The sequence below is a fragment of the Hemitrygon akajei genome, chromosome 2, assembly GCF_048418815.1.
Source record: "Hemitrygon akajei chromosome 2, sHemAka1.3, whole genome shotgun sequence".
Lineage (NCBI taxonomy): Eukaryota > Metazoa > Chordata > Chondrichthyes > Myliobatiformes > Dasyatidae > Hemitrygon > Hemitrygon akajei.
The window spans coordinates 189,786,916-189,924,840 of record NC_133125.1 but is presented as its reverse complement, the minus strand read 5'-3'; the positions used below and the strand labels follow the sequence as shown (position 1 = coordinate 189,924,840).

The 137,925-nt window shown below is 48.5% G+C and overlaps 1 protein-coding gene across 1 annotated transcript; it reads right to left on the bottom strand.

Moving 5' to 3' along the window:
- Positions 1-16,453: 16,453 nt before the first annotated feature.
- On the bottom strand, positions 16,454-112,688 carry LOC140721736 (uncharacterized). The gene is given in 26 exon segments (XM_073036543.1): positions 16,454-17,072; positions 18,393-18,511; positions 18,608-18,630; positions 20,254-20,487; positions 24,487-24,582; positions 24,662-25,117; positions 35,619-35,737; positions 36,667-36,811; positions 37,147-37,230; positions 37,554-37,781; positions 46,716-46,804; positions 51,643-51,694; positions 51,697-52,205; positions 66,821-66,948; positions 67,036-67,058; positions 78,506-78,739; positions 79,149-79,244; positions 79,372-80,064; positions 80,160-80,340; positions 84,437-84,812; positions 101,984-102,556; positions 110,423-110,541; positions 110,638-110,660; positions 111,470-111,703; positions 112,104-112,199; positions 112,278-112,688. Coding segments are annotated over 26 exon segments (5,874 nt in total). The 3' UTR covers positions 16,454-16,539.
- Between the last annotated feature and the right edge of the window lie 25,237 nt (positions 112,689-137,925).

The following is a 137,925-nucleotide window of genomic DNA, read 5'->3' as shown; positions in this document are numbered from 1 at the left end:
AGACACACCGGCAGATTCCACAAGATTACCCCAATCACACCATGTGATAGCCACTTATCCAATCCCAGCTTTAACTTCTCGTTCATCCCAGCTACCCCCTTGGAAGCTCTCATTCGGGAGAAACTTAACCTTATGGGTGAAGTCAAACTCGTCAGCTAACTTAGCAGACTCTGAAAGAGTCGCAGACTCCCCTCCATTTAAGCACGTCCCCGTCCCATCAAAGACATTCGTAGCAACATAGTGCTCAGCTATCTTCCTTTTAATCACTGGTTTGGTCGTAACCATTGTAATCCCTGTAAGCTTCAATTCCTTAGCAATTTTCAGCACCTCACCTTTTTTCACTTTTCCTAATGCCGCAGGGGTTGGTGATTCCAGAATACTCCCAACATCCATCATTGCTGAATTTCACACACTAACCAATTAAACAACAAGAATCGGGTATTCCACTTTTCCCAATTAGATCGTTCATTAACCAATAAGCTCCAAATTGGTCTGACCTGGATGAGCCCCAATGTTTTGTTACGTGGAAACAGCAATAATAGGTGTGGAATGGAGTCACGATATTATCGGAAAAATACAGAATTTACTAACACTCAAGCAGAAACATAGAAAATTGAACAAGTGACTAACTTCACACGAAGTTTACAGCGCTCTGCATCTATAGCTCCCAAACGGTTAAACTTAGAAACAATCCTTAACAGAGTCTTACTGAAGCACAGTCTCAGAATGTCAGTTCAGAAACTTTCAGGAATTCTCGAGGGAACTGAGAGGAGAGACTTTTAGATTCGAATTGTAGTGAAGAGATGATCTTGAAGACGGAGATTCAAAAAACAGCGAGGAGGCAAGTTTCACAGAGATACACCATAAACGGCCAGCGTACCTTTCTGAAGGCGATACGGCAGACACACAGTACCCAACAAGTGAGAATTTCACCACGTAACTGACGGGAGACGTCCCTTTTCCAGGACTGGTCACCACACACCCGAGACCTTGCAGGGGTTTACCAAAGTGGGTGCCAAAAATCCACTTTTGGATTATCCAGTTCCACGACATATGAAGTAACTCCAACAGTGATTTGCCACAGGGATGCCTTCATCAGTGAACTACCACACCCAGACAAGGGTTAACACACACGTGGTATTCACAAAGGTTTTCCCTCACCAGAGAAACCACTCCTGTGGATTCACTATGTGACAACCACACTTTCGTATTCAAATGGAATCAATCACACCCTTAAGGGCTACTCGGAATCAAGCTCTTCCTTATGGACTACTTGGAGTGTTATGATACAACAACAATGAATATAGAATCGAGACAGGTTTTTTATAAACAAATAAAACATTTATTAAACACTGCTCGATAAAAAAAAACTAAACAAACAACTAACTTAACCGGAAGGTAACTGCTATACGGCAACTCGAACAGTTCTTAAAGCGATAAATGCGAACACAGTTCTTGAAGCGATAAATGCAAAAGTCCAAATGATTTACACAGTTAGTAAGGACAGACTTTCCTGAAGTAACGAATTAGATAGATAGATAGATAGATAGATACTTTATTCATCCCCATGGGGAAATTCAACTTTTTTTCCAATGTCCCATACACTTGTTGTAGCAAAACTAATTACATACAATACTTAACTCAGTAAAAAATATGATATGCATCTAAATCACTATCTCAAAAAGCATTAATAATAGCTTTTAAAAAGTTCTTAAGTCCTGGCGGTAGAATTGTAAAGCCTAATGACATTGGGGAGTATTGACCTCTTCATCCTGTCTGAGGAGCATTGCATCGATAGTAACCTGTCGCTGAAACTGCTTCTCTGTCTCTGGATGGTGCTATGTAGAGGATTCCTCGACGATGTGGCGTTACTGCTGATCCCAGGCAAAATATGCCTTGCCCAAAGGATTTATGACAAAGGAAATAAAATGGCTTAAAGGCACTGACCTTTCCCTGGTGAAACGCTGCATCCAGATCTGCCTGCTTTCACAATGCAGAAGCCATCTTGGATGCAGGTTACGAATTCCTTCTGAATGAGGACTCAATGAGGTTGATCCTGTATTACCGCTGACGACCCCTTTACTCAATCCTTCGGGTCTCCGCACTTCAATAAATTCTTCACTCTCCTAAAATTGGCAGTGTTTTGAAACTGCCGGCAATAACCTTTGAGACTTAAGGCAGAAAGTAAAACTCCACTTTAAAACAAAACTACGTCATGAGATGAATACGCAGCGTAACGGAGTCACTGACGAATTAAACCACGAACTGACCTGTGTCACGGCAAGGCTTTCCCCTTCTATACCTGTTGAAACAGGCCATCACATGTCCTCTCACTGGCGGGAAATTTACATCACTCCACCATCACAAGACCATTACATCATGCTCAGCAGAGACTGAATTACATCATGGTCATGTGACAGTCACAAGATACTCTTGGGGTATGTAACAGGAGAGAGTCCAAATAGTGATCTCTGTGTCACTAGGTTTATTCTGTTCCAAACCATTTCTCTCCCCTCTTCTCTGCAAATGCAGAGTCTCAGAGTGGAGTACCCCACGGTGCAGAGTCTCAGGGTGAATACCCCTTGGTGCAGAGTCTCAGGGTGGAGAGTCTCAGGGTGTAGAGTCTCGGGGTGGAATACCCTACGGAGCAGAGTCTCAGGGTGGAATACCCCACGGTGCAGAGTCAGAGTGGAATACCCCACGGTTCAGAGTGTCAGGGTGGAATACCCCACGGTGCAGAGTGTCAGGGTGGAATACCCCTTGGTGCAGAGTCTCAGGGTGGAGAGTCTCACAGTGCAGAGTCTCAGGGTGTAATACCCCACGGTTCAGAGTGTCAGGGTGGAATACCCCATGGTGGAGAGTCTCGGCGTGCAGAGTCTCACGGTGCAGAGTGTCAGGGTGGAATACCCCATGGAGTAGAGTCTCAGGGTGGAATACCCCATGGTGGAGAGTCTCATGGTGGAGAGTCTCGGTGTGCAGAGTCTCACGGTGCAGAGTGGCAGGGTGGAATACCCCTTGGTGCAGAGTCTCAGGGTGGAGAGTCTCACGGTGCAGAGTCTTGGGGTGAAATACCCCATGGAGTAGAGTCTCAGAGTGGAATACCCCATGGTGCAGAGTCTCAGGGTGGAGAGTCTCACGGTGCAGAGTGTCAGGATGGAATACCCCACGGTGCAGAGTCAGAGTGGAATACCCCACGGTGCAGAGTCTCAGGGTGGAGAGTCTCAGGGTGGAGAGTCTCAGGGTGTAGAGTCTCGGGGTGGAATACCCTACGGAGCAGAGTCTCAGTGTGGAATACCCCATGGTGGAGAGTCTCATGGTGGAGAGTCTCGGCGTGCAGAGTCTCACGGTGCAGAGTCTCAGGGTGTAGAGTCTCGGGGTGGAATACCCTACGGAGCAGAGTCTCAGGGTGGAATACCCCATGGTGGAGAGTCTCATGGTGGAGAGTCTCGGCGTGCAGAGTCTCACGGTGCAGAGTCTCAGGGTGTAGAGTCTCGGGGTGGAATACCCTACGGAGCAGAGTCTCAGGGTGGAATACCCCATGATGGAGAGTCTCATGGTGCAGAGTCTCACGGTGCAGAGTCTCACGGTGCAGAGTCTCAGGGTGTAGAGTCTCGGGGTGGAATACCCCACGGTGCAGAGTCAGAGTGGAATACCCCACTGTTCAGAGTGTCAGGGTGGAATACCCCATGGTGCAGAGTCTCAGGGTGGAATACCCCATGGTGGAAAGTCTCGGCGTGCAGAGTCTCACGGTGCAGAGTGTCAGGGTGGAATACCCCTTGGTGCAGAGTCTCGGGGTGGAGAGTCTCAGGGTGCAGAGTGTCAGGGTGGAATACCCCTTGGTGCAGAGTCTCAGGGTGGAGAGTCTCACGGTGCAGAGTGTCAGGGTGGAATACCCCATGGAGTAGAGTCTCAGGGTGGAATACCCCATGGTGGAGAGTCTCATGGTGGAGAGTCTCGGTGTGCAGAGTCTCACGGTGCAGAGTGGCAGGGTGGAATACCCCTTGGTGCAGAGTCTCAGGGTGGAGAGTCTCACGGTGCAGAGTCTTGGGTTGAAATACCCCATGGAGTAGAGTCTCAGAGTGGAATACCCCATGGTGCAGAGTCTCAGGGTGGAGAGTCTCACGGTGCAGAGTGTCAGGATGGAATACCCCACGGTGCAGAGTCAGAGTGGAATACCCCACGGTTCAGAGTGTCAGGGTGGAATACACCATGGTGCAGAGTCTCAGGGTGGAATACCCCATGGTGGAGAGTCTCGGCGTGCAGAGACTCACGGTGCAGAGTGGCAGGGTGGAATACCCCTTGGTGCAGAGTCTCGGGGTGGAGAGTCTCAGGGTGCAGAGTGTCAGGGTGGAATAGCCCATGGTGCAGAGTCTCAGGGTGGAATACCCCATGGTGGAGAGTCTCATGGTGGAGAGTCTCGGCGTGCAGAGTCTCACGGTGCAGAGTGGCAGGGTGGAATACCCCTTGGTGCAGAGTCTCAGGGTGGGATACCCCATGGTGCAGAATATCAGGGTGGAGAGTCTCACAGTGCAGAGTTTCAGGGTGGAAAACCCCACGGTGCAGAGTCTCAGGGTGGAATACCCCATGGTGCAGAGTCTCACGGTGCAGAGTCTCAGGGTGGAATACCCCACGGTGCAGAGTCAGAGTGGAATACCCCACGGTTCAGAGTGTCAGGGTGGAATACCCCATGGTGCAGAGTCTCAGGGTGGAATACCCCTGGTGGAGAGTCTCGGCGTGCAGAGTCTCACGGTGCAGAGTGTCAGGGTGGAATACCCCATGGTGCAGAGTCTCAGGGTGGAGAGTCTCACGGTGCAGAGTCTCGAGGTGAAATACCCCATGGAGTAGAGTCTCAGAGTGGAATACCCCATGGTGCAGAGTCTCAGGGTGGGATACTCCATGGTGCAGAATATCAGGGTGGAGAGTCTCACAGTGCAGAGTCTCAGGGTGGAAAACCCCACGGTGCAGAGTCTCAGGGTGCAGAGTCTCAGGGTGGAATACCCCATGGTGCAGAGTCTCACGGTGCAGAGTCTCAGGGTGTAGAGTCTCAGGGTGGAATACCCCACGGTGCAGAGTCAGAGTGGATTACCCCACGGTTCAGAGTGTCAGGGTGGAATACCCCATGGTGCAGAGTCTCAGGGTGGAATACCCCTGGTGGAGAGTCTCGGCGTGCAGAGTCTCACGGTGCAGAGTGGCAGGGTGGAATACCCCTTGGTGCAGAGTCTCGGGGTGGAGAGTCTCAGGGTGCAGAGTGTCAGGGTGGAATACCCCATGGTGCAGAGTCTCAGGGTGGAGAGTCTCACGGTGCAGAGTGTCAGGGTGGGATATCCCACGGTGCAGAGTCTCAGGGTGGAATACCCCATGGTGGAGAGTCTCATGGTGGAGAGTCTCGGCGTGCAGAGTCTCACGGTGCAGAGTGGCAGGGTGGAATACCCCTTGGTGCAGAGTCTCAGGGTGGAGAGTCTCAGGGTGCAGAGTCTCGGGGTGAAATACCCCATGGTGGAGAGTCTCTGCGTGCAGAGTCTCACGGTGCAGAGTGGCAGGGTGGAATACCCCTTGGTGCAGAGTCTCAGGGTGGGATACCCCATGGTGCAGAATATCAGGGTGGAGAGTCTCACAGTGCAGAGTCTCACGGTGCAGAGTGTCAGGGTGGGATACCCCACGGTGCAGAGTGTCAGGGTGGAATACCCCATGGTGCAGAGTCTCAGGGTGGAATACCCCATGGTGGAGAGTCTCTGCGTGCAGAGTCTCACGGTGCAGAGTGGCAGGGTGGAATACCCCTTGGTGCAGAGTCTCAGGGTGGGATACCCCATGGTGCAGAATATCAGGGTGGAGAGTCTCACAGTGCAGAGTCTCAGGGTGGAAAACCCCACGGTGCAGGGTCTCAGGGTGTAATACCCCATGGTGCAGAGTCTCACGGTGCAGAGTCTCAGGGTGTAGAGTCTCGGGGTGGAATACCCTACGGAGCAGAGTCTCAGGGTGGAATACCCCACGGTGCAGAGTCAGAGTGGAATACCCCACGGTTCAGAGTGTCAGGGTGGAATACCCCATGGTGCAGAGTCTCAGGGTGGAATACCCCATGGTGGTGAGTCTCGGCGTGCAGAGTCTCACGGTGCAGAGTGGCAGGGTGGAATACCCCTTGGTGCAGAGTCTCGGGGTGGAGAGTCTCAGGGTGCAGAGTGTCAGGGTGGAATACCCCATGGTGCAGAGTCTCAGGGTGGAATACCCCATGGTGGAGAGTCTCATGGTGGAGAGTCTCGGTGTGCAGAGTCTCACGGTGCAGAGTGGCAGGGTGAAATACCCCATGGAGTAGAGTCTCAGAGTGGAATACCCCATGGTGCAGAGTCTCAGGGTGGAGAGTCTCACAGTGCAGAGTCTCAGGGTGTAATACCCCATAGTGCAGAGTCTCAGGGTGGAATACCCCATGGAGCAGAGTCTCAGGGTGGAATACCCGATGGTGCAGAGTGGCAGGGTGGAATACCCCTTGGTGCAGAGTCTCAGGGTGGAGAGTCTCACGGTGCAGAGTCTCGGGGTGAAATACCCCATGGAGTAGAGTCTCAGAGTGGAATACCCCATGGTGCAGAGTCTCAGGGTGGAGAGTCTCACAGTGCAGAGTCTCAGGGTGTAATACCCCATAGTGCAGAGTCTCAGGGTGGAATACCCCATGGAGCAGAGTCTCAGGGTGGAATACCCGATGGTGCAGAGTGTCAGGGTGGAATACCCCTTGGTGCAGAGTCTCAGGGTGGAGAGTCTCACGGTGCAGAGTCTCGGGGTGAAATACCCCATGTAGAGTCTCAGAGTGGAATACCCCATGGTGCAGAATCTCAGGGTGGAGAGTCTCACAGTGCAGAGTCTCAGGGTGGAATACCCCACGGTGCAGAGTCTCAGGGTGGAGAGTCTCACAGTGCAGAGTCTCAGGGTGGGATACCCCACGGTGCAGAGTCTCAGGGTGGAATACCCCATGGTGCAGAGTCTCGGGGTGGTGTATTCTGCGCGCCAAGCTAACAGAGATGCACTTGGCAGCTGTTGGCACATTCCGTCCCGAATGAATGAGAGCGAATAACTGGAGCAATTCCCCCACCTGCTGTCCGCGCAGGGAAATGCCCTTCTCCAGCAGTTTCTTAAATTTGTAAAGGTTTGTTGTCATGGAGGATTTTAGAATCACATTAAGAGTAAAGCTAAAACTGGGGATAGGAAGATTTCCTTCAGGATCAGTGTCTGTGTGTGTGTGCATCCATGGGGATTGGCGAGGTCTGATTACTGCACTTGCCTGTGTTGAAAATAAAGATGGGTGTGGAAGTTGGGAAATTTGTCGAATTTTCCAACATCTGGTTTCCGTCTGATCTGATGTTCTGTGGTTTTGTAAAACAGTAGTTTATCTTTGTTAACGTTCTGAAGTCAGGATCCCGCCAATCCAGCTGATCGATGTGAGAAGGGACAGTTTATGACAGCGCTGCGTTCAATGTGAGGATGGGACGGCGAGCAGCCTGAAGATCAGTGCAGTTTCACGGCGCAGGGTCGCCATCAACCGGTACCGCAGGCAGGGCAGTCTCAAAATGCAACTCTCGGCTGGAGCAAAGTCAGAGTAAGTTTATTATCAAAGTGCGTACACGTCACGATATACTACCTGGAAATTTATTTTCTTGCCAGCGTTTACAGCGAAATAAGTAAAATCCGTCTACATTAAAATTTTGGGAAAAATATACGTAAATAAACACAAGCAATCACTGTGCAAAAAAAAGACAATTTCTGCGAATAGTCATCGAATCATAGAGCATTACAGCAGAGAAACAAACCCTTCGGCCCATCTAGTCCGTGCCGAGCCGTTATTCTGCCGAGTCTCACTGACCTGCACCTGGATAATAGTCCATCATACCCTTCCCATGCATGAACTTATCCAAATTTAGATAGTGAAATCGAACCACTTCCACAGGCAGCTCGATCCGCACTCGCACCACTCTCTCAGTAAACACGATCCCCTCCAGCTTCCCCTTAAATGTTTCACCCTTCACCCTTAACCTATGAACTCCAGTTGTAGTCGCATCCATAAACAGTGGAGATGCCTATATCTATTTACCCGATATATACTGTTCCTCTCATAACCCTCTATCAAATCGTTCCTCATTCACCTGGGCTCCAGGGAATTATCTCCTCGTCTATTCAACCTTTCCCTATGACTAAGGTCCTCACGTCCTGGCAACATCCTTGTCAATTTTCTCTGTTCTCTTTCGATCTTGTTAATATCTTTCCTGTAGGCAGATGACCAGGAGGGCACACAATACTCCAAATTAGGCCTCACCAATATCTTATGCAACTTCAACATAACATCCCAACTCCAGTACTCAAAGGCTACTTTGATTTATAGAAACACACAAAACCTACAGCACAAAGTTGTGCCAAACATGTCTCTACATTAGAAATTACTAGGCTTACCTATAGCCCTCTATTTTACAATGTTCCATGTACCTATCTAAAAGCCTCTTAAAAGACCCTATCGTATCCGCCTCCACCACCGTTGCCAACAGCCCATTCCACACACTCACCACTCTCTGAGTGAAAAAACTTACCCCTGACATCTCCTCTGTACCTACTCCCCAGCAGCTTAAACCTGTATCCTCTTGTGGCAACCATTTCAGCTCTGGGAAAAAGCCTCTGACTGTCCACACGATCAATGCCTCTCATTGTCTTGTACACCTCTATCAGGTCAGCTCTCATCCTCCTTCGCTCCAAGGAGAAAAGGCCAAATTCGCTCAATCTATTCTCATAAGGCATGCTTCCCAAATCCAGGCAACTTCCTTGTAAACCTCCTCTGCACCCTTTCTATGGCTTCCACATCCTTCCTGTAGTGAGGTGACCAGAACTGAGCACAGTACTCCAAGTGGGGTCTGATTAGGGTCCTATATAGCTGCAACATTCCCTCTCAGCTCCTTAATTCAATTCTATGATTGAACACCGTACGCCTTGTTAACCACAGAGTCAACCTGCCCAGCTGCTTTGAGTGTCTTATGGACTCAGAACCCAAGATTGCTCTGATCCTCCACACTGAAGAGTCTTACCATTAATACTATATTCTGCCATCATATTTGACCTACCAAAATGAACCACCTCACACTTATCTGGGTTGAACTCCATCTGCCACTTCTCAGCCCAGTTTTGCATCCTATCAATGTCCCACTGTAACCTCTGACAGCCCTCCATACTATCCACAACACCTCCAACCTTTGTGTCATCAGCAAACTTACTAATCCATCCCTCCACTTCCTCATCCAGGTCATTTATAAAAATCACTAAGAGTAGGGGTCCCAGAACAGATCCCTGAGGCACACCACTGGTGACCGACCTCCATGCAGAATATGACCCGTTTACAACCACTCTTTGCCTTCTGTGGGCAAGCCAGTTCTGGATCCACAAAGCAGTGCCCTCTTGGATCCCATGCCTCCTTACTTTCTCAATAAGCCTTGCATGGGGTACCTTATCAAATGCCTTGCTGAAATCCATATACACTACATCTACTGCTCCTCCTTCATCAATGTGTTTAGTCACATCCTCAAAAAAATTCAATCAGACTCGTAAGGCATGACCTGCCTTTGACAAAGACATGCTGACTATTCCTAATCATATTATACCTCTCCAAATGTTCATAAATCCTGCCTCTCAGGATCTTCTCCATCAACTTACCAACCACTGAGGTAAGTCTCACTGGTCTATAATTTCCTGGGCTATCTCTATTCCCTTCCTTGAATAAATGAACAACATCCGCAACTCTTCAATCCTCCGGAACCTCTCCCATCCCCATTGATGATGCAAAGATCATTGCCAGAGGCTCAGCAATCTCCTCCCTCGCCTCCCACAGTAGCCTGGGGTACATTTCGTCCAGTCCCACTGACTTATCCAACTTGATGCTTTCCAGTTGACAGCCAGACGCCTCTTTCTCAGTCTCTTCAGTTTGGCACCTGAGAACATTTCAATCACATACAAACCTTTGATTTCTGTCCACACAAGCAGTCCTCGCATGACCTTTATCCTCCTCCACCTCATCATCTGCTCTAACACTCTGGTTCCCCTCCCCCTGCAAATCTAGTTTAAAGCCCCCAGAGCAGCACTAACTAACCTACCCACAAGGATGTTAGACCCCTTTCATTTCAGGTGCAAACCATCCGTCAGAACAGGTCCTACCTTCCCTGGAACAAAGCCCAATTGTCCACAAACATGAAGCCCTCCCTCCTGCACCAAATCCTTAGCCACATATTTAGTTGCATTATCTTCCTATTTCTAGCCTCACTAGCACGTGGCACGGGGAGCAATCCTGAGATTGCAACCCTGGAGGTCCTGTCCTTCAACTTTGCACCTAACTCCCTAAGCTGTCTAAGCTCTCCTCTTTCTTCCTATCCACGTCATTGGTCCCTACATGGACCACGACATCCGGCTGCTCACGCTCCGTCCTGAGAATACCGAGAACTCGATCCGAGATATCGCAGACCCTGGCACCAGGGAGGCAACACACCATCCGGGATTCTCGATCTCTTCCACAGAACCTCCTATATGTCCCTTTAACTATCGAATCCCCTATCACTACTGCTCTCCTCTTTTCCCTCCTTCCCTACTGAGCTGAGGGTCCAGTCTTGGTGCCAGAGACGTGACCACAACTTGTCCCTGGTAGGTCATCCTCACCAACAGTATCCAAAACGGTATACTTATTGTTGATGGGAACGGCCACAGGGGTGCTCTGCTCTTCCTGTCTATTCCCCTTCCCCCTCCTGACAGTTACCCATCTACCTGTCTCCTGACTTTTAGGCGGTGACTATCTCCCTGAAACTCCTCTATTTCTGCCTCACGAATGATCGGAAGTTCATCCAGCTCCAGCTCCAGTTTCCTTAACTCGGTTTGTCAGGAGCTGCAGCTGGATATACCTTTTACAGGTGTAGTCATCAGGGACAATTGTGCTGTCCCTGACTTCCCAGATCTTGCATACGGAGCACTCGACGGCCCTAACTGCTGTCTCCATTACCTACTCCTAAGTTAATTCGATTAATTAAAGGAACTTGCCCGGGCTTACCTCATTCAGAGCAAGCTCATCCTCAGCCTCTGTTCATTGAAGCCTCTCGAGCCAAAGACTCAAAGATCCACTCCTACCCTGAGCCACTCACACCACTAGCCGCTCCTCTTCAGTTACCCCTCCTTTTATTTGTCCCTGCCAAATATCTCACGAGCCCTTCACTCCTCCTCTTCCTGCTGCAACGGTTTCTCGAACCACAGAGTCAACCTGCACAGCAGCATTGAGAGTCCTATGGACTCAGATCCCAAGATCCCTCTGATCCTCCACACTGCCAAGAGTCTTACCATTAATACTATATTCTACCGTCATATTTGACCTACCAAAATGAACCACCACACACTTATCTGGGTAGAACTCCATCTGCCGTTTCTCGGCCCAGCTTTGCATCCTATTAATGACTCACTGTAAACTCTGGCAGCCCTCCACACTATCCACAACACCCCGAAACTTTGGGTCCTCAGCAGATTTACTAACCCATCCCTCCACTTCCTCATCCAGGTCATTTATAAAAATCACAAAGAGTAGGGGTGCCAGAACAGATCCCTGAGGCACTCCACTGGTCACCGACCTTCATGCAGAATGTGACCCGTCTACAACCGCTCTTTGCAATCTAAGCCAGTTCTGGGTCCACAAAGCAATGCCCCATTGGATCTCATGCCTCTTTACTTTCTCAATAAGCCTTGCATGGGGAACCTTGTCAAATGCCTTGCTGAAATCCATATACACTACATCTACTGCTCTACCTTCATCAATGTCTATAATTTTAGGGCTATCCCTACTCACTTTCTTGAATAAGGGAACAACATCCGCAAACCAATCCTTTGGAACCTCTCCCATCCCCATTGATGATGCAAAGATCATCACCAGAGGCTCAGCAATCTCCTCCCTCGCCTCCCACAGTAGCCTGGGGTACATCTCTTCCGGTCTCGGCGACTTATGCAACTTGATGTTCTTCAGAAGCTTGGCACATCCTCTTCTTTAATGCCTACATGCTCAAGCTTTTCAGTCCTATGTAAGTCATCCCTGCAATTGCCAAGATCCTTTTCCGTAGTGAATACTGAAGCAAAGTATTCATTAAGTATCTCTGCTATCTCCTCTGGTTCAATACATACTTTTCCACTGCCACACTTGATTGGTCCTAATCTCTCACATCTTATCCTCTTGCTCTTCACACACTTGTAGAATGCCTTGGGGTTTTCCTTAATCCTGCTTACCAGGGCCTTCTCATGGCCCCTTCTGTCTCTCCTAATTTCATTCTTAAGCTCCTTCCTGCTAGCCTTATAATCTACCAGATCTCTATCATTACCTAGTTTTTTTGAAACTTTCGTAAGCTCTTCTTTTGTGTTGATCCACGCTCGAAGTCATCCGCTTTATTCATGATACTTCTCTCATTAAAATAGACACATCTGAAACCATCAGTCTGAGTGCGTCCCTTCTCTATCACCTGCCTATCCTCCCTATCGCACTGTCTCCAAGCTTTCTCCATTTGTGAGCCAACCTCCGATCAGAAACATCCCGGACCTTGGCACCTGGGAGGCAAACTACCATCCCCTGCATCCACAGAATCACCTGTCTGACCCCCTAACTATAGAGTCCCCTATCACTGCTGCCATCCTCTTCCTTTCCCAACCCTTCTGAACCACAGGGCCAGACTCTGTGCCAGAGGTGCGACCACTGTTGTCTCCCCCAACAGTACTCAAACAGGAGTACCTACTGTTAAGTGGTAGAGCCACTGGGGTACTCTCTGGCATCTGACCCACCTTCGCAGTTGCACCCCATTCAAACTGCTGACTGTCACCTTTTAAACTCTGCTCGCTTTTAAACTCTTCTCACTGTTCTCACTAATATACCCTCTCTTTGGCTTTTACTGATAAATCTGATTCAGCTTCTTAGATTTCAGGGTGAATTCGATCACATTATGGTCACTTTATCTGAAACCCTCTGATCAATTCTGGTTCAGTGTACAACACCCAATCCGGAATTGCTGATCCCCAAGTGGGCTCGACCATGAGCTGCTGTAAAAAAATCATCTCGCTGACACTCCAGCAATTTCCCTGCTGGAGTCCAACACCAATATACCTGCATATTGAAACCCCTTTGACGATCGTAATATTGCCCTTTTGACATGCATTTCAGTCTCCTGTGTAATTTGTAGACTGTATCCTTACCACTGTTTGGGGTTTGTATGCAACTCCCATCGGGGTCTTTTTACTCTTGCCGTTCCTTTGCTCCGTCCCCACTGATTCAACACCTTCCGACACCATGTCACCTCCTTCTAATGATTTGATTTCAGTTTTTATTACCAACAGAGTGACGCCACCCCCTCTGCCTTCCTGTCTGTTCAATCTGTATCCTTGGACATTAAGCTCCCAGCTATAATCTTCTTTCAGCCGTGATTCAGTGATGCCAATACCTGCCAGTCTGTAACTGTGCTACAAGTTCATCTCCTTTATTCCGTATACTGAACACATTCAAATATAACACTTTCAGTCCTGAATCCTTTTCAGTTTTGTCTGCCTTTTACATTACAACTCATCCAGTTGATTTTAGTTTTGCCTTATCAACAGCTGCTCCTCACTACACATTGCCTCTGTTTGTAAACCAGCCACCTCATCTTCAGCACTGTCACCTGCCTTTCCTACGACACTTCTTGCATTGAAATACAGGCAGCTCAGGACACTGGATGCACAATGTCCAGCCTTTCATTCCTGACTTTGAGGTCTTACCAACATCTGCCTCCACAACCTCTCCACAAACTGTTCTGACACTCTGGTTCCCATTCCCCCGCAACTCTAGTTTAAACCCCACTGTACAGCATTAACAAACCTTCCTGCCTGGATATTATTCCCCCTCCAGTTCAGGTGCAAACCGTCCCTTCTGTGCAGGTCCCACCTTCCCTGGAAGAGAGCCCAATGATCCAAAAACCTCTGCCCTCCTTAACACAGCAACTTCTTAGCCAGGTGTTAAACTGCATAATCTTCCTAGTTCTGGGCTCACCAGCACGTGACATGTGTAGCAATACTGAGATCACAACACTGGATGTCCTGCCCTTTAACTTATCAGTGAACTCCCTGTGCAGAGCCTCATCACTCGTAAATAATACTATTGTTGTCCGCGTGATTTGTTTTCTCTCTCTGCACATTGGGTGTTCAATGTATTTTCCTAAAATGTGTTCTGTTGGGTTTTTGTTCTGTGGCTGCCTGTAAGGAGACAAACCTCATGGTTCCATAAGGTATACGTACTTTGATAATAAATGTACTTTAAACGGTGAAATCTGAAGGCCTCCTTCCTACACCAGCTCCTTAGCCAGGCGTTAAACTGTATGATCTTCCTGTTTCTGGGTAGCAATCCTGGGATCTGAACCCCGGGTCCTGTCCTTTAACTTAGCACCGAACTCCTTAAACTCAGATGGAGGGACTGCTTTGTTGAGCACTTTCCCTCCATCCGCCTCAAAATGCACCATTTCTTGGTGACCTCCTATTTCAACTCAATTTCTCATTGCAGAATCTCGTATTCAATGCTCGAGAAACTAAATCAAAAACAGAAAATGTCAAAAATCCACTGGGCGGGCAGTGTTTGAATAAAAAAAGACAGAAAATCTGCAGCTGCTGGAAATCTAGAGCAACACATACAAAATGCTTGCCCACAGAAGGCAAAGAGTGGTTTTAGATGGGTCATATTCTGCATGGAAGTCGGTGACCAGTGGAGTGCCTCAGGGATCTATTCCGGGACCCTTACTCTTCGTGATTTCTATAAATGACCTGGTGAGGAAGTGGAGGGATGGGTTAGGAATTTTGCTGATGACGCAAAGGTGGGTGGTGGTGTAGATAGTGTGGAGAGCTGTTAGAGATTACAGCAGGGCTCTGATAGGATGCAAAACTGGGCTGAGAAGTGGCAGATGGAGTTCAACCCAGATAAGTGTGAAGTGGTTCATTTTGGTAGGTCAAATATGATGGAAGAATATAGTATTAATGGTAAGACTCTTGGCAGTGTGGAGGATCAGAGGGATCTTAGGGTCCGAGTCCATGGGACACTCAAAGCAGGTGCTCAGGTTGACTCTGTGGTTAAGAAGGTGTACAGTGTATTGGCCTTCATCAATCGTGGAATTGAATTTAGGAGCAGAGAGGTAATGTTGTAGCTATATAGGACCTTGGTCAGACCCCACTTGGAGTACTGTGCTCAGTTCTGGTCGCCTCACTACAGGAAGGATGTGGAAGCCATAGAAAGTGTGCAGAGGAGATTTACAAGAACGTTGCCTGGATTGGGGGCATGTCTGAGGAGAATAGGTTGAGTGAACTTGGCCTTTTCTCCTGGGAGCGACAGAGGATGAGAGGTGACCTGATAGAGGTGTTCAAGATGATGAGAGGCATTGATCATGTGGATAGTCAGAGACTCTTTCCCAGAGCTGAAATGGTTGCCACAAGAGGACACAGGTTTAAGTTGCTGGGGAGTAGGTAGAGAAGAGATGTCAGGGGTAAGTGTTTTACTCAGAGAGTTGTGAGTGCGTGGAATGGGCTGCCGATGACGGTGGTGGAGACGGATACGGTAGGGTCTTTTAAGAGGCTTTTGGATAGATACATGGAGCTTAGTAAAATAGAGGGCTATGGGTAAGCCTAGTAATTTCTAAGGTAAGGATATGTAAGGCACAACTTTGGGGGCTGAAGGGCCTGTATTGTGCTGTAGGTTTTCTATGGTTCTATGTAAACTCAGCAGGCCAGGCAGCGTCTATGGAGAAGTGTAAACAGTCGACATTTCAGGCTGAGACCCTTCGTCAGGAAAGGAAGGGGAAAGGTGGGGGGAGAGGAGGAAGAAGTACAAAGTGACGGGTGATAGGCGGAGATTTCCGGAGAGATAATCGGTGTGAAATATGAACTCCATGGATTGTGACTGACCGGGTGAATGCTCCTGACATTTTACCCTCCTCACTCACCCTCTCCATCTGCCCGTCATCTTTGTCGCTGCCACCTCTCACCTCACAGCTTCTGACACATTTCCACACTCCACCCCTCCCTCGTGTCTTTATCACCCCCTCACCTGCCAGCTCTTACCCTGGCTTTCCATCCAAATCCTACACCGGTCATCTCCGCTCTCACTTTCAGTCCAGTGGGAGGACATTGAGCCAAAATGTCAATTATCCATTTCCCTCTATAGATGCTGCCTGACACGCTGAGATTCTCCAGCCTGTTACCGTCACGTGTCCCGCCTCCCCAAGATTCACCTTGACCTCCCTGTCCCGGTCACCACCACCATTTGTCCCACTTCACCTGTCCCGGGGCGGGTGGACTTTAGCACCCGGGGGAGCCGGGGAGCTCAGGACCCGCCGCCCGCGGCTGCTGCTGAATCCGCAGTGTTTCTGTTCCGTTGACGGATGCGGTGAACGGGTTAAAATTAATGGATCGATAATTCTCACATCGTGTTTATTTCACTCTCCGCACATTTATATTTACACTGACTTACTCCTGACTCCGGTCCCGGACCCGACCCGTTTACAGACCCGGAGCGGAACCGGAGCAGATTCTCAGCCACTGGTTTATATATCCTGACCAGAAGAAAGGATAAAGTTTCCCCGTGAATTTATTCCCAGTGAAGGTGTGGAGATGGGAATTGGTCTCCGCGTTGTAAAATGAGACTGTCCCGGACTCGTAACTGAGATAAACTCTCACCCTCCCGGGGATGGGACCGGCAGGGAGATGAGACACGGGGGAGGTGTAAACCCACATCTCGTCATCACGCCGCCCGATGATCCAGAATCCGTTCCCTGGACTCAGTCCGACCCCTCCCTTCCTGTCCACAGACTCTGCGGCGACTCCCAGACCCCAGTACCGATTCCCCGTCACCTCCACCTCCCAGTAATGTCTCCCCGATGTGAATCCCTCCGATCCCAGCACACAAGGCCAGAATGTGAATCTCTTCCCGGTGTCAGGGAGATCCCTTCGGGTCCTGGTCCGTCTCACACTCTTCCGATCCTCAGACACCTCAAGTGCCGGACTCGCCGTTTCCACATCCAGGGTGACAGAGACTGGGGGGAGAAGCAGAGAATTAGAGAGTCCCCGGGGATCTGGGGGGGGGGGGGGGGGGGGGGGAAAGACTCCGGCAGCGCGGCCCCGGGACCGGGGGAGAGGCCACCGGGCCTCAGGCACAGTCGGGTGGCCGACAGGACCGGGGCAATGTGACCAGTGGTGTTACCATGGGGATCGGTTCAGGGTCCACTGTTCATTGTTACTAATGATTTGGAAGAGAATATAGATGGCATGGTTCGTAAGTTTGCAGATGACAGCAAAATTGGTGGTATAGTGAACAGTGGAGGTGTTTATCTAGATCACTACAGGATCACTGAAACATTTTCGATTATTTATAATGTTATTTATCCTTCTCATTATTTATAATTACAGTATGGGCAAGGTGGGCCGAAGGGCCTAATTCCATGTTTATATCTCAATAACTGGAATGAGATATCGACAGAGGATGTGGGGGTGTTGCTGCAGCTTTTCACTGAATGTCCTGTTTCTCAACTCGATAAAAGATCCACCCGAGGGGAGGGAACGAGGATCTGACAACCGCAGAAACACTGGGGATTCAGTGTAGGGAGGTGCCGGCTTCCGAAATGATCAAATCTCCGTGCAGTCAGATTTGTGGGGAGAGGAGAAATAAAGTGAACGAAAGCTGTAACTGGAGCCTCAGTGAACAACCACAGAAGGTTCACAGGTTACTGGCCACAAATGATCTTGGAATTGAAGGCAGGAGGTGGGGAAACAGAGGGGGAGATGGGCATGTCATGAGGTATTTCCTCCTCTCACTTGGAGGCTTTGGCCACAATCTGCCAATCGTTCTGTGTGTGTACGTGAGGGAGCTTTCCCAGGCTGGGAATGCTGTGTGTGCTTCTTCCGAGATGAAATCTTGACCAAGTCAGTGCAGGTTGGTGTGTCCGGTCTCAGTCTGAGGCTTCAATGTGGGGGTTTGATAACAACAGTGAGGGTCGCAAGTCCAGCAGGGGGCAGACCTGAGTCAATCAGAGTCTGCAGTCACGGACGGTTCAGACAGGCCGAGCAGTGAAGAGTTCAATGTAGTTTTCTGACAATCCTGGTCACCTGACGGATACCAGACTTTATCACTTGGTGCTGTCTAAGTGTGTTTGTGTAGTGTGGATTGGTTCAGGATGCAGTGGATAATCTACAGTACTGGTTGTATCATGCTGCTGCGAAGGTGTGTTCAGGGGTCTGACATCTCCAGCTGACCATGTGACAGTGATGTCTTCACCCAGAGTTACAGACAGTCTTTGTGAGCAAATATCACTTAAAATTGTTCACAAACATGGAGAAAGGAAACTGTAAATGTTTACCTCGCTTAATTGTATCAGACATTTCTCTCAACGTTGTGTTCAACGAAAAGGGGTGATCGAATTTTTCAACAGGCAGAACGCCATTTGTCACTGACAGCAGTTGTTCATCATCACTAATCCTGTAAATATTACACAGCCGGTTATAAACTGAACATCAGTGATATTTGAACTATTTTACAAATCCACACTGTGTTTCAGTAAAGACCATGTCCTACCTCCTCTTCTGATGAGCTTCCTCCTGAAATAAATAAAACACAGATCTCAATTGACTGACTGCATCCTGACCGCAGGAATTTGAGCCAAGTTATTACAAGCTGCAGAAAATTCCCACTTCCCAGCTCTCTCTCACTGACACACACGGAGAAAAGGGATACCGTAACAAGGGGCACAGAACCCGGGAGAAAGTACGAGGAATGTTTATGAAAATTATCCCATAACTGAGAGGATGGAACTGACGGGAAAGACTGGACAGGCTGTGAATATTTTTCTGGATACGATGTCAGGGAGGATCTCGTTGATCAATGGTTGAAGTGGAACAGCAGAGACTGAATGTAATGGGGAAGCTGGATGAACACACGAGGGACCGTGGAGTTCGGGACACTGTAGCTGCGTGTGGTCAGTAGGTGGGAGGAGGCTTGTGGAGCAGGGAAATTGATAGGAGCGAATTGACTGAGAGACCTGGCTATGGTGTAAAATGGGATATAATCCAATGCAGAATATATCTGAAAAACAAAATAGACAGCGCAAAATTCTCTCAATCAATAAACCCGATACAATCCGGTATTGATGGTAAATCTGATGTATGGGTCACATTCTGCAATTCAGCATCAGTTCCCACTGATCGACAGACAAACCCTCATACCCACCACTCCAGACACACTCACAGCCTGTGACTGTAACTGGGTGTTACTCTGAGTATTGGGGATATTATACGTGGGAATCACAGAAACGATCACCAGCTCAGTGCTCTGATCAGAGTAACTCATTCACGAGAAGGTTGCAGAGTATTATTAGACAATAGATAATAGGTGCAGGAGTAGGCCATTCGGTCCTTCGAGCCAGCACCGCCATTCACTGTGATCATGGCTGATCATCCACAATCAGTACCCCGTTCCTGCCTTCTCCCCATATCCCTTGACTCTGCTTTCTTTAAGAGCTCTATGTAACTCTATCTTGAAAGCATCCAGAGAATTGGCCTTCACTGCCTCCTGAGGCAGAGCATTCCATAGATTCACAACTCTCTGGGTGAAAAAGTTTTTCTTCAACTCTGTTCTAAATGGCCTACCCCTTATTCTTAAACTGTGGCCTCTGGTTCTGGACTCCCCCAACATCAGGAGCATGTTTCCTACCTCTAGCGTGTCAAATCCCTTAATAATCTTATATGTTTCAATCAGATCCCCTCTCATCCTTCTAAATTCCAGTGTATGCAAGCCCAGTCGCTCCAATCTTTCAACATATGACAGTCCCACCATCCTGGGAATTAACCTCCTGAACCTACGCTGGACTTCCTCAATAGCAAGAATGTCCTTCTTCAAATTTGGAGATCAAAACTGCACACAATATTCCAGGTGTGGCCCTGTACAACTGTAGAAGGACCTCTTTGCTCCTATACTCAACTCCCCTTGTTATGAAGGCCAACATGCCATTAGCTTTCTTCACTGCCTGCTATACCTGTATCCTGTGATGTACAGATGCTGTGGGAGGTTGGTTTGGGGACAATGACAATCCTGAACAGTCACAATGTCTGTTTGGTGAAAATCAGTTTACAATGACAGTATTTGTGAATACCACATTGAAAAATACATAATTATTTAATTGCACTTTTACAGAACCAAAGTGCAATTTCTCATGTTTCTCTCACCATGAGAAACATCACATCTTGTTGTTGATCCATCCGTTCCTGTAACTTTGAGATTTTCTCCTGGATTGAATTTAAATTCTCTTGAATCTCTCGAAGATTTTTCTCCATCGGATTTAGAATCCTCACCTCTTCTTCCCTGAGATCTCTGAGTAAGCATTGCTCTTTCTCAGTGAGAATCTGGTGCAGTTCAGCAAACTGGGATGTGATGTGGGACTGAACACAGTGTGACTGTTCCTGTCAACAGAAAGGTGAAGATTAATTTAATGTATTGCCATGTTGTGTCTCTTTATGACATGGAATGAGGTAGAACATTGGAGTAGACATTCGCTTTGCATGTGAATCCAGTGAGGGGTAGAGACAGTTGCCTCTCTGACTGAGATCTGTGATGAGTTCTGTGCCTCAGGGTTGAGTGCTGGGGGTGTTGTTCTTTGTCAACTATGTCAACGATCTAGATGATTATATGGTAAACTGGATGAACAAAGTTGAGGTGACAGTGAGACTCGGCCGGAGTAGACAGCAAGGACGGCCATCAACGTTTGCAGCAGGATGTGGACCAGCTGGGAAATGGGATGAAAAACGGCAAGTGGAATATAATGCAAACAAGAGTGAGGTCAAACCAGTGAACGGAGGGGCATGAGGGAGTGCAGTAGAACAGAGGGATTCGAGAATACAGACCCATGGTTCATTGAAAGTGGCATCACAGGTAGACAGGTTCATAATGAGAGCTTTAGGCACACTGGCTTTCAGACATCAAAGTACTGAGTACAGGAGATGGGATGTTTTGTTCAAGTTGTATGAGACGTTGGTGAAGCTGAATTCGGAGTATTGTGACAGTTCTGGTTACGACCTACAGAAAAGCTGTCAGTAAGATTGAAAGAGTGCGGGAAAAATTTACAAGGATGTTGCCAGGACTTGAAGACCTGAGTTATATGGAAAGATTGGTTAGGAATTTATATCCTGGAGCACATGACAATGAGGGGAGATTTGATAGACAAAATTATGATGGGTAAAGATAGGGTAAATCTTATTCCACTTTTAGGGTGAAACTAGAAGTATAGGTCATGAATTAAGGGTGGAAGGTGAAATGTTTCAGGGGAACATGAGGGAGAACGTCTTCACTCAGAGAGTGGGGAGAGTGTGGAACGAGCTGCCAGTGGAAGTGGTGGATGTGGGTTCGATTTTAACATTTAAGAGAACTTTTGATAAGTACGTAGATGGAAGGGGTATGGAGGGCTATGGCCAGGGTGTGGTCGATGGGACGAGGCAAAAGAATAGTTCGGCATGGACTAGATGGGCTGTGGGTCTGTCTTTGTGCTATCGTATTCCATTACTCTATGAATCTATGTACTGTGAAGATTTTGCACATTAAAGTGTATAATAGTTCTCAGAGCAATCCCTGCGATTCCATTTCCTCTCATCTCCATGAAACATATTCTCCCTCACTGGCACATTATTTCCACTTGATTCACATACAATCCATCTTCACAAGGTTAATTAAAGTTGTTATTTACTGTTAACAAGGATTTATTTGGAATATCATTGAAAATCATCTTGTTCACAAGAGAACAAAGAAATATGGGATACAGAGAGAGATGATGAGAATTAATCTAAAGAAATTGGGGTGCAGGAATTCACATTAAAAGGGTTACTGGGCATGGGTGAGAGCACAGGTCAGGGTACTTTTAGCTTTCATAAGGGATACAGGAGTTTATAGGATATGATGGATAAGCCAGAATAGGGTACTAGGATGGCCAAAGAAGGAAGGATAAGTGTAGAGAGAGACAGAGTGTGTGTGTGTGTGTGTGTGTGTGTGTGTGTGTGTGTGTGTGTGTGTGTGTGTGTGTGTGTGTGTGTGTGTGTGTGTGTGTGTGTGTGTGTGTGTGTGTGTGTGTGTGAGAGAGAGAGAGGAGAGAGAGAGAGAGAGAGAGAGAATGGGTGAAGGGATTTAGAATGTGAATCTATTGTCTAATCCACACTCCGGAGCAGAAGGTGGCAGTAATGCACCATTAAGCTGGGCGCCAACCACCGTAAAACTAGAAGAGAACAAAGTAATTGGCACATCAGGCATAGGAGTTAGGTCAAATGAGGTGCTTGAGGAGCATAAGAAATGCAGGAGGACACTTAATAGAGAAACCAAGAGAGCTGAACGAGTAACTGATGTTGCTCTGGCAGAGGATGTGAAGGAGAATCCCAAAGGCTTCTATATGTATGTTAAGAGCAAAAGGAATGTGAAGGAAAACATTGAAGATCAGTGTGGTCATCTGTCTATTGAGCTGAAATAAATTGTGGAGATCTTAAAGGAATTTTTTTACTTCTCTGGAGACAGACACGGAAACTATAGACCTGAAGCAGAACTGCAGGAAGATCACAGACTGTAACCAAATTACAGAAGAGGAGGTGCTTGCAGGCTTGAGCCAAATTAGGGTGGAGAAGCACTCAATGACTGAGCAGGTGTCCAACGGACCTTGTGGCAGGGTAGTGCAGAAATTGCAAGGGCTCTGGCAGAGATATTGAAAACATAATTTAGTCATGGGTGAGGTGCTGGAAGACTGGATGAAAGCTAATGATGTTCTGTTGTTTAAGAATGACTCTAACAATAAGCCGGGAAAATTATAAGCCAGTGAGCCTGAAATCAGTAGTGGGTAAGAGCTGGATACATATTTGGGTAAATAGGACCCGATTAGGAGCAGACAACATGGTTTTGTGCATGCTGGGTCATGCCCAATCAATTTTATAGAGGTCTTAACAATCTTAACAGGTTACAAAAACGGTTGATGAAGCAAAGGCAGTGGACGTCGTTCATATGGACTTCAGCAAGGCCTTCAATGCCTGTATGGGAGTCTGATCTGGAAAGTCAATGAACCTGGCATTCAGGGTGAAGTAGTTAATTAGATTCAACACCAGCTTAGCAGAAAGCAGAGAGTGGTGGTTGATGGTCACCTCTCTGATTGGAGTCCTGTGACTAGTGGTGTGCTCTGGGACCGATGTTTGTTGTTTGCCATCTATATTAATGGTTTTGATGATAACGGGGTAAACGGGATCCACAAATGTGGGGATGACACCAGGACCGGAGCAGCAGGGCAGTCTATCAAAGTGTGCAGCAGGATCTGGACCAGTGGAAAAGTCGGCTGAATTGGCAAATAGAATTGAATGTAGACAGTGTCAGGTGTTGCATGGTGACCGGACAGACTTGGAGAAGATCGGTGTAGTGAATGGTAGGGCACTGAAGTGTGCAACAGAACAAAAGGATTTGGGAATACAGATCCAAAATTCCATGAAATCAACATTGAAAGTTGCTTTTGGAACTGTGGCCATAAATCAGAACACCGAATACAGGAGTTATGATGTTTTGTTGAGGTTGTACAAGATGTTGGTGAGACTAAATTTGGAGTATTTTGTGTAGGTCTGATCATCTACATACTGGAAAGCTTGAAGGAGTGCAGAGAAACTTACACAGATGTTGCTTTGTTAGGACTTCATTCAGTGGAACACCAGAGATGGAGGGATCTTCCAGAGAGACACACAAATTATTAGGGGCTTACAATGAGAGAATGTTTGTAGATTTTACCTCATCAGCTGGTTGAGACTAGAGCTAGTGAGTCATATCTTTAGGGCTGGGCTACCCAACCTGAGATCCACAGACCCCTCTGTTAATGGTAGGGGTCCATGGCATAAGAAAGATTGGGACCCCCTGGTTTAGGGTGAAGGTTGAAATATTTAAGGGGAAACTGAGGGGCAACTTCTACACTCGAGGGTGGTGAAGAGTGGATCTAGGTTCAAGCAGAAGTGGTAGATGCGGCTTCGATTGTAACAATTAAGAGAATTTTGATAAGCTACATGGACCAGAAGGGTATGAAAGGCTCTGGTCTATCTGTCGTTAGGTCTGGCACAGACTAGACGGGCTGAATGACCTCTTTCCGTAATGTAGTTGACTATGATTCTATGCAAATGCCACGCATACAATACCAGAGGACTGGATTGAAACCAGTTCACTGGAGCTATGATACTCTGCTCAGACACGAGAAAATCTGCAGATGCTGGAAATTCAAGCAACACACACGAAATGCTGGTGGGACACAGCGGGCCAGGCAGCATCTATAGGAAGAGGTACAGTCGACGTTTCGGGTCGAGACCCTTCGTCAGGACTGGCGATACTCGAATACTCTGCTATTGTGTTTCAAAGGAAACAAAATTACATAACAGCATCGGAAATTCTGCTCAGAAATGCCTCACCCGAACTCCAGAAATCTTCTCTTTCTGTTGCTGCTCCATTTTCTCGAAGTCAGATTTCTTTTTTGTGAGAGAGTCTAAGGAAGATTTAATGCGATCCTGGAAATCACAGAGTGAGGGAATTAGACATTAAAAATGCGACAGAGTAAAGACGCGATCTACAGTGGGATACTTCTACCTTGTAGATTTTAACAGCTTCTCGAATCGACAGGAATCGGTGCTCTCTGTGTTCCTGCGCAGCGGCGCACATCACACAGATCAGTTTCTTGTCCGCTTCACAAAACAGCTTCAGTTCTTCCTCATGTTCCTCACAGTGAAATGTAATTTCCTTCACCTTCGGAGTTAGGGTTAGTCCTCGAAGTTTCTCGGACAGACTTGCTAAGGCCCGATTTACCCTGAGGGTGCGGTCTGCAAACTCCTCTCTACACTGCGGGCAGGTGTTCCTCTCCTCCCTTTCCCAACATCGAGTGATGCAGGAGCGGCAGAAGTTGTGTCCGCATTCCGGTGAGACAGGATCGGTGAAGAAATCCAGGCAGATGGGACAAATTGTCTCTTCGGTTAAACTCTCGATCCGTCCTTTCGAAGCCATGTTAACTCCCTCTCCACTTCCTGATTCAGAGGAGCAGGTGAATCCCTGCAGTACCGCGATTGTCCACTACTCGCGCTGCAGTCTCACGGAATGACGAACACGAGGAAATCTTCAGAGGCTGCAAATCCAAAGCCTCACACACAAAATGCTGGAGGAACTCAGCAGACCAGGCAGCATCTATGGAAACGAGTAAACAGCTGACGTTTCGGGCCGAGACTCTTCATCAGGACGGGGAGAAGTCAGAATAAGAAGGTTGGGGGGAGCGCGTGTGATGTGCCTTGGATGTAGGTTGGAAGGGACTGAACCAGGCGGTAAATCAATATCCGTTCACAAGTTCAGTGGGTCAGGAGCAGGGAATGAATGTTATGTTGCTGCAAGTGTTCAATGGGAAAGAATCGCCGCCATTTTCACATCAGGGTGGGATCAGAGACACATTGAACTGGTTGGAACATAAATAAAGCCGGGGAGAAGAGCCTTTTTCAGTCTGAGGCAGGACTGAAAGGGACATGTCCTGAAAAGCAAGACTGACAATCGATGTTCAAGAATTGTGTTGACACAAAGGTTGGGGGCGTTGTGGATAGTGTCATGGCACAAAGGTTGGGATGGTTGGGGTGTTGTGGATAGTGTGGAGGACTGACAGAGGTTAAAATGGGACATTGATAGGATGCAAAACTGGGCTGAGAAGTGGCAGATGGAGTTCAACCCAGATAAGTGTGAGGTGGTTCATTTTGGTAGGTCAAATATGATGGCAGAATATAGTATTAATGGTAAGACTCTTGGCAGTGTGGAGGATCAGAGGGATCTTAGGGTCCGAGTCTATAGGACACTCAAAGTGCTACGCAGGTTGACTCTATGTTTAAGCAGGCATACGGTGCATACGGTGTATTGGATGTCACCAACTGTGAGATTGAGTTTAAGAGCCAAGAGGTAACGTTGCAGTTATATAGGACCCTGGTCAGACCCCACTTGGAGAACTGTGCTCAGTTCTGGTTGCCTCACTACAGGAAGAACGTGGAAACCATAGAAAGGGTGCAGAGGAGATCTACATCGACTACTGCATTGGCGCTGCCTCCTGCATGCATGCTGAGCTCGTTAACTTCATTAACTTTGCCTCCAACTTTCACCCTGCCCTCAAATTTACCTGGTCCATTTCCGACACCTCCCTCCCCTTTCTTGATCTTTCTGTCTCCATCTCTGGAGATGGCTTATCTACTGATATCTACTTTAAGCCTACAGACTCTCACAGTTACCTGGACTATTCCTCTTCCCACCCTGTCTCTTGCAAAAATGCCATCCCCTTCTCACAATTCCTCCGCCTCTGCCGCATCTGCTCTCAGGATGAGGCTTTTCATTCCAAGACGAAGGAGATGTCTTCCTTTTTTAAACAAAGGGGCTTCCCTTCCTCCACCATCAACACTGCTCTCAAACGCATCTCTTCTATTTCATGCACATTTGTCCTCACCCCATCCACCCGCCACCCCACTCGGGATAGGGTTCCCCTTGTCCCCACTTACCACTCCACCAGCCTCCGGGTCCAACGTATAATTCTCCATAACTTACGCCACCTCCAACGGGATCCCACTACCAAACACATCTTTCCCTCCCCCCCTTTCTGCTTTCCGCAGGGATCGCTCCCTACGCGACCCCCTTGTCCACTCGTCCCCCCCATCCCTTCCCACCGATCTCCCTCCTGGCACTTATCCTTGTAAGCGGAACAAGTGCTACACCTGCCCTTACACCTCCTCCCTCACCACCATTCAGGGCCCCAGACAGTCCTTCCAGGTGAGGCGACACTTCACCTTTGAGTCGGCTAGTGTGGTATACTGCGTCCAGTGCTCCCGGTGTGGCCTTTTATATATTAGTGAGACCCAATGCAGACTGGGAGACCGTTTCACTGAACACCTCCGCTCGGTCCGCCAGAAAAAGCAGGATCTCCCAGTGGCCACACAGTTTAATTCCACATCCCATTCCCATTCTGATATGTCTATCCATGGCCTCCTCTATTGTCAAAATGAATCCAAACTCAGGTTGGAGGAACAACACCTTATATACCGGCTGGGTAGCCTCCAACCTGATAGCCTCCAAACTTCTCTAACTTCCGTTAATGCCCCTCCTCCCTTCTTACCCCATCCCTGACATATTTAGTTGTTTGCCTGTTCTCCATCTCCCTCTGGTGCTTCCCCCCCCCCCTACTTCTTTCTCCCGAGGCCTCCTTGTCCCATGATCCTTTCCCTTCTCCAGCTCTGTATTACTTTCACCAATCACCTTTCCAGCTCTTAGCTTCATCCCACCCCCTCCGGTCTTCTCCTATCATTTCGCATTTCCCCCTCCCCCCTCTACTTTCAAATCTCTTACTATCTTTCCTTTCGGTTAGTCCTGACGAAGGGTCTCGGCCCGAAACGTTGACAGTTCTTCTCCCTATAGATGCTGCCTGGCCTGCTGTGTTCCACCAGCATTTTGTGTGTGTTGTTTGAATTTCCAGCATCTGCAGATTTCCTCGTGTGTACAAGGATGTTTCCTGGATTGGGGAGTATGCCTTATTAGAATAGGTTGAGCGAACTCGGCCTTTTCTCTTTGGAGCGACGGAGGATGAGAGGTGACTTGATAGAGGTGTATAAGATAATGAGAGGCATTGATCGTGTGGATGGTCATAAGACTGAAGCTATTTCAGTGGAGTAAAGGAAATTACAGTGGCATGAGAGAGGAACTGGCCAAGGTTGACTGGAAAGGGACACTAGCGGGAAGGTATGACAAGATAGGCAGAACTCAGCATGGTTTCCTTAAAGGAAAATCCTGCCTGACAAACCTAGTGCAATTTTTTGAGGAAATTACAAGCAGGCTAGACAAGGGAGATGCAGTGGATGTTGTGTATTTGGATTTTCAGAAGGCCTTTGACAAGGTGCCGCACATGAGGCTGCTAAACAAGATAAGAGCCCATGGAATTACGGGAAAGTTACATATGTGGATAGAGCATTGGTTGATTGGCAGGAAACAGAGAGTGGGAATAAAGGGATCCCATTTTGGTTGGCTGCCGGTTACCAGTGGTGTTCCACAGGGGTCCGTGTTGGGGCCGCTTCTTTTTACATTGTATATCAATGATTTGGATTATGGAATAGATGGCTTTGTGGCTAAGTTTGCTGATGATACAAAGATAGGTGGAGGGGCCGGTAGTGCTGAGGAAACAGAGAGTCTGCAGAGAAACTTGGATAGATTGGGGGAATGGGCAAAGAAGTGGCAAAAGAATTACAATGTCGGAAAGTGTACGGTCATGCACTTTGGTAGAAGAAATAAATGGGGAGAGAATTCAAAGTTCTGAGATGCAACAGGACTTGGGAGTCCTCGTGCAGGATACCCTTAAAGTTAACCTCCCGGTTGAGTCAGTAGTGAAGAAGGCGAATGCAATGTAGGCATTCATTTCCAGAGGAATAGAGTACAGGAGTAGGGATGTGATGTTGAGGCTCTATAAGGCACTGGTAAGACCTCACTTGGAGTACTGTGTGCAGTTTTGGGCTCCTTATTTAAGAAAGGATGTGCTGACATTCGAGATGGTTCAGAGAAGATTCACTAGAATGATTCCGGGAAACAGAGGGTTAACATATGAGGAACGTTTGACCGCTCTTGGACTGTACTCCTTGGAGTTTAGAAGAATGAGGGGGGACCTCATAGAAACATTTCGAATGTTGAAAGGCATGGACAGAGTGGATGTGGCAAACTTGTTTCCCATGGTGGGGAAGTCTAGTATGAGAGGACATGACTTGAGGATTGCAGGGCGCCCATTCAGAACAGAGATGCGAAGAATTTTTTTAGCCAGAGGGTGGTGAATCTATGGAATTTGTTGCCACGGGCGGCAGTGGAGGCCAAGTCATTGGGTGTATTTAAGGCAGAGATTGATAGGTATCTGAGTAGTCAGGGCATCAACGGTTATGGTGAGAAGGCGGGGGAATGGGACTAAAGGGGAGATTGGATCAGCTCATGATGAAATGGTGGAGCAGACTCGACGGGCCGAATGGCCGACTTCTGCTCCTTTGTCTTATTGTCTTTTCCTCAGGGCTGAAATGGCTAGCATGAGAGGGCATAGTTTTAAGGTGCTTGGAAGTAGGTACAGAGGAGATATTAGGGGTAAGTTTTTTCCGCAGAGAGTGGTGAGTGTGTGGAATGGACGGTGATGGTGGAGGCGGAAACAATAGAATCTTTTGAGAGACTCCTGGATGGGTACATGGAGCTTAGAAAAATAGAGGGCCATGGGTAAAGCCTAGGTAGTTCTAGGGTAGGGACATGTTTGGCTCAGCTTTGTGGGCCGAAGGGCCTGTATTGTGCTGAATGTTTTCTATGTTTCTAATCTCGCCTGAAATGTCCACTGTGCATTCCCCTCCACAGATGCTGCCTGTCCAACTGAGTCCCTCCAGCAGCTCAGATTTTGTTTTGCTCGAGAGCAGGCTATGGTGTGAAATGTAAATATAAATACAGTATCAACTACTAAATTACTTAATGCCCTGAAACTGGGGATGTGAAGAGAATATTGTGTTGTGAGGAGACAGATGCCGTAGCGATGACCAAGATGAATTTGCAAGAAGAAGCACAGGACTGGACATTATATATCGTAGGGAGAAACATTCGGCTTTCTGGCGAAGTTCTGATTTCCACTTCCACTGCCCTTCGTGTGCCCTTCCCAACTTCACCCGTGTGTGGAGTGGTTCCAATTGAAGATTCAGTCTCTGTTATTCAGGGCTGGTTCCATAAGCGGAACTTCTTTCCCTCTACATGTCCTCTGAACCCCTCCAGCTCCGGAGAGCCGGCACGTGGCACTGGAATCTCCATTTGCTGCCCAGCATCGCACTGACCATCAGGCAGTTTGCAGAACAGCGGCTCGATCCACGAGGTGTTTTGTGAGGTCCAGTCTCCTGCTTCAATACCGGACAACACTGAAAGAACATCGCGTCACCAGCGGTGAGGATCTGGAACAGATCAGGTTCTTCAGGTTCTGTTACAGTGAACACGCGGGTGCACTTCGAGGGCAAGCGCAGAGATACTCCACTGAGCCTAATATCTTCCGGCATTTTAACAGTTCATGTTACAATGGTTACTGGCAGATTTCTAAATATTTCACCAGGAATCTAGTTTTCATTGTGGTAGTTGACCCCTGTTTCAATCTGCTGGAGCAGCCTCTATCTGCGTCACAGCCATTTCCCCCATATTCTGTAATTTGCTGTTTAATTTATGACCCTGTTTTTCTGCCGTGGCTTGGCTTATCTGATGATAAACTCACCTGTCCTTTGTCCAACTTCCACCTGTTTACCTTTGCACAGCGAACTACACCTTGCTGATCAAATACATCCACATTCTCATCCCTGCACTGCATTTTGTGACATCAACTCTCAGCGAACATCTCTCGGACTAATTTTCCTGAAATTTCCAGGTTTGTATGGCACATCGTCTGACCATATTACAAATGCTTCCACTTCTCTCGTGAATCCCAGAGATTCGCTCCTCAGGTGTCTCGACCTGGCACGGTGTGGTGTGAATGTTACTTGCTACCTATCAGCCCAGGTACGGACATTGTCCGGGTCTTGCCGCATTTGCGTTGCGGGCTGATTCATTATCTGAGGAGCGGCAGATAGTTCTGAACATTGTTCGGTCGTCAGTGACCATCCCGACCTCTGACCTTACGACAACAGAAGATCATTGATTAAGCAGCTGAGAATGTTTGGGGATAGGACACTGGCCCGAGGAGTTCCTGCAGAGATGTCCTGTCACTGAGATGAGCAGTTTCCAAACACGATCACTGTCTTCTTTGTACCGGTGATGGTTGCAGCCACTGGAGAGATTCCCCTGATTCCCAGTGATTACCCCATTATTCCTTTCATTGCACTGTTTAGTTTAGAATTTATCGTGATTTTACGGCTTTGCTCTGTACTGCGCTGATGGTGAAAGCCCGGAGGCTCCTGTACCTTCTTCCTGATGACAACAGATAGACGAGAGGTGGTGGGGTCGTTGATGATAATCAGCTCCTTTAATTTGCTGACGTTAAGTGAGACCTTGTTGTTGTTGTTGTGGCACTGATCAGCCAGATTTTCAAACTCCCTCCTGTATGCTGTCTCAGAGAGTCATAGAAGAGTACAGCACAGAAACAGACCCTTCCGCCCATCTAGTCTGTGCATCCATCAGGAGTGTGAACCCATAGAAAGTATCAGCCCAGAAGGGGTCCCCGGCTGAGTACTAAAGACCTGTGGTTATCTGTCTGGAGTGTTCACTACAGTCCGGCGTACCCACCTGCTTCAAGCAGGCTTCAATTCTACTGGGTGCCTAAGAAGAACTGGTACCCTACCTCGATGACTATCGTCCAGTTGCACTTACACCCACTGTGATGAAGTGTTTTGAGAGTTTGGTGATGGAAATGTACACTCCTGCCTGAGAGGCGACACGGATCCACTACAATTTGCCTACCGGCACCACAGGTCCACAGGAGATATCATTTGAAGTTACTCTTCACTCAACCCTGGAACATTTGGATAGCAAAGGTGCATACATCAGAATGTTGTTTATCGACTGCAGCTCGGCATTCAATACTATCACAACTCAGAACTAATCAATAAACTTCAAGACCTTGGCCTCAATGCCTCTTTGTACAATTGTATGGTCGATTTCTTCCCTTCTAGCTATTTCAGTTTGGCAACACCTCCACAACAATTTCCATCAGCACAGGTGCACAAGGCAGTGTGCTTCGCCCTCCGCTTTACACTTATGATCGATCGCGTGACTAAGCACAGCTCCAGTGCCATATTGAAGTTTGCTGATGACCCCACTGGTGTGGGCTGAATCAAAGGTGGTGACACATCAGAATAGAACAGGGACACTGAAAATCTGGCTCAGTGGTGCCACAACGACAACCTTTCACTCAATGTCAGCAAGGCCAAGGTGCTAATTATTAACTTAAAGAGGAGGAAACCAGCAATCCATTAGCCAGTCCTCATCAGGGGATCAGAGGTGGAGAGTGTTTGCAAATTTAAGTCCCTCGAAGTTATCATTTCAGAGGACCTGTCCTGGACCCAGCACGTACGTGTAATTATGAAGAAAACTCGGCAATGTGTCTGCTACATTGGAAGTTTGTGAAGATCTGGCGTGACATCTAAACCTTATAGATGAGTGGTGGAGAGTATATTGACTGGCTGTGTCACAGCCTTGCATGGGAATGCCGATGTCTTTGAGCTGAAAAGAGTAGTGGATACAGGCCAATCCATCACAGGTAAAGCTCTTCCCACCATTGAGCAGTGCTACATGGAGCACTGTCGCAGGAAAGCAGCATCCATCATCTTTCATTGTTTTATTGAGTATGCCCACAAGAAAATGAATCTCAGGGTTGTAAACGGTTTCATACAAGTACTTCAATAGTAAATTTACTTTGAACCTTTGATCCTTCCCTCGGCCTCCGCCCACCACCATCACAGTGTGGCTCTCCCTCGTCACCTCTCCTCACACTCTGCGTCGCTCCCTTGTGACTTTGCCCACCACCCACCGCTATCTCAATGGCACGATTCACCAAGTACAGAGCCCCCAGTTGCTGCCACCGGCATAGAATTGGCTCGACCCCCGGTCCGCAACCCCTCAGAACCCCGAAGGTGCGCTCGTCGTCAAGGTCAAGTCCTTGGGATATCAAAAAAATGGCCAATCTGTGATTTCCGGGAGAGCGGCCCATCGCTGCAAAGAACCGAAGGTTGAGGGTACTATCTGGTCAGGTTCGTCGACAGAGACCCATCCACCTTGAAAAAGAAAAAGAGAGACATTAAAGGTAGAAATTAACCTTTTTCCACAGATGAGTTTGAAGAAGTCACTAACAAGAAAATCTGCAGCTGTTGGAAATCCAAGTTACAAACACCAAATGCCAGAAGAACTCAACAGGCCAGGCAGCATCTGTGGAAAAGAGGACAATTGACGTCTCAAGCAGAGACCCTTCGGCAACCAATCGTAACTGCTCAGCAAAGCCATCTTACAGGCATTCCAGAAAGTCCCGTCTTGGGATCCATCACCAACCTGATTTTCCCAATCTACCTGCACATTGAAATCCCCCATGACAATTGTAACATTGCCATTTTGGCATTCATTCTCTGTCTCCCTTTGTAATTTATAGACCTCATCCTTGCTACTTTTTGGCGATCTGTTATACAACTCCCATCAGAGACTTTTTACCCTTGCAGTTCCTTAGCTCTACCTACAAAGACTTAACACTTTCCAACCTGATGTCACCTCTTTCTAATGATTTGATTCCATTTCTAACCAACGCTTTCCTCTCTGCCTGCCTGTACTTCTGATATAATCTGTATCCTTAGAGATTAAGCTCCCAGCAATAATCTTCTTTCAGCCATAATTCTGTGATGCCTACAACACCATACCTGCCAATCTGTAACTGTGCTACAAGTTCATCTGCCTTATTCCATATACTGTGTACATTCAAATATAACACCTTCAGTCCTGCATTCACCCTTATCGAATTGTCCATCTTTTACATTGCAGATCATCCCGTTGACTGCAATGTTGCTCTATCATCAGCCTTTCCTTACCAGGAGTCTCATTACACACTGCCTCTGTTTGTAAACCAGCTACCTCATTCTCAGCCCTATCACTCCTGTTCCGATACCTCTGCCAAACTAGATTAATCCCACTCAAGTAACACTAGCCAACCTGCTCCCAAGGATATTGCACCCCCACCCCCCCGGGTTCAGATGTAATCTATCCCTTTTGTACAGGTCATACCTTTCCCAGAAGAGATCCCAATGGTCCGTAAATCTGAACCCCTGCCCCTTGCACCAGTTCCTCAGCCACACATTCACTTGCCAAACCACATCTCGCCGTGGAGAGAATCGAGAATATTATGAAACAACATTGGAAGACTGTGGACTACCTGGGTAAGTACTGATCCGGTATCGGTGCTCCCCATCGCACTGCATCACACAGATTAAACTCTGGGGCGAGATTTTACAACCAGTTACTGCAACGTTCAAAGTTCAAAACCTGCAAATGTATTATCAAAGTACACAGTTGTCACCATATACAACCCTGAGATTCATTGCCTTGCAGGCATTCACAGTAAATATAGAAAAACACATAAGATTTAATGAAAGACTGCATCCAACAAGACAGACAAACAAGCAATGTGCAATAGACAACAAGCTGTGAAAATATTAATAATGATATTCGTTTGGACTGGATATTTGTAGAACATTAAACATAAAGAAAGGTGCGATAGAGCTAATAGAATATAAAACAGAGCAGCAGGATACAATGCAACCGATCAATGAGTATGAAAGTATCTGGAATATAAACAAGCAAAGAAAATAGATCAGATGTGATAAAGGAAAACCTTTGACAGAATGTACTTCAGGGCTTAAGAAAATCTGTCACACAGAGCTTAACAGTGAAACTATAACAAAGGCAATAAACACTTTCGCTAAACCCATATTAACGTATCCTTTTGGCATGATATCCTGGTCCCAAACCGATCTGGTGTCAGTACCTCCAGTTGAACTCTGTCTTTTCGCGTGTTTCCCCCTGGCTGTCAGTCTGTAGTTTGTTATTGTCATGGGCTCCTGTCCCCGCTCCTGCTCTACTCCGACCCCTGTATCACTGAAAACTCCGCCACCTGTTTCTCGTTATTAAGTGTATTGCTGCCACCCGTGTCTCATTGTGCTCCACCTATCATCTGCCTCTCTGTTTATTGCTCCGTGTATTTCAGTCCTGTGTTTTCACCTGTTTGCAGCCAGTGAATTTTCCTGAGCCTTTCCAGCATTCGTATCTGTACTCTGTCCGTCTGAATATCGACTCTGCCTGTTTCCATATTCTGGTTTTTGGATTTCTTTGGATGTTTTGATCTCTGCCTGAACTTTGACGCTGACTTTCTTTGCGCCTCCGGATTTGCTACTCAATTAATATCACTGTGTGCACAGTACTGGGTCTGCGATTGGATCCCTGGCCACGGTCCTGACAGTACAATCTGGCCACAATGAACCCAGCAGACCCCGGTCATCTGAGAGCTGCCATGGAACAACAGGGAGTGATGCTGGGGAGACACTGGAACCAGCTGGACTCCGGGTTCAGGGCAGTGGAGTCGCTTTCTGCCAATGTAGCCGGTCTTGTGGCCCAGACTCAGTCGCTCCAGATGTCCCAGAGCGCCATTCTGCGACTTCACCTTGCGCATGCTCCACCCGTCCGAGAGCCCCGCCTGCCGCCTCCAGGAAAGTACTCGGGTGAGCCGGACACCTGCCGGCCGCTCTTTTCTGTCCCAGTGCACCCTCACTTTTGAATTACAACCAACTACGTTTCCGACTGATCGAGCCTACGTCATCACCCAACTGTCCGGTCGGGCGAGAGAATGGGGAACAGCGTCTGGGAGGCAGGCTCACCTTTCTGCATCAGTTTCCAGTTATTCTCCGACGAGATGAGAAAAGTGTTTGATCGCTCCAGACGTGGGAGAGGGGCTGCCCGTGAAATGCTGCACATGCGCCAGGTTACACCATAGAGTTCCGGACCCGAGCCACCTCCAGCGGCACAGTACGACACCTTCCCGAACGGCCTCTCCCAAGACATCAAAGGTGATCTGCTCACGCAGGATCTTCCTGACACCGCTGAAGCCCTGGTAGATTTGGCCATCCCTATTGATGTTCGCCTTCAGCACTGCCTCAGAGGGAGGAGTTCCAGAGGGTCCCTGAGGGTGAGTTTCAAGCTCCCTGTCAGTCTACATTGCCCTGCTGTTTGCCTCTATTTACAATTCCCGTTCCAGAGCCCGAGGCTATGAACGTTGACCGTACCTGTGCCAAAGGTGGATCGACCCGATGCAATAACACAAGTTCCCACGAATTCAATAAAACCGTAAAACAAGCGATACTTCGTCAAACTTCACTTTTTATTCATAGCATGCTATGGGGGAAGTTACAGACTGATCTCCCAAAGAGACAGACCGGACACTGCCCCCACCCCCGAACACAATTCCACACGATTTATAACAGCAGTTATTACAGGAAATATTATAATTGCGTGAGTTCACATGGTAAGATACAATTAGGTGTAAAATCATTATTGGTTAGTTATAATTATTTCTGCCAAGACCTGCATGGATACAATCTCAGTTCCTTATGTTGACACCTGCCCCTACTCTCCAACGTTCTACCGCCCCCCAAACTACGCTGTCCTTCCCCCATTTGTTATGTTATACCTCAAAAATGCTGTGTGCAACCAGATAATTCTTTATTTAGACCTATGTCTAACGCTATTAGGGAACAATGTCTGGTACATAATTTGTTTCTGGGTAAGGTCCCCTTTTTGGCTGTACAGCAACCAGCATAAGGTACCTATAAGCTAATCATACCCCTTAATCCGTTCCCCCATTGACCTATCCCTCCACCTGTTTACCTTTCCCTTCAACACCCGCCTGACGCTGACTGAAAGACAAAGGAGAATCAGCACCCGTTCCTGTCTGTACTGCGGCCAACCAGGCCACTTCATCGCCCCCTGTCCAGTAAAAGCCCAGCACTCACCGGTAGGATGAGGAGTATTGGTAATCGTAACCCCTATCCTGCCTTCCTCGACACCACTCACTCTCAAACCTGTTTCTCCGGAGCGGGGCATCCAACGCCGAGCAGCCTCCGCCTTGGTCGATTCCGGTGCGGAGGGGTGTTTTATCGATTCCGGATTGGCTGCCCAGTGGGGATTACCCACGTGTGCTCTCCAGTCACCATTGGTGGCCAACTCCTTGAACGGACAGAGACTGGCTAACATCACCCATGTCACGGCCCGGTGAGTCTCAGTTTATCCAGCAACCATCATGAACAGTTAGCCCTTTATGTTATTGACTCGCCTCAAGCTCCGATTGTCCTGGGCCATCTCTGGTTAGTTAAACACAACCCCCACATTGACCGGCTCGGTCGCAAGGAGCCCATTCTGTCACACCAACTGCCTCCACCATGCCCAGATTCCCTTGTCTCCAAGCCCAGATACCCCTGAGGAATTTCCGGACCTTAGTGCCATCCCTCCTGAATACATGGACATCGGGGCTGTGTTCAGCAAGTCCCGGGCCACTTCCCTACCGCCTCATCGTCCATATGATTGTGCCATTGACACCTTGCCTGGCACATCTTCCCCCAGGGCGCCGCCTGTGTCCCTGCCCGTACCTGAATCAGAAGCCATGAATAAATACATTCAAGAGTCTCTGGCTGCAGGCATCGGCCGGCCGTCTTCCTCCCATGCTGGTGCCGGGATTTTCTTTGTTGAAAAGAAGGACGTCCATGCGCTGATTACCGGGGACTGAATGAAGTCACTGTTAAGAGCCGTTACCCCTCTTCCGTTCATGACCTCGGGATTTGAACAAGGAGCCTCAGACTGATCTCCGGAATGCCGACCACCTTGTCCGCACCCGCGAAGGGGACCAGTGGAAGACGGCCTTCAACACCAGCTCAGGCCATTATGGGTATCTGGTCATGCCATTCGGTCTCACCAATCCCCTGCCGTCTTCCAAATCCTGGTAAAGGACGTTCTCGGGAACACGCCGAACCAGTTGGTTTTTGTGTATCTCAATGACACTTTGATTTTTTGTTTCTAAGTCCCTTGCTGAACACGCGGAGTTCTCCAGCACCTTCTCCAGCTCTTTGTGAAGGCTGAGAAATTTCAGTTTCATCGCAATACCGTTTCTTTCCTGGGGTATGTAACTCCGGGTGGTTCCATTCTGATGGACCAACAGAAGGTCAGGCGGTGGTCGGATGGCCCCAACCTGAGACTAATCGAGAGCTGCAACACCTCTTGGGCTTCGCTAACCTCGATCGCCGCTTCATCAGAAATCACAGTACACTGGCTGCACCACTCACTGCTCTCACCTCATCGGCTGTCAGATTCTCCTAGTCTCCTGCTGCTGAAAAAGCATTCTCTGACCTGCAGGAACGTTTCACCTCTGCCTCCATCCTGATCCAACCCGACACCGTGTGGAGGCGGATGCGTCTGACACTGGTGTAGGGGCTGTTCTCTCTCAGCGCTCGGCCAAGGATGAGAAGGTAGACCCATGCTCTGCCTTCCCTCACCGCCTCACTCCCACGGAGCGGAATTCCCATCTCGGAAACCGGCAGCTGCTGGCTGTGAAGCTATCTGGAGAGGTGGGGGCATTGGCTGGAGGGAGCAAAGGTGCCACTCTTAGTCTGGATTGTTACGAACCTGGAACGTTTTAGAAACGAACCAGCAGCAATAGACTGCACCTGGAGTCCGGTTTTGATGTTAAAACCACTATCTTTATTAGTAACTACTTATAATAGAGTAACTTAAACCAAGATGAACAGAAGTTAACAGTGTTTTGTGTGTAAGTATAACTCCCAAACTATTGAGCTTGGGGGGAACAGGGCTCAGAGTCCTCAGATGGTAAAGTAGGGGAGGTTCGGTTCATCCACGGAATAAATGATGGGAGGGAGATATTTGTAACCAGGGTAAATGTAGAGAGAAGGCAATTACGTCAAATTCCACAGGTATCACGATGGTAAGACTAACCATCAGTTATCGAAGATCCTTGTTCCAAATCCATATCCGAATTATCACCGAAAGTGACTTGTCACAGGGAAATCCTCTTCCAGTGGCTACAGCACAACACGCCCAGACAAGGGGTACAAAAGTGGTCCCACGGATACCCCAGAATCCACTCTAATGGATTGGACGAGGTGACAGCCACACAATCGCTGTGCACTGGATCGATAATCAACTCACCGTTGTGGGCAAAGGACCCCAGCTGCGACAAGCTGAAGCTACAAACTCTTCCAGTCTCTCTCTCTCTCTCTCTCTCCTCTCTCTCTCTCTCTCTCTCTCTCTCTCTCCTCTCTCTCTCTCCTCTCTCTCTCTCTCTCTCTCTCTCTCTCTCTCTCTCTCTCTCTCTCTCCTCTCTCCTTCTCCTTCTCCTTCTCCTTCTCCTCCCTCTCCCTCTCCCTCTCCCTCTCCCTCTCCCTCTCCCTCTCCCTCTCCCTCTCCCTCTCCCTCTCCCTCTCCCTCTCCCTCTCCCTCTCCCTCTCCCTCTCCCTCTCCCTCTCCCTCTCCCTCTCCCTCTCCCTCCTCCCCCCCTCCCCCTCTCCAGACCGCGGAAGCTTGTGACTCTCATCATAGCCCCACCTCCTCAGGCGCTTAAAGCAACCGTCCACAGTAAACAAAACCATATAACAATTACAGCATGGAAACAGGCCATCTCGGCCCTCTAGTCCGTGCTGAATGCTTACTCTCACCTAGTCCCACCGACCTGCTCTCAGCCCATAACCCTCCATTCCTTTCCTGTCCATATACCTATCCAATTTTACTTTAAATGACAATATCGAACCAGCCTCTACCACTTCTACTGGAAGCTCGTTCCACACAGCTACCACTCTCTGAGTAAAGAAGTCCCCCCTCGTGTTACCCCAAACTTTGGCTCCCTAACTCTCAACTCATGTCATCTTGTTTGAATCTCCCCTACTCTCAATGGAAAAATCTATCCACGTCAACTCTATCTATCCCCTCATAATTTTAAATACCTCTATCAAGTCCCCCCTCAACCTTCTACGCTCCAAAGAATAAAGACCTAACTTGTTCAGCCTTTCTCTGTAACTTAGGTGCTGAAACCCAGGTAACATTCTAGTAAATCTCCTCTGTACTCTCTCTATTTTGTTGACATCTTTCCTATAATTCGTTGACAACAACGTTCACAGATGATGCCTGCTTATCAAAATAAGGCTTCAACAGGTTTATATGTACCACCTGTGTTGACCTCGTCAATCGGGTATTTTGACAACATAATTTACATCATTAATTTGAGAGACGATTTCATATGGTCCATTGAATTTCGGCTGAAGTGGGTTTGTCAACATTGAAATAATGATTCCTGTACCGATTTCTCTTACTGTGAATAAAAGCAAAAGAAATCCTTCATCCCACTCCTTCTCATTCTCAACTCAGTATGTCCTAATCATTGTTTTGAGGGAACTTGAGACGGACGACAGCAGGGCTGATGACTTTAGCAATGGGAAAGCGGCCAATGAAGCGATGGGCGAGCTTGCAGGCATCTACCTTGACGGTAGGTCTCGGGGAAAGTTTTACTGAATAAAACTGTAAATAAGGTCATGAAAGTGTTTTACTGGCCTAATTTGAGGAAAGATGTTGTGACCTTTTGCAGGACTTGTCACGCTTGTCAGGTTGTGGGTAAACCTAATCAGGTCACCCCAGTGGTCCCACTGCAGCCTATTCCTGCATTTGGTGAACCCTTTTCCAAAGTTATTGTAGATTGTGTTGACCCTACTGGCTTAAAAAATAATTCTCCTCATCTCTGTTTTAATGGGTACCATCTAATTCTAAGACTGTGACCTCTTGTCTTGGACTCACTCGCCAAGGGAAACAGCCTTTATAAAAGCCAAAACTGTGTCAAAGGCTCCTATAAAAGTTTTTCACTTTATTTAGCTTGCCTAAAGAAATGTAGTCTGAGCAAGGAAATAATTTACATCTGGATTGGTCCAGCAAGTAGTTTATGAACTGGGAGCCAAACAAATTACGCCGTCTGCGTCCCATCCAGAGTCACAAGGGGCTTTAGAAAGATTCCATTCTACTGACGGTGTCCTTGTAAATCTCTTTTTTGTAGAGCTGGGTTCATCAGGAGTCATTCAATATGGTGATGACATGGTGCCTGCATAGTGTAATGTCGATGGAGTTGAGTGAGGTTCTAGAAGAATGATTATGTAGATTCTTGATATCCAGAGAAACAAACACACACTCACACACAGACACACAGACACACACACACACACACACACACACACACTCTCACACACACACACACACACACACACACACACACACACACACACACACACACACACACACACACACACACACACACACACACACACACACACACGCAGTGCTGGAGGAACTCAGCAGGCCAGGCAGCATCTGAGAACCTCCATTGGTCAGGCTCAGCTATGGACGTTGCATCCTAGCTGTCTACATTGCCGGTGTGCAGGTCAGGGCAGTACAATATGGAGAACAAGCTGTTGTCCAGGCAGGAGGCTCCCACTCTCCGTGTAGCTGATGAATCCCGAGGAAGAGCAGAGACCGATACAGTCTGACACCAGCATCGTTGCAGGCTTTGCCAGTCAGCATTGAACTCAACGTCGAACTGCCTCAGGGACTCCAGCTCAGGATTTTTCCTCGGGGTTTACCACCGATGCCTTCCCCATGAGTGGGTATAGCTGCAGAGCAGGGGAGGTGAGAGATCAGAGTTTTCCTTCTCCTCTATGAGCTGCCAGCCACGGGTGTCTCGCTCCTTCTGCCCGAAAGGCAGCATCTATGGAGAGGAATAATCGACATTTTGGGCCATGACTCCACATCGGTGTTGCTCTGGGAGAATGAGCCCCACTGAGAGTGTACCACACCTTTGATCTGGCCAGGGTTTGGTTCTCACCCTCTGGGGAGGCAGTTGGAGCCCACACCCTGTGTACGTGGAGGTTGGAGTGGGTGTGGTCCCACTCCCCAACCCCATGGACTGAGATCAGTTGAGTTGTGTGGCTTCTGTCTGTACTCTCCTGACACTCTCTGTGTCATACGACCCAAACACATTGGAGCGGAATTAGGCCTTTCATCCCATCCCCTCCTCTCTGTCATTCCAACATGGTGGATTTATGATCCATCTTCAACCCATTCCCCGGCCTTCCTCCCATAAGCTTTGATACCCTTACTGATCAATAACCTATCAACCTCCATGTTAAACGTACCCAATGACATGGTCTCCACAGAAATCTGTGGCAATGAATTCCACACACCCACAAACATATGGGGAAAGAAATTCCTCCTCATCTCTGTTCCGAAGGGAGTCCTTCCAATCTGAGAAGGTGACCACTGGTCCCCAGGCATCCCGTGACAGGAAACATCCTCCACATCCACTCTGACTCGGCTTTTCAATATTCAGTTGGTTTAAATGAGATCCACCCACACACCCTATTCTTCTAAACTCCGGTGAGTACAGGGCAGAGTCATCAAATGTTCCTCACACATTAACCCTTTCATTCCTGGGATCATTCCTGAGAACCACATCTCAACCATCTCAAACACCAGCATATCCAATGTTAGAGGAGGGTCCCAGAACTGTTCAGAATACTCCAGATGCAGTCCTAACCAATGCCTTATAATGCCACTGTGTTACAGACTTGATTTTATATCCCAGACCTCTCGAAATGGATGATACATTGCATTTGCCTTCCATTCCACTGACTTCACCTGTAATTTGCTGCTTTGGGAATTCTGCATCAGGACCCAGATGTCCCTTTGCTCCTCTGAATTCTGAATTTGCTCCCCTTTTGAAAACATTCTGTGCCTTTATTCCTTCCACCAAACTACATGACCATAAACTTCCCATCACTGCACCTGCCCCTTCAACAGGACTTTGGATGATGGAGTCTGAAGCAACACACAAAAATCTGAGGTGGAAAGGGTCTCGGGAGTCCTGGTGTAGGATCCCTTAAAGGTTAATTTGCAGGTTGATTCTCCGGTGAGGAAGGCAAATGCAACGTCAGCATTCATTTCAAGAGGACGAGTGTATGAAAGCAAGGATGTAATGTTGAAACTTTATGAAGCGTTGGTGAGGCTGATTTGGAGTATTGTGAGCAGGTTTGGGCCTCTTATCTCAGAAAGAATGTGCTGAAACTGAGAGAGTTCAAAGGAGGTTCACAAGAATGAACGGCTTGTCATAGGAGCTCTGTGTCAGTGTTCACTAAATTCGGAAGAATGAGGGGTGACCTCATTGCAACCTTCAAATGGTGAAAGGCCTTGGCAGAGTGCATGTGTGGAGGGTGTTTCCTGTGGTGGGAGAGTCTAAAACCAGAAGACACAGCCTCAGGATGGAGGGGCGTCCTTTCAGAATGGAGATGAGGAGGAGTTTCTTTAGCCAGAGGGTGGTGAATCTGTGGAATTTTTTGCCACTGGCAACTGTGGAGGTCAAGTCTTTTCTATTTAAGGCAGAGGTTGATAGATTTTTGACTGGTCTGGACATGAAGGGATACGGGGAGAAGGCAGGAGATTGGGGCAAAGAGGAAAATTGGATCAGTCAGGTTGAAATAGTCGAGCAGACTCGATGGGCCATTGAGCTTCTATATGTTATGGTCATATGGTCTGTTCAAATGATAATTAAACACCTTCACTGTCCACCATCTGCAAGTTCACTGATCAGCTCACCCACATTCTCATCCAAAACATTAATGTATTAGTCTGTATATCAGATCATAAAAGAAATAGGATGATGCGACTGATTGTTTGATAATTAGATGAATATGATTTCAGCAAGACTTCAGTTCAAATTCACCTTTTTCCATCTTCCCTGTGGAAAATGTTTCTCTTCAGCTCTTAAATATTTTCCACTCTCACCTCACATCCATGAAATTACCGGCCATGGCACCACTCTCTGCTTCCTATCACAAACAAATGTTTTATCCCCACAAGGATCTCTCTGAGTGCTGTGGTGATGTTCTCCCTGATCAACATCACAACTCCCCCTCCTCTCTCACCCCCACTTCTGTCACGTCCTTTGTATCTGTAGCACAGTGAGGTGGTTTTGATCTTATTCAATGGGAGAGCAGGTGTGAGGGGCTGAATGGCCTCCTCTTGCTGCTATTTCTGATGATCAGAGCAGTGAACAGACTGAACTGAGGGAGGAGAGAAAGGGTCGGGGGAATAAATGGAGGTGGAGAACAGGACGGTGTTCCCAAGTGAACAGACATCTGGCAAGTGAGCGGCTTTAAAACTGAGTTTGGAAGGTTCCAGATCAGCCTGTCCTTGTTAGAGTGAATAGCGAGACTGGAGGGATGAGGGACCCCTGGCTGACGAGGGTCATTGAGGCTCTGGTCAGGATGGAGTCGTGTGTGAGGGGAAAGAGGCTGAGCTCCTCAAGGGGTAGAAGGGGTGTGGGGAACACAATAAAGGGAAACTCAGATGGACATGAAGTGGACATGAGTTAGCTTTAGGGGGTCAGATAAAGGTGATTCCAAACAGATTCTTTGAGTCTGTGGGAAACAAAAGGGTAACTGGTGAGGGAATATGCCCCTTGAAGGATCAGTGTGGTCTTCTATGTGTGGAGACACAGCTGATGGGTGAGTCTGAAATAAATACTTCTCATCAGTATTTACTGTGGAGAAGGTGATGGAAGCTGGGGAATTCCGGGAGGAGAATACGAATGTCCTGAAACATGCCGACATTACAAAGGAGGCTGGCCAGCTTAATCTCAGAAAGCTGAATAAATCCCGGGGTCTGACCCAGTGTATCGTCTGACATGGTGGGAATCCAGGGAGGAAATTGCTGAGTCCCTGGCTGTGATATTTCAAACACTGAACACAGAACAGTACAGTACAGAAACAGGCCATTCGGCCCACGCTGTCTGTTGCTGACCATGATGTAATCACATTTGCCTGCAAATGACCCAAACCCTCCATTACCTGTCTGTTCATTTCCCTGTTTAAATGTCTGTTGAACATCACGATCGTATCTGATTCCAGCACTCCCCATCCCGGCCGTGCATTCCAGGAAGATACCACTCATTGTGTCCAAAAACATTCCTTGAACATCCCGGTTCAACTTTGACCATCTGACTTTAAAGCTTTACCCTTCACGTAGTGTCCTCGGGGAGATTACACTGACTGAGACTGTCTGATAATTAGCAGAATAAGAGGTGTTCTCACTGGCACAGACACAGTCTCGCTGGGTATTGACAGGGTAGAGGCAGGAATGATGGGGTGTGGAACCGGGGGTCACAGACTCACAATCAGAGGTCCCCTCAGCAGGACTGAGATGAGGAAAACTTCCTCTCCCAGTGTGTGATGGAATTCTCTACAAAAGATTTCTGGATTAAGGGGAAGAGAAGATGGGATGGTGCAGGAATTTGTCACTGAAGTCAATGATCAGCCAAGTTCTGAGTGAAGAGTAGAACAGATGAAAGGGGCCGAATGGCCACTTCTTGTCCAGTTTCTTACTTTCATGAAACACAAATCGATCTTGGTATCTTTAACGTTTTGATGTTCAGTCTGTCGGATTACACAGGGGAGCGGTAACCAATGCACTCTGTGTAGAGCATCCTCTGTACCCCGTGTTGACTGTATTCACTCCACTGTCCCCAGTGTTTGTAACAGTATGCAGAGTTTGTTGTATTCTTCCCTCATCAATCTCCTATAAACCTTCTCCTCTCACCTTATATTTACTCGCTGTAGTATTTGACATTCCCACACTGGGAACAAGGAGCGCCCTCTTCTTTGTGGTGGCGTGTTGGGGAGGAAGCATTAAGAAGAAGGACGCCTCACGTCTTAATAAGCTGGTAAGGAAGGCGGGCTCTGTCGTGGGCAAAGGACTGGAGAGTTTAACATCGGTAGCTGAGCGAAGGGCGCTGAGTAGGCTACGGTCAATTATGGAAAACCCTGAACATCCTCTACATAGCACCATCCAGAGACAGAGAAGCAGTTTCAGCGACAGGTTACTGTCGATGCAATGCTCCTCAGACAGGATGAAGAGGTCAATACTCCCCAATGCCATTAGGCTTTACAATTCAACTGCCAGGACTTAAGAACTTTTTTTTTAAAGCTATTATTAATGCTTTTTGAGTTAGTGATTTAGATGCATATCATATTATTACTGAGTTAAGTATTGTATGTAATGAGTTTTTGCTACAACAAGTGTATGGGACATTGGAAAAAAATGTTGAATTTCCCCATGGGGATGAATAAAGTATCTATCTATCTATCTATTCCTCACAACTCCTGCTGGACAGTGGGGAGCAGCGGGTGTGCACTTGGCATCTGCTGACACACTCCGTCCCGACAGGGTGGGAGCAGAGTGTGAGAGCGAATAACTGGAGCAATTCCCCCACCTGCTGGGCGCACAGCTCTCTCTCTCTCTCAGGCAGTGCATTCCACACACCAACCACTCTCTGAGTGAAAAACCTTCCTCTAATATCCTCTTTGAACTTCCCCTCCCCTTAACTTAAAGCCATGTCCTCTTGTACTGAGCAGTGGTGCCCTGGGAAAGTGACGCTGGCTGTCCACTCTGTCTATTCCTCTTAATATCTTGTATACCTCTATCATGTCTCCTCTCATCCTCCTTTCCAAAGAGTAAAGCCCAAGCTCCCTTAATCTCTGATCAGAATGCATACACTCTAAACCAGGCAGCATCCTGGTAAATCTCCTCTGTATCCTTTCCAATGCTTCCACATCCTTCCTATAGTGAGGCGACCAGAACTGGACACAGTACTCCAAGTGTGGCCTAACTAGAGTTTTATAGAGCTGCATCGTTACCCCCGCGACTCTTCAACTCTCTCCGTCGACATATGAAAGCTAATACCCCATAAGCTTTCTTAACTACCCCTATCTACCTGTGAGGTAACTTTCAGGGATCTGTTGACATGTACCCCCCAGATCCCTCTGGTCCTCCTCATGCCATTTACTTTGTACTCTGCCTTGGAGTTTGTCCTAATCGCCGGCGCTGTAAAACGATTGCACTACCGCCAGGTTGCCGTGCCCAACTACCATAAATGTTCACACAACAGTAGAACATCCTGTAGGAATCGGTCTCTACGCGAATCCCTTTCCCAGTCGTCAGTCTGCACTATCCCCAACCTGCAACATTTTGTTCCGACTCTTCCTGCGGTACCGGTATCCAGCAGCAGGTGGCGATCCTGCACCGTGAATCTTCGCAGATCTCTGTGCCGCTCGCCATCGCCACCGTCTGGTTGCAAACGGCAATGCAATGAACTCACCTCGGCGCTGAACCGATTCCACAACCTCTGGACTCACCTCCAATGATTCGACAACTCATGTTCTCAGGATTATTTATTTATTCATTTATTATTTTCACAATACATTGGTTGTTTACCAGTCTCTGTGTGGATTTTCATTCTATTGAGTTTCTGCGTACTTACAGTGAATGCCCGCAAGAAAATTAATCATAGGTCAGGATAGAATCTGGTGACACAGATAGACTTTGATAATAAATTTACTTTGAATGTTTGAGCTTTATGGCTGACCCGACCACAGAGGGTGATTTATCTCACAGGTTTCCCAAATGTCCTTGTTGACGGAGTTTTGATGGTGCATCGTGTGTTATTTGATGTGTAACCTTGGCTTGTGCTCAACACCCTGACTGACGAGAGACTGCAACGAAAAACGTTTGGCCCCAAGCAGTTAAGTGTTGCGAGGGAGAATTTGAAAGCTGCTTTATGGAGATGGAATATGGCATGAATTAGACGTCAGTGCGATAATGGAGGCTGAATTCCGATGGAGAAACAAAGGCCAACAGGATAATGATATCCACAGTTTAGTTTGAAGGCATTCAGGATGATGTAGGAAATTGGATCAACATTGGCTCAGCTGGAGAAGCCAGAGATGTTCCCTTTCTGACTGGAGGGCAGCACAAGTGAACACCTGAGGGTAGGACAGAAATGAGCGAACACAGGAGGGCAGCACTGCCTCAGCGTCTCCTCCCCTGAGTGACTGCCACAGGCCACCCGCAGCCACGGCCTGGGCCTAGACCTTCCCGTAACCAATGCAACGCCCCTCTCCCACCATCGGTCTCTCCAGTGGACCAGTGACCCGGTGACCCTTCTGCTGGGATTTGGGAATGAGGTTTAACTGGTGGAGGAACGGGACATAATTAGAGATGGGTAGAACGGATAAAGCAGGAGTGAGTGGAAGGTGAGCACTCCACCGACTCCTGTGCCTCCAGGCCCACAGGGCGCCTCTCCACTACCGACACACATTTTAATTATATTTTATTAACTTACTTATGGTAATATGAGCCATTTTGTGTACGATACATGTGGGTGCTTGTGGTCTGGAGAAATGTTGTTTCATTTGGTTCTATATCTGTACAGTCGAATGACAATAAACTTGAATCTGAGAGGAAATCTTTTTTTTTGGAACATTTCAGACGCTGTGTTGACCTGACAGGTTAAATACTGAGAGGATATTTGCCCTGGTGGTGCATGGTGCGAGGGGTGTGTCGGGGTTTTGAATAGCAGTCGGATCAGAGACATCAGAAATTCTGCAGATGCTGGAAATCCACAGCAACACATACAAAATGCTGGATGAATTCAGCAGGTCAGGCAGCATCCATGGAGCAACCAACACAACCTCAGGATGTGCCGGGGGCAGCCCGCAAGAGTCACCACACATTCCCAGCACCATCGCAGCCATTCATTAGTTGAGTTTTTATCCTTCCTAGTGTTTATTAGTTTTGGCAGCTTTGTTAGCTGTATGCATTGTGTTCTCAGATTATTGTTCTGGTTTAAGCACCAACTCAGCATTTGCATGTCCACAATGTTCAGTAAAGCTACACAGACCACAGAGACAACACGACACAACAAACAACAACAGCAAAACAAGCCCCTTGCTGCTCTCCCATTCACCCTCTCACACACAAAGTCCGACAACTACAGGACCGGCCTCTGGGCCTCCTGTCCAGGAGTTGCCCATCCCAGTTGCAACTTCTGGACTTCCCAAAGACCGTTTGGGCTTTGAACGTCAGTATCGACTCTCACATTGATTGATGACGGGCGGCTGATTTGGTGTCATCGGCAAACTTACTAACCAGGTGATCTGCATTCTCACTCTCATCGTTAATATACAGGACACGAGTAACAACGGTGACCCAGAACTGATCCTGTGGTACAGGCTTAACAGGTCACAGGCTTCTAGTTTGAGAAACAAACCTCCACTCTCACCCTCTGAATCCTCCCAACGAGCTGATTTTAGAACACAGGATGATTTTAGTACGGGGGCGCATGGTAGCACGGTGGTTAGTATTAATGCTTCACAGTGTCAGTGACCTGGGTTCAATTCCTGCCGCTGTCTGTAACGAGTTTCAACCATCGACACTCTCCTCAGCACTGAACTCACCCCGTGGCTACGGCCTGTGGCCATCGGGCTCCTGGACCAGTTTCCCTCACTGTCCCTGACCAGACGAAGGTCATCGAGCCGCATCTCCAGTTCCGTGACCCGGTCCCTAAGGAGCTGCAGCTCGACGTACCTGGTGCAGATGTGGCTGTCCGGGAGGCTGTTCTCACTAATATACCCTCTCTTTGGCTTTTACTGAAAAAATCTGATTTAGCTTCTTCTCAGATTTCAGGGTGAATTCGATCACATTATGGTCACTTTATCTGAAACTCTCTAATCAATCCTGGTTCAGTGTACAACACCCAATCCGGAATTGCTGATCCCCAAGTGGGCTCGACCATGAGCTGCTGTAAAAAAATCATCTCGCTGACACTCCAGCAATTTCCCTGCTGGAATCCAACACCAATATACCTGCATATTGAAACCCCTTTGACGATCGTAATATTGCCCTTTTGACATGCATTTCAGTCTCCTGTGTAATTTGTAGACCGTATCCTTACCACTGTTTGGGGGTTTGTATGCAACTCCCATCAGGGTCTTTTTACTCTTGCCGTTCCTTAGCTCTGTCCCCACTGATTCAACACCTTCCGACACCATGTCACCTCCTTCTAATGATTTGATTTCAGTTTTTATTACCAACAGAGTGACGCCACCCCCCTCTGCCCTCCTGTCTGTTCAATCTGTATCCTTGGACATTAAGCTCAGCTATAATCTTCATTTCAGCCGTGATTCAGTGATGTCAATACCTGCCAGTCTGTAACTGTGCTACAAGTTCATCTCCTTTATTCCGTATACTGAACACATTCAAATATAACACTTTCAGTCCTGGATCCTTTTCAGTTTTGTCTGCCTTTTACATTACAACTCATCCAGTTGATTTTAGTTTTGCCTTATCGACAGCCTCCCCTCACTACACATTGCCTCTGTTTGTAAACCAGCCACCTCATCTTCAGCACTGTCACCTGCCTTTCCTACGATACTTCTTGCATTGAAATACAGGCAGCTCAGGACACTGGATGCACAATGTCCAACCTTTCATTCCTGACTTTGAGGTCTTACCAGCATCTGCCTCCACAACCTCTCCACGAACTGTTCTGACACTCTGGTTCCCATTCCCCCGCAACTCTAGTTTAAACCCCACTGTACAGCATTAACAAACCTTCCTGCCTGGATATTATTCCCCCTCCAGTTCAGGTGCAAACCATCCCTTCTGTACAGGTCCCACCTTCCCTGGAAGGGAGCCCAAAGATCCAAAAACCTCTGCCCTCCTTAACACAGCAACTTCTTAGCCAGGTGTTAAACTGCATAATCTTCCTAGTTCTGACCTCACCAGCACGTGACATGTGTAGCAATACTGAGATCACAACACTGGATGTCCTGCCCTTTAACTTATCAGTGAACTCCCTGTGCAGAGCCTCATCACTCGTAAATAATACTATTGTTGTCAGCGTGATTTGTTTTCTCTCTCTGCACATTGGGTGTTCATAAGGTATACGTACTTTGATAATAAATGTACTTTAAACGGTGAAATCTGAAGGCCTCCTTCCTACACCAGCTCCTTAGCTCCTTAGCCAGGCGTTAAACTGTATGATCTTCCTGTTTCTGGCCTCTCTAGCACGTGGCACGGGCAGCAATCCTGGGATCAGAACCCTGGGTCCTGTCCTGGAACTTAGCACCGAACCCCTTAAACTCAGATGGAGGGACTGCTTTGTCGAGCACTTTCACTCCATCCGCCTCAAAATGCACCATTTCTTGGTGACCTCCTACATCAACTCAATCTCTCATTGCAGAATCTCGTGTTAAACGCTCGAGAAACTAAATCAAAAACAGAAAATATCAGAATCCACAGGATGGGTGGTGTTTGAATAAAAGATGCTGGAAATTGAGAGCAACACACACAAAATGTTGGAGAAACTCAGCAGGACAGGCAGCGACTATGGAGAAGTGTAAACAGTCGACGATTCAGGCTGAGACCCTTCATCAGGACAGGAAAGGAAGGGGAAAGGTGGGGGAGGGGAGGAAGAAGTACAAAGTGACGGGCGATAGGTGGAGATTTCCGGAGAGATAATCAGTGTGAAATATGAACTCCATGGATTGTGACTGACCGGGTGAATGCTTCCGACATTTTACCCTCCTCACTCACCCTCTCCATCTGCCCATCATCTTTGGCACTGCCACCTCTCACCTCACAGCTTCTGACACATTTCCACACTCCACCCCTCCCTCGTGTCTTTATCACCCCCTCACCTGCCAGCTCTTACCCTGGCTTTCCATCCAAATCCTACACCGGTCATCTCCGCTCTCACTTTCAGTCCAGTGGGAGGACATTGAGCCAAAACGTCAATTATCCATTTCCCTCTATAGATGCTGCCTGACACGCTGAGATTCTCCAGCCTGTTACCGTCACGTGTCCCGCCTCCCCAAGATTCACCTTGACCTCCCTCTCCCAGTCAGCATCACCACCACTTGTCCCACTTCACCTGTCCCGGGGCGGGTGGACTTTAGCACCCGGGGGAGCCGGGGAGCTCAGGACCCGCCGCCCGCGGCTGCTGCTGAATTCGCAGTGTTTCTGTTCCGTTGACGGATGCGGTGAACGAGTTAAAATTAATGGATCGATAATTCTCACATCGTGTTTATTTCACTCCCCGCACATTTATATTTACACTGACTTACTCCTGATGCCGGTCCCAGGACCCGACCTGTTTACAGACCCAGAGCGAAACCGGAGCAGATTCTCAGCCACTGGTTTGGATATCCAGTCCAGAAGAAAGGATAAAGTTTCTCCGTGAATTTATTCCCAGTGAAGGTGTGGAGATGGGACTTGGTCTCTGCGTTGTAAAATGAAACTGTCCCTAACTCGTAACTGAGATAAACTCCCACCCTCCCGGGGATGGGACCGGCAGGGAAACGGGACACAGGGGAGGTGTGAACCTTCATCACGTCATCACGCCACCCGATGGTCCAGAATCCGGTCTCCGGACTCGGTTGGACCCCTCCCTTCCTGTCCACAGACTCTGCAGCGACTCCCAGACACCAGCCCCGATTCCCCGTCACCTCCACCTCCCAGAAATGTCTCCCCGATGTGAATCCCTCCGATCCCAGCACACAAAGCCAGTCTGTGAACCTCTTCCCGGTGACAGGGAGATTCCTTCGGGTCCCGGTCCATCTCACACTCTTCCGATCCTCAGACACCTCGAGCCACGGACTCGCCGTTTCCACATCCAGGGTGACAGAGACTGAGGGGAGAAGCAGAGAATTAGAGAGTCCCCGGGGATCGGGGGGAGACTCGGGCAGCGCGGCCCCGGGGATCGGGGGGAGACTCGTGCAGCGCGGCCCCGGGACCGGGGGGAGACTCGGGCAGCGCGGCCCCGGGACCGGGGGGAGACTCGGGCAGCGCGGCCCCGGGACCGGGGGGAGACTTGGACAGCGCGGCCCAGGGGATCGGGGGGAGACTCGGGCAGCGCGGCCCCGGGACCGGGGGGAGACTCGGGCAGCGCGGCCCCGGGACCGGGGGGAGACTTGGACAGCGCGGCCCAGGGGATCGGGGGGAGACTCGGGCAGCGCGGCCCCGGGACCGGGGGAGATTCGGGCAGCGTGGCCCCGGGACCGGGGGAGACTCGGGCAGCGCGGCCCCAGGGATCGGGGGGAGACGGGCAGCGCGGCCCCAGGGATCGGGGGAGACTCGGGCAGCGCGGGCCCCAGGGACCGGGGGGAGACTCTGAAGTGGAAAATCTAGTCATGTGGAAGAAGGCAGCATACACGAGGTTTAGAAAGCAAAGATCAGATGGGTCTATTGAGGAATATAGGATAGCAAGAAAGGAGCTTAAGAAGGGGCTGGGAAGAGCAAGAAGGGGGCATGAGAAGGCCTTGGTGAGTAGGGTAAAGGAAAACCCCAAGGCATTCTTCAATTATGTGAAGAACAAACGGATGACAGGAGAGAAGGTAGGACCGATTAGAGATAAAGGTGGGAAGATGTGCCTAGACGGAAGAGATTGCTGAGCCTCTGGCTAGGATCTTTATGTCCTCGTTGTCCACAGGAATGGTACCAGAGGATTGGAGGGAGTCGAATGTTGTCCCTTTGTTCAAAAAAGGTAGTAGGGATAGTCCAGGTAATTATAGACCAGTGAGCCTTACGACTGTGGTGGGAAAACTGTTGGAAAAGATTCTTAGAGATTGGATCTATGGGCATTTAGAGAATCATGGTCTGATCAGGGGCAGTCAGGATGTCTTTGTGAAGGGCAGATCATGCCTAACAAGCCTGATAGAGTTCTTTGAGGAGGTGACCAGGCATATAGATGAGGGTAGTGCAGTGGATGTGATCTACATGGATTTTAGTAAGGCATTGACAAGGTTCCACACGGTAGGCTTATTCAGAAAGTCAGAAGGCATGGGATCCAGGGATATTTGGCCAGGTGGATTCAGAATTGGCTTGCCTGCAGAAGGCAGAGGGTCGTGGTGGAGGGAGTACATTCAGATTGGAGGATTGTGACTAGTGGTGTCCCACAAGGATCGGTTCTAGGACCTCTACTTTTCGTGATTTTTATTAACGATCTGGATGTGGGGGTAAAGGGTGGGTTGGCAAGTTTGCAGATGACACAAAGGTTGGTGGTGCTGTAGATAGTGTAGAGGATTGTTGAAGATTGCAGAGAGATATTGATAGGATGCAGAAGTGGGCTGAGAAGTGGCAGATGGAGTTCAACCCGGAGAAGTGTGAGGTGGTACACTTTGGAAGGACAAACTCCAAGGTAGAGTACGAAGTAAATGGCAGGATACTTGGTAGTGTGGAGGAGCAGAGGGGTCTGGGGGTACACAGATGCCTGAAAGTTGCCTCACAGATAGGGTAGTTAAGAAAGCTTATGAGGTGTTAGCTTTCATAAGTCGAGGGATAGAGTTTAAGAGTCGCGAGGTAAGGATGCATCTTTATAAAACTCTAGTTAGGCCACACTTGGAGTACTGTGTCCAGTTCTGGTCGCCTCACTATAGGAAGGATGTGGAAGCATTGGAAAGGGTACAGAGGAGATTTACCAGGATGCTGCCTGGTTTAGAGAGTATGGATTATGATCAGAGATTAAGGGAGCTAGGGCTTTACTCTTTGGAGAGGAGGATGAGAGGAGACATGATGAGAGGTGTACAAGATATTAAGAGGAATAGACAGAGTGAATAGCCAGCGCCTCTTCCCCAGGGCACCACTGCTCAGTACAAGAGGACATGGCTTTAAGGTAAGGGGAGGGAAGTTCAAGGGGGATATTAGAGGAAGGTTTTTCACTCAGAGAGTGGTTGGTGTGTGGAATGCACTGCCTGAGTCAGTGGTGGAGGCAGATACACTAGTGAAGTTTAAGAGACTACTAGACAAGTATATGGAAGAATTTAAGTTGGGGGTTATATGTCCTTGTGAAGTATGGATGTAATGTTAAAATTTATAAGGCACTGGTGGGGCATCACTTGAAGTATTGTGAAGTATTATGTGAGAAAGGATTGGTACTGAAACTGAGGAGTGTTCGAAGGGGTTTCACAAAAATGATTCCAGGATCGAATGTCTTGTCATATGAAGAGCGTTTATGTGGACTGAGGAGGGGTGAGGGATGATGAGATGAGTCTGAGGTGACTGTGGACTGAGGAATGGTGAGGGATGATGAGGAGTCTGAGATGACTGTGGACTGAGGAGGGGTGAGGGATGATGAGGAGTCTGAGGTGACTGTGGACTGAGGAGGGGTGAGGGATGATGAGACGAGTCTGAGGTGACAGTGGACTGAGGAGGGGTGAGGGATGATAAGGAGTCTGACGTGACTGTGGACTGAGGAGGGGTGAGGGATGATGAGACGAGTCTGAGGTGACTGTGGACTGAGGAGGGGTGAGGGATGATGAGATGAGTCTGAGTTGACTGTGGACTGAGGAGGGGTGAGGGATGATGAGGAGTCTGAGGTGACTGTGGACGGAGGAGGGGTGAGGTATGATGAGGATTCTGAGGTGACTGTGGACTGAGGAGGGGTGAGGGATGATGAGGAGTCTGAGGTGACTGTGGACTGAGGAGGGGTGAGGGATGATGAGATGAGTCTCAGGTGAGAGTGGACTGAGGAGGGGTGAGGGATGATGAGGAGTCTGAGGTGACTGTGGACTGAGGAGGGTTGAGGGATGATGAGACGATTCTGAGGTGACTGTGGACTGAGGAGGGATGAGGGATGATGAGCCGAGTCTGAGGTGACTGTGGACTGAGTAGGGGTGAGTGATGATGAGATGAGTCTGAGGTGACAGTGGACTGAGGAGGGATGAGGGAAGATGAGATGAGTCTGAGGTGACTGTGGACTGAGGAGGGGTGAGGGATGATGAGGAGTCTGAGGTGACTGTGGACTGAGGAGGGGTGAGGGATGATGAGATGAGTCTGAGGTGACTGTGGACTGAGGAAGGGTGAGGGATGATGAGATGAGTCTGAGGTGACTGTGGACTGAGGAGGAGTGAGGGATGATGAGACGAGTCTGAGGTGACAGTGGACTGAGGAGGGATGAGGGCTGAGTTGATTCTGAGGTGACTGTGGACTGAGGAGGGGTGAGGGATGATGAGACGAATCTGAGGTGACAGTGGACTGAGGAGGGGTGAGGGCTGAGTTGATTCTGAGGTGACTGTGGACTGAGGAGGGGTGAGGGATGATGAGACGAGTCTGAGGTGACAGTGGACTGAGGAGGGGTGAGGGATGATGAGGAGTATGACGTGACTGTGGAATGAGGAGGGGTGAGGGATGATGAGATGAGTCTGAGGTGACTGTGGACTGAGGAGGGATGAGGGATGATGAGACGAGTCTGAGGTGACTGTGGACTGAGGAGGGTTGAGGGATGATGAGGAGTCTGAAGTGAATGTGGACTGAGGAGGGGTGAGGGATGATGAGATGAGTCTGAGGTGACTGTGGACTGAGGAGGGGGTGAGCGATGATGAGGAGTCTGAGATGACTGTGGACTGAGGAGGGGTGAGGGATGATGAGGAGTCTGAGGTGACTGTGGACTGAGGAGGGGTGAGGGATGATGAGATGAGTCTGAGGTGACTGTGGACTGAGGAGGGGTGAGGGATGATGAGACGAGTCTGAGGTGACAGTGGACTGAGGAGGGGTGAGGGATGATAAGGAGTATGACGTGACTGTGGACTGAGGAGGGGTGAGGGATGATGAGACGAGTCAGAGGTGACTGTGGACTGAGAAGGGATGAGGGATGATGAGGACTCTGAGGTGACTGTGGACTGAGGAGGGGTGAGGGATGATGAGACGAGTCTGAGGTGACTGTGGACTGAGGAGGGGTGAGGGATGATGAGATGAGTCTGAGGTGACTGTGGACTGAGGAGGGGTGAGGGATGATGAGGAGTCTGAGGTGACTGTGGACGGAGGAGGGGTGAGGGATGATGAGGAGTCTGAGGTGACTGTGGACTGAGGAGGGGTGAGGGATGATGAGGAGTCTGAGGTGAATGTGGACTGAGGAGGGGTGAGTGTTGATGAGACAAGCCTGAGGTGACTGTGGAATGAGGAGGGTGAGGGATCATGAGATGAATCTGAGGTGACTGTGCACTGAGGAGGGGTGAGGGATGATGAGGAGTCTGATGTGACTGTAGGCTGAGGAGGGGTGAAGGATGATGAGGAGTATGAGGTGAATGTGGACTGAGGAGGGGTGAGGGATGATGAGGAGTCTGACGTGACTGTGGACTGAGGAGGGGTGAGGGATGATGAGACGAGTCTGAGGTGACTGTGGACTGAGGAGGGGTGAGGGATGATGAGCAGTCTGAGGTGAATGTGGACTGAGGAGGGGTGAGGGATGATGAGGAGTCTGAGGTGACTGTGGACTGAGGAGGGGTGAGGGATGATGAGGTGAGTCTGAGGTGACTGTTGACTGAGTAGGGGTGAGTGATGATGAGCCGAGTCTGAGGTGACTGTGGACTGAGTAGGGGTGAGTGATGATGAGATGAGTCGGAGGTGACAGTGGACTGAGGAGGGATGAGGGAAGATGAGATGAGTCTGAGGTGACTGTGGACTGAGTAGGGATGAGGGATGATAAGATGAGTCTGAGGTGACTGTGGACTGAGGAATGGTGAGGGATGATGAGGAGTCTGAGATGACTGTGGACTGAGGAGGGGTGAGGGATGATGAGGAGTCTGAGGTGACAGTGGACTGAGGAGGGGTGAGGGATGATGAGCTGAGTCTGAGGTGACTGTGGACTGAGGAGGGGTGAGGGATGATGAGCTGAGTCTGAGGTGACTGTGGACTGAGGAGGGGTGAGGGATGATGAGATGAGTCTGAGGTGACTGTGGACTGAGGAGGGTTGAGGGATGATGAGATGAGTCTCAGATGACAGTGGACTGAGGAGGGGTGAGGGATGATGAGGAGTCTGAGGTAACTGTGAACTGAGGAGGGGTGAGGGATGATGAGATGAGTCTGAGGTGACTGTGGACTGAGGAGGGGTGAGGGATGATGAGACGAGTCTGAGGTGACAGTGGACTGAGGAGGGGTGAGGGATGATAAGGAGTCTGACGTGACTGTGGACTGAGGAGGGGTGAGGGATGATGAGACGAGTCTGAGGTGACTGTGGACTGAGGAGGGGTGAGGGATGATGAGGAGTCTGAGGTGACTGTGGACTGAGGAGGGGTGAGGGATGATGAGATGAGTCTGAGGTGACTGTGGACTGAGGAGGGGTGAGGGATGATGAGGAGTCTGAGGTGACTGTGGACGGAGGAGGGGTGAGGGATGATGCGGAGTCTGAGGTTACTGTGGACTGAAGAGGGGTGAGGGATGATGAGGAGTCCGAGGTGAATGTGGACTGAGGAGGGGTGAGTGTTGATGAGACAAGCCTGAGGTGACTGTGGAATGAGGAGGGTGAGGGATCATGAGATGAATCTGAGGTGACTGTGCACTGAGGAGGGGTGAGGGATGATGAGGAGGCTGATGTGACTGTAGGCTGAGGAGGGGTGAGGGATGATGAGGAGTATGAGGTGAATGTGGACTGAGGAGGGGTGAGGGATGATGAGGAGTCTGACGTGACTGTGGACTGAGGAGGGGTGAGGGATGATGAGACGAGTCTGAGGTGACTGTGGACTAAGGAGGGGTGAGGGATGATGAGGAGTCTGAGGTGAATGTGGACTGAGGAGGGGTGAGGGATGATGAGGAGTCTGAGGTGACTGTGGACTGAGGAGGGGTGAGGGATGATGAGATGAGTCTGAGGTGACAGTGGACTGAGGAGGGATGAGGGATGATGAGCCGAGTCTGAGGTGACTGTGGACTGATTAGGGGTGAGTGATGATGAGATGAGTCTGAGGTGACAGTGGACTGAGGAGGGATGAGGGAAGATGAGATGAGTCTGAGGTGACTGTGGACTGAGTAGGGATGAGGGATGATGAGACGAGTCTGAGGTGACTGTGGACTGTGGAGGGGTGTGGGATGATGAGACGAGTCTGAGGTGTCTGTGGACTGAGGAGGGTTGAGTGTTGATGAGACAAGACTGAGGTGACTGTGGAATGAGGAGGGTGAGGGATGATGAGGAATCTGACGAGACTGTGGACTGAGGAGGGGTGAGGGATGATGAGACGATTCTGATGTGATTGTGGACTGATGAGGGGTGAGGGATGATGAGACGAGTCTGAGGTGACTGTGGACTGAGGAGGGGTGAGTGTTGATGAGACAAGACTGAGGTGACTGTGGACTGAGGATGGTGAGGGATGATGAGACGATTCTGAGATGACTGTGGACTGAGGAGGGGTGAGGGATGATGAGACGATTCTGAGGTGACTGTGGACTGAGGAGGGGTGAGGGATGATGAGGAGTCTGAGGTGACTGTGGACTGAGGAGGGGTGAGGGATGATGAGGAGTCTGAGGTGACTGTGGACTGAGGAGTGGTGAGGGATGATGAGATGAGTCTGAGGTGTCTGTGGACTGAGGAGGGTGAGGGATCATGAGATGAATCTGAGGTGACTGCACTGAGGAGGGGTGAGGGATGATGAGGAGTCTGATGTGACTGTAGACTGAGGAGGGGTGAGAGATGATGAGACGATTCTGAGATGACTATGGACTGAGGAGGGTGAGGGATGATGAGATGATTCTGAGGTGATTGTGGACTGTGGAGAGTGAGGGATGATGAGACGATTCTGAGGTGCATGTGGACTGAGGAGGGGTGAGGGATGATGTGACGAGTCTGAGGTGACTGTGGATTGAGGAGGGGTGAGGGATGATGAGATGATTCTGATGTGACTGTGGACTGAGGGGGGAGTGATGATGAGACGAGTCTGAGGTGACTGTGGACTGAGGAGGGGTGAGGGATGATGAGACGAGTCTCAGGTGAATGTGGGCTGAGGAGGGTGAGGGATGAGAAGATGAGTCTGAGGTGACTGTGGACTGAGGAGGGTGAGGGTTTATGAGATGAGTCTGAGGTGACTGTGGATTGAGGGGGGATGAGAAATTTTGCGGAGTCCGAGGTGTTGTGGACTGAGGTGGGGTGTGGGATGATGAGTCGAGTCTGGGGTGAATGTGGACTGAGGATGGTGAGGAATGATGATGAGTCTGAGGTGACTGTGGACTGAGGAGGGGGTGAGGGATGATGAGGAGTCTGAGGTGACTGTGGACTGAGGAGGGTGAGGGATGATGAGACGAGTCTGAGGTGACTGTGGACTGAGGAGGGGTGAGGGATGATGAGACGAGTATGAGGTGACTGTGGACTGAGGAGGGGTGAGGTTTGATGAGCAGATTGCTCCAGGTAGGGGAGCGGTGGGGATGTGGGCTGGAGTTCGGAGACATTGGGAAGTGAATGATAGATGAAGACAGACACAGAGACAAAACGGTGAGAGGAAGATGGACGAAGTTTCGGGGGAGGGTGGGGGAGTCTGAGCTGATGATGGGAACCATTAGGGGAGAGATGAATGGCAGATGAAACCTGAACCAGGTTGGGGAGGTGGAAAGCCTGTGGGTGAACGGTGTGGAGGGGGAACTTGAAGGTGGATGTGGTGAAAATGGTTGATGAGGGTCCCTTTCCCCTTTCTATAACCCAATCCCCTCAGACCCTCATTAGGATAGGGGATTCATCATTATCATATTTTTTGGGACTGCCCTGTTATCAAAGAATATTGGAGGGGGATATACAATGCCCTACAAGACATCTTTAAATGTGAAATACCCTTAGAGAGTAAGACCATATATTTTGGATATATACCTCAAGAATGGTTGAAAAGAGATAAATATTTAATGAACATACTGCTGGTGGCTGGTAAACAGACTCTTACTAGGAAATTGTGATCACAGGAGAGCCCAACTTTAAATGCATGGATGGAAATTACAATGGACATTTACAAAATGGAGAAGATAACAGCATCTGTTAATCATAAGCTGGAACAATTTGATTCATACTGGGAAAAATGGTTTAACTACATAAAGCCTCATAGGCCTGATTTTATTCTCACAAATCAATGAATATGTTGTAATAAGATCACTCCCTACTTGTACATAGTTCTTTCCTTTTGCTTGTTTTTTCTCTCCACTCTTTTCTATAAGTGTATACTTCGATAAATACTTTGTGGAGATTTTGTGACATATATGATTATATAATATATATGTACAATGTCTGAAATACATCTTATGGAAATGTTTGTTTGATGAACTTCAATAAAAAATATAAATCACAAAAAAAGAAGGACAGGGGATGAAATTACAGGACCCTGGGAGATACATTTGTTGTGCATTTAGCCACAGCTGATGTCCCAGATGATTGGAAGGTGGCTGAGGTTGTGCGTTTCGTTAATGGGGCTGGAAGATCACTCCAGGGAACTCCAGGACACTGAGCCTAATGTCAGTGGTTGGGAAGTTTCTGAGGACAGGATCGAGCAACATTTGGAAAGGCAAGGATGACATTGTGCTTAGGAAATCACGTCTCACAAATTTGATAGAGTTGTTTGAAGAGGTGACGGATTGTCCAGGACAGGGTGGTAGACATTGTCCACATGGACTTCACCAAGGCCGTTGACATCGATGGTAGACCACACTCGGAGTACTGTGTGCATTCCTGGTTCCCGGACTATGGGACGGATGTCATCACACTGGACAGGAAGCTTCAGGAGGATGTTACCAGGACTGGAGGGCTTGGCTTAAAATGAGAGAGTGGATAAGCTGGGGCTATTTCCCTGGAGTGTAGGGGTGACCCCTGGTCAAAGTATATAAACTCCTAGGGGGCATAGATAACGTGTCTTTTTCCAGAATAAGGTGTCTAAAACCAGAGGGTGTAGATTTAAGGTGAGAGTGGATTGATTTATAAGGGATCTTTGACCCCTTCCCTCAAATCCCCTCCCACACAGTTCCCTCATCACCCACACACTCCACTCTCTGTCCGGATGCAGGGTTTTTAATTAAGGATCAGTTTAATAGATGCAGAGGGGAATTGTCCCTTCCAGCCCTTCGAACCACACCAGACAGCAATCCCCTGATTTAATCCCAGACGCATCATGGGACAATTTACAATGACCGACCAACCGGTACATCTCTGGACTGTGGGAGGAAACCGGAGCAGATGGAGGAAACCCACACGATCCCGGGGAGAACGTACAAACTCCGTGCGGGCAGCAGTGGGAATTGAACCCTTGTCACCTGTACTGTGAAGCGTTGTGCTAACCACTACACTACCGTGCCACTCCACCTGGAGTCACAGGAGATGGGAGAGGCCCTCAGTGTATTTCCTGGAGACATGGGTATGCAAGATAATGAATAATGAGTAGACCAGAGGAGCATAAGATATAGGAGCAGAATTAGGCCATTCAGCCCATCGAGTCTGCTCCGCTGTTCCATCATGGCCTATCCCAGATTCCACTCAAACCCACTACATCTGCCCTCTCCATAAACCGTCCAATCAGAAAACGATCAATTTTCACTTTAAATATACCCACCGTCTGGTCCTCCACAGCTCTCTGTGGCAGAATATTCCACAGATTCACTACACTCTGACTAAAAAACAATTCCTCCTCAACTCTGTTCTAAAGGGTCACTCCTCAATTATGAGGCTGTGCCCTCGAGGTCCCACCATAGGAAACATCCTCTCCACATCTACCTTACTTTCAACATTCGGTAGGTTTCATGAGATCCCCCACATCCTCCTAAATTCCAGTGAGTACAGGCCCAAAGCTGACAAACACTCCCCGTGTGTTAACCCTTTCATTCCTGAAATCATCCTCGTGAACCTTCTCTGAACTCTCTCCAATGACAACACATCCTTTCTGAGATAGGAGGAATTATTAAGAATTATAAAGCTCAATCGTTTAATTGCATATTCTGTACTGTTTCTTATTGCGGGGTACTGATTTGTAACGGGAACACATCACGCAGTATCCACCCAAACGAGATTTCTTAAGTTTGGCCGGGCTGAGGACCATCACCCCCAATATTAAGCTGCTAGCTGAAGCGAGAGTTACACCAACATTGCATTTGCCATCTTTACCACAGACTCCACCTGTAAATTAACCTTCGGGGAGTCTTGCATGAGGACCACTAAATCCCTCTGCACCTCTGATGTTTGAATTTTCTTCCCATTTGGATAACAGTCTGCACTATTGTTCCTTTCACCACAATGCATTATCATACACCCGGCATTATCATAGACTGTCACCTCTCTTTTACTCTTTATGTATCTGAAAATCTTTTCATATCCTCTTTTATATTATTTGCTAGCTAACTTTCATATTTCATCTTTTCTCTCCTCATTCCTTTTTTCAGTTGCTTTCTGTTGGCGTTTAAAAGATTTCAATGCTCTAACTTATCACTAACTTTTTGCTATATTCTATGCCCTCTTGCTTTTATTTCAGCCATGTTTGCCTCATTCTCCCTTTAGAATTCTTCTTCATATTTGGGATGTATCTTCCGAATTGCCACCAAAAACTCCAGCCATTGCTAATCCGCTGACATCCAACACAAATCAGCACCCATCATCAGGGACCCCCACCACTCAGGCCATGCTCTCTTCTCACTGCTGCCATTAGGAAGAAGGTACAGGAGCCTCAGGACTCACACCACTAGGTTCAGGAACAGTTATTACCCCTCAACCATCAGGCTCTTGAACCAGAGGGAATAACTTCACTCCATTTCACTTGCCCCGTCACTGAACCGTTCCCACAATCGATGGATTCACTGTCAAGGACTCCGCTTCCCAGGTTCTTGATATTTATCAGTATTATTACTTTTTTGTTGCTTCTTTTTGTGTTTGTTGTCACTGGTTGTCCTCCCTGTTAATGCAGTCTTTCATTGCTTCTATTATGGTTATGGGATTTACTGAGTATGCCCGCAAGAAAATGAATCTCATCATTGTATATGGTGACATATGTACTTTCATAATAAATTACTTTGAACTTTGAACCATCCCTGAAGGTGTCTCCTTCAAATCAGCTTTGGCCAGCTCCTGTCTGATGCCTCTGTAATTCCTTTTACTCCACTGTCATACTAATACATCTGACTTTATCTCCTCCCTGTTAATCTGCAGGATGAATTCTCTCATGTTATGATCACTATCTACTAAAGGTTCCTTTACCTTAAGCTCTCCAATCAAATTCGGTTCAGTACACAACACTCAATGCAGAATACCTGATCTCCTTGTATGCTCGAACACAAGCTGCTCTAAAAGCCATCTTATACACATCCTCCAAATTCCATTTCTTAGGCTCCAGCTCAACCAGATTTTCCCAACCCAGTTTCATATTGAAATCCCCCATAATTATCAGAACGTTGCTCGTATTACAGGTCCTTTTTATCTCCCATTGTAATGTATATCCCATATCCAGGCTACTGTTTGGAGGAATGTGTCTAACTCCCAACAGGGTCTTTTTACCTTTGCAGTCTCTTAGCTCGACCCACAAGAATCCAAACCTTCCAATCCTGTGTCACCTCTTTCTGAGGATTTGATTTCAATTTTTACCAACAGAGCCACCACACCCACTCTGCCTACCTGCCGGTCCTTCCGATGCAATGTGTATCCTTGGATGTTCAGCTCCCAACTATGATCTTCTTTCAGCCACGATTCAGTGATGCCCACGATGTCATATGTCTCTAACTATGCTACAAGATCATCTACCTTATTCTCTGTCCCGAGTGCATTCACCTTCAGTCCTGTATCGGTCACTCTTTCTGATTTTGCCCCATGTTTGACTGCAGCTCATCCCACCAACTGCAATTCTGCCCCATCATCTGTCTGTTCTTCCTCACAGTCCCACTACACAATGCATCAACTTGTATATCAACTGCCCCTTCCTCAGCCCTGTCACTCTGGTCCCCATCCCCTTCCACATTACAGATTTTCCCCTTCCTCAGCCCTGTCACTCCGGTCCCCATCCCCTTCCACATTAGGGATTTTCCCCAGGGACGGTGTGTGAAGAACAGGAGTGCAAAGGTTTATGATCAGAGGCGATGGATTTAAAAGGGACATCAGGAACTTTTCTTCACACACAGGGTGGTGCATATTTGGAATGAGCTGCTGGAAATAAGCAACGTTGAAATGAATCTACAGTGGATCGTACACGGATTGAAGAGTTTTATTGGGTTTTGGACCAAACGTGGGCAGATGGCACCAGCTCACTGGGCAACACAGTCGGCATGGATATTGGGTCAAATGTATGACACCCTGACTCGAACAGGTCACCCTGAGGGTCAATGTGGTCATCGATAAAAGGAGATGGGGGAGGTTTTAAATGAATATTTCCCAGGGAGAGGGTCACGGAAGCTAAGGAATTAAGGAAAATGAACAGTAATGTCTTGGAACATATCACAGTGCAAAAGCGAAGGTGCTGGAGGTATTAGAGGTGGATGAGCCCCAGACCGTGATCTGCTCTGTCTGATACCTCCAGACTAGGGAACAAATTCCAGGGCCCTGAGGATAAATTTGCTTCACATTTCACCCCAGGTGAGCTGCTGGAAGACAGGAGGGTGGCTCAGGTGTTGTCTTGAGTTCAGAAGGACGGGAAGGTCAAGCCAGGGAACTCCAGGCCACTGAGCCGAACATCAGTGGTGGGACAATTACTGGAATGGACACTGAGAGACAGATTTACCAGCATTTGGAAAGGCAGGGACTGAGTCAGGATAGTCAATACTGTTTTATACCTGGGAAATAGTGACTCACAAATTTAATTAATTTTTCTTTGATGAGGGGACAGAAAGGATCGTTGAGGATAGGGTGATGGACATTGTCCACATGAACTTCAGCAGGGCCTTTGACAAGGTTCCATGAGGAAGGCTCATAGAGAAGGTTTGATTTACGGTGAGCAATTACAGTATGGACAAGGTGGGCCGAAGGGCCTAATTCCATGTTTATATCTCAATGACTGGAATGAGATATCGACAGAGGATGTGGGGGTGTTGCTGCAGCTTTTCACTGAATGTCCTGTTTCTCAACTCAATAAAAGATCCACCCGAGGGGAGGGAACGAGGATCTGACAACCGCAGAAACACTGGGGATTCAGTGTAGGGAGGTGCCGGTTTCTGAAATGATCAAATCTCCGTGCAGTCAGATTTGTGGGGAGAGGAGAAATAAAGTGAACGAAAGCTGTAACTGGAGCCTCAGTGAACAACCACAGAAGGTTCACAGTTTACTGGCCACAAATGTGTGTTGTTGTCCCTGTGAATAAACTTCTGCCAAACCCCTTCCCAGATCATCCTCCTGAGGAATCTCACCCTGGAGCCTGGCTGTGTTGAGGAATTCCATGGAAAGGTATAAATTTCTAACAAGGCTCGACGGGCTGGATGCAGGGAGAATGTTTCCCTTGGCCGATGAGTCTGGAACCAGGGCTCACCGGCTCTGAATAAGGGAAATGTCATTCAGGATTGAAAAGAGGAGAACTTTCTTCTCGCAGAGGGGTGTGAATCTTTGGAACTCTCTATCCTGGTGGCTCTGGAGTCTCAGTCACTGGGTTCACTCACAACCGGAATCTTGCCGGCCACACACACAAAACGCCAGACAAACTCGAGTCACGCACGGTTTACGGAGGGAAATGAACACTTTGGGCTGAGACCCTTCACCCGGACTGGAGAGGAAGGCAACAGGATGCAGAATAAGAAGCTGAGGGAGGGGGACGAGCAAAAGCTGAAAGACTCACCAGGAGAGTCCAGGCGAGGGAGAAGGTAGGTGGAGGGGAGAGGGGGATGATAGGGAACGATGTGAGAAACTGCGATGTGATAGGTGGAAGACACAAAGGTCTAAAGAAGAAGGAATCTGATAAGAGAGGGCAATAGACCTTGGAATAAATGGAAGGAGGTGGGGAAACAGAGGGAGGAGATGAGCAGGTCATGAGGTACTCGGACGCTTTGTTGAGGATTTGGCCACAATCTGCCAGTCGGTCTGTGTATGTGTGTGAGGGAGCTTTGCCAGTCCGGCTATGATGTGTGAGCTTCTCCCGAGATGAAATCTGGACCAATGTCAATGCTGGTTGCTGTGTCCGGGCTCGGTCTGACAACGCTTCAATGTGGGGGTTTGACAATAGTGAGACTCGTGAGTCCAGCAGGGGGCAGACCTGAGTCAATCAGAGTGCGCAGTCACGGACGGTTCAGACAGGCTGAGTGACGCAGATTTCCTTCTCTGAAGGGCTCGTATGTATTTTTCTGACACTCCCAGTCACATGACAGACGCCAGCTTTTATTACCTGGTGATATCTTGGTGTGTTTATACAGTGTGAATTGGTTCAGGATTCAGTGGGTAATCTAACAGTCCCATGTGTTGGGTGTATGGTCCCCCTGTGTAGGTGTGTTCAGGGGTCTGACATCTCCAGCTGACCATGTGACAGTGATGTCTTCACCCAGAGTTACAGACAGTCTTTGTGAGTAAATATCACTTAAAATTGTTCACAAACATGGAGAAAGGAAACTGTAAATGTTTACCTCGCTTAATTGTAACAGACATTTCACTCAATGTTGTGTTCAACGAAAAGGGGTGATCGAATTTTTCAACAGGTAGGGTCCCATGTGTCACTGACAGGAACTTGGCATCATCACTGATCCTGTAAATACTACACAGCTGGTTATAAACTGAATATCAGTGATATTTGAACTATTTTACAAATCCACACTGTGTTTCAGTAAAGACCATGTCCTACCTCCTCTTCCGACCAGCGTTCTCCTGAAATAAACAAAACACAGATCTCAATTGACTAACTGTATCCTGACCGCAGGAATTTGAGCCAAGTTATTACAAGCTGCTGAAATTTCCCACTTCCCAGCTCTCTCTCACTGACACACACGGAGAAAGGGGAGACTGTAACAAGGGGCACAGAACCCGGGAGAAAGTTGATAATTATCCCATAACTGAGAGGATGGAACTGACGTGAAAGACTGGACAGGCTGTGAATGTTTTTCTGGATACGATGTCAGGGAGGATCAGATGCCGGAATTTAAGATTAGTGGTGGATTGGATTGGGTGTGGGTGGAGAACGCATCTCTGCTTGAAATGTAGTGAAGGGAATGTGGAACTCACTGTCACAGGAGTGGTTGAAGTGGAACAGCAGAGATTGAATGTGATGGGGAAGCCGGATAAACACATACAGACTCTGGTCCAACTCTGCGTGTTGTTGGGGAGAGTGTGAGAGTGAGAGAAACAGGTTTGGCTGGTTTGGCCTGTAGCATTCTTTTGTTCTATATTAAATCACAGACATGACTGCTTCTATAACTTGTGTTTGCTCACCTTACAGGGGCAGCAAAGGAATATTTTTCTGGCCTATCCCTTGTTTGGAGCGGCCATGCATAAGCAGTTCACAGCACCCATGGTAACAGAGGCACTGAGCGTGTTTTATCAAAGACAGAAAGCCAACCAATGATGAGAATAGTGATGGGATTGTCGCAGGACTAACAAGGCGGGACTAATAGTTGCTTCGCAGTGTAGTTTACTGGTGGACAGAGCAGAGTTTACCGATTTTGGCTCAAGAGGCTTCGGTGAGGAGGAACAGTTGATTAGCTGGTAGAGGTTTTGGAGGGGATGAATAAAAAGTCACCAAACTACAACTAATTAAATAAAGTAGGGATGGTGCAGGATGGGGTGATGTGCTGTAGCTGCATGATGTGGGAGCTGGTGGGCCCCATTGCGGTTCCTGGTGACCACATCTGCAGCGAGTGTCGGCTGCTCGAGGAACTCAGGCTCAAAGTTGATGACCTGGAATCTGAGCTTCAAACACTGTGGCACATCAGGGAGGGGGAGGGTTACCTGGATTCTCTGTTTCAGGAGGTAGTCATACCCGTTGGATTAGCTGCCACAACTTCAGTCTGTGTCAGGGACAAGAGGGTGTGACTGCGAGTGAGGTGGGTAGTGGGATCCAAGAGACAGTGATGGAGGAGCCTCAGCCCTTCAGCTTGTCCATCAGGTTTGAGATTCTTGCTCCCTGTGTGGATGAGAGTGGGGGCTGTAGGAAGGATGAGCAACCTAACTGTGGCATAGTGGTTCAGGCGGCCATTCAAGAGGGGGGAGAGAAGAGAAATGTAGCGGTGATTGGGGATAGTATAGTCAGGGAACTAGACAAAGTTCTCTGTCGTGAGGATAGAACATCCCAAACATTCTGTTGCTTTCATGGTGCCTGGGTTTGGGACATCTTATCTGACCTGAGGAACTTGCAGTGGGAGGGGAAAGATCCATTTGTCATGGTCCATGTGGGTACCAACAACGTAGGTAGAATGAGGAAAGAGGTCCTGCTGAGGGAATTTGAGTAGCTAGGGACTAAATTATAAAGCAGAGCCAAACATTGGTCTCCTCTGGATTCACCTGCAAATTGGCCCAGGGTTAAGAAGATTCAGACAGCTCAATGTGAGGCTCCACCATTGGTGTGGGAGAAGTGGGTTTGAATTCACGGGAAACTGGCACCAGTACTGGGGAAGGAGGGAGCTGTTCTATTGGGATCGGCTCCACCGTTGGTGTGGGAGAAGTGGGTTTGAATTCACGGGAAACTGGCACCAGTACTGGGGAAGGAGGGAGCTGTTCTATTGGGATCGGCTCCAACATTGGTGTGGGAGAAGTGGGTTTGAATTCACGGGAAACTGGCACCAGTACTGGGGAAGGACGGAGCTGTTCCATTGGGATCGGCTCCACCATTGGTGTGGGGGAAGTGGGTTTGAATTCACGGGAAACTGGCACCAGTACTGGGGAAGGAGGGAGCTGTTCCATTGGGATCGGCTCCACCATTGGTGGGGGGAAGTGGGTTTGAATTCACGGGAAACTGGCACCAGTACTGGGGAAGGAGGGAGCTGTTCTATTGGGATCGGCTCCACCATTGGTGTGGGGGAAGTGGGTTTGAATTCACGGGAAACTGGCACCAGTACTGGGGCAGAAGGGAGCTGTTCTATTGGGATCGGCTCCACCATTGGTGTGGGGGAAGTGGGTTTGAATTCACGGGAAACTGGCACCAGTACTGGGGAAGGAGGGAGCTGTTCCATTGGGATCGGCTCCACCATTGGTGTGGGAGAAGTGGGTTTGAATTCACGGGAAACTGGCACCAGTACTGGGGAAGGAGGGAGCTGTTCTATTGGGATTGGCTCCAACATTGGTGTGGGAGAAGTGGGTTTGAATTCACGGGAAACTGGCACCAGTACTGGGGAAGGACGGAGCTGTTCCATTGGGATCGGCTCCACCATTGGTGTGGGGGAAGTGGGTTTGAATTCACGGGAAACTGGCACCAGTACTGGGGAAGGAGGGAGCTGTTCCATTGGGATCGGCTCCACCATTGGTGGGGGGGAAGTGGGTTTGAATTCACGGGAAACTGGCACCAGTACTGGGGCAGAAGGGAGCTGTTCTATTGGGATCGGCTCCACCATTGGTGTGGGGGAAGTGGGTTTGAATTCACGGGAAACTGGCACCAGTACTGGGGAAGGAGGGAGCTGTTCCATTGGGATCGGCTCCACCATTGGTGGGGGGAAGTGGGTTTGAATTCACGGGAAACTGGCACCAGTACTGGGGAAGGAGGGAGCTGTTCCATTGGGATCGGCTCCACCATTGGTGTGGGAGAAGTGGGTTTGAATTCACGGGAAACTGGCACCAGTACTGGGGAAGGAGGGAGCTGTTCTATTGGGATCGGTTCCACCATTGGTGGGGGGAAGTGGGTTTGAATTCACGGGAAACTGGCACCAGTACTGGGGAAGGAGGGAGCTGTTCTATTGGGATCGGCTCCACCATTGGTGTGGGGGAAGTGGGTTTGAATTCACGGGAAACTGGCACCAGTACTGGGGAAGGAGGGAGCTGTTCTATTGGGATCGGCTCCACCATTGGTGTGGGGGAAGTGGGTCTGAATTCACGGGAAACTGGCACCAGTACTGGGGAAGGAGGGAGCTGTTCCATTGGGATCGGCTCCACCATTGGTGTGGGAGAAGTGGGTTTGAATTCACGGGAAACTGGCACCAGTACTGGGGAAGGAGGGAGCTGTTCTGTTGGGATCGGCTCCACCATTGGTGTGGGGGAAGTGGGTCTGAATTCATGGGAAACTGGCACCAGTACTGGGGAAGGAGGGAGCTGTTCTATTGGGATGGGCTCCACCATTGGTGTGGGAGATGGGGGTTTGAATTCACGGGAAACTGGCACCAGTACTGGGGAAGGAGGGAGCTGTTCTATTGGGATCGGCTCCACCATTGGTGTGGGAGAAGTGGGTTTGAATTCACGGGAAACTGGCACCAGTACTGGGGAAGGAGGAAGCTGTTCCATTGGGATCGGCTCCCCCTGAACCAGGACGGGATCCGGATCCTGGTGAATCACATACCTGAGACTGCGGGTTCGGCTTTAAACTAAATAGCAGGGGGGTAGGTTCAACAGATCAGAGAAGTATGGAGAAGGTAAAAGAGAAAAGCAAAGATAAAGATAAAGAAAAAGCAAAAGTTAAAAAAGAGACAAGTAAGAGCAGAATAGACAAGTGTAAAAGATGCAAAGGTTACTGGATTGTAAGGACACTTTACCTTAATTCCCAGAGTATTCGTAACAAGGTCAGTGAGTCGTGGCACCAGTCAGTATAAAGGGGTATGGTTTAATGGCCATCACAGAAACATGGTTGCAGGGTGGAGAGGATTGGGAATTAAATATCCAAGGATATCAGGTAACACGGAAGGATAGGCAGGAAGGTAAGGGATGTGGGGTAACGCTCTTAATTAAGGATGAGATCAGGGCGATAGTGAGAGACGATATAAGATCTAAGGAGAAGAATGTTGAATCCATCTGGGTAGCGATTAGGAATCGTAAAGGGAAAAATCACTGGTGGGAGTTGTCGATCGGCCACTGAACAATTACATCACAGAGGCACAGGCAATAAACGGAGAAATATCTGAGGCACGAGCAGTTATCGTGGGGTAGTTTAACTGGGTGAATCAAGTTGGTCCAGGCAGTCCTGAGGAGGACTTCACAGAATAATATGTGATAGCTGTCTTGAACAATATGTTACTGAACCTACAAGGGAACGTGTTGTCTTGGAGCTGGTCTTGTGCAGTGAGAAAGGTAAAATTAGCAATTTGTAGTTAAGGATCATTTTGGGAAGAGTGATCATGCTATGGGTGAGTTTCTCATACAAATGGAGGGTGCAATAGTTTCATCTAAAACCAGTGTATTAAGCCTAAACGAGGGAGGGAGGAGGGAGAAGTTGTACAGGATAGACTGGGAACACAGGTGGGATGGTTGAGGAACAGTGGAAGACTTACAGTCAGATTTGTCATGGTGCTTAACGAAAGTATATTCCAGTTAAAAGCAAGGACAGTAAGGGTGGGGAGAGCCTGCCATGGATAACTAAGGAAATAAAGGAAGGCATCAAACCGAAAGCTCGTGTTTGCAAAGTTGCCAAGAGTAGTGGGAAACTCAAAGATTGGGAAAACTTTAAAAAGCAACAAAGGACCACTAATTGAGCAATAAAGAAAGGGAAGATAGATTATGAAAATGAACTGGCACAAAATATAAAAATGGATAGTAAAAGTTCTTATAATGATATAAAGCAGAAGAAGATGGACAAAGTGAACGTACGTCCCTTGGAGGACGAGAAGGGGAAATTGATATTGGGTAATGAGAAAATGGCCGAGGCTTTGAATGACTATTTTGTGTCAGTCTTCATGGTGGAGAACACAACTAACATGTCAAAGAGAGATGTTATGGATGCGATAGGAGGTGAGGACCTCAACACAAGAGGTAGAGCTGAGCAAACTTGTAGGCCTGAAGATAAATAATTCCCCTGGTCCTGGTGGAATGTGTCCCAGGGTACTGAAAGAAGTGGCAAAGAATCTGGTGATAGTTTACCAAAATTCTCCAGATTCTGGGCTGGTCCCAGTGGATTGGAATAAGGTGAATGTCACACCACTGTTCAAAAAAGGATGTAGGCAAAAGGCAGGTAACTATAGGCCAGTTAATTTAACGTCTGTAGTTGGGAAAATGCTTGAAGCTATCATTAAAGAAGAAATAGCAAGAAATGGACCCATCAGGCAGAGCAGCATGGATTCAGCAAAGGCAGGTTGGTTTGACAAACTTACTGGGGTTCTTTGAGGATATAACGGGCACAGTGGATAGAGGGGAACAGATGGATGTCATTTAGTTGGATTTCCAGAAGGTGTTCAATAAGGTGCCACATGAAAGACTTATCCATAAAATAAGGATGCATGGAGTTGGGGGTGATGTATTAGCCTGGATAGAGGATTAGTTAACCAATAGAAAGCAGAGAATTGTGAGACATGGATGTTTTTCTGGTTGGCAATCAGAGGTGAGGGGTGTGCCGCAGGGGTCGGTGAAGGGCCCACAACTGTTGGCGATAGACATTAATGATCTGGAAGAGGGGACCGAGTGTAATGTATCTAAGTTTGCTGGTGACACAAAACTGGGAGTAAAAGCATATTGTGCAGAGAGATTTACATCGGTTAATCGAGTGGCCGAGGGCCTGGCAGATGGAGGACAATGTTGGTCAATGGAAGGTTTTACCCTTCACCGACTGGATTTTCATCCAAAATATGTGACTGGTACTCAAAGGCCTATAAAAGATCCTTCCCCTTGGAAGCTGGTCTCGCCATCTTTGGATGTTCGCAATCCACGCTACGCTTCCCTGCAGCCATACAACAGTCTCTGATGCCTGGGATGACTGTCGCTAAAGACTCCTCCTGAGGGAACGGAAATCACCCTCTCCCCCTTCTCTCCGGAGATGGACGGCTGACATGATCTCAGTCGTACAGATGGAGAGACTCAGGTTCTTGAGAACCAATTCAATTAAAGATTTTCGGCTATCTGGGATCCATTTCTTGCCGACCTAGATGAGGCCGGGGGCAGATGAACAATTTCCCCCCAGCTCATCTTTCACGGCCCTCAATTGAGACTTAATGTTTAGCACTTTTGAGCACTCTGTACAACAGGCATCCCTCTAATGTTATGTCCTTTCTTTTTGCTCATTTTATCTTCACACATGACTGAGCTTATGTGTTCTTGTTGATTTTATTGTTTTTTGAAAGTTTTGAAAATAAAGTAATTAAAAAAAGAAAACAAAGGGAATGTGACTTTGATTGCTGCAGGGATTGTATTTTAGAGCAGGGAGGTTATGCTGCAACTGTACGGGGTACTGGCGAGGCGACTGTACGGGGGACTGGAGAGGCGACTGTACGGGGGACTGGAGAGGCGACTGTACGGGGGACTGGAGAGGCGACTGTACGGGGGACTGGAGAGGCGACTGTACGGGGTACTGGAGAGGCAACCAGACAGGGTACTGGAGAGGCAACCGGACAGGGTACTGGAGAGGCAACCGGACAGGGTACTGGAGAGGCGACTGTACAGGGTACTGGTGAGGCGACTGTACAGGGTACTGGTGAGGCCACTGTACAGGGGACTGGTGAGGCCACTGTACAGGGGACTGGTGAGGCGACTGTACAGGGGACTGGTGAGGCGACTGTACAGGGGACTGGTGAGGCGACTGTACAGGGGACTGGAGAGGCGACTGTACAGGGTACTGGTGAGGCCACTGTACAGGGTACTGGTGAGGCCACTGTACAGGGTATTGGTGAGGCAACTGTACAGGGTACCGGTGAGGCGACTGTACAGGGTACCGGTGAGGCGACTGTACAGGGTACCGGTGAGGTGACTGTACAGGGTACTGGTGAGGCCACTGTACAGGGTACTGGTGAGGCCACTGTACAGGGTACTGGTGAGGCGACTGTACAGGGTACTGGTGAGGCGACCGTACAGGGTACTGGAGAGGCGACCGTACAGGGTACTGGTGAGGCGACCGTACAGGGTACTGGTGAGGCCACTGTACAGGGTACTGGTGAGGCGACTGTACAGGGTACTGGTGAGGTGACTGTACAGGGTACTGGTGAGCCACTGTACAGGGTACTGGTGAGGCCACTGTACAGGGTACTGGTGAGGCCACTGTACAGGGTACTGGTGAGGGGACTGTACAGGGTACTGGTGAGGCGACTGTACAGGGTACTGGTGAGGTGACTGTACAGGGTACTGGTGAGGCCACTGTACAGGGTACTGGTGAGGCAACTGTACAGGGTACTGGTGAGGCCACTGTACAGGGTACTGGTGAGGTCACTGTACAGGGTACTGGTGAGGCGACTGTACAGGGGACTGGAGAATTAACTGTACAGGGTACTGGTGAGGCGACTGTACAGGGGACTGGTGAGGGGACTGTACAGGGGACTGGTGAGGGGACTGTACAGGGTACTGGTGAGGCCACTGTACAGGGTACTGGTGAGGTCACTGTACAGGGTACTGGTGAGGCGACTGTACAGGGGACTGGAGAAGTAACTGTACAGGGTACTGGTGAGGCGACTGTACAGGGGACTGGTGAGGCAACTGTACAGGGTACTGGTGAGGCGACTGTACAGGGGACTGGAGAGGCAACTGTACAGGGGACTGGAGAAGTAACTGTACAGGGTACTGGTGAGGCGACTGTACAGGGGACTGGTGAGGCGACTGTACAGGGGACTGGAGAGGCAACTGTACAGGGTATTGGTGAGGCCACTGTACAGGGTACTGGTGAGGCGACTCTGCAGAGTACTGGTGAGGCGACTGTACAAGGGACTGGAGAGGCGACTGTACAGGGTACTGGTGAGGCGACTGTACAGGGTACTCGTGAGGTAACTGTACAGGGTACTGGTGAGTCAACTGTACAGGGTACTGGAGTACTGCGTGCAGTTCTGGCCTCCATACTTGAGGAAGGAAATACTGGCTTTGGAGGCGGTGCAGAGGAGGTTCACCAGGTTGATTCCAGAGATGAGGGGGTTAGACTGTGAGGAGAGATTGAGTCACCTGGGACTGTATCACTGGAATTCAAGATGAGAGGAGATCTTGTAGAAACACATAAAATTATGAAAGGGATAGAGGCAGGAAAGTTGTTTCCACTGGTAAGTGAGAGTAGAACTAGGGGACATAGCCTCAAGATTCAGGGGAGCAAATTTAGGACAGAGATGAGGAGAAACTGCTTTTCCCGGAGAGTGGTGAATCTGTGGAATTCTCTGCCCAGCGAAACAGAGGAGGCCACCTCGGTTAATACATTCATGACAAAGTTGGCTAGAGTTTGGCATAGTTGGAGAATTAAGGGTTACGGGGAAAAGGCAGGTAGGTGGAGATGAGTCCAGGATCGATAGGATCAGACATGATCCTGTTGAATGATGGAGCAGGCTCGATGGTCCAGATGGCTGACTCCTGCTCCTAATTCTTATGTTCTTATGGAGTTTGGGCACTGTTGCCAGCAGTGGTGATAGGTGGGAGGTTGCTTGTGAAGCAGAGAAGTTGATAGCAGAAGGGTTGAAAGACCTGTCTGTTGTGTAAAATGGGATATAATCCAATGAAGAATATATCTGAAAAAGAAAGACAGGGTAATAGTCTCTGAAACGATGAGCTTGATGCAAGCTGGATATAGACTTTAATAGGATGCAAAACTGGGCTGAGAGATGGCAGATGGAGTTCAACCCAGGTAACTGTGAGGTGGTTCATTTTGGTGGGTTAAATATGATGGCAGAATATAGTATTAATGGTAAGACTCTTGTCCGTGTGGAGGATCAGAGGGATCTTGGGGCCCCAAGTCCATTGGACACTCAATGCAGCTGCACAGGTTGACTCTGTGGTTAAGAAGGCGTATGGTGTATTGGCCTTCATCAATCATGGAATTGAATTTAGGAGCCGAGAGGTAATGTTGCAGGACCTTGGTCAGATCCCACTTGGAGTATTGTGCTCAGTTCTGGTCACCTCACTACAGGAAGGATGTGGAAACGGTGCAGAGGAGATTTACAGGGATATTGCCTGGATTGGGGAGCATGACTTATGAGAATAGGTTGAGGGAACTCGGCCTTTTCTCCTTGGAGCGACAGAGAATAACAGGTGACCTGATACAGGTGTATAACATGTTGAGAGGCATTGATCATGTGGATAGTCAGAGGCTTTTTCCCAGGGCTGAAATGGTTACCACAAGAGGACACAGGTTTAAGGTGCTGGGGAGTAGGTACAGAGGAGATGTCAGGGGTAAGTTTTTTACTCAGAGTGGTGAGTGCGCAGAATGGGCTTCTGACAACGGTGGTGGAGGCGGATACGATAGGGTCTTTTAAGAGACTTAGATAGGTACATGGAGCTTAGTTAAATAGAGGGCTATAGGTAAGGTTAGTAATTTCTAAGGTAGGGACATGTTCGGCACAACTCTGTGGGCCGAAGGGCCTGTATTGTACCGTAGGTTTTCTATGTTTCTATGCTTAGAAAAAGTATTCACTGCCCTTGGAAGTTTTGATGTTTCATTGTTTTACATTGAATCTCAGTGGATTTACTTTGGCTTGTTTGACACTGACCAACAAAGACACTTCAGTGTCAAAAAAGGTTCTTTCGTGTCAAACTGAAAATAGATCTCTACAAAGTGATCTAAATTAATTAAAACACAAAATAATTGATTGCATTAGAATTCAGCCTCCTTTAATACAACACACCAAATTATCACTCGTGCAGCCAACTGGTTTTAGAATTCACATAATCGTTTCAATGGGGATCTGTTTTTAGAGACCTGTGTGCAGTGAAGGTGTTTCAACTGACTGTAGTTAAATTACACCTGTATCTGGAATCTCCAACTGTTGGTGAGTCAGTATCCTGGCAAAAACTACACCATGAAGACAAAAGAACAGTCCAAGCAACTCCGCAAAAAGGTTATTGAAAAGCACAAGACAGGAGATGGACACAGAAAATTTCAAAGTCACTGAATATCCCTTACAATACAGTTTCAGTAATCATCATGATGTGGCACAGCTGTAAATCTGCTGAGAGCAGGCTGTCCTCAAAGACTGGGTGTCTGCGCAAGAAGGGGACTTGTGAGGGAGGCCTCCAAAAGACCTATGACAACTCTGGAGGAGTTACAAGCTTCAGTGGCTGAGATGGGAGAAACTCTCAACAACTGTCAACCAGTCACAGCTTTATGGGAGAGTGGCAAAGAGAAAGCCACTGTTGAAAAAAGCTCACATGAAATCTCAGCTAGAGTTTGCCAGAAGGCACACGGGAGACTGAAACCAGCAGGATGAAGGTTCTATGGTCTGAGGAAACTAAAACTGAGCATTTTGGCCATCAGTCTACATGCTATTTTGGGCCTGGTGGTGGCTGCATCATGCTTCACTGCAGCAGGCCCTAGAAGGCTTGTAAAGGTAGAGACTGGAATGAATGCAGCAAAATACAGGGAAATCCTGGAGGAAAACCTGATGTATTCTGCAAGAGAACTGTGACTTGGGAGAAGATTTGTTTTCCAGCAAGACAATGACCCCAAGCATAAAGCCAAAGCTACACAGGAATGGCTTAAAATTAACAAAGTTAATGTCCTGGAGTGGCCGAGTCAGAGTCCAGTCTCAATCCATTGAGAACTGTGGCTGGATTTGACAAGGGCTGTTCACTCACGATCCCCGTGCAATCTGACAGAGCGTGTGCAGTTTTGTAAAGAAGAATGGGGAAAGATTGCAGTGTCCGGATGTGCAAAGCTGATAGAGACCGATCCACACTGGCTCAAGGTTGTAATTGCTGTCAAAGATGCATCTACTAAATACTGGCTTCAAGGGGATGAATACTTATGCAATCAGTTATTTTGTGTTTTATATTTCTAATTAATTTAGATTAATGTAGAGATCTGTTTTCACTTCGAGACAATGAAACATGAAAAACAATGAAACTTCCAAGCCGGGGGAGGGGGGTGGTGGTGAATACTTTTTATAGACACTGTGGATGTTTAATCTGATGTGTGGGTCACAATGTGAAATTCAATCTCAGTTCCCACTGATCGACAGAGTGACCCTCACACCCACCACACCAGACACACTCACAGCCTGTGACTGTAACTGGGTGTTACTCTGAGTCTCAGGGGATATTATACGTGGGAATCACAGAAACGATCACCAGCTCAGTGCTCTGATCAGAGTAACTCATTCCCGAGAAGGTTGCAGACTGTCCTGTGATGTACAGATGTTGTGGGAGGCCGGTTTGGGGAACGCAACAGTCCTGAACAGTTAAAACATCTGTCCGGTTTAAATCTGTTTACAATGATAGTATCTGTAAATGCCACGTTGAGTTAAAATACATCATTTTGAGACAGTGCACTTTTACAGAACCAAACTGAAATCTCTCACCATGAGAAATGTCACATTGTCTCGTTGATCCATCCGTTCCTGTAACTTTGACATTTTCTCCCGGATAGAATTTAAATTCTCTTGAATCTTTTGAAGATTTTTCTCCATCGGATTTAGAATCCTCTCCTCCTCTTCCCTGAGATCTCGGAGTAAACGCTGCTTTTTCTTGGTGAGAATCCGGTGCAGTTCAGCAAACTGGGATGTGATGTGGGACTGAACACTGTGTGACTGTTCCTGTCGAATGAAAGGAGAGGCTAGTTTATTATTTGGCTGTAAAGTATTTCCCTATGACATGGAAGGAGACCATTCAGCCCACTGACCCTATGCTATTTCTCAGATATTCAATCCCATTCATTCACGTCTCCCTGAAACCGATTCTTCCTCACTGATCCATCAACTCCCACCTGACTCACAGACCACCCGCCTTCACAGGGTTAATTACAGCCCCGAATTATACATTCAACCTAGATTTCTTGGCAATGCCGGCCCACTGTGATCTCAAGGAGAACATGCAAACTCCACGCAGAGAGCACCAGAGGTCAGGATCGAACCCAGGTCACTGGAGCTGCGATACTCTGCTACTCGGCATTAAAGGAAACAAAACTACACAGTATTATTGTAAATTCTGCTCAGGAAGCCTCACCCGAACTGCAGAAACCTTCTCTTTCTGTTGCCGCTCCATGTCCTCGAGCTCACATTTCTTTTCTGTGAGAGAGTCTAACGCAGATTTAACCCGGCGCTGGGAAGCAGAGAGTGAAGGAATTAGACAATAAAGATGCAGTGCTGAGTCGAGCCAATTGATTGTCATATATAAATAAATATAAAATGAAAAAAACATCAGGTGATCAAAATCGATTTGATTTTACCTTATAGACTTCAACAGCTTCTTTAATCGGCAGGAAGCGGTGCTCCCTGTGTTCCCGCGAATCTCTACAGATCACACAGAGCAGTTTCTTGTCCGTCTCACAAAACAGATTCAGTTCTTCCTCGTGTTCCTCGCAGTGAAGTTTACTTTCCTTCCCTTTGAGATTCAGGTTTAGTTTTCGAGCTTTCTCAGACAGATTTGCTAAGGCCCGATTGACCCTGAGGGTGCGGTCTGCAATCTCCTCTCTACATTCCGGGCAGGACTTTCTCTGCTCCCTTTCCCAACACCGTGTGATACAGGAGCGGCAGAAGTTGTGTCCACACTCCAGTATAACCGGATCGGTGAAGAAATCCAGGCAGATGGGACAAATTGCCTCCTCGGTTAAACTCTCGACCTGTTCTTTCGAAGCCATGTTAACTCCCGGCACTTCCGGGTTCAGGGTCCTTTCACTTTCGGGGAGCTGCTGAACCTTGCGGTACCGGGACTGTCCATCAGGGGCGCTGCGGTACCGGGATTGTCCACTAGGGGCGCTGCGGTACCGGGATTGTCCACTAGGGGCGCTGCGGTACCGGGACTGTCCACCAGGGGCGCTGCGGTACCGGGACTGTCCATCAGGGGCGCTGCGGTACCGGGACTGTCCACCAGGGGCGCTGCGGTACCGGGATTGTCCACTAGGGGCGCTGCGGTACCGGGACTGTCCACCGGGGCGCTGCGGTACCGGGATTGTCCACTAGGGGCGCTGCGGTCTCGGGGATGAACGTTGTGTTGTTGCCGGTGAAACCACTTCACTGGGCGTGTCTGGAGCTCCTCGCAAACAGCCACCGGACTCAGCGGCGAGAAAAACACTTCTCCCACTCTCTGTATCTCGAGGGTAGATATGACTTGGTCCCCTAAACCCATGAGGTTGAATGTCTCGCCCATCCGAACCCTGATCTGTGTAACTTTCTGCTCCCATGCAATCACCCGGCGGCTCAAATAACAGAACAAACACTGCATACAATTCTCAAAAAGTACAGTGGCATGCAAAAGTTTGGTCAAAATTTCTGTTACTGTGAATAGCTAAGTGAGTAAAAGGTGACCTCATTGTGGATTCTGAGGTGTGTTTAGGATCATAATCCTGCTGTAGAAGCCATTCTCTCTTCATCTTCAGCTTCTTTACAGACCGGTGTGATGTTTGCTTCCAGAATTTGCTGGTATTTAATTGAATTAATTCTTCCCTCTACCAGGGAAATGTTCCCCGTGCCACTGGCTGCAACACAAGCCCAAAGCATGATCGATCCACCCCCGTGCTGAACAGTTGGAGAGGTGTTCTTTTCATGAAATTCTGCACTCTTTTTTCTCCAAACACACCTTTGCTCATTGCGGCCAAAAAGTTCTGTTTTAACTTCATCAGTCCACAGGGCTTGTTTCCAAAATGCATCAGGCTTGTTTAGATGTTCCTTTGCAAACTTCTGACGCTGAATTTTGTGGTGAGGATGCAGGAAAGGTAACTCTTTAATAAAGGTCATATTTGTGCAGGTGCATATTTGGGGTGTATGGGGTATCAGGGAGCGGTAGCACCTCTGATGGCGGAATATGTCGCGTCCCTTTCAGGTGGTTTGTCCACCGTTGGGCCCCACCTGGCACTCAGCTCTCACCTGTGGCTCCCCGTAGCTGCTTTCATACGACAGCGGTCACACCCCGGGCAATGGCCTCGACAAGCCAGCTGAACCAGGTGAGGGTAGCCAATGGGTCTCAAACCCTCGGTGAGATAGGGAGTTGTCTATCCCAGCATGTGAAGACAGACTCCGGCAGATTGAGCAGACGAAACCAATGGAAGGTCCAACGGTCAAGAAGGCGGTCTCTGCAATGCGTAGTACACGACAAGACACAGAAGACGTCCTGGTCAGCCACTGTACCTGGTCCCATCTCCAGCCGTCTCGACTCCTGTCTTGCCACTGGATCCAGATGGGAATTGGGAAGAGAGAGTGAGGCTGACTCTGCACAACTCTCTGTCACTTAAATCCAAATCAAGCGCTAGTCTCGACACCATCACCATTAATGGTTTTGAGGTCTTCATCGATAATGATGGATGAACAACATTTGTGCAGGTGTCGCTGCACAGTAGAACAATGCACACCACTCCAAAGTCTGCTTAATCAACCTGAAGATCTTTTGCAATCAAATGGGGGTTCTGATTTGCCTTTCTAGCAATCCTATGAGCAGTTCTCTTGGAAGGTTTTCTTGGTCTTCCAGACCTCAACTTGACCTCCACCATTCCTGTTAAGTGCCATTTCTTAATTACATCACGAACTGAGGAAAGGGCTGCCTGAAAACGCTTTGCTATCTTCTTATAGCCTTCTCCTGCTTTGTGGGCATCATTTATTTTAATTTTCAGAGTGCTAGGCAGCTGCTTAGAGGAGCATATGGCTGCTGATTGTTGGGACAAGGTTTGAGGATTTGAAATTTGTATCATCTGGCCTTTCTTGACGATGATTGTGAACAAGCCATAGCCCGAACAAGCTAATTAAGGTCTGAGACCTTGGTAAAAGTTATCTGAGAGCTCAAATCTCTTGGGGTGCCCAAACTTTTGCATGGTTCTCCTTTCCTTTTTTTTCCCCACTCTAAAATTGTACAAAACAAAAATAATACACTAATCTTGCTTAAATATTGAAAAGAATGTTTCATCTTTAACTTTATGACTTTTGGAGATCAGTTCATCTTCTACTCACAACTATTCACAGTAACAGAAATTTTGACCGGGGTGCCCAAACTTTTGCATGCCACTGTATATTTATGAATGTTCACTTAACTAAACAGTTATTAAAGAAAAGAAACACAAGGGCCCATCATAAATTGCACGTAAGTTGGTGCTCATCCTGAAGTTGTCTTTACTCACACGTTGGACCCGCGGTCTGTGTGAAACCACGAACCACCTTCCGAATATCTCTCGAAATCCATCTCGAACAAACGGACTCTCCCTCGGGAGCACAGGTCCTTTCTCCTTGAAGCCATTCAACTCCATAAACAACATTGTGCAACGGGGACGGCATCCTCAGTCAGCTTCCCTCCTGTCTGCTCCCAGCTCCCGCCAGAAAGACCTCGACCCACACCAGTGTCCGCACAAAAACCTCTCCGCCCGGCCTTCTCTAGAACCTTCTCCCAATTCCACCATCCTGATTGGCTGACACAACATTTCCAAGTTGAACATCAAACCCCCTTATCTCAGCTCAAACCCAAACAGGCCAGAAAGCAGAACAGACTGATCTTCCAGAACTTCCAAAATGAAACACCGACAGATATCGGCGTTCTTTTACATTCATTAAAACCCACAAGACTATTGCCGCTCATGTGGTGCCCAGGCTGGTTCACTCCGACAACAACAGAGAGGCTTCCTCCCGTCCAGTGGGAAAGGAGCCTTCAGTGCTTTTTTATACCAGGGACAAGATCAGATGATGGAATAATAGAGAGGCTTCCACACCCAACCCGGCCTCTCCCTGCCCAGTGGGAAAGGAGCCCCATCCCTTCAGTGCATCCCTGCAGCCTGGAAGGTGTAAGTCGGATACACTCCTCTGCAGCTCGGGCTCCCAGGCTTTTTTATACCACGGACAAGCTCAGAGAAGAGAGGCGCAAGAAATGCAGATGATGGAAGTTCTAGTAAGAAACAAGATGCTCGAGGAACTGAACAGGTCAGGCAGCATCTGTGGGGGGGGTGGGGGGGGGGATGGTGAGAATGGACAATTGACATTTCGGGTTGAGACAGCCCAGATGAAAGATCTCGACCGGAAACTTGATTGATCATTTCTCTCCACAAAGCATTCAGTTTTTCACTGACGTTTTGCTTTCCACAGCCCTTCAAGTGAAGAATCTCCCTGACTTCAGCCATGTCAGTCCTGGCTCCAATGGAAGGCCTGGTCTCCCTCACTCTGGACACAGACCACAAGATTCATTCTTTCCATCAAAATAAACTTTATTCACCATAACAAATATTCTCAGGTGGTGCTCTTTTACATTCATTAAAACCGATCAGACCTTTGCCACTCATGTGACCCCTGGGGTGGTTCACTACTACAATAATAGAGAGGCTTCCTCACCCAACCCGGTCTCTCCCTGTCCAGTGGCAGAGGAACCCTGTCCGTTTTCCTGAGCGTCCTGGGAACCGCCTGAAGATCAGTGTCACTCGGCTGCCGTGGCACAGACCCTTGCATCTTTCTCCACATCCGTCCGCAAAGAGCTGAGAGACGGTCTCATCTCCACTGCATCAATCTCGGGGCAGCGCGCTGAGGGAGTGATGCTCCGGTGTGCAGCAAGGATCAGACTGGGAGGGCTCCTCTCACCGCCGGCCAGGCGAGGTCTTGGTGACTGACGGTGAGATCTGCTGATGGTCCGGACTGTCGCTCAGGGAACCACCACACCAGGTACATCCAATCGTTGTCCTGCAGTAACTGTGGGGCATTCCGTGCTGACCACTGCCTGATAGACCTCTGGTCAACGTGCTGGTCTGAATGAATGTAACCCATTTCATTAACACACGGTTCACATCGAGAGTGCGATGAAGCTACAAAAGGTAGTGGATTCGGCCCAGTACATCACAGGGAGAGCCCTCCCAACCACTGAGCACATCGACATGAAATGCTGCCGGAGGAAAGCAGCGTCCATCATCAGAGATCCTCACCACCCAGGCCGTGCTCTCTTCTCGCTGCTGCCATCAGGCAGAAGGTACAAGAGCCTCAGGACTCGCAGCATCAGGTTCAAAAACAGTTACTCGCCCCCAAAGATCAGGCTCTTCAACAATAGGGGATAAATACACACACCTGCCCGTCCATTGAGATGGTCCCACAACCAGAGTCACGCAGTGAAAGACACTGTCATTTCATCTTCTTTATTTATTTGTTTGTATTTGTACAGTTTGTTGTTCTCTGCACACCGGTTCATCTTTCATTGATCCTGTTACTATTTTATAGATTTTCTCAGTGTGGCCGCAGGAAATTAAATCCCAGGGTTGTATGTGCTGACATTTCGGAACTCTGATGATAAAATGTACTTTGAGCTCGAGTTTCGGGAACTTCGTTCTCAGCCACACTCACAGCCAATCAGCGAGCAGTGCTGGGAGAGGCCGCCTCTCATTGGTTGCGGTCAGTGGCAGTGGGCGGGACGCAGAGCGCCCGGAGCGGAATGCGGTCCGGTGTTTGGAACCGGGAGCGATTGGACCCGGGGCGAGGCCGGAGATCGGGGGCAGCTCCTCGGGCAAAGGTGCAACACGGGCCGGGGTTCCGACTGCGGAGATGGAGAAACTGGTGGGGATCGCATGAGATGGTTCAGGTGCACGGAGGGTGCCCGGCCTTTCTCCCCGGTGGATCGGGGCCTGTTGCCCGCAGCTACCGCCGGGAGACTGGAGCTGCCCCGCTGCGGCTGCTGACTGATCTCTGGTTCCCTCACCTCTCTCCTGTGCAATCCGGTAGACTGAGGGCGAGGGTGAACGAGACACAAAGTGTTTTAGAACAGGAGCCGGCGTGGCCATTCGGCTCCTTGCGCCAGCTCTGCCCTTCACTCGGAGCATGGCTGATCTTTGACCTCAGTGCCATTTTCCTCCCAAGTTCCCGTCATCGCTGAGCCCCTAAATTTGCCGTTTGAATTTAAAAACCTCGTGGAGACACTTCCAAAGGTTCACCACACTCAGGGTGAGGAAATCTCTCCTCATCAGACTTGCTGAGGTGGCCTCTTATTTCCAGTCTCTGACCCCCAGTTCCACACCCACAGGGGAAACATCATTCCTGCCTCAACCTGTCAATATTCTGTGAGACTGTGTCTGTGTCAGTGAGACCACTGATTTCTCTAATTGTGAGACAGTCCCGGTCAGTATAATCTCTCTCAGGACACGACCTCACCCCCCAAATCAATCTGGGAAACCTTTTCATTCCCTTCATCCCACAGGCTGACTCTGGGAGGGAGACCGGACCTGTACACAGTGTTCCATGTCCGCTCTCACCAGGACCCCAAATACCTTCAGAGGAGATCTGTATTCTTGTATTCAAACCTTCCTTCCCATTCAGTGCTCTCCATCGAATATAGAACTCAACAGTGAACAGATGCACCCCTCTCAGACGGGAATTGAAAGGGCAAGTGTTCCCACAGTTAGAGCTTCAGGCCGAGAGCCTCGGAGTAGGCAGAGAAACACGGGGGGGGGGGGGGGGGGGGAGGGGGTGGTGTATGTGGGAGCCGGAGCCCAGCTGTGTGGTTTGTGTGTCAGAATCAGGTTCAATATTTCCAGCATCTGTGGTGAAATGTGTTGTTTTGTGCCAGCAGGACATTGCAATACACAGTAATAAAAACTATAAATTACAATGAGAATATATTAAAATATATTTAAAAAGTAATGACAAGAGAGAGGGAAAATACTGAGGAGGTGTTCGTGGGTTCATTGTCCGTTCAGAAATCTGATGGCGAGTGGAAGAAGCTGTTCCTGAAATGCTGAGTGTGTCTTAAAACCATAAGACATAGGAGCAGTAGGCCATTCAGCCCATCGAGTGTGCTTCAATCATGGGCTGATCCAATTCACACAAAGCATCCACTTTTAAATCCATTGCTTATCAATTCAAATGTCTCATTCCTGTGTCATTGGCCGCAGGTCATGTGTCTGGCCTTTAACACCCGGTCATTGGCTCTGGTCCAAGCAGCCTCCATCTATTGTCCTCTTCCCATCAAGGGACAGTTGCTGACTCATGGCTCTTTGTTCTCAGTCAGCAATGAGCTTGAATTACCTCAGGCATTCACAAGTCTGCATGTTATAGCCACCCAAAGAACACCTCACAAACAACTCCTTACTTGGAAATGCAGAAATGCAGTCCAGCAGACTACCTGAGGAGTCTTTGTGCCTTCTTTAAAACACTAATTAAGTCCAGCATGTCAAGCTCACAAAATGGAGAATCGAGTGTCTTCACAAAATGGCAGCCTCCATCCCCCAAGCACACGGCAAGAACAAAGACTGCTTCCACTGTCCTTGATTCATTTGAATTCACTGATTTGAAGATTGTCATTCTTTCTGGCCAACACACCCAATGACTTGGCCTCCACAGCCGCTCATGGCAACAAACTCCACAGATTTACCACCCTCTGACTAAAGTAATTTCTCCACATCTCAATTCCAAACTGACGTCCTTCAATCCTGAAGTCGTGCCCTCTTGTCCTAGACTCCCTTACCACGGGAAATAACTGCCATAACTAATCTGTTCAGGCCTTTTAACATTTGGAGTGTTTCTGTGAGATCCCCCCTCATTCTCCTGAACTCCAGGGAATACAGCCCAAGAGCTGCCAGACATTCCTCATACGGTAACCCTTTCATTCTTGCAATCATTCTAGTGAATCTTCTCTGAACCCTCTCCAATGTTAGTATATCCTTTCTAAATTAATGAGCTCAAAACTGCACACAATAATCTAAATGTAGTCTCACGAGTGCCTTAGAAACACAGAAACATAGAAAACCTGCAACATAATACAGGCCCTTCGGCCCACAAAGCTGTGCCAAACGTGTCCTTACCTGAGAACTTCCTAGGCTTACCCATAGCTCTCTATTTTTCTAAGCTCCATCAAGGAGTCTCTTAAAAGACTCTCGTTTCCGCCTTCACCACCACCGCTGGCAGCCCATTCCACACACTCACCACTCTCTGCCTGACATCTCCTCTGTACCTATTTCCAAGCACCTTAAAACTATGCCTTATCGTGCTAGCCATTTCAGCCCTGGGAAAAAGCCTCTGACTATCCACATGATCAATGCCTCTCATCATCTTATACACCTCTATCAGGTCACCTCTCATCCTCGGTCACTCCAAGGAGAAAAGGCCGAATTCAATCAACCTGTTTTCATTAGGCATGCTCCCCAATCCAGACAACATCCTTGTAAATCTCCTCTGCACCCTTTCTATGGTTTCCACATCCTTCCTGTAGTGAGGCGACCAGAACTGAGCACAGTACTCCAAGTGGGGTCTGCCCAGGGTCCTATATAGCTGCAGCATTACCTCTCTGCTCCTAAATTCAATTCCACAATTGATGAAGGCCAATACACCATACACCTTCTTAACCACAGAGTCAACCTGCGCAGCTGCTTTGAGTGTCCTATGGACTCGGACCCCAAGATCCCTCTGATCCTCCACATTGCCGTCTTACCATTAATACTATATTCTGCCATCATATTTGACCTACCAAAATGAACCACCTCACACTTACCTGGGTTGAACTCCATCTGCCACTTCTCAGCCCCATTTTGCATCCGATCAATGTCCCGCTGTAACCTCTGACAGCCCTCCACACTATCCACAACACCCCCAACCTTTGTGTCATCGGCAAACTTACTAACCCATCCCTCCACTTCTTCATCCAGGTTATTTAAGGTTGGAATGACATTTTGTAATTTTCCAGTCCTCAGGAACCATTCCAGAATATAGTGAATTCTGAATGATCATTCCTAATGCCTCCTCATTCTCTTCAGCAATCTCCTTCAGAATCGAATCCTGGGATTTAGTCCCATCTGGTGCAGGTGATTTATCTACCTTCAGACCTTTCAGTTTCCCAAGCTCCTTCTCCCTAGAAATAGCAATTACACTTACGTCTGCCCCCGATATTCTTCAACTTCCAGCATACCACAGGCTCTTCCACAGTGAAGAGTAATGCAAAATACAGATTGAGTTCATCCACCATTTCCATGTCCCCCATTACCACCTCTCCAGTGTCGTTTTCCAATGATGCAATATGTACTCTTTCCTCTTTTTACTCCTTATATTTCAGAAAAAAGTTTTAGTATTAGTTTTAGAACTAGTTTTAGTTCATATTGTTGGCTAGCATACTTTCATATTTCGTCTTTTCCCTCCTTATCGCTTTACAGTTGCTTTTTTAGTTGTTTTTAAATTTTCCCAATTCTCGAACCTCCCACCAATGTTCGCTCTGTTTTACACCCTCTCTTTTACTTTTTGTTGGCTTTAACTTCCCTTGTCAGCCATGGTTGAGTCATCCTGCCTTTAGAATAATTATTCTTCTTTGTGTTGGGCTTGAAATTCTGCCCTGTGTTCGTTTGGAAGAGAGACAACCAACACCGGAATATTACAAAACTTGGGTTTATTGCAGAATTCGTAACTGGCACAGCAAATCCACGGAGTCGCTGGAGAAGGCGCGTTCCGACTTCCCCTTACAATCTGCTCTTATTTATACCCCTTTTCCCCCCAGCACAACCCCCCGCTACATATTAGGTAATATCGGGCACTTGTGTCCATCTTATTGGCCCGATGCCATACACTCACGAGTTACCTGTTTCTTTTGTTTACTGAATCGCGTGACACTAGTAGTTTCGGTGTAGCGGAATCCCCAGTTTCGCTTCCCCCCCTCCCTCGCATTCCGGTCTCCTAATATTACGTGAGCCACTCCTGACCTGTAATGGCAGTCTCGAATTAACCCTAACATTAACCCTAACATTTGGAATGTATCTATCCTGTGCCTTCCAAACAGTTCCCAGAAACTCCATCTGCTGTTATCCCTGCTCGTGTTCCTTTCCGGTCAAATTTCTCCAGCTCCTCTCTCAGACCTCTGAAATTGTCTTTACTCCATGTAATACTGATATATCTGACTTTCACTTCTCTCCCTTAAATTGCAGGGTGAATTATTTCATATTATGATCACAGTCTCCAAAGGATTCCTTTACCTTAAACTCCCGAATCAAATCAAGTTCATTCTAGAACACCCAGTCTAAGAATAGCAGATTCCCCAGTGGTCTCAACCACAAGCTGTTCTTGTAAATATATCTGGTGTCATTCTACAAATACTCTCAGAATTCTGAAAACTTTCCTCCGACATCTACCCTGAACTTTCCTTCAGTCGCCTCAAATGGATGTCCACTGGTATTGGCCACTTTCACCCTGGGAAAAATGTGCTGGCTTTCCAATCTATCTGTGCCTCTTATCATCGTGCACACTGTTATCAGTCTCCTCTCATCCTCCTTTGCTCTGTGGAGAAGGAAAACTCTGATTTTAAACCTCCATCCGCTGCCTTGTGGCCATACCCACCCATGGGAAAGGCTTTGGGAGTAAACCCCGAGGAAGAAATCCGGAGCCGGGTTCCCCGAGGCAGTTTGATGTTGTTTACAACTTCACTCTGGCAACCCCTGTGACGACACTGGTGCCAAGCTGTATCGGTGCTTGCCCTTCCCTTGGACTCCATCAGTGACGTGGACGGGGAGATCCCACTGCATGGGCAACAGCCGGTTCTTCAAATCTTCCTTGCCCAGACTGCCTACTACTATGTCCATAATATGACGCTGGGCACAGGAGTGTCGGTACAGGAGGTGACTCTGACAGGAAATGATAAAGTAGTGCTGGTGGGGGTGTGCAGGGGTGGAGGTGTTGATCCGCCTTTCAGCTTGGGGAAAGTAACTGTTTTTGAGTCTGGTTGTCCTGACGTGGATGCTACGTGGCCTCCTCCCTGATGGGAGTGGGACAAACAGTTCATGAGCAAGGTGTGTGTGTTCCTTCATGATGTTCCTGGCCCTTTTCCCACCCCTTTCTGAATATACGTCGTTGATGGCCGTGACTCATTGGGCAGTTTTGACTGTTGTGAAATCTATCTCGCTCAACCTTTCCTCATTAAACATGCTCCCTAATCGAGGCAGCTTCCTGTAAATCTCTGCACATCTTCAGCTGTACATTGCAATGCATAATAATAATAATAATAATAATAATAATAATAATAATAAACTATTCAATAACAAGAAGAAATGTATATAAAATAAAAATTAGTACATAGTGCAAAAAGAGAAAAAAGTTGAGGAAGTGTTCTGGGGTTCACTGTCCATACAGAAATCTGACGCTGGAGGGGAAGATATTGTTCCAAAAACATTGAGTGTGTGTCTTCAGGCTCCTGTACCTCCCTCGTGATGATAGCAATCAGAAGAGGGCATGTCCTGGGTGACTGGGGGTCCTTTATGAAGGGTGACACCTTTTTGAGGCATCAGCTGCTGAACATATCCTCGATGCTGGGGAATCCAATGTCCATGATGGAGCTCGGTGAGTTTATAACTTTCTGCAGCTTTTCCCGATCCTGTGCAGTGACCCCTCCATCCTCGATGGTGAGGCAACCCGTTAACGTGTTTCCATTTGTGATTGTCTTTGGCATCTGTGTCCCTCACAATTTTACACACCTCGATAAGGTCACCCTTCAGTCTTCTGCGCTGTGAAGAATAAAGTTCAGCCTGGTCCACCTTTCCCTGTGACTCAGTCCCTTGACCACCAACAGTGTCCTTGTAAATGTCATTTTGTCGTGCTGGGCTCATCAGGACTCATTCACTGTGGTGACGACACGTGACTCCCCGGCGTGAAGCACAGGGTAATGTCGATGGAGCTGAGGGCTCGAGAAGAATGATAAATGTAAGTGATTCTGTAGATTCCTGATATCCAGAGCAACACACACACACACACACACACGCACACACGCACACGCACACACACACTCACACTCACACACACGCGCACACGCACACACGCACTCACACACGCACTCACACTCACACACACACACGCGCACACACACACACAAACACACACACACTCACTCGCACACTCACTCGCACACACACACGCACACACACACGCACACACTCACACGCACACACTCACTCGCACACACACACACACACTCACAAACAGACACACACACTCACACACGCACACACACACTCACGCACACACTCACACGCACACACACACTCACACACTCACTCGCACACACACTCACACACAGACACGCGCACACACACACAAACACACACACACTCACTCGCACACTCACTCGCACACACACACACACACTCACACACACACGCACACTCACTCACACACACACTCACACACGCACACACACAATCACGCACACACTCACACGCACACACACACACACTCACACACACACTCACACACAGACACGCGCACACACACACACACAAACACACACACACTCACTCGCACACTCACTCGCACACACACACACACGCACACACACACTCACACACAGACGCACACACTCACACGCACACACTCACTCGCACACACACACACACTCACACACAGACACACACACTCACACACACACTCACGCACACACTCACACGCACACACATGCACACACTCACACACACATACTCACTCGCACACACACACACACTCACACACAGACACGCGCACACACACACAAACACACACACACTCACTCGCACACACACACACGCACACACACACTCACACACACACACACACTCACACGCACACACTCACTCGCACACACACACACTCACACACAGACACACACACTCGCACACGCACACACACACACTCACACACTCACTCGCACACACACTCACACACACACGCACACACACACTCACACACACACACACACACTCACACGCACACACTCGCTCGCACACACACACTCACACACAGACACACACACTCGCACACGCACACACACACTCACACACTCACACACAGACACGCGCACACACACACACAAACACACACACACTCACTCGCACACTCACTCGCACACACACACTCACACACACACGCACACACTCACACACACACTCACTCGCACACACACACACACACACACACTCTCACACACACACACAGACACACACACACACACTCACTCACTCACACACGCACGCACACACACACACACACACGCACACACACACACGCACACACACACACCACACACACACACACAGACACAGACACACACACACACACACACACACACACACAGACACACACACACACACACTCACTCACTCACACACACACACAGGTACACACACACACACACACACACACACACACACACACACACACACACACACACACACACACACACACACACACACACACACACAGTGCTGGAGGAACTCAGCAGGCCAGGCAGCATCTGAGTAACTCCATTGGTCAGGCTCAGCTATGGACGTTGCATCCTAGCTGTCTACATTGCCGGTGTGCAGGTCAGGGCAGTACGATCTGGAGAACAAGCTGTTGTCCAGGCAGGAGGCTCCCACTCTCCGTGTAGCTGATGAATCCCGAGGAAGAGCAGAGACCGATACAGTCTGACACCAGCATCGTTGCAGGCTTTGCCAGTCAGCATTGAACTCAACGTCGAACTGCCTCAGGGACTCCAGCTCAGGATTTTTCCTCGGGGTTTACCACCGATGCCTTCCCCATGAGTGGGTATAGCTGCAGAGCAGGGGAGGTGAGAGATCAGAGTTTTCCTTCTCCTCTATGAGCTGCCAGCCATGGGTGTCTCGCTCTTTCTGCCCAAAAGGCAGCATCTATGGAGAGGAATAATCGACATTTTGGGCCTGACTCCACATCGGTGTTGCTCTGGGAGAATGAGCCCCACTGAGAGTGTACCACACCTTTGATCTGGCCAGGGTTTGGTTCTCACCCTCTGGGGAGGCAGTTGGAGCCCACACCCTGTGTACGTGGAGGTTGGAGTGGGTGTGGTCCCACTCCCCAACCCCATGGACTGAGATCAGTTGAGTTGTGTGGCTTCTGTCTGTACTCTCCTGACACTCTCTGTGTCATACGACCCAAACACATTGGAGCGGAATTAGGCCTTTCATCCCATCCCCTCCTCTCTGTCATTCCAACATGGTGGATTTATGATCCATCTCCAACCCATTCCCCGGCCTTCCTCCCATAACCTTTGATACCCTTACTGATCAATAACCTGTCAACATCCATGTTAAACGTACCCAATGACATGGTCTCCACAGAAATCTGTGGCAATGAATTCCACACACCCACAAACATATTGGGAAAGAAATTCCTCCTTCTCTCTGTTCTGAAGGGGAGTCCTTCCAATCTGAGAAGGTGACCACTGCTCCCAGACATCCCGTGACAGGAAACACCCTCCACATCCACTCTGTCTCGGCTTTTCAATATTCAGTTGGTTTAAATGAGATCCACCCACACTCCCTATTCTTCTAAACTCCGGTGAGTACAGGGCAGAGTCATCAAATGTTCCTCACACATTAACCCTTTCATTCCTGGGATCATTCCGGAGAACCACATCTCAACCATCTCAAACACCAGCATATTCTATGTTAGTGGAGGGTCCCAGAGCTGTTCAGAATACTCCCGATGCAGTCTAACCAATGCCTTATAATGCCACTGTGTTACAGACTTGATTTTATATCCCAGACCTCTCGAAATGGATGATACATTGCATTTGCCTTCCATTCCACTGACTTCACCTGTAATTTGCTGTTTTGGGAGTTCTGCATGAGGACCCAGATGTCCCTTTGCTCCTCTGAATTCTGAATTTGCTCCCCTTTTGAAAACATTCCGTGCCTTTATTCCTTCCACCAAACTACATGACCAGAAACTTCCCATCACTGCACCTGCCCCTTCAACAGGACTTTGGATGATGGAGTCTGAAGCAACACACAAAAATCTGAGGTGGAAAGGGTCTCGGGAGTCCTGGTGTAGGATCCCTTAAAGGTTAATTTGCAGGTTGATTCTCCGGTGAGGAAGGCAAATGCAACGTCAGCATTCATTTCAAGAGGACGAGTGTATGAAAGCAAGGATGTAATGTTGAAACTTTATGAAGCGTTGGTGAGGCTGATTTGGAGTATTGTGAGCAGGTTTGGGCCTCTTATCTCAGAAAGAATGTTCTGAAACTGAGAGAGTTCAAAGGAGGTTCACAAGAATGAACGGCTTGTCATAGGAGCTCTGTGTCAGTGTTCACTAAATTCGGAAGAATGAGGGGTGACCTCATTGCAACCTTCAAATGGTGAAAGGCCTTGGCAGAGTGCATGTGTGGAGGGTGTTTCCTGTGGTGGGAGAGTCTAAAACCAGAAGACACAGCCTCAGGACGGAGGGGCATCCTTTCAGAATGGAGATGAGGAGGAATTTCTTTAGCCAGAGGGTGGTGAATCTGTGGAATTTTTTGCCACAGGCAGCTGTGGAGGTCAAGTCTTTCTATTTAAGGCAGAGGTTGATAGATTTTTGACTGGTCTGGACATGAAGGGATATGGAGAGAAGGCAGGAGATTGGGGCAAAGAGGAAAATTGGATCAGCCAGGTTGAAATAGCCGAGCAGACTCGATGGGCCATTGAGTTTCTATATGTTATGGTCATATGGTCTGTTCAAATGATAATTAAACACCTTCACTGTCCACCATCTGCAAGTTCACTGATCAGCTCACCCACATTCTCATCCAAATCAATAATGTATTAGTCTGTTTATCAGATCATAAAAGAAATAGGATGATGCGACTGATTGTTTGATAATTAGATGAATATGATTTCAGCAAGACTTCTGTTCAAATTCACCTTTTCCCATCTTCCCTGTGGAAAATGTTTCTCTTCAGCTCTTAAATATTTTCCACTCTCACCTCACATCCATGAAATTACCGACCATGGCACCACTCTCTGCTTCCTATCACAAACAAATGTTTTATCCCCACAAGGATCTCTCTGAGTGCTGTGGTGATGCTCTCCCTGATCAACATCACAACTCCCCCTCCTCTCCCACCCCCACTTCTGTCACGTCCTTTGTATCTGTAGCACAGTGAGGTGGTTTTGATCTTATTCAATGGGAGAGCAGGTGTGAGGGGCTGAATGGCCTCCTCTTGCTGCTATTTCTGATGTTCAGAGCAGTGAACAGACTGAACTGAAGGAGGATAGAAGGGGTCGGGGAATAAATGGAGGAGTAGAACAGGACGGTGTTCCGAAGTGAACAGACATCTGGCAAGTGAGCGGCTTTAAAACTGAGTCTGGAAGGTTCCAGGATTAGCCTGTTCTTGTTAGAGTGAATAGCGGGACTGGAGGGATGAGGGACCCCTGGCTGACGAGGGTCATTGAGGCTCTGGTCAGGATGGAGGCGTGTGTGAGGGGAAAGAGGCTGAGCTCCTCGAGGGGTAGAAGGGGTGTGGGGAACACTAAAAAGGGAAACTCAGATGGACATGAAGTGGACATGAGATAGCTTTAGGGGGTCAGATAAAGGTGATTCCGAACAGATTCTGTGAGTCTGTGGGAAACAGAAGGGTAACTGGTGAGGGAATATGTCCCTTGAAGGATCAGTGTGGTCATCTCTGTGTGGAGACACAGCAGATGGGTGAGGTCTGAAATAAATACTTCTCATCTGTATTCACTGTGGAGAAGGTGATGGAAGCTGGGGAATTCCGGGAGGAGAATACGAATGTCCTGAAACATACCGACATTACAAAGGAGGCTGGCCAGCTTAAACACAGAAAGCTGAATAAATCCCGGGGTCTGATCCAGTGTATCCTCTGTCATGGTGGGAATCCAGGGAAGAAATTGCTGGGACCCTGGCTGTGATTTTTCATACACTGAACACAGAACAGTACAGCACAGGAACAGGCCATTCGGCCCACGCTGTCTGTGCTGACCATGATGTAATCACATTTGCCTGCAAATGACCCAAACCCTCCATTCCCTGTCTGTTCATTTCCCTGTTTAAATGTCTGTTAAACATCACGATCGTATCTGATTCCACCACTCCCCATCCCGGCCGAGCATTCCAGGAAGATACCACTCATTGTGTCCAATAACATTCCTTGAACATCCCGGTTCAACTTTGACCCTCTGACTTTAAAGCTTTACCCTTCATGTTGTGTCCTCGGGGAGATTACACTGACTGAGACTGTCTCATAATTAGAAGAATAAGGGTTGATCTCACTAGCAAGGACACAGTCTCACTGGGTATTGACAGGGTAGAGGCAGGAATGATGGGGTGTGGAACCAGGGGTCACAGACTCACAATCAGAGGTCGCCTCAGCAGGACTGAGATGAGGAAAACTTCCTCTCCCAGTGTGTGATGGAATTCTCTACAAATGATTTCTGGATTTAAGGGGAAAAGAGAAGATGGGATGGTGCAGGAAATTGGCACTGAAGTCAATGATCAGCCAAGTTCTGAGTGAAGAGTAGAACAGGTGAAAGGGGACGAATGGCCACTTCTTGTCCCGTTTCTTACTTTCATGAAACACTAACCGATCTTTGTGTCTTTTAATGTTTTGGTCTTCAGTCTGTTGGATTACACAGGGGAGCGGTAACCAATGCACTCTGTGTAGAGCATCCTCTGTACCCCGTGTTGACTGTATTCACTCCACTGCCCCCAGTGTTCGTAACAGTATGCAGAGTTTGTTGTATTCTTACCTCATCAATCTCCTATAAACCTTCTCCTCTCACCTTATATTTACTTCCTGTAGAATTTGAAATTCCCACACTGGGAACAAGGAGAGTGATTCCCCACAACTCCTGCTGGACAGTGGGGAGCAGCGGGTGTGCACTTGGCATCTGCTGACACACTCCGTCCCGACAGGGTGGGAGCAGAGTTTGAGAGCGAATAACTGGAGCAATTCCCCCACCTGCTGGGCGCACAGCTCTCTCTCTCTCTCTCTCTCTCTCTCTCTCTCTCTCTCTCTCTCTCTCTCTCTCTCTCTCTCTCTCTCTCTCTCTCTCTCTCTCTCTCTCGCTCTCGCTCTCGCTCTCGCTCTCGCTCTCTCTCTCTCTCTCTCTCTCTCTCTCTCTCTCTATTACAATTTTTAATTAAACTAAATAAATAAGTATACGTAGAACATAGAATAGTACAGCACAGTACAGGCCCTTCGGCCCACAAGGTTTTGCCGACACAAACCCTGCCTCCCATATAACCCCCCACTTTATTTTCCTCCATATACCTACCAGTCTCTTAACTTTCACTAGTGTATCTGCCTCCACCACTGACTCAGGCAGTGCATTCCACGCACCAACCACTCTCTGATGAAAAACCTTCCTCTAATATCCTCCTTGAACTTCCCTCCCCTTACCTTAAAGCCATGTCCTCTGTATTGAGCAGTGGTGCCCTGGGAAAGTGACGCTGGCTGTCCACTCTATCTATTCCTCTTAATATCTTGTACACCTCTATCATGTCTCCTCTCATCCTCCTTCTCTCCAAAGAGTAAAGCCCTAGCTCCCTTAATCTCTGATCATAATCCATACTCCCTAAACCAGGCAGCATCCTGGTAAATCTCCTCTGTATCCTTACCAATGCTTCCACATCCTTCCTATACTGAGGCGACCAGAACTGGACACAGTACTCCAAGTGTGGCCTAACTAGAGTTTTATAGAGCTGCATCGTTACTCCGCGTCTCTTCAACTCTGTCCGCCGACATATGAAAGCTAACACCCCATAAGCTTTCTTCACTACCCTATCTACCTGTGAGGCAACTTTCAGGGATCTGTGGACATGTACCCCCAGATCTCTCTGCTCCTCCACACTACCAAGTATCCTGTCATTTACTTTGTACTCTGCCTTGGAGTTTGTCCTAATCGCCGGCGCTGTAAAGCGATTGCACTACCGCCAGGTTGCCGTGCCCAACTACCATAAATGTCCACACAACAGCAGAACATCAGTTTCCTGTAGGAATCGGTCTCTACGCGAATCCCTTTCCCAGTCGTCAGTCTGCACTATCCCCAACCTGCAACATTTTGTTGCCCGAAACGTGGACATCACTTCTCCCTATAGATGCTGCCTAGCCTGCTGTGTTCCACCCTGCACCGTGAATCTGCACAGATCTTTGTGCTGCTCGCCATCGCCACCGTCTGGTTGCAAACGGCAATGCAATGAACTCACCTCGGCGCTGAACCGATTCCACAACCTCCGGACTCACCTTTCATGTCTCGACAATTGATGTTCTCAGGATTATTTATTTATTCATTTATTTATTATTTTCACCACGCATTGGTTGTTTACCAGTCTCTGTGTGGATTTTCATTCTATTGTGTTTCTACGTACACACATTTTAATTATATTTTATTAACTTACTTATGGTAATTTGAGCCATTTTGTGTGCGATACATGTGGGTGCTTGTGGTCTGGAGAAATGTTGTTTCATTTGGTTCTATATCTGTACAGTCGGATGACAATAAACTTGAACTTGAGAGGAAATTTTTTTTTTTGGAACATTTCAGTCGCTGTGTTGACCTGACAGGTTAAATACTGAGAGGATATTTGCCCTGGTGGTGCATGGTGCGAGGGGTTTGTCGGGGTTTTGAATAGCAGTTGGATCAGAGATATCAGAAATTCTGCAGATGCTGGAAATCCAGAGCAACACATACAAAATGCTGGATGAATTCAGCAGGTCGGGCAGCATCCATGGAGAGGAATAAAGAGTCGACGTTTCAGACTGAGATCTGATTTTTTTTCAGATTCAGATTGGGTTTATTTATCACATGTACAAGGCAACATACAGTGAAATACGTTGTTCGTATTAACAACCAACACAACCTCAGGATGTGCCGGGGGCAGCCCGCAAGAGTCACCACACATCCCAGCACCAACTCAGCATTTGTATGTCCACAATGTTCAGTAAAGCTACACAGACCACAGAGACAACACGACACAACAAACAACAACAGCAAAACAAGCCCCTTGCTGCTCTCCCATTCACCCTCTCACACACAAAGTCCGACAACTACAGGACCGGCCTCTGGGCCTCCTGTCCAGGAGTTGCCCATCCAGTTGCAACTTCCGGACTTCCCAAAGACCGTTTGGGCTTTGAACGTCGGTATCGACTCTCACACTGATTGATGACGGGCGGCTGATTTGGTGTTGTTACCTACCCCATAACTGGGTGTCTGACCAGCAGAGAAAGAAGAATCCGTTGGAGTCTGGTGATACCAAACTAAAGGTGTTTATTCATAAAAATAAGCAAAACCATATCAATAATGCAAATATATAGATAATACACGTTAGCAATAATACCTAAAAGTGTGGGAATAATAATAATCAATAATAAACAAGCTCTATCGATGTCTAGGGGATAATGAATTGTCATGGGAAAGTATAAAGTTCAGTTCAGTTCATACGTACTGAGGTAGATATTGGTTGTTGTTATTGTAATCGTTGGAGAGAGAGAGAGAGAGAGAGCGAGCGAGATGTAACAGCTACAGTCAGGCAAACCTTCCTTTATGTTCTTGATCCGTCGTTTCGTTGTGGCCATTCAGGTATGACCCCTCTGTCCTTCAGCTGGACCGTTCTTCCGTGGTGGACTCATCACTCTGGCATGAGTGGACACACACACAAGCCCCCACCGGCCCTGCTGTAACACTGTGAGTTAAACTGACCGATCTCTTTGTTCGTTCCCGATGCCCCACACCTTCACGTGGGTTCCAACACTCAAGCAGTGCTCACTAGTGTGTCTCCTGGTGTGTCTGAAGGGTGTCTCTCCAGACCTCACTTTTATCCCCACTCACGGGGTCTCAGTTGTCAATCAATTTTGAATGGCTGTGTCCATCAAACCAGCCCACTCCGGCTGTCCACTGAGGAATGTTAATGAACAGAATGGTACAAGATAAATAACCCTCTCAGAAGTCATAATACCGTGAATCAACAAGTCTCTCTCCCATCCCTTGTCTCTCTCTTATCTGTAGCAGATGTTCTTGCATGTTTTCTTTTCCATCTCTCTCTCTCATGAGCAGCATAGCAACAGTAATGGTTTGTGATTCTCCCGTGGTGGGGGGGGGGGGGGGGGGGGGGGAGGGGAAACAATACCTGCCAGTCTGTAACTGTGCTACAAGTTCATCTCCTTTATTCCGTATACTGCACACATTCAAATTTAACACTTTCAGTCCTGGATCCTTTTCAGTTTTGTCTGCCTTTTACATTACAACTCATCCAGTTGATTTTAGTTTTGCCTTATCGACAGCCTCCCCTCACTACACATTGCCTCTGTTTGTAAACCAGCCACCTCATCTTCAGCCCTGTCACCTGCCTTTCCTACGACACTTCTTGCATTGAAATACAGGCAGCTCAGGACACTGGATGCACAATGTCCAGCCTTTCATTCCTGACTTTGAGGTCTTACCAGCATCTGCCTCCATAACCTCTCCACGAACTGTTCTGACACTCTGGTTCCCATTCCCCTGCAACTCTAGTTTAAACCCCACTGTACAGCATTAACAAACCTTCCTGCCCGGATATTATTCCCCCTCCAGTTCAGGTGCAAACCGTCCCTTCTGTACAGGTCCCACCTTCCCTGGAAGAGAGCCCAATGATTCAAAAACCTCTGCCCTCCTTAACACAGCAACTTCTTAGCCAGGTGTTAAACTGCATAATCTTCCTAGTTCTGGGCTCACCAGCATGTGACATGTGTAGCAATACTGAGATCACAACACTGGATGTCCTGCCCTTTAACTTATCAGCGAACTCCCTGTGCAGAGCCCCATCGCTCGTAAATAATACTATTGTTGTCTGCGTGATTTGTTTTCTCTCTCTGCACATTGGGTGTTCAATGTCTTTTCCTAAAATGTGTTCTGTTGGGTTTTTGTTCTGTGACTGCCTGTCAGGAGACAAACCTCATGGTTCCATAAGGTATACGTACTTTGATAATAAATGTACTTTAAACGGTGAAATCTGAAGGCCTCCTTCCTACACCAGCTCCTTAGCCAGGCGTTAAACTGTATGATCTTCCTGTTTCTGGCCTCTCTAGCACGTGGCACGGGCAGCAATCCTGGGATCAGAACCCTGGGTCCTGTCCTGGAACTTAGCACCGAACTCCTTAAACTCAGATGGAGGGACTGCTTTGTCGAGCACTTTCACTCCATCCGCCTCAAAATGCACCATTTCTTGGTGACCTCCTACATCAACTCAATCTCTCATTGCAGAATCTCGTGTTAAATGCTCGAGAAACTAAATCAAAAACAGAAAATATCAGAATCCACAGGATGGGTGGTGTTTGAATAAAAGATGCTGGAAATCGAGAGCAACTTACACAAAATGCTGGAGAAACTCAGCAGGCCAGGCAGCGACTATGGAGAAGTGTAAACAGTAGACGATTCAGGCTGTGACCCTTCATCAGGGCAGGAAAGGAAGGGGAAAGGTGGGGGAGGGGAGGAAGAAGTACAAAGTGACGGGTGATAGGTGGAGATTTCGGCAGAGATAATCGGTGTGAAATATGAACTCCATGGATTGTGACTGACCGGGTGAATGCTTCCGACATTTTACCCTCCTCACTCACCCTCTCCATCTGCCCATCATCTTTGTCACTGCCACCTCTCACCTCACAGCTTCTGACACATTTCCACACTCCACCCCTCCCTCGTGTCTTTATCACCCCCTCACCTGCCAGCTCTTACCCTGGCTTTCCATCCAAATCCTACACCGGTCATCTCCGCTCTCACTTTCAGTCCAGTGGGAGGACATTGAGCCAAAACGTCAATTATCCATTTCCCTCTATAGATGCTGCCTGACACGCTGAGATTCTCCAGCCTGTTACCGTCACGTGTCCCACCTCCCCAAGATTCACCTTGACCTCCCTCTCCGGTCAGCATCACCACCACTTGTCCCACTTCACCTGTCCCGGGGCGGGTGGACTTTAGCACCCGGGGGAGCCGGGGAGCTCAGGACCCGCCGCCCGCGGCTGCTGCTGAATCCGCCGTGTTTCTGTTCCGTTGACGGATGCGGTGAATGAGTTAAAATTAATGGATCGATAATTCTCACATCATGTTTATTTCACTCTCCGCACATTTATATTTACACTGACTGACTCCTGACTCCGGTCCCGGACCCGACCCGTTTACAGACCCGGAGCGGAACCGGAGCAGATTCTCAGCCACTCGTTTGGATATACAGTCCAGAAGAAAGGATAAAGTTTCCCCGTGAATTTATTCCCAGTGAAGGTGTGGAGATGGGAATTGGTCTCCGCGTTGTAAAATGAAACTGTCCCGGACTCGTAACTGAGATAAACTCCCACCCTCCGGGGGATGGGATCGGCAGCGAGACGGGACTCGGGGGAGGGGGGAACCAGGTCAGGGAAGAGGAGACGGATCACGCGAAAGGGGAAATGGACCACGTCACAATCCCGATGTAACACGTCACCATCCCGCGTGATGACCCAGAATCCGGTCTCCGGACTCTGTCTGACCTCTCCCTTCCTCTCCACAGACTCTGCTGCGACTCCCAGACACCAGAACCGATTCCCCGTCATCTCCACCTCCCAGTAATGTCTCCCCGATGTGAATCCCTCCGATCCCAGCACACAAGGCCAGTTTGTGAATCTCTTCCCGGTGTCAGGGAGATCCCTCCGGGTCCCGGTCCGTCTCACACTCTTCCGATCCTCAGACACCTCGAGATACGGATGCGCCGTTTCCACATCCAGGGTGACAGAGACTGTGGGGAGAAGCAGAGAATTAGAGAGTCCCCGAGGATCGGGGGGAGACTTGGGCAGCGCGGCCCCGGGATCGGGGAGAGACTCGGGCAGCGCAGTCCCGGGACCGGGGGGAGACTCGGGCAGCGCGGCCCCGGGGACCGGGGGGAGACTCGGGCAGCGCGGCCCCGGGGACCGGGGAGAGACTCGGGCAGCGCGGCCCCGGGGGATCGGGGGGAGACTCGGGCAGCGCGGTCCCGGGACCGGGGGGAGACTCGGGCAGCGCGGCCCCCGGGGATCGGGGGGAGACTCGGGCAGCGCGGTCCCGGGACCGGGGGGAGACTCGGGCAGCGCGGCCCCGGGATCGGGGGGGAGACTCGGGCAGCGCGGCCCGGGGGATCGGGGGAGACTCGGGCAGCGCGGCCCCCGGGGATCGGGGGGGGAGACTCGGGCAGCGCGGCCCGGGGGATCGGGGGAGACTCGGGCAGCGCGGCCCCCGGGGATCGGGGGGGAGACTCGGGCAGCGCGGCCCGGGGGATCGGGGGGAGACTCGGGCAGCGCGACCCCAGGGGATCAGGGGGAGACTCCGGCAGCGCGGCCCCCGGGGATCGGGGGGAGACTCGGGCAGCGCGGCCCGGGGATCGGGGGGAGACTCGGGCAGCGCGGTCCCGGGACCGGGGGGAGACTCGGGCAGCGCGGCCCCCGGGGATCGGGCGGAGACTCGGGCAGCGCCGCCCCCGGGGATCAGGGGGAGACTCGGGCAGCGCGGCCCGGGTGATCGGGGGGAGACTCGGGCAGCGCGGTCCCGGGACCGGGGGGAGACTCGGGCAGCGCGGCCCGGGGGATCGGGCGGAGACTCGGGCAGCGCCGCCCCCGGGGATCAGGGGGAGACTCGGGCAGCGCGGCCCGGGTGATCGGGGGGAGACTCGGGCAGCGCGGTCCCGGGACCGGGGGGAGACTCGGGCAGCGCGGCCCGGGGGATCGGGGGGAGACTCGGGCAGCGCGGTCCCGGGACCGGGGGGAGACTCGGGCAGCGCGGCCCCGGGATCGGGGGGGAGACTCGGGCAGCGCGGCCCCGGGATCGGGGGGAGACTCGGGCAGCGCGGTCCCGGGACCGGGGGGAGACTTGGGCAGTTGGGTGGCGACAGGACCCTTCCCTGGGGTTTTACCCAAACACAGTGGATGGACAACCAGCATCTTCCCGAGGTTTTTCCTCGCCAGGGAGAGCGAACCCGTCCAGATGTGTTTTAAATCATTGTAACTGTACCCAGATCTGCAGTTTCCTTTGGCAGCCTCCTGAGCTCCAGGAAAAAGATCCAGATAATCCAGCCTCTCCTTATAACCCAACCCCTCCAGTCCCAGTAACATCCTTGTAAATCTGCTTTATACCCTCTCAGTTTAATGACATTCTTCCTGTAGAAAGATCACCAGCACTGGACAGTGTGATCCAAATCATAAAGACAAGAACATCTGCAGTTGCTGGAAATCCAAAGCAACACACTCAAAACCTTGGCCCAAATCATTGAGTGTTTATTCATATCCAGAGCTGCTGCCTGACCTGCTGAGTTCCTCCAGCAGTTTGTGTGTGTTACTCTGCTCCAAATGTGGCCTTCCCAATGTCTTGTACACTCATAACGTGACGTCCCAGCTCCTGCACTCAGTATTCTGACTGATGAAGGCAATCACCTCCTGGTCTCTCTGTTCCACAACACTCTCCATGGCCCCCGATTGATGTGTAAATCCTGTCCTGGTTTACCTTCCAAAATGCAACACCCTCATCTCTCTGAATTAAAATCAATTTCCATCCAACGGCCCAGAGACCCAATTAATCAAGATCTCGTTGCAATCTTGGATAAACCATGAGCAATGGGTTATGTAGTCGATAACACAATCCTGTTGCACCTCGGGGCGATCCGGAGTTCAGAGTCCAATTCCGACACCATCCGTAAGGAGTTTGTACTTTCTCCCCGGGACCTCGTGCATTTCCTCCGGGTGCTCCCGATTCATCCCTCAGATTGGGGAGGAGTGGACAGCGAGGAAGACCATCATTACTTGCAGTGGGATCTGGGGCAGCTGGGAAAATGGGCTGAAAAGTGTCAGCTGGAATTTAATGCAGACAAGTGTGAGCTGTTCCCCTTCAGTAGGACCCCAGTGTAGGTCTTTCACAGTGAATGGTCGGGCACTGAGGACTCTGTTCTACAGCAGATCTGGGAACACAGGTCCAGAATACACCGGAAGTGGTGTTACAGGGAGATAGGGTCATAAATAAAGCTTTTCTTTGGCCTTCAAAGTATTGAGTACAGGAGATGGATGTTATGTTGAAGTTGTAGGAGATGTTGTTGAGGCCTAATTTGGAATATTGTGTGCAGTTTCGGTCACCGACCTACAGGAAAGATGTAAACAAGTTTGAAAGAGTACAGAGAAAATTTCCAAGGATGTTGCTGGGACTGGAGGACCTGAGTCATGAGGAAAGATTGAATAGTTTCGGACTTTATTCCTGTAACATAGAAGACTGAGGGGAGATTTGATAGAGGTATACAAAATTATGAGGGGGATAGATAGGGTAAATGCAAGCAGGCTTTTTCCACAGAGGGTGTTTTGGATTACAACCAGAGGTCATGGGTTAAGGGTGAAAGATTAAAAGTTTAAGGGGAAGATGAGGGGAAACTGTTTCATTTAGAGGGTTGTGAGAGTGTGGAACGAGCTGCCAGTGCAAGTGGTACATGCAAGCTTGATTTAAACATTTAAGAGAGTTTGGATGGTACATGGATGGTCGGAGTTGGAGGACCATGGATGGTCGGAGTTGGAGGACCATGGATGGTCAGAGTTGGAGGACCATGAATAGTCGGAGTTGGAGGACCATGGATGGTCGGAGATGGAGGACCATGGTCCCGGTGCAGGTTGACGGGATCAGGTAGTTTAAATGCTTCGGTACAGACCAGGTGGGCTGAAGGGCCTGTGCTGTTAATTTCTATCACTCTGTGACGCTCGTACTAAGACATAACGGTTTTTGGTTAAATGGTTATTGTACAGTGCCCCGTGATTAGGCTGGTTTAAAATAGTTGGGGTGCTGGGTGGAGCAGGTCATTGGTCTGTGATGGCCTGTTTCACACTGTCTCTAAATAAATAAATAACCTCTTCACTGTCCATGAAACCACCAATTATAGAGTCCGTCACAAACCTACTAAACACTTCACCTACATTCTCTCCAAATCATTCATATGAATGATGAAAAACAGTGGACCCAGCACCGATCCCTGCAGCAAAACCACTGGTCACAGGACTCCACCCAGACAACTCTGTATCCTATTCCAGATCGTATTGTATCCCATGTGATCTAACTCTCTGCTACCTTGTCAAATCCCTCGCTAAACTCCATGGAGATGATGTCTACTGCACTTTCATCAGCTGTAATTTATTTATTGAGATACAGCACGGAATGGGCCCTTCGGCCCTTTGACCCCCACCACCCAGCAACCCGATTTAATCCGAGCCAGAACATGGGACAAGTTACAATGACCCCCACCACCCAGCAGGCGCTGATTTAGTCAGAGCCTGACCATGGGACAAGTTACAATGACCCCCCACCACCCAGCAACCCCTGATTTAATCCGAGCCTGACCATGCGACAAGTTACAATGACCCCCACCACCCAACAACCCCTGATTTAATCCGAGCCTGACCATGAGACAAGTTACAATGACCCCCACCACCCAGCAACCCCTGATTTAATCCGAGCCTGACCATGGGACAAGTTACAATGACCCCCACCACCCAGCAACCCCTGATTTAATCCGAGCCTGACCATGGGACAAGTTACAATGACCCCCACCACCCAGCAAACCCTGATTTAATCCCAGCCTGACCATGGGACAAGTTACAATGACCCCGACCACCCAGCATCCCCTGATTTAATCTGAGCCTCACCATGGGACAAGTTACAATGACCCCCACCACCCAGCATCCCCTGATTTAATCTCAGCCTGACCACGGGACAAGTTACAATGACCCCCACCACCCAGCAACCCCTGATTTAATCCGAGCCTGACCATGGGACAAGTTACAATGACCCCCACCACCCAGCAAACCCTGATTTAATCCCAGCCTGACCATGGGACAAGTTACAATGACCCCGACCACCCAGCATCCCCTGATTTAATCTGAGCCTCACCATGGGACAAGTTACAATGACCCCCACCACCCAGCATCCCCTGATTTAATCTCAGCCTGACCACGGGACAAGTTACAATGACCCTCACCACCCAGCATCCCCTGATTTAATCTGAGCCTGACCACGGGACAAGTTACAATGACCCCCACCACCCAGCATCCCCTGATTTAATCTGAGCCTGACCATCGGACAAGTTACAATGACCCCCCCACCACCCAGCATCCCCTGATTTAATCCCAGCCTGACCACGGGACAAGTTACAATGACCCCCACCACCCAGCAACCCCTGATTTAATCCCAGCCTGACCATCGGACAAGTTACAATGACTCCCACCACCCAGCATCCCCTGATTTAATCTCAGCCTGACCACGGGACAAGTTACAATGACCCCCACCACCCAACAACCCCTGATTTAATCTGAGCCTGACCATGGGACAAGTTACAATGACCCCCACCACCCAGCATCCCCTGATTTAATCTCAGCCTGACCACGGGACAAGTTACATTGACCCCCACCACCCAGCAACCCCTGATTTAATCCGAGCCTGACCATGGGACAAGTTACAATGACCCCCACCACCCAGCAACCCCTGATTTAATCCCAGCCTGACCATCGGACAAGTTACAATGACCCCCACCACCCAGCAACCCCTGATTTAATCTCAGCCTGACCACGGGACAAGTTACAATGACCCCCACCACCCAGCATCCCCTGATTTAATCTGAGCCTGACGATGGGACAAGTTACAATGACCCCTACCACCCAGCAACCCCTGATTTAATCCGAGCCTGACCATGGGACAAGTTACAATGTCCAATGAACCTGCCAACCGGTACGGGTTTGGACTGTGAAACTTGAGAACCCAGAGTGAATGCAGATGGTCACGGGGAGAACGTACAAACTCCTTACAGCCAGTGACTGGACATGAACCCGGGTCGCTGGCACTGTAAAGCATTGTGCTAACCACTATGCTTCCGTACCATACATACAGTAATCCAGGCTAGGTATCCCTGATTAGTCCTCACCTTTCCAAATGAATGTAGATCCTGTCTCTCAGAATCCCCTCCATTAATGTACCCACCTCTGACGTTAGGCTCACCGGTCTGTATTTCCCAGGCTTTTCCCTACAGTCGATCTTCAATAAATGTTCAACATTAGTCTCCCTCCAGTCTTCTGGCCCCTCACCCGTAGTTATCGATGACACACAAATCTCCAAAATGGGCTCCACACTCTCCTCCTGAGCTTCCCACAATGTCCTGGGATACACTTGATCAGGACCTGGGGATTTGTCTCCCTTTCTGCATTTTAGGACCTGAAGCACATTTGCTTCTGTAATGTGGCAGAAAATGAGGTCGATCATCTTCTGTAACACGGGGGAATTCAGGGCCCTGTGGAACTGGCACAGAAGAGGAGCTGAGGCCTGGGACTGAGAAATGATGACAGGGAGGTTTAGAAGGATACGGGCCAAATGCAGGTAAATGGACTGGGAGGTGATCTGACTGAAATATATAAGGTTATGAGGGGTTAGATTGAGCAGAGGAGAAGGGGAGTGATGAGACAGGAGTCTGAAGTGACTGTGGACTGAAGATTGGTGAAAGATGTCAGGCAGGTTGCTCGAGGTAGCGGGAAGGGTGGGGAGTGTGGACTGTGGAGTTGGGCGTCACTGGGAAATGAATGACAGGTGGAGACCAACACAATGAAAGTTTTGATCGCTAGTCGGAGCAGGGTGGCAGGGAAGGTGGGAGACAGCTGTGGGAGGATGAAAAACAGGAGCTCAAAGGCCAACCTGTGCTGGAATCTTATCAGTAAAGGAGGTTCCACTCTATCCGCCCAAAGGGGAACTTTCCAGTGGCCAAGCATTTTAATTCTCATTCAAAAATGTCGGTCCATGGCCGCCCCTTGTGCCAAGATGAGGCCATCCTCAGGATGGAGGAGAACACATTATATTCTGCCTGGGTAGCCTCTGACCTGATGGCATGAATATTGATTTCTTCTTCAGGTAAAACTTTTCTCATCCCCTCCCCTCTTCTTCTATTCCCCACTCTGGCCTTTAACCTCTTCTCACCTCCCTACCACTACTCCCCGGGTTCCCTCTCCTCTCTGATAAGATTCCTTCCTCTCCAGCCCTTCAGCTTTCCCACCTCCGTCTTCACCTATCACCTTCCAGCTAGCCTCTCTCCCCTCTCCCCACCTTTTTATTCTGGCATCTCCCCCCTTCAATTTTAGTCCTGAAAAAGGATCACAGCCCAAAACATCAACTGTTTATTCATTCCAATAGATGCTGCCTGACCCGCTGAGTTCCTCCAGCATTTTGTGTTTGTTGATTTGGAATTCCAGCATCTGCAGACTTTTTCCTGTTTATGACAATGGGAACCATTAGGGGAGAGATGAATGGCAGATGGAACCAGGACCAGATGGGGGAGGGGTGGAAAGCCTGTGGTGAACTGTGTGTGTAGATGGAAACAGAAGGTGAAGGGGGATGAATATGGGTGATAAGGGTCTCCTTTCCCACAAACCCTCTCCCCACAGCCCCTCATTAGGACAGAGGATGAATTTGCAGAGACTCTGGCAGATATATTTGCTTCACATTTCCCCACAGGTGAGCTGCTGGAAGACTGGAGGGTGGCTCAGGTGCTGCCGTAAGAAGGGCTGGAAGGTCACACCAGGGAACTCCAGGGGAGTCCAGAACTAGAGGGCAGAGACTGAAGGTGAGAGGGGAAAGTTTTTCAAGGGATCTGCAGGGCAACTGTCTCACTGTGAGGGAAGTGGGTACGTGTGGAATTTGCTGCCAAAGGAAGCCGTAGAAAGAGGTAAAATTAAAATATTATAAAATCAATTTAGACAGGTACAACAATAAGCAATGGTTAGAAGGATATGGGACAAACAGAGGGAAATGTGTCTGTGTCTCTGACAATGTGTCCCACTCTGATGGTGCATTTGCATATTATCAATATATCAATGTATCAATGTGTGCGTGTGTGTTGGTTGTGGTAAATATCAGTGAGTGTGTGTACACAATGAAGGTGAGTGTGCACATTGAACTATTTGTATGTTACAGTGTGTCTTCACATGTCCAGTGTGTGTTGACAATGTGTGACACGTGTGTGAATTGTTCAAATAGAAACCATTCACTGTGTCTGAAGAGAATAGTTTCCAGGTTACTGAGGGGACTAACAATGTGCAATGCTGAGGCTCTGACTACAATCTGCTGAACCTTCTTGTGAATGTGTGTGAGGGAGATTTGCCAGACCAGTTATGCTGTGTCCACCAGTGTTAAAGCTGGTTGGTGTGTCTGGGCTCAGTCTCAATGTGGTGGTTTGATCACAACAGTGAGACTGGCGAGTCCAGCAGGGGGCAGAGCTGAGTCAATCAGACTGCGGTCACGGACAGGTCAGACAGGGTGAGTGGCTCGAAGGACTGGTGTGTTTTTCTGACAATCCCTGTCACCACAGTGATACCAAATTTTATCCTCTTTAATGACATTAATGGAATATTAATTCCAGAGCTACCACGTCAGGATTCAAACCCGTGCATTGGCTTGTTTGTCCAGTGCGAATGGGATCAGGATGCAGTGATTCACCTGACAGACCAGTGAATTGGTTGTATTTTTGCCCCTGGTTTGGTGTGTTCAAGGGTCTGACATCTCCAGCTGACCATGTGGCAGTGATGCCTCCCGGCAGGTGGGGTTGGTGCCGGAATGAATCTGTATGTTTTACCTCGTTTAATGCTGTCCAATGCTTCTCCCAATGCTGTGTCGAACAAATAGGGGTGATAGAATTTTTCAGCCTGTAGGGCACCATCTGTCACTGACAATGTCTGGTAATCATCACTGACCCTGCAAATATTATACATCTCGTTATAAACTGATCATCAGTGATATTTGAACTATTTGACAAATCCATACAGAGTTTCAGTCAAGACCATGTCCTACCTCCTCTTCTGACGATCTTCCTCCTGAAATAAATAAAACACAGATCTCAGTTGTCTGAGACTGACTGTCGGCATCTGAACAGCAGGAATCTGAACAACAACACACACAAAATGCTGGTGGAACACAGCAGGCCAGGCAGCATCTATAGGGAGAAGCGCTGTCGACGTTTCGGGCCGAGACCCTTCGTCAGGAATCTGAGCCAAGTTATTACAAGCTGCTGAAAATTCCCACTTAACTCTCTCCCACTGAAACGAATGGAGAAAGAGGGACACAGAACCACGGGAGAAAGCGCAAGGAGTGTTAATGAAATTTATACCATAACTGAGAGGATGGAACTTACAGGAGAGACTGGACAGGTTGTGTATTGTTATCCGGATACGATGTCAGGGAGGATCAGATGGAGGAATTTGACATTCCGAATTGATTTGATGGGGTGGAGTGGAGAAAGTATTTCTGCTTGTGTGAGACCAAAAGTCAAAGATAAAACACCAGATGGTTGCTAATAAATCCCACAAGAAATGTGGTGAAGAGAATATCAGAAACACACTCACAGCCTGTGACTGTAACTGGGTGTTACTCTGAGTCTCAGGGGATATTATACGTGGGAATCACAGAAACGATCACCAGCTCAGTGCTCTGATCAGAGTAACTCATTCCTGAGAAGCTTGCAGACTGTCCTGTGATGTACAGATGTTGTGAGAGGCCGGTTTGGGACAATGACAATTCTGAACAGTTCCACATGGTGGAAATCAGTTTCCAACTACAGTATTTGCGATAAAATGCATCATTTTGTGACTCTGCACATGCACAGAACCAAACTGAAATCTCTCACCATGAGGAACATGATATTTTCGTGTTGATCCATCCGTTCCTGTAACTTCGAGATTTCCTCCTGGATAGAATTTAAATTCTCTTGAATCTCTCGAAGATTTTTTTCCATTGGATTCAGAATCCTCTCCTCCTCTTCCCTGAGATCTCGGAGTGCACGCTGCTCTTTCTCAGTGATAATCCGGCGCAGTTCAGCAAAATGGGATGTGATGTGGGACTGAAATCTGTGTGACTGTTCCTGTCAATGAAAGGAGAGGCCAGTTTACTATAACAGATTAGTGTTGTATTTCCTTCTGACATGGCAGGTAACCATTCAGCCCATTGAAGTCTATGCTGGTTCTCAGAACAATCCCCTCTATCACATTCCCCCACGTCTCCCAGAAACTTACATTCCGTCTCCGACCTGATTCACAGACACCCAACTTCACAAGGTTAATTACAGTCGCCAATTTACCGTTCAACCATGCAATGTCGGCTAAAGGAAGGTACTGGTCACGGGGAGAACATGCAAACTCCACGCAGACAGCTCCAGGGGTCAGGATCGATTCCAGGTTACCGGAGCTGCGATACTTTGCTATTCTGCATTAAAGGGAACAAAACTACACAGCGAATTTGTAAATTCTGCTCAAGAGCCTCACCCGAACTCCAGAAATCTTCTCTTTCTGTTGTTGCTCCATCTCCTCGAAGTCCGATTTCTTTTTAGTGAGAGAGTCTAAGGAAGATTTAACCCGACCCTGGGAATCAGAGAGTGAAGACATTAGACCAAAATATGCAACTAACTAAACAGCTGATCAAAACCTGGTTAGTTTTACCTTGTAGATTTCAGCGGCTTCGTTAATCGGCATGAAGTTGTGAGACTTGTGTTCCCGCGCATCTCTACAGATCAGGCAGATCAGTGTCTTGTCCGTCTCACAAAACAGCTTCAGTTCTTCCCCATGTTTCTCGCAGTGAAGTTTACTTTCCTTCTCTTTCGGATTCAGGTTTAGTTTTCGAGTTTTCTCAGACAGATTTGCCAAGGCCCGATTGACCCTGAGGGTGCGGTCTGCAAACTCCTCTCTACATTCCGGGCAGGAGTTTGTCTGCTCCCTTTCCCAACACCGAGTGATACAGGAGCGGCAGAAGTTGTGTCCACAGTCCAGTATAACCGGGTCGGTGAAGAAATCCAGGCAGATGGGACAAGTTACCTCCTCGGTTAAACCCTCGACCTGTCCTTTCGAAGCCATGTTAACTCCCGGTACTTCCGGGTTCAGGATCCTTTCACTTTCGGGGAGCTGCCGAACCCTGCGGAACCGCGATTGCCCACCAGGGGCGCTGCGGTACCGGGACTGTCCACCAGGGGCACTGCGGTACCGGGACTGTCCACCAGGGGCGCTGCGGTCCCGGGATTGTCCACCGAGGCGCTGCGGTCCCGGGATTGTCCACCAGGGGCGCTGCGGTCCCGGGATTGTCCACCGGGGCGCTGCGGTCCCGGGATTGCCCACCAGGGGCGCTGCAGTCCCGGGATTGTCCACCGGGACGCTGCGGTACCGCGACTGTCCACCAGGGGCGCTGCAGTCTGGGGAATGAATGTTCCTTTTCAGTGAAGCAGGAATCGTGTTCATTCCCACAGCAGCGATGAGAAACACATTAAACAAGTCTAACATAAATAAAGCCGGAGAGAAGAGCTTGTTCAGTTTACGGCAGAACTGAAGGGACAAGTCCTGAAAAGAGGGGCACAAGGGACTGTAAATGCAAGAGATTCTTGCTATTGAGGGAGTGCAGCGTAGGTTCACAAGGTTAACTCCCGGGATGGCGGGACTGTCATATGTTGAAAGATTGGAGCGACTGGGCTTGTATACACTGGAATTTAGAAGGATGAGAGGGGACCTGATTGAAACATATAAGATTATTAAGGGATTGGACACACTGGAGGCAGGAAGCATGTTCCCGCTGATGGGTGAGTCCAGAACTAGAGGCCACAGTTTGAGAATAAGGGGTAGGCCATTTAGAAGAGAGATGCGGAAAATCTTTTTCACCCAGAGAGTGGTGGATATGTGGAATGCTCTGCCTCAGAAGACTGTGGAGGCCAAGTCTCTGGATGCTTTCAAGAGAGAGTTAGATAGAGCTCATAGATAGCGGGGTCAAGGGATATGGGGAGAGGGCAGGAACGGGGTACTGATTGTGTATGATCAGCCACGATCACAGTGAATGGCGGTGCTGGCTAGAAGGGCCGAATGGCCTACTCCTGCTCCTACTGTCTATTGTCTATAGTCTGGAAGGAACTCAGCGGTCAGACAGCATTTGTGGAGAAAAATAGAAGATATTCTGGGTTGAGACAGTCCAGGTGAAGGATCTCGACCGGAAATGTCGATTGTCCATTTCACTGCACAGATGCTGCCTGACCCTTGGTGTTCCTCAAAAGCTCATTTTGTTCACCTCGAGGACTGAAGATAGTCAGACTGAGGTGTAAAAACGGTGGTTAATGTAAATTTATAGCAACTATTGAATCAGTTAATGCTATGGGACACGGGATGTGGAGGGAATCTGCTGTGAGGAGACTGATGCTGTGGCGATGACAAAGATGGACAGATGCTGCCTGGCCCGGGAAGTGGAGGGAATCTGCTGTGAGGAGACTGATGCTGTGGCGATGACAAAGATGTGGCTGCAGGAATCACCACAGGACTGGACATTGCACGTCACAGTGTGGAAAACATTCAACTCCTGATTTCCATTTCCCTCTTGACTTCACCATATACATCCCGGCTCCATAGGTCCGGTCTCACTTGTTCTGAACAGGGCCCACGTGTGGAAATGATTTCCCCCTGCCTGTCTTCTAAACCCCGTCAGCCCCAGAGAGCAGGGGCACTGGGCTGGAGTCTCCACTCACAAACACAGGAGATTTTGCAGATGCTGGAATTCCAGAGCAACACACACAATATCCTGGAGGAACTCAGCCGGTCAGGCAGCATATGGAGAGGAATAAACAGCGTTGAAGGGTCTGGGTCTGAAACGACGACTGTTATCCTCTCCACAGCTGCTGCCTGACCCCCTGAGTTCCTCCAGTATTTTGAGTGTGTTGCTCTGCAATCTCCACGTCGCTGAGTCTGACAGTCTTCATCAGGCAGCGTCCACAACAGCAGCTCGAGGGACAGAGGGACTGGGGGTTGGGTTGTGGGTGTGGGGACCAGTCTCCCACTTAAACACTTGATCTCAGTCAGTCCGGATCGGGAGCAGCATCTCCAACACTATCACACACACTAGGACCCCACACACCCCTCATACAATCTCTTCTCCCTCCTGCTGTCTGGGAAAAGGCTCCGAAGCATTCGGGCTCTCACGACCAGACAGTGTAACAGTTTCTTCCCCCAAACCATCAGACTCTTCAATACCCAGAGCCTGGACTGACACCAACCTACTGCCCTCTACTGTGCCTATGGTCCTGTTTATTATTTATTGTAATGCCTGCACTGTCTTGTGCACTTTACGCAGTCCTGGGGAGGTCTGTAGTCTAGTGTAGTTGTTGTGTGTTTTACATAGTTCAGTGTAGTTTTTGTATTGTTTCATGCAGCACCATGGTCCTGAAAACGTTGTCTCGTTTTTACTGTGTATTGTACCAGCAGTTATGGTCGAAATGACAATAAAAAGTGACTTGACTTGCGTCAGAAAATAACACAATGACCCGGTGCGGCCAGCAGGTGGCGTGATTGCTCCAGTTATTCGCTCTCACACTCTGCTCCCACCCTGTCGGGACGGAGTGTGTCAGCAGATGCCAAGTGCACACCCGCTGCTCCCCACTGTCCAGCAGGGGTTGTGGGGATTTACTCTGATACACCCCCCCCCCCAACTGGTCCTTACCAGGGAGGGAGCATCACAGACTGAGGGGATCACAAGCGAAACGCTCTGGTTTCCTTGGCTGTGTGAGTCTCGGGAAGATACTGTCTGGTCCCGTCAAACTTGTGAGATTGAGTCGGTTCTCCACCCCGAACCCCGGTTTGTGTGGATGCCGTGTAATTTGCTGCCCTGTTAGATATTGGTGCCACGGAGTAACAGACAGGACACTGCATTCGAATAGAGGAAATATATTTATGAATCTGAACTAAAGGGTCAGTAAAGATAAACAAAAAGAGAAGGGCCATTTTAATTAAACAGTTAAATGTTCACAAGTTGGAACTCAACGTTTCACCATATTCACCGAACCTCAATCGGTCTCGGCACCGGACCATCGGATCACGGTCCCGCACCGGATCGAATCTCACGACCTGTTCTCTCCAGCATCTTCTCTCTTCATCTACCGCCGAACAAAAGCCCCAAGCCCAACTTCAGTGTCCCTCACCAGAGAAACCTCCCCTAGTTCCACCATCCTGACTGGATGACACACATTCCTCATCATCCCTTATCTTGAACAATGAGCCGAACAGGCTGAGAGCAGAACAGACTGATCTCACGGAGCTGCTGAATGAAATACCTACAGCAGAACAGGAAAAACGCGACCCAGGGCGTTACACAAGGTACAGAAGTCTGGGAACACGGTGACTCAGCAGCTGTCGAGGCAAAAGTCAGCAAGAGCTGACACAGGCATCATAGACAGTCAGAGTCTCTTTATCCTCAGCGTGGGAAAGTCAAATACTACAGGGAGTGGAAATAAGGTGAGAGGAGAAGGTTTAAAGGAGATTGATGAGGCAAGTTTTCTAACACAGAGAATGGTCGGTGCCCGGAACGTTCTGTCAGGGGAGGGGGTGGAAGCAGATTGAACAACATTTCAGTGGCATTCAGACAGACACATGAACAGACAGGGAATGGCGGGTTGTGGCCAGATACAGACCACACCTGGACACATCAGGATGCTCTTTATCAAAGCCAGCTCAGCAGTCAATACTGTCAAAACTAATCACTAAGCTGCAAGATCTTGGCCTCAATAACTCCTTGTGCAATTGGATCCTCAATTTCTGCACTTGCACACCCTTGTCATTTCAGATTGGCAACGTCTGCTCCACAATCTCCATCAGCTCAGATGCACCACAAGACTGTATTCTCGGACCCTGCTCAACTCGATTTACACTCCTGACCGTGTGGCTGAGCACAGCTCCAATGCCAGGGTTAAGTTTGCTGGTGACACCGCTCTCTCAGGCCAGTCAAAGGTGGTGATGAATCAGCGTATCGGAGGAGACTGAAAATCTGGCTGAGAGGCACCAGAACAACAACCTCCTAATGTCAGCAAGACTGAGGAGCTGATTATTGACTTCGGGAAGAGGAAACTAGAGCTCCATGAGCCAGTCCACACTGGAGGATCGGAGGTGGAGAGGGTCGGCCACTTTAAATTCCTCGGTGTTGTCATTTCGGAGGAACTGACCGGGGCCCGGAACGATTCAGTACAATTTTGAAGAAAGCAGACAGCGTTTCTGCTTCCTCCGGGGTTTGCCAAGATTCAGCACAACATCTAAAACCTTGACAAACTTATATAGGTGAGTGGTGGAGAGCATATTGACTGGCTGCATCACAGTCTGGTCTGGAATCACCAATACCCCAGCACTGAGCACATCTACACAGACCATTGTTGCAGGAAAGCTGCACACCCCCACCACCCGGCTCATGCTCTCTTCCCACTGCTGCCATCAGGACCCACATGATCCAGTTCAGATTCACCCTAACCCCCACCACCCGGCCCATGCTCTCTTCCCACTGCTGCCATCAGGACCCACATGATCCAGTTCAGATTCACCCTAACCCTAACCCCCACCACCCGGCCCATGCTCTCTTCCCACTGCTGCCATCAGGACCCACATGATCCAGTTCAGATTCACCCTAACCCTAACCCCCACCACCCGGCCCATGCTCTCTTCCCACTGCTGCCATCAGGACCCACATGATCCAGTTCAGATTCACCCTAACCCTAACCCCCACCACCCGGCTCATGCTCTCTTCCCACTGCTGCCATCAGGACCCACATGATCCAGTTCAGATTCACCCTAACCCTAACCCCCACCACCCGGCTCATGCTCTCTTCCCACTGCTGCCATCAGGACCCACATGATCCAGTTCAGATTCACCCTAACTCCCACCACCCGGCTCATGCTCTCTTCCCACTGCTGCCATCAGGACCCACATGATCCAGTTCAGATTCACCCTAACCCCCACCACCCGGCCCATGCTCTCTTCCCACTGCTGCCATCAGGACCCACATGATCCAGTTCAGATTCACCCTAACCCTAACCCCCACCACCCGGCTCATGCTCTCTTCCCACTGCTGCCATCAGGACCCACATGATCCAGTTCAGATTCACCCTAACTCCCACCACCCGGCTCATGCTCTCTTCCCACTGCTGCCATCAGGACCCACATGATCCAGTTCAGATTCACCCTAACCCCCACCACCCGGCCCATGCTCTCTTCCCACTGCTACCATCAGGACCCACATGATCCAGTTCAGATTCACCCTAACCCCCACCACCCGGCCCATGCTCTCTTCCCACTGCTGCCATCAGGACCCACATGATCCAGTTCAGATAACTTCAAATTCACTCGCCCCATCACTGAACTGTTCCCACAACCTATGGACTCACTTTCAAGTACACCTCATCTCATGTTCTTGATATTCATTGCATATTTATTTATTTATTTGTTTGTTTGTTTGTTTGTTTATCTATCTATTTATTTATTTATTTATTTGTTTGTTTGCTTGTTTGTTTGTCACTATTTCTTAGTATTTACAGTTTGTTGTGTTTTGCACACTGGTTGTCTGCCCTGTTTGTGCAATCTTTCCTTGATTCTATTGTGATTGTTGGATTTATTGAGAATGCCCACAAGAAAATGAATCTCAGGTTTGTATATGGTGACATATATGCCGTTTGATAAGAAATTTACTGTGAACTTTGGACTGAATACAGTGAACATGGGGGACAGAGGATGTTCTGCACAGAGTGCATTGGTTGCCCCTGTGTAATCCAACAGACCGAAGGCCAAAATATTAAATGGCACAAATGTAGATATGCGTATTAAGAAATAGCAACAGATGTGGCTATTTGGCCCTTTGTGTCTGTCCTGTCCTTCACTCAGAACGTCTGACCTTTGACCTCAGAGCCACCCCCATTATCACGGAGCCCCAGAAATTGAGAAACCTTGTGGAGAGAATTCCAGAGTTTCACTGCGTTCTGGGTGAGCCAGGTGAAACATCATTCTTGCCTCTGCTCTGTCAATACCCTGTGAGATTGTGTCTGTCTCGGTCACACCACCTCTTATTCTTCTAACTTTGAGACAGGCCCAGCAGTGCAATCTCTCCGAGGACACTAGTAGAGGATAAAGCTTTAAAGTGAGAGGGTCAAAGTTGAAACAGGATGTTTTGTTTCAGGACATTACTATTTTCCTCACTGAAATCCCCAGGTTCAAACTGATCCGTCAAGGGACATATCACTAATTACTCTTTCTTCCAACAGATTCACAGAATCTGCTAAATAATCTTGTGCCTTCTTTTTGCCGTCCCGATTCCCCTCTTCAGTGTACTCCGACATTCCTTCTATTTCGCAAGGGAATCGCTTCATCCCAGTTACTTTCACCTGACAAACAACTCCATCATTTTCCTGATCAGAGTCTGGATAACCATCGTCAGCCAGGGTTCCCTCATCCCATCAGTGCTGACCTTCACTCCAACAGGAACATGCTGATCCCGAACCCCTCCAAACTCTCTTCAGGATCCTCACTCACAAGATGTCTGTTTACTTGGGAACACCCTTCTGTTCCACACCTCTTACCCCCGGCCCTTTCTATCCTCCCTCAGTTCAGTCTGTCCATTGATCTGAAGAGAAATAGGGAGAGAAAAGTTCCCCTTCAGTGTCTGTGTGTGGAGCAAAGAGGGATGAGTGAGGTCTGGTTCCCCTCATCTGTGTTTACTGGAATGGAAGCTGGTGAATGTAGGGAGGAGGATAAATAGTATTGTCTTGAAACACGACAAACGAGGTGATGCTGGAAGCCTTAAACACGTAAAGCTGGATGAACTCCTGGGGCCTGATAAAGTCCATCCTCAGACCTTGTGGGGAAACCAAGGAAGAAGTTGCTGGGGCTTTGTTGAGATAATTTGAACATCAAATACTGAACTTTACCCCACACCATCAGCCCCTGTGACATGAGGTCCTGGGTGAGCTGATACAAAATTGGTTTGTGGTTGGAGGCAGAGGGTGGTAGTGAAGGGCTGTTTTTCACACTGGATGTCCGTGACCATTGCTGAACCTCGGGCATCGTTGCTGCCCCCATTCTGTTTGTTATTCATGTTAATGAATTTGATGAGAGTGTAGGAGCGTGGTTAGTAAGTTTGTGGAAGTGAGGCAAGAGGGAAAGAAATGAAAGGGGCCCTGAGGGCAATGTTTACATACAGAAGGTGGTGAGTGTATCGAACGAGCTGCCACAGGAGGTGACAGCGGCAGGTAACTACACCATTTAAAGGACGTTTAGACAAATGTATGCACAATAAGACCATAAGATATAAGGGCAGAATTAGGCCATTCAGCCCATCGAGTCTGCTCCGCCATTCAATCATGGGCCGATCCAATTCTTCCAGTCAACCCCACTCCCCTGTTTTCACCCCTACCCTTTGATGCCCTGCCTAATGGTGCATAGTTCCCTGAAGGTGGAATCTCATGTGGATAGGGCGATAAAGAAAGCTTTTGTTATGCTGGCCTTTATAAATCAGAGCATTGAGTATAGGAGTTGGGATGTAATGTTAAAATTGTACAAGGCATTGGTGAGGCCAATTATGGAGTATTGTGTACAGTTCTGGTCACCGAATTATAGGAAAGATGTCAACAAAATAGAGAGAGTACAGAGGAGTTTACGAGAATGTTACCTGGGTTTCAGCACATAAGTTACAGAGAAAGGTTGAACAAGTTAGGTCTTTATTCTTTGGAGCGTAGAAGGTTGAGGGGGGACTTGATAGAGGTATTTAAAATTATGAGGGGGATGGATAGAGTTGACATGGATAGGTTTTTTCCATTGAGAGTAGGGGAGAGTCAAACAAGAGGACATAGTTGAGAGTTAAGGGGCAAAAGTTTAGGGGTAACACGAGGAGGAATTTCTTTACTCAGAGAGTGGTAGCTGTGTGGAACGAGGTTCCAGTAGAAGTGGTAGAGACAGTTTTGATATTGTCATTTAAGAAAAAAATTGGATAGGTATATGGGCAGGAAATGAATGGAGAGTTATAGGCTGAGTGCATGTCGGTGGGACTAGGTGAGAGTAAGCATTCGGCTCGGACTTGGAGGGCCGAAATGGCCTGTTTCTGTGCTGTAATTGTTATATGGTTATACGTTATATGGTTATAATCAAGAACCTATCTATCTCTCCCTTAAATACACCCAATGACTCGGCCTCCACAGCCACTCGTGGCAACAAATTCCACAGATTTACCACCTCTGACTAAAGTAATTTCTCCGTATCTCAGTTCTAAAAGAACGTTCTTCAATCTTGAAGTCATGCCCACTTGTCCTAGTATCCTCTACCATGGGAAATAACTTTTCCAAATCTAATCTGTCCAGGCCTTTTAACGTTCGGAATGTTTCTATGAGATCCCCCTCATTCTCCTGAACTCCAGGGAATACAGCCCAAGAGCTTCCAGACATTCCTCATATGGTAACCCTTTCATTCCTGGAATCATTCTTGTGAATCTTCTCTGAGTCCTCTCCAATGTCAGTATAGCCTTTATAAAATAAGGAGCCCAAAACTGCACACAATACTCTCCATTCCTGATGAAGGGTCTCGGCCTGAAACGTTGGCTACTCCTTTCTCACGGATGCTGCCTGACCTGCTGAGTTCTTCCAGCATCGTGTACGTACTCACAAGTGTGGTCTCACGAGCTTCCGAAAGATGATCTAAATCAGGGTTTTATTGGCACTTGCGAACAGTAGACGACTAATATAGCTCCGATGGAAAGTTGCTTCTCCCATTTCTGATGGTCTAATACTGTAAATGAAGATGCTGATGATGTGAAAGTCTTCAAAGGCAGAAAAGTCAAGGTTCAAAGTTCAAGATAAAATTTATTATCACAATACATATGTGTTACCTTATGCTACCATGAGATACTGCAATCATTTTAATTTTGATCCGCAACCATCTCAGGCAGCGTAACTACACGTAAAAATGAGCCTAGCATCTCAGTTATGTTCAAGGACGCAGTTTTTGGAGTTCTCGTACCTCTTTCTGCCTGTTGGCTCCATCTTGACCCACACCCCTCTGACAGCACGAAGGTTACATGTAATGTACCCTACTCTTATAGGGAGACAGACTTGTGCCCAGTGATGCCTGCACCGTAGAATACAGTGATGGCCCCTGCCCATCTGTTTTCCACCCTACTCCAAGCAGTGCCAGACCTGATCAACAGTTCTATACTCACTGCACCTGCTTCCTACTGTGAATGATGTAAGCGATTAGCATTATTCTCAATTTGCAGTGACGAGCCTGTTCCTTCGAACGAAGTACAGAGATGCACCACCAGGACGGCCGGAGATTGGATCAAGCTCGCGATGAATGGTCTCAGGTCTCAAATCATATTCTGGATACATCAATAGCTGTGCTGATGTTGTCCTCTGACAGGAGTAGCATATTTCTTCGCCCATTTCTCTCCAGTTCCAACACGTTCTCAATGTCGTATGCACTATTTCTGCCGTCCCCCTCACTATCTAACTAACCCTCAGCCATCAGGATCCTGAACCACCCCGTCACTGAAATGTTCCCAGTACCTATGGACTCACTTTCAGGGTCTCTTTATCTCATGATCTCTAGAGTTATAGCTCAGTTACTTAATATTATTGTGTTGTTTTTTTTTATTTGCATATTCTCTATTGGGTTTTGCACATTATTTGTTTGACCGACCTGTTTATTGAGGTCTTTCATTGGATCCATTGTGTTTCTTCTTATTTGCTGAGAATGCCCGCAAGACAATGAATCTTGAGATTATATATGGTGACGTATGTACTTTGATAATAAAATTTACTTTGAACTTTAGCCAGCAAACTGTCGTCACTATAAACCTCCGGACTCCTGTAATTTCACAAATGAACTTCCCCCACCATGCTTCTTGCAAACTCCACTGTATTTTCCCTGCATTTCTAGCTCTACAATATTTATTCCACTTCCAGAACTTCATCTCAGGCCCGTACAGGTTGCAGTCCCAATGGTGAATTCAACTTTCTCTGTCTCTCTGCATTGTCTGCCTGATCATTTCTGATTTCATCCCCTTTCTCTTATCACTGACACCTCCCCCCACCCCCCGGCTCATTGTTGCCTCCTTCTTCCAATCGACACCATCAGCTCTCAGGTCTCCCCAAATCGCAGATCTTCTCATTGGCTCTCTCTGTCCCTCCCATGTTGTTCTGTAACGAAAATTGTGCTTCATTGCCAACTCTTCCCACCGCCAACGAAGGGTCATTAACATGAAATGCTGATCTTGCTCTCGGTTTATAGATCATTTCTGACATGCCAATCAGTTCTAGTCCTTTCTGCTGTTAGGAACATAGATCAACACAACGCAGAACAGGCCATTCTGCCCAATTTACAGTAGGAACCTTTTAACCTGCTCCAAGATTGACTAAACCTTCCCTCCTACATATCCCTCCATCTGTATATCATCTTACATATCACAACCTCACTATTTTGATTATTTTATCTTCCTTTTTACACTACTTATTTAATTATATATTCTGTGTGTTGCTGTATCACATTTTTATTTTCGTTATATCACAATGCAATATTCGCGGACATGGCGATTATTTTAATTAAGTCATTCGATCATGGCTGATGCAATTCTTCCCGTCATCTTCGGACCCTTTTCAGACTCACAGCACAGTCTTTGGGGATTAAATGGAGCCTGTTCAGCGCCTGTTCTCAGCACAGCTTCCGTCCCACAGCCGATGAGCTGCGCTCCTCACGCCAGTCCCAGGACCACGCCGTTTTCCCGATCCTAATTGTAATGGCAGCAGATTCTCAGCCAGTGCTTTTCACCCAGAGTCCAGAAGAAAGGATAAAGTTTCTCCGTGAATTTATTCCCAGTGAAGGTGTGGAGATGGGACTTGGTCTCCGCATTGTAAAATGAAACTGCCCCGGACTCATAACGCAGATAAACTCCCAACCTCCTGGGGATGGGACCGGCAGGGAGTCGGGCCTCAGGGGAGGTGTAAACCCGCATCTCGTCATCACGCCGCCCGATGACCAGAATCCGGTCTCCGGACTCTGTCTGACCCCTCCCTCCCTCTCCACAGACTCTGCAGCGACTCCCAGCCCCCATCTCTGACTCCTCGCCACCTCCACCTCCCAGTACTGTCTCCCCGATGTGAATCCCTCCGATCCCAGCACACAAGGCTGAGCAGTGAACTACTTCCGGTCATTCAGAAAACCGAACAGACTCCAGGTCGATCTGTGTACCGGCTCGTATTGGGACAATCTGACCCGCTTCCGATCCTCAGACACCTCAAGCTCCCGAGAGGCTGTTTCGACATCCAGGGTGACAGAAACTGGGGAGAGAAGCGGAGAATTTGTTACTTATCGGTGACCCAGAGGACAGCAAGGCAGCGCAGCCCCGGAACCGGAGGAGATTCTTAGGGGAAGGGATCAACTCTAGATTTATCATCGTAGTAGACATAACCGAGGCAGCAATGCGCTATACAGGGTCGATCATATCTTAATATCATATGTATATGTAAATACCACATATTAAATACTATATAGTACAAGTATCTGGGAGTACAGTTAGACGAGAAGCTAGACTGGACTGCCAACACAGATGCCTTGTGCAGGAAGGCACAGAGTCGACTGTATTTCCTAAGAAGGTTGGCGTCATTCAATGTCTGTAGTGAGATGCTGAAGATGTTCTATAGGTCAGTTGTGGAGAGCGCCCTCTTCTTTGTGGTGGCGTGTTGGGGAGGAAGCATTAAGAAGAGGGACGCCTCACGTCTTAATAAGCTGGTAAGGAAGGCGGGCTCTGTCGTGGGCAAAGTACTGGAGAGTTTAACATCGGTAGCTGAGCGAAGGGCGCTGAGTAGGCTACGGTCAATTATGGATAACTCTGAACATCCTCTACATAGCACCATCCAGAGACAGAGAAGCAGTTTCAGCGACAGGTTACTATCGATGCAATGCTCCTCAGACAGGATGAAGAGGTCAATACTCCCCAATGCCATTAGGCTTTACAATTCTACCGCCAGGACTTAAGAACTTTTTAAAAGCTATTATTAATGCTTTTTGAGATAGTGATTTAGATGCATATCATATGTTTTACTGAGTTAAGTATTGTATGTAATTAGTTTTGCTACAACAAGTGTATGGGACATTGGAAAAAAAGTTGAATTTCCCCATGGGGATGAATAAAGTATCTATCTATCTATCTATCTATCTATCTATCTATCTATCTATCTATCTATCTATCTATCTACATCTATATATGTGTGTGTGTTTTAAATAGAATAGAAATTATATCTACAGAATATGCACAGAAATGTGGGATATTTGTAAGCTCGAACTCGACAGAAGAATGCGACAGATTTGTGGATACTGGGGGGGGGGTGACAATAAAAACAATGTGTAGAACAGTTGGAAACGGGAGTCGAGAAATGGCAGGTGGAGCTCAATGTATGAGGGGTAGCGATCTGGAAGGTGACGTACAAAAGGCTAGTACACAGTGCATAGCTGAACACTTCCCTCTCAATCCATTATTAACTATATTACATAATATATAGACATACTATATAACTATATGTATGTTAATGATCTGGGCTACGGTATTAATGGATTTGTGGCTAAATTTGCCGATGATACAAAGATAGGTAGAGGAGTGGGTAGTGTTGAGGAAATAGAGAGCCTGCAGAGAGACTTAGATAGTTTAGAGGAATGGGCAAAGAAGTGGCAAATTAAATACAATGTTGGGAAGTGTATGGTCATGCACTTTGGTGGAAGAAATCAACGTGCAGACTATTATATAGATGGGGAGAGAATTCAAAATGCAGAGATGCAAAGAGACTTGGGAGAACTTGTGCAGGATACCCTAAAGGTTAACCTCCAGATTGAGTCGGTGGTGAAGAAGGCAAATGCAATGTTGACTTTAATTTCTGGAGGTGTAGAATATAAGAGCAGGGATGTGATGTTGAGGCTCTGAAGCTCTCGTGAGATCACACTTGGAGTATTGTGTGCAGTTTTGGGCTCATTATTTTAGAAAGGATATACTGGCATTGGAGAGGGTTTAGAGAAGATTCAGAAGAACGATTCTAGGAATGAAAGGGTTACCATATGAGGAATGTCTGGCAGCTCTTGGGCTGTATTCCCTGGAGTTCAGGGGAATGAGGGGTGATCTCATAGAAAATTTCCGAATATTAAAATGTCTGAACAGTTTAGATATGACAAAGTTATATCCCATGGTCCAGGAGTCCAGGTCAAGAAGGCACAACTTCAGGACATTAATACTATATTCTGCCATCATATTTGACCTACCAAAATGAACCACATCACACTTATCTGGGTTGAACGCCATCTGCCACTTCTCAGTCCAGTTTTTCATCCTATCGATGTCCCGCTGTAACCTCTGACAGCCCTCCACACTATCCACAACACCTCCAACCTTTGTGTCATCAGCAAACTTACTAACCCATCTTTCCACTTCCTCATCCAGGTCATTTATAAAAATCATGAAAATTAAGGGTTCCAGGACAGATTCCTGAGGCACACCACCGGTCATCGACCTCCATACAGAATATGACCCATCTGCAGCCACTCCTTGCCTTCTGTGGGCAAGCCAGTTCTGGATCCACAAAGCAATGTCCCCTTGGATCCCATGCCTCCTTACTTTCTCAATAAGCCTTGCATGTGTTACCTTATCAAATGCCTTGCTGAAATCCATATACACTACATCTACAGCTCTACCTTCATCAATGTGTTTAGTCACATCCTCAAAAAATTACATCAGGCTTGTCAGGAACGACCTGCTCTTGACAAAGCCAAGCTGACTACTCCTAATCATATTATACCTCTCCGAATGTTCATAAATCCTTCCTCTCAGGGTCTTCTCCATCAACTTACCAACCATTGAGGTAAGACTCACTTGCCTTAATTTCCTGGGCTATCTCTACTCCCTTTCTTAAATAAAGGAACAACATCTGCAACCCTCCAATCGTCCGCAACATCTCCCACTACTTGATGCTTTCCAAAAGCTCCAGCACATCCTCTTTCTTAATATCGACATGCTCAAATTCTCTCTCTTTCGATCCGACACCAACCAACATTATTCACTTAAATTTCAAAGGGCCTCGGACAAGATATCGCACATCTGCTGCTGAGGACAATGACGTGACGTGGGGTTAGAAGCAAGGTACTGCCGTGGCCAGATGATTGGCTGACTGGCAAAAGGTAGCGAGCGATAATAAAGGGTCCTTTACGGGAAATTTCCAGTTCACATTGGAGTTCAGCAGGGAGCAGTGTTTGGAGCACAACTTTTCACAGCCATTTCGGGTCCTAGATTCTCCCATAAAATTTAGTGCCCGGACAGTCCTTTCAGTTGAATCGCCAATTTCACTGTATCCCTTCTAATATCAATCTCTGCATTCAGTTCTCTCCCTGGTCTTTTTTTTTTTTGCATTTCAGATGCCAAAAGAGAGTTGGACCACTTTTTATGGTAAAACTGAATGGACCTTCGAGAACTTTATCTGGATTTATCTGGCTGCTCTCGAGCCCAGCATTGAAATGTAATCATTCAGGTTACCATGCATTCTTCATACCCTACAGTCCTGAAATTCTATTTCCTTACTTCATATTTTAACTTCCAAGTTCATCGTCTCCGTTGTTGCCACGTCCCAGATAGGCCATTTTCGGACCGAGTCCTCAGCGTTCTTCAGTGGGAGGGGGAGCAGATAGAGGTCATGCTCCAATGATGGATGAAAGACACAGGCAGCAACAGTGACGAGGTTCTGCAAAGTAAGATCAGTGAGTTATGTGCTACGTTACAAGAATTTCCAGCGTCGTGATATCACGATTAGTACTGTACCAAGTGCTGGTGAGGTCAGAAATAGGAAGGTTTTACAGTTTAACATGTGGCTAAGGAGTTGGCTTAGGATGGACGGCGTCAGATTTTTGATCAATTGGTTGGGCTCTCTTCCAGAAAAAGTGGGCCTTGTAAGAACAGACGGTTTGCACCCGAAATGGAACCAGAGTGCCAGAACATACAGTGGAGAGGTTGAGGTGACAGATGTTGTTAAGACCTCGGACAATTTCCGGAATCAAGACACTGAGCATTGTGTGAGGAATATCCTGTGCTGCGAATATTTCAATGGAAGAAATATCGTAGGAAAGGCAGATGAGCGCAGGACATGGATCAACACATGGAATTGTGGTATTATAGCCATTAGTCTGACTTGATTGCAGGAAGGGCAGGATTGGCAGCTCAATATTCCTTAATTCAGTTGTTCTAGACGCAATAGAGTGTGAGGGATTAAAGGAGGCGAGGCATTACTAGTCAGGGAATGTCAGAAAAATGCTCAGTCAGGATGGACTGGAGAACTCGCCTAATGTGTCGTTATAGGTTGAACTGAGGAACAAGAAATGTATGACCACATTAATGGGGCTGTATTGCAGAACATCAAACAGTCCACGGATATAGAGGGGCAGATTTGTAGAGTGCTCAGATAGAGTTGCAAGAAACGTGAGGTTGTGATAGCACAAACACGACAAAGTCTGCAGATGCCGGAATTCCAAGGCAAAGCACGGAATATGCTGATTAACTCAGCACGTCCGGCAGCATCTATGGAGCTGAATAAACAGTGACTGTTTCGGGCCGAGACACTTCATCAGGATGGAGGGCATCAAGAGGGAGCTGTGAAAGAGTGTTTCATTGAAATTCCATCGATTGAAAGGTTTAAACTTCTTCAGCATAGGCATCCCTGGAAGAGACTTTGCAGTGCAGTAATAGAATCACAAACATGATAGAATTTGCAGATGCTGAAAATCCAACGCCAAACACACAAAAAGGAACTCAGCAGGTCGGGTGTTCATGGTGCTTCTTGCGTTCAGACAGACACATAAACCATCAGTCTGAGTGTATCCCTTCTCTATCACCTGCCTATCCTCCCTCTCGCACTGTCTCCAAGCTTTCTCTATAAGTGAGTCAACAGCCCCTACCTCCGTCTCTTCATTTCGGATCCCACCCCACAGCAATTCTAGTTTAAACTCTCCCCAACGGTCTCAGCAAACCTCCCTGTCAGGATACTGCCCCCACTCGGATTCAAGTGCAACCCGCCCTTTTTGTACAGGTCACGCCTGCCCCAAAGGAAGTCCCAGTGATCCAGAAATCTGAATCCTTGTCCTGTGCTCCAATCCCTCAGCTATTCATACATCCTCCACCTCACAGCAGAGGTACTTAATGAATACTTTGCTTCAGTATTCTCTACGGAAAAGGATCTTGGCGATTGTAGGGTTGACTTACAGCAGACTGAAATGCTTGAGCAAATAGACATGAAGAAAGAGAATGCGCTGGAGCTTTTGGAAAGCATCAAGTTGGATAAGTCACTGGAATCGGACGAGATGTACCCCAGGCTACTGTGGGAGGCGAGGGAAGAGATTGCTGAGCCTCTGGCAATCATCTTTGCATCATCAATGCGGAGGATTGGAGGGCTGCAGGTGTTCTCTTATACAAGAAAGGGAGCAGAGATAGCCCAGGAAATTATAGACCAGTGAGTCTTGATTGGGATCCAAGGGGACCTTGCTTTGTGGATCTAGAACTGGCTTGCACACAGAAGGCAAAGCATGGTGGTAGACGGGTCATATTCTATTAGAGGACAGTGACCAGTGGTGTGCCTCAGGAATCTGCTCTGGGTCACCTTCCCTTGTGATTTTTATAAATTACCTGATGAGGAAGTGGAGGGATGGGTTAGTAAATTTGCTATTGACGCAAAGGTTGAGGATGTTGTGGATAGTGTGGCCGGCTGTCAGAGTTTACAGCTGGGAATCGACAGGATACAAAACTGGGCTGAGAAGTAGCAGATTGGCTTGACCCCAGATAAGTGTGAGATGGTTCATTTTGGTAGGTCAAATATGATGGCAAAATATAGTATTAATGGTAAGACTCTTGGCCGTGGGGAAGATCAGAGGGATCTTGGAGTCTGAGTCCATAGAACACTCAAAGCTGCTGCGCAGGTTGACTGTGGTTACGGTGTATTGGCCTTCATTAATCATGGGATTGAGTTTAAGAGCTGAGAGAATGTTATAGCTATATAGGACCCTGGTCAGACCCCACTTGGAGTACTGTGCTCAGTCCTGGTCACCTCACTACAGGAAGGATGTGGAAACTCTAGAAAGGGTGCAGAGAAGATTTACAAGGAAGTTGCCTGGATTGGGGAGCATGCCTTATGAGGAAAGGCTTACTGAAAGTCGCCTTTTTTCCTTGGAGCGACGGAGGATGAGAGGTGACCTGATAGAGGTCTATAATGAGAGGAATTGATCGTGTGGATAGTCAGAGGCTTTTTTCCCAGGGCAGAAATGGCTAACATGAGAGGGCTCAGTTTTATGGCGTTTGGAAGTAGGTACAGAGGAGATGTCAGGGGTAAGTTTTTTTTTACGCAAAGAGTGGTGCATACGTGGAATAGGGAGCCAGTGACGGTGGTGGAGCTGGGTACAATAGGGTGTTTTAATAGACTCCTGGATAGGTACATGGAGCTTAGAAGAATAGAGGGCTATAGGTAACCCGAGGTAATTTCTAAAGTAAGTACATGTTCGGCTCAGCATTGTGGGCGAAGGGCCTGACTGTGCTGTAGGTTTTCTATGTTTCGAGGGAAGTTTCCATTCTGGATAAAGCAGTGGCTGCTTGGCAGGTGGCAAAAGGTGGGAATAAAGGGAGCGTTTTCTGTTTGGCTGCCTGTGTCTCGGGGTGTTCCAGACGGGCCTGTGTTAGGACTGATACCTTTTACGTTCTATGTCAAAGATAGAATTGATAGCTGTGTTGTTACGTTCAGCCGATGTGAAGATCGGTTGAGGGGCAAGTAGTTTTGAGGAAGTAGAGAGGCTTCATAAGACTCACAGATTAGGAGAGTGGACAAAGAGATGTCAAATGGAATACAGTGTCGGAAATTGTATGGTCATGCACTTTGGTAGAAATGGTTGACGTTTTTTCTAGATGGAGAGAAAATACAAAGTGCAAGGGAGTCCTTGTGCACGATTCCCTGCAGAGTAGTTTGTAGTACGAGTCTGTGTTGAGGAAGGCAAATGCGATGTTAACATTCATTTTAAGAGTACTAGGATATGAAAGCAAGGATGTAATATTGGAAATTTATAAAACACTGGTGAGGCCTCACCTGGAGTATTGTGAGTAGCTTTGGGCCCTTTATCTTAGAATGAGTGTGCTGAAACTGACCAGGGTTCAGGAGTTTTACGAAAATGGTTCCACAATTGACTTGCTTGTCATTGGAAGAGCGTTTGATGGCTCTGGACCTGTTTTCACTCAAATTCCGAAGAATGAGGGGTGACCTCATTGAACACTATCGAATGGTGTAAAGGGCTTGATAGAGTGGAAGTGTAGAGAATGTTTCCTATGGTGGGGGTGTCTAAGACCAGAGAACACAGCCTTGGGCATCCTTATGGAATACAGGTCCTCAATTCATTGAAAGGGACGTCACAGGTAAAAAGCTTTTGAAGAAAGCCTTTGGCGCATTGGTCTTCATGAATCACAGTACCGAGTGGAAGAGATGGGATGTTGAAGATGGCGATTCCCAGTTGGAGTATTGTGTCTAGTTACCTATGGAAACATGTAAGTCAGGTTGGAAGAGTACTGATAAAATCCACAGGGATGTTGCGGGGTCTGGAAAGTTAGAGGCAGAGTGAAAGATTGAATGCTTCCTTGGATTGAGAGAATTTTTGATAGAGCTATACACCATTACGGGAGGTGTAGATCGGGACATACAAGCGAGCTTTTCGCACTGTGGTTGGGTGAGACTACAAGTAGGGGTCATGGGAGAAGTGTGAAAGGTGGAAAGTTTAAGGAGAACAGGAGGGGTTAACTTCTTCCCTGAGAGGAGAGTGAGAGTTTCAGCGCAGGTGGTGCATGCGAGCTCGATTTCAACGTTTGAGAGAAGTTTGGATAGGTATATGGATGATGGAGGGTTATGGTCTCTGTGTATGCCGTTGGCAGCAGTGAGAGTAAAGGGCTTGATACGGACTTTAGGGACCGATGGCCTGTTTCTGTTTCGTATTTTACAATGTCTGTGTGACTCTGTGTTTAGTTGAATCAGAAATAGAAATACTACACTCACGGGCCTGTTGGCCCAACAAGCCCGAGCCGACCATGCCGCAGCTTAGAATGCGCGGGAAATCGCAGCTTCCGCCCGCATTCCAGGTGGTCACGGAGAGGCCGAGACCGTACAAACTCCTTTCAGGGAGCGGCGAGGGTTGATCCAGTTTGCTGGCGCTCTCGGAGCGTTACGCTGACTGCTGCACCACATGCCTCCCCGAGTCAGTTCCATTGCTACTTGTGTCAGTCAACCGCATGCCACAGGGCTCCAACGGGCACGGAGCTTCCTCACGTTCACTCCGCCACTCCCTGCGCTCTCCGGAAACGCAAAACTCGCCGTAGAAATGAATAAACAGTCGTCTTTTCAGATGTCCTGTTGAAGCCTCTAGGCGCTGAACGTCGACGGCTTATTCATTTCCACAGATGCTGCCTCCACCGCTGAATTCCCCCAGCATTTTGTGTGTGTTGCTCTATATTATCCGATTTCCGCATAATCTCTCCTGCCAAATCCTAACTCTTCGCCGGAAAGACATTGACCTGAGATGTCCACCTTTTCCCGGTCCACAGATTCTGTCTGGCCAGGTAAGCGTGCACGGCGCTTCTAGTTTCAAGAAAACTGTGTTTGAAGGTACAGTGCGTCTGACTTATTGCAACGATTCCTCTGCATGTAGGACGCGAGGCCCCAGTGGTGCTGAACTCGCAGAGCCCGTGGAAAGCGAGGTCTTTAAGTTTTCACTGAAGTATTACGGTTTCGCGGACGGATGGAAATGACATGATTAAATCATTTAGTCGAGAGTATTGGATTCAATTAGTTTTTATTTCATTCATTCAACCTGCATAAACGTGTTGGTTCTCTCTGCCCGGTTTGGGGATCACATGAGACTCGTTCAATGCCAGCTTGTTGTCAATGGTGTCTCCTGACCCACAGTCTCGGTCCTGGGACCCGACCCGTTTCCAGAGCCGGAGTAGAACCGGAGCAGATTCTCAGCCACCTGTTTTCATCAACAGTCCAGGAAAAGAAAGGATTGGAGCGGTGCGCTACACGCAGCGCTGAAATAATGACACGTAGTCGGTGAGCTGCAGTTACAAAAGAGGTTTATTCAAACTTCGCGGCCTCGCTTTAAAGCCTTCCTGTTCCCGCCCTCCCCGGGCGGGAATGCTGTAGGGGTGGCGTATTCCCAGTCCAGTCCCGCGCGCGGGCTTTACCCCTTGCTGGTGAAGCAGGCTTGGCGCCCTTTTTGAGATCGGCCTCAATGCCGGCGCGCGCCGCTTTGTGAGCCGATTCGAGTGCGCTGGGAAGTGGGTCGCTACATAACCGCCCCCCCCCCCAGAACCGGCGATACACCCCCCAATATCCTCAGTCTGAGTCGGACTCTCTTTGGGAGGTCGGCCTCTGCGCCGCGGTGCCGGAATCTCGATCGGCTGAGCCAAGTCCACATGGGCTGGTTTGAGTCGGTCCACTTTGAAAACCTCCTCTTTCCCCCCAATGTCCAGCACGAATGTGGACCCGTTGTTTCTGATCACCGTGAACGGCCACTCGTAGGGCCGCTGTAGCTGTGCCCGATGTCTGCCCCGTCGTACAAAAACGAACTCACAGTTTTGCAGGTCTTTGGGTCTTTGGCGCCGTGCGGATTCCGAGCAGGACCCAGGGAAGCTCGTCCACCCAGTTAGGCCCTTTGAGGCGGGCCATGAGAGCCGACTTCAGGTGACGGTGGAAACGCTCCGCTAGTCCGTTCGACTGTGGGTGGTAGGCAGTTGTGTGGTGCCGTAACTCGTCGGAGGTAAGACGCTGATCTCGGCTCCGGTGTCGACCAAAAAGCGGCGTCCCGACTGCTTGTCCCAGACATACAGGAGGCTATCCCGATGGCCAGCCGCCGTAGCCATCAGCGGCGGCTGGCCTTGGCGTTTCCCGGGAACTTGCAGGGCGGGCTACAGCGCCCCACCGCTGGTGGTAGAAGCACCATTGTTCGTTGGTCTCCCCACCCCTGCCTCTGGGGTTAGTGGGCTCTGCGGCCAGGCCTGGTCTGGTATGCTGCCGGGAGCGTGGCCTGGTGATCTGTGCGACGGCCGCCCCACTCTCCTTGGCTTTCCACAGCAAGTCTGCCCGGGCCACTACATTCCGGGGGTCGCTGAAATCCGCGTCGGACAGAAGTAGGCGTATGTCCTCGGGCAGCTGCTCCAGAAACGCCTGCTCAAACATGAGGCAGGGCTTGTGTCCTCCGGCCAGAGACAGCATCTCATTCATCAAAGCCGATGGTAGCCTGTCCCCCAAACCATCCAGGTGCAGTGAGCGGGCAGCCCGCTCGCGCCATGAGAGTCCGAAAGTCCTTATAAGCAAGGCTTTGAATTCTGTGTACTTGCCGTCCTCCGGGGGCGACTGTATGAACTCCTCAACCTGGGCGGCTGTCTCCTGGTCGAGGGAGCTCACCACGTAGTAGTAACGTATGGCATCCGAGGTAATCTGCCGAATGTGGAATTGGGCTTCTGCTTGCTGGAACCATAGGTGAGGTCGCAGCGTCCAGAAGCTTGGCAGTTTTAATGAAACTGCATGAACAGATGCGGCGTCATTCATCTCCGGTCCAAATATCGTTTGGGTCGTCGGGGTCACCAATTGTAGCGGTGTGCTACACGCAGCGCTGAAATAACGACATGGAGTCGGTGAGCTGCAGTTACAAAAGAGATTTATTCAAACTTCGCGGCCTCGCTTTAAAGCCTTCCTGATCCCGCCCTCCCCGGGCGGGAATGCTGTAGGGGGCGCGTATTCCCAGTCCAGTCCCGCGCGCGGGCTTTACCCCTTGCTGGTGAAGCAGGCTTGGCGCCCTCTTTGGGACCGGCCTCAAAGCCGGCGTGCGCCTCTTTGTGAGCCGGTTCGAGTGCGCTGGGAAATGGGTCACCACAGGATAACGTTTATCTCTGAATTTATTCGCAGTGAAGGTATGGGGATGGGGCTTGGTCTCCGCGTTGTAAACTAAAGCCATCCCGGACTCCTAACTGAGATGAACTCCCACCTTCCCGGGAATCGGACTGGCAGGGAGATGCAATTCAGGACAGAACTCGCTACCCGCCAGTTCAAGGGCCCAAACTCCGGTCTCGTGTATCAGACCTCCCGCTGTCTTTCTCTGCACAGACTCTGGAGACAAGCAGGCTCCAGTTCTGATTTCCCGCCACCGCCACTTCCCAGTAATTTCTCCCCGACGGAAATCCAGCCGATTCCAGCGCGAACTCCTCTCGGGGCTCGGTCGATCTTTCCGTGTCCGGGTCCACCTCACACTCTTCCAATCACTTCGCGGTCGGGATGCACCGTTTCCACATCCAGGGTGACAGACTGGGGGGTGGGGGGATGTGGGGAGAAGCGGAAAATTAGAGTCCCCGGGCGAATCTCGAGTAGCGCAGGGGAGAGGTCTGAACCACGGGAACAGTTGAGCGGTCAATTAGAATCTTCTCCTGTGTGACAACCAACTGCACGCCGTGCGCGATAAACTTCTTCCGAGGTTACTTGTCAGAGCAGACTCGTGGAGAGAGCCTTCGTGGAAAGGAGAGGGAGGAGAGGTGGCGTGATGTTGAATACAACTCTTCGGAAGCCAGAGTCGTTCACCCTTTGCTCATAGCTACATCTCTAAAATCTTTAGCACCCCCTCAGGACCATCACGTTCTTCCTGGGACGAGACGGCTAAAACTCATCTCTTCTAGTTAAAGTTTGATTCCTCTGCAACCGGCGCCGTCAGGAGCCTGCAGCCAGCCAGGTTGTTCCCTGTATTTTTGCCGGTTTTCATCATGCGCTTTTGCTGTTCGTAGTGTTTTCTGTTTAGTATAAATATTTAGTTTGGTTTGAAGTGAGTTTCGGTTTAACGAAACGGTTTCAGCAGGGTTTTTATGGCTTTTGCCGCCCTCGAGATGTTTTTTGCTACGCCTGTCTGTCCCAGCAGAAACGGCAGACGGATCCATTGCTTACTCCAGGGTTGAGCTGACAGTGATCGCGGAGCCTCCGCAGTACCGTCATTGTCCAGTAGGGGTGCTGCAATACCTGGGGCTGAATGCCGCACTAAACAATAAGATTTTCTTTCATTGTTTGCGCTAAAGCGCCCCCGGCTGTTTCCAGCTCATCTCAGACGAGTGATGAGACATTAATCAAGGATCAATATGCGTTTTTAAAGGAGCGTTTCGTGGGCTCGGCGCATTTGCGGCTCACCAATCCGTGCGCCATACATCAGCAGGAGCAAATGAAAGTAAAGCAGGGACAAAGCGGAGTGGCTGTTCCTTGAGTGGACCAGTGTAGGAGTGGGAACTTCGAGGCTTTGGCTCAAGTGGCTTCGGAGAAGAGGCACAGGTAAGTAGTGGGTAAAGCTTTTGTAGTGGTTGAATAAAAAATTCACTGATTAAATAAAGTTGGAATAAGCAGGGTCAGGTGATGTGCTGTGGCTGCATGATATGGGAGCCGGAGGACTCCACTGTGGTTCCTGATGTGACCACATCTGCAGCGAGTGTTGGCTGCTCCAGGAACTCAGGCTGAAAGTTGATGACCTGGAATCTGAGCTTCAAACACTGTGGCATATCCGAGAGGGGGAGAGTTCCCTGGATTCTCAGTTTCAGGAGATTGGCTTCTCATAGTCGGTCCGTGGTCAGGGACAAGAGGGTCTGACTGTGAGTGAGGGAGGTAGTGAGGATCCAAGAGACAGGGCTGGAGGAGCCTCAGCCCTTCAGCTTGTCCAGCACTAAATGGTGGGGGTGGGGAGGGTTCAACCGATTGAAGAAGTATGAATAAAGTAAAAAAGAAAAGTGTGGATAAAGATAAAGTGAAAGCAAAAGATAAAAAAGAAAAAAGTAAGAGTGGAGCGAAGAAAAGTCAAGTGGAAAAGAGAAGAAGATTACAGGATTTATAAAGCTCAATTAGTGTAAGGGAACTTTATCTGAATGTCCGTAGTATTCAAAACAAAGTCAATAAACTTGTGGCATAAATCAGTACAAAGGAGACTAACAGGATTTCTTGACAATCGAAAGTACGCTGATAATCTCACATAGATCATAAACCATAGGAACAGAATGAGGCTTTTCGACAAACCCGATCATGGCTTGTTTTCCCTCTCAACCCCCTTCTTCCGTCTTCTCTCTGTAACCTTTGATGTCCTTGCTAATCAGGAACTTATCGACTGTGGCAATGAGTTCCACAGATTCTCCACCATCTAGCTGAAGAAATTCTTCATCACTGTACTACAGGAACGTGTGTCTGGCTCCAGAACTACATAACTTCTCCCCCTCCCCCAGATTTCAACGAAGTCTCTCAATATTCTTCGAAGCTCCATTGAACACAGGCCCAGAGCTATAAAAACACTACTCATGCCTTAACTCTTTCATAGCTGGAAGCATTCTCGTGAACATCCTCTGGACTCTCTCAAGTGCCAACACAACCCTTCTCAGACAAGGGACTCAATATTACCGAGCCTACTGTCAGTGTGGTCTGACCATGCCTTACAGCAGATGGCTGTTAACACTTGAGTCTCTGGTAACAGCCAGTATATCAGAAGTCCTCAACTGTCCATCTACATTATTAACAATAGAGATTTTGTTAAGAGTCCTCCTGCATTCTCATCAACTCCATCAAGATTCTACCACACAATCCAGCTGTAATCAATGGCGTCCAAAAAGAATCAGCAACTGTGGAAGAAGATTTTGAATAAAGGGTTAAAGTACCTGAATTGTTAACACCCCGTACCTTCACTTAATTAGCAATATGTCTAGTGCTGGCGTTCGTGCTTAACAGAGCTGCATAAATAATATAAAGACAGTGAAGGGCATAGATTGTTGGGAGGACCCTGTCGGCTGTCAAGTTTCTGATAATTAAAAATTATCCTGCTTCGTTCTTCACCTGTTAGCTACTAACTTCAAAACAAATCGTATCTTTGTACTTAAATGACTTACTGTATCTAAGGATTTAATGAAGCTTTTCGTATGTGATAAATTCCTTAGCTGGGTTCTGAAAACGGGACAGGCATGCCTGCGGAGACAAGTCAATCTATGCACGATGACAGATGTATTCGTGCGACAGTGAGTTAGAACTAAACATCAGGGATGTTTGTAGAACTGTTCATGCCTAATGTGCCTCGTCTTTCTGTATAAATAGAGGTGTGCTTGTCTTGGTCTTCGCAGGTGGGGATCCCAAAGTTAAAGGATCGGGCCCCCACACGATATCGCGTCTCTATTACTTCTGACTGACTAGAGTGTTTATGTGAATGAATTAGTTTCTCCGACAA